The sequence below is a fragment of the Schistocerca cancellata genome, chromosome 2 (genome assembly GCF_023864275.1).
Source record: "Schistocerca cancellata isolate TAMUIC-IGC-003103 chromosome 2, iqSchCanc2.1, whole genome shotgun sequence".
Classification (NCBI taxonomy): Eukaryota; Metazoa; Arthropoda; class Insecta; order Orthoptera; family Acrididae; genus Schistocerca; species Schistocerca cancellata.
In genome coordinates, this window is record NC_064627.1 from 482,617,975 (window position 1) to 482,762,153 (window position 144,179).

At 38.9% G+C, this 144,179-nt stretch overlaps 1 protein-coding gene across 1 annotated transcript; it reads left to right on the forward strand.

Annotated features, from left to right (window-relative positions):
• The first annotated feature begins 39,307 nt into the window (after positions 1–39,307).
• On the forward strand, positions 39,308–119,232 carry LOC126146334 (esterase FE4-like). The gene is made up of 11 exons (XM_049915613.1): positions 39,308–39,449; positions 39,682–39,822; positions 56,860–56,994; positions 67,444–67,594; positions 71,934–72,119; positions 77,981–78,180; positions 88,717–88,882; positions 100,873–101,054; positions 118,446–118,578; positions 118,736–118,856; positions 118,993–119,232. The coding sequence occupies exons 1-11, from the start codon at positions 39,378–39,380 to the stop codon at positions 119,144–119,146; spliced, it is 1,641 nt and encodes a 546-aa protein (XP_049771570.1). The 5' UTR covers positions 39,308–39,377; the 3' UTR covers positions 119,147–119,232.
• The last annotated feature ends 24,947 nt before the right edge of the window (positions 119,233–144,179 follow it).

Genomic DNA, 144,179 nt, shown 5'->3' on the forward strand with positions numbered 1-144,179 from the left:
CCACAATTGTGCCCCTTAGCAAACCTTGTCACTGTAACACAACTTGTCATACGAGCCATGGTCAGCATCTAAATGGCTTTGGAAAGTCAGTTCTAAGCAAAAAGTACTTGGGATTGTAAGAGAAAAATTAAGCTCTGCTAATAAAACAATTTATAGGCTTCAGTTCAAAGATATGGTACAGGGAAACTCCCAGTAGTCACCAAACCTAACACACGTTGGATTTGGTCACAACAGTTTGCAAGGGACAGTAAAGATAATGCAACAGAAAAATCATCAAGTATTCCTCCCAGTACAAAAACGATTTAATGTTATTTCATGTTAATGTACAATCCCTAAGACATAAGGTTAGTGAGTTACAATACTTGTCAGACAAAATTAACTATAGCATACTGTGTATTAATGAGCGTTGGTTGCATGACTCAGAAATAGATTTGTGTGTACCTTATGGCTACGTATTAGCCACAAAATATTGTAGAACAAATATTGCACATGGTGGAGTTGCAATCTACACCAAAGAAAACTTAAATCTGCAGCATTTAGTGATAGACCTGCGCAAACATTGCATTGAATGTGTATTTGAAGTAGCAGCTATAATAGCCATAGTATTGCGTACCCAAAAAAATTATCATTGCTTCTATGCACTGTACACCAGCCTCTGATAGGGAAGAGATTATAGATTAACTAAATTCACTAATCAAATTATTCACTAAACACAAAAATCACAAAATTTTTATTGCAGGTGACTTCAATATAGATATAAGGGAAAGTAGAAAAAATGTAAATGACATTGTTAACAGCCTAAAGGCACTAAACTGCTACTGTATAAATGAAAACCCTATTAGAGTAGATGCATGCCTTGACAATGTAATCAGTAATGTAAATCAGGATCAACTAAAGCATGATGTGATTAAGTTAGAGTTTTTTGATCGTGACGGGATATGGGTCAGAATAGGCAATATGAACCCAGAGAGAACTGAACAGTTAGTCACTTTCAGAATACTAAAAGAGAGCAATATTGTACAATTGAAACATGAACTGAAGGTGGTAGATTGGTCTAATACACTACACAATATAAAAGGTCTGGATGAATGTTTCTCTATGTTTTTATATATCATTAAAAATGCAGTAGACAGTCACTGATCACTTATCACAAAAAGATGCACCCCTACAACAGAAAAAAAGCCTCAGCACTCTCACAAGTGGTACACTCCATGGCTCAAGCAAACGAGGAAACTGCTACTTATACCAAAAAATAATAATGATAAAAATGAGGAAGCCAGGAAACACAATGTGAGCCTTAAGCAGTTGTACAAATATGAAATAAAATCAGGTAAATGTAAAGTAAATGATGAATTGCAGGCTCAAAAACTGCCTGTCAAGCAGCTTGGAATAAATTATTGAGTAAGAACCAGTTTGGCTTTTGATCTGAACTATCGGCAATCAAAGCAGTTGAATGCCTCCTTAGTAATATATATAAAAGATATGAAAACAGGAAACTCACTTGTGCTACACTGTTAGATTTAACAAAAGCCTTCGACTCAGTCACACATGAAATAATGATAAAAAAACTAGAACATTATCATATTGTAGGTAAAACATTACAAGTTTTTCAATCATGCTTAAGCAATAGGGTACAATTAGTAAAAACAGACTAACTACCAAAAGTCAACACCCATGAAAATAAGGAGAGAAATTCCACAAGGCTCAGTGCTTGGCCCTTTCCAGTTCATTGTTTACATCAATGACTTCTCAAATTACATGTCATGCAACAATGTACTGTATGCTGATGATATGACACTAATAACAGATGGAGAAAATCTGCAAGATGTCATAGAATACAACAAAGTAATAACGGAAATGAGCAGTGACTGGTGCAGAGCCAACCTTTTATCAATAAACAAATTGAAAACTGAAGAAATTTACTACACCCTGAAACCAACTGAACAGAATTAAAAAAATGTTAAGTTACTAGGTTTACATATAGATCAAAAACTTATGTGGGACAGACACACAAGTTATCTGTGTGGCAAACTTGCTTGAACTCTCTTTCTATTACACAAACTGAGACACGTTATAAGTAAAAATCGGCTAATCTCCATATACTTTGCTTTTTTCCATTCACAACTGCATTAAGGGGTACTCCTTTGGGGTAACTCAGTGCGTTCAAGTACCATCTTCAAGTGGCAGAAGAAAGCAGTTAGGTGCATTTTAGAACTAGCACCAAGACAAAGTTGTAAAAATCATTTTAAAAAACTTAAGATAATGACACTGCCTGGTATATACATTTATACTTGTTTAATATATGCTAAAGAGAACATAAAGAACTTTAATTTAAGATCTGAAATGCATGTTCATAATACTCGAAATAATAGTAAAATAGACCTACCATACAAAAGGCTGACGTTAACACAAAAGAGCCATAAACATCTTAGCTTGAAATTGTGTAACAAACTCTCAAAGGCTGTGTGTGAACTATCGATGAGTAACTTTAAAGAAGCAATAGAAGTGTGGCTCAAATGTACGCCGTATTACACTTGATGAGTTTCTAAACAGTGACACAAAAAAGATATGCTAGATGAAACAAAAAACTGCCATATGAATTATACCTATATGTTTGTGACAGTTATGTACCAACAAAGACTTTTACATGGATACATAAATGTACCATAAATATATCTTGATACTGTTGTATATTTAACTGTTATGATGTATTATTATTATTATTATTACTACTACTGTGAATGAATAATTGTTGTATTATCAATATTACTTTAGCATGCGTATCTGTGTACGCTGCACAGGCACAATTATTTACAATAATTATTACTGTAACTTAAAAAAATGTATTGAACACACTAGTAATGCCAATTGTATGGAAAAAATACTGAAAGGCAAATAAAGATTCTGTTCTATTCTCCATGTATCTCCACTGCAGTTTTCCCCAATTTGTAGCAGAACTTGATGTTTACACATTGCTCCATTGTGCTGTGACATTTCCTCTCACAGTGACTACATTCAACTAGTCGCAGGCTGTTTACACAGCCAGTCACGTGCACTGCATGCCACATATCGAATCTCCCCAAATCACTGAGGACCCATGTGCATGCAAGCACACATGTGCCAAGATGCCTTTCAGATATGACACAATTCACTGAACTTTTTAGACACACCACATATGAGTATCCCTCTTTTGAATAAGGAAGTTGACCTTAGAAGTTGACTCCAATGAACTAAGACTTACCTTTAGGAATAATCAGATGTAGCAATCCTTTGTGTCTTTGATCTGTCACCTTTACCCTCTGACATCTGTCACAAGTTGCAATGTAAGACAAATTACTAAAATAAACATTCTCCTGCGACTTCCGAGTGCACTTCATACTGCCACAATGTCCAAAACTTTCATGTACAATCTTAAGAAATAAATCAATGTGCTGTTTAGACCAACATAATTTCCACTGATCACAATCAGGTCTGTGTCTTTTAAACAGAATTTCTATGTGTACCTGGTAGTATTGTGCAATTTTTTCAAACTGATTTTTTGCAAGTTAGCGTTTTATGAGCTTAAATCTTCATCCTGATTTTGATGACCTCTCAGCTGTTAACATATCTTACTTCTTTTTCACCTTTTACATCTTTGATGAACATGATTCTGAAGTTCTCATCACCCTGCATTCCAACATTTTCCTTCTCACTCCCTATTGGCAATCTAAATACTCGTAGAGCGTCAGCCACACAGTTCTGCTTACCCTTAATATGTAAAATAGTATGATCAAACTGCTCCAAGAATAAGGCCCTACGTGTCATCCGGTTATGATAAAGTTTACGTTCTTTCAAATACCATAAAGCTTTGTGATGGGTAACCTTCTGCCCAGTTAAACAATTTTTAAACTTTTTGAATCCCCAAACAATGGCAAGTAGTTCTTTTTCTCTTACAGTAGAGCTTCTCTCTTATTTACACTAACTACAGATTACAAAGCTGATTGCCTACTGCTCCATCTGTCCATCTACCTCCTTTTGCTGGAATAAATAAACACCTAACCCAAAGTCACTACCATCAGTCATAAGGCAAAATGATAAAGTAAGATCAGGTGGTATGAGAACAAAGATCAGGTCTATGTAGAATTTGGCTCTCACAAAGTGGTTTGTTAATCTCATCAAAAAATAACTGGCAATCAGTTAACCATCCCCAAATTGTATTTTTCTTTAAAAGATGGTGTAAATGAGGTGTATTTAAGGCTCGAGTCCTAATGTACAGGGTGGTGCACGAAATGTGTTACCATTTTGTTTTTGAATATAAACATTATTGTCAATACAATCTGAAAGGAACATATACTACGATGAAGAGTCGTCCATGGAGATTTGTTACAACTCAGCACATGCTCAATATGTCCACCATTTCGTTTCCTAACTTCCTTCAAACGAACACTGAAGTTAGTGATAACCCTACGGCACGTGTTTTCCGTAATTTCACTGCAAGCTTGAAGAATAAGTCTTCTGAGCTCCATTAAATCTCGTGGACGTTTCGGGAAAATTTTTTCCTTTAGGTACCCCCAAAGAAAAAAGTCACATGGATTGAGGTCTGGACTATTGGGGGGCCAATTTTGTCCATCATTGAGGCGACCTGGAAACATGAGTGAAATGGTCCACATGTCGAAATGCTCGTGTAAAAACTCCAACACAGTGTTTGCAGTATGTGGCCTTGCTCCACCTTGCATGTACCACTGCGTGTTGAAGGGCAAGGCAGTAGCAAGAAGCTGTGGAATGAAGCTATTACGAAGCATGCTGAAATAACGCTCGCTGTTCACTGTTTCTTCAAAGAAAAAGGGTCCAATAAGTTCGTGACAGGAAATTGCTGCCCGTGCTGTAATCCTCAGAGCATAATGTTGCCGTTGATGAAGAACTTTTGCGTTTTCAGTGACCCAAAAGCGTACATTTTGTTTGTTAACCACACTGTCTAAATGAAAATGCGCCTCGTCTTAAAACCAAATGTTGTTGAGAGTTTCTTCCGTATCCTCCGCCCACTGAGCAAACAGTAGTCTCTGCTGCTTGTGTTTTTCAGTGAGCTTCTGTGCACAGGTCATTTTGTATGGGCACATATGGAGGTCACTTTTAAGAATGCGTTGAACGGAGCATCTGGCTATTCCCAGTTGCACTGCTGCCTTTCTGCACGATTTTCCAGGACTTCTCTGTACAGCAACTCGTACCGCTTCAATATTCTCTGGCGAACAAACAGGTTAAGGCCGAGGTAGCTTCGCTTCCAATACTGTTCCTTCCTGTAAAAATTTATTGTAAAATCTGTGGATGGTCTTCTTGCAAGGGACTCATCATGTGTTAAACTGTTGTCGAAAAGGCCTCTGAGCCACAGCAAGGCTTTTCGTATCATGAAGAAGTAACACAATTGCGGATCGTTGTTGTGTCGTCAGTCTTCCAATGTCAGCCATTGCTGTTTACTAGTCTCCTAGCGACAGTATCGTGAATTACGCGTCATTTCGTAACTCATTTGTTTTTCCAAGCTCTGCTGGTTTTGCTGTAGAGATCCCAGCGGGATATTTTATGTGCGTCGTAAATCATGAAAGAAACAATTGGTAATACATCTCGTGCGCCACCCTGTATTTGTGATAGAAATTACACACACCAAAAAATGACCTTAATTCCTTCTTATTTCTAAGTTTAGGAAATTTAGCAATAGCTTTAATTTTGTCTGGATCAGGTAATAGTCTTGTTTGCAAATAGTATGTCCTAAAAAGTTAAAAGTTCTGAACCAAATTTACACTTCGTTAACTGAAGTGTCATACCCACTGCCTGTACTTGTTAGTTACCCCTCTGATTGTACTGACATGCTCATCCCAGGTGTTGCTTGTTACAAAATCTAGCTACCCAACAAAAGATCTAAGACTAATAAATTCTGCTACAGATACAATCACACCAAAAGGTAGAACACAATGCTGATAGCTTTTATCCCAGAATAAGAAAGCAGTATATTTCCTACATTCTCATTCTAATGTTATCTTGTGGAAACCTGAGGTCAAATCTAGGCAAGAAAAATACATGGCACCAAAAAATTTATTGAACAGTTCTTCCACTGACTCAGTGTGATCAGTTTCTCTTTTCAAAAATTTATTTAAATGATGGGAATCAAGCACAACCCTGACTCCAGTGTACTTTTTCGTTACAACAACCAAAGGGTTGTTGTATTGGCTAGTACTCCTCCATTTTTGCATCTTCTGCAACACTCTTTCCACAAGCTGTCTTTTACAAACAGGAATTGAACATAGTTTGATAAGGAAAGGCTGGTGCTCTTTAATCCTTAATTTGCATGCATCGTTCTTACATCTACCTGGTTTCTCACTAAATATATCTTTATAGGATCTCAACACTTCTTCCAGTTCTGATTTCTCATCTTCAGTAAGCTGGCCTGCTTCTTTTACCTTGTCAGTAACAAGTTGATCAAAATCCGTATCAGTTGTACCAATATTTGACAAATCATCATTGTCATATATATATAGCCTTTTTCTTACTCAATATCAAAACCACGTATTTTATTAGCAGATGTGTCACCAGCTCTTAACTGTAACATCATATAACAAGAAAAAATTGTATCTGTATTGGAAAAATTTATTCTGAACTGAACCCTGTCAAACGTTGCATTGGTTTTCAATATCCAGTCCATGCCTAGCGATATCTCCTCATTCAGATCACTGACTACCAACTATCCTTGTTCAAAAACTGCATTGTCAACATTAAATGTCATTAAACCTTGTTTGTTTACAACTTTATGTAAATGTATCTGTAGCCTCTTTAATCCTAACTAACATTATGGGAAATTCAGTGTACTCAGAACTCTGCTTAATTCTATCCCTGAACTTCTCAGAAACAATAGAAATTGCACTAAATGTGTCAATCAAACAATAACCAGTTACCAACTGTGATTCTGATATATGGATTACCACATAAATCCTACTATTTTTAATAATATTCTCTAATCAAATCGTCCTCTATATCTTGAAATTATAACCTTTCTGCAAACAGTTCTCATTATAATTAGATAGCTGTATAGGGCAAAATGGTACCTGCGTGCATGTGTTATGAATAACTTCTAATGCTTGATTGGATTTACAAGTTGGACTTGAATAGGTGTACTCATTAGTGTTGTAAGTAATATCTATCTGAGACTGATCAATAAACTGATTACCTGAACTGAAATCTGACTCATTCTTACCAACATCTCGGAAATCCTCTTATTCACCTCACAACGCTGTATTCTAATGTCCTGGCATTCACACAAAGTAGCAGTAATGTCGACTGAAACAAGCTGATCCTCCTAAGCCTTACCACTGGCCTGATCATGATCAGTTACTTCAGCATAATCCATACCATTCAATTCTTATAAATTAATTGTAGCAGCTTCAGCTTCAACCACTAAACCATTAGTGCTGACAACACTCAACTAGGTGTCACACAGTTCCACCACTACAGACTCAGGATAAGCCTTCCTCTTCTCATCACAATTAGCTACAAACGTTTTCTGCTCAGGATACATTAAAATATTAATAACCAAAGCAATCATTATCAACATCTACATTTTCCACAGAACGTTCACAGTTAAACAATTTTACTGAAATACCTTCTTCATGTTCGCAAGGAGCTATAGTAGATTTCTTACTACTATACATCTGTCTAATTATAATATCCCAAAATTTACTTTCAAAATCAGTTGCTTTAACAGGATAGTCACCCTCATTATCAGATTCCTCATGATCTTCATTTGTTATTGCCTGGTCAAGGAAATTATTTACCTCCTCCACTTGACAGGTACCAACTGATGGTATTTGCAATTTTCTGGGTTCTGGTTACTGTGGTTTCTGTTCTGACTATTACCATCACCATTCCTATTATTAATGTCATTTTAAGTATTATGTTTCCTTTTGTTACCATTCTGTCTATTTTGCTGGCTGTGTTGAGATGACCCTCCATTATAATTGTTGTTTCTGTTGTGATGTGAGTTATTAACTCAAAAGCTTTGTCATGTTTATCAATATGTTTTAAAAAGGCTCCAGTGACTCACCAGAACGGCAAACAAGCCACCAATGACCTCTCATTTCTTTTCAAGGCGTCAATAAGAAAAAGATCATCAGAATGTTTTTCCAGGTGAGCAAACATACATACGTAGCTGTTTCTCACAAAATTCTCACGTCGAGAGATTACCTGATCTATACTTACTACCATTCAAAAATGCTGTTTTGATGCCCACCTGTTTACCTTTGGAATAGAATTTATTCAAGAACATCTGTTCGACTTCATTAAATGTTATATTTATCTTTACATTTTGATTAACCCATGAAAACACTTCACAATCAAGGAAACGTTTGGCTAGTTTAATTTTCGCAAAATCAGGTAATTACGGAGGGAAAATATCTTTACATTGCCAAGGTGTATTCTAAAATCCCCAGGGAAATATTTAACAGACTAATTGTTAGAAAATGGTACAAAATTTCCGCCGATTTGGGGATATTACATTTGTTTCAACAACACTTAACTGGATGTTAACCTGTTCTAAATTTTCAGACAAAGTCTCAGTTTTATTATTAACACTGGTGGTATGGCCATGAATTGGATCATTATTTAGTTTTAGTTTCTGATCAGTGAATTTACTCTCCTGCTCTACATATTCGTGCATAATTTTGAATTCCTCGTAGCTAACTCAGCATGAATAACATCTTCAGCATTCTCCACATGTAACAATATGTGATCAACCTTATCGTTTATTGTTTGACTTTCAAGGGCAGTCGACTCACGTAATTGACTAAGTTTTTAAAGGTGTATGCTACTTGTTCCTGTGTAGCCTGAATTTTTCTTTCCACTGTCATAACAGTGTCATTTAGATTAATGATTCTCTTCTTTAGATCATTGTTTTGTCTTGTAGGTTAATTCTTTAAATCATTATTTTGACTTATAAGCTTGTTGAGATAATCTTTCTAATAAACTGGAGACCTGTTCATTGGAGAAAATCCTAAGAAATGCGATGCCTCGGATGACTGTTGCAGTTTCGATGTCTGCGATTAAGGACGTTGAGTATGTGAAACCTCTTCAGTTGTATCAAGATTTTCCATGCTTGCCACATTGGAAGATAACATTGGGAACAAAACACGAAAATAAATCTACTTAACTAGATTATCAGCATACGCATATTCACAATTATCTTGCCTATCAACAGTCACAAAACAAAACAAGGTTGATAAAATAATAATCTGAGGAAAAGTAATTTAAAATTTAAAAATTTTATGCATCTCAAATGTGGCCCAATGATGAGTTGCCACACCACACTTTCTGTCTCATCCTGTTATCCGATAATCGATTGTCACACACCACAACCAGCCTCTACAAAAATGAGTACAACCACTCACATGTAACCCAGCTCAGCGACACCATATTAAAATGTCACCATTGATTGTGAGAGGAGGGAAGCATTTTAATTATCACTGACGTTGAGTGAGAAAAATATACAGTTTCTCTAGTTTTGGCTATAGTCAGACAGTGGTAATAGTGAAGTCTCACTCACATCATGAGAGCAACTTAATAGTTTGGACTTCCTTCATTCAGAAGTACAAAGACGAGAGAAAACTAAAAAAATTCAATCACAGTTAAGGAAAGTTCACTAATGACTTAGCTGCTACATATAGTTAGATAGTCAACTCTGATATCCTCGAGGGTTGTTGCTTCAGAAAGACAAGGAAGCTTGCATTGCTCTTGTGCTAATTTTTCAATAAAACACCGAGTATAACACTTTTCTTACCATATATTGTGACTGTGTACATAGATGGAATATACACTGGCCATCTGACAACCCCCAAAAGACTCTCACACAAACAGCTTCTGAAAGACAATAATGCACACTGACTTCGTGGCTCATGCACCACTTCCTTTTATAGATAAAAAAACAATCGAACACATTATTGAATGTGAGATTTGTAAAGTAACAATTAAAAGTCATGAGATTATTTTAGTTACTTGCATCAAAAAATGGGCGACATATTGTCACAGATGTTATGATATCCAGTTTGGAAAAGTTTACTTAATTTCACATACATTCTAGTGACTTTACAGTACAACAACTTAAATAACTTTTTCTTTGATTATAAACAAATTACTGTGAATAAAATGTTATTAACAGTATTGCAGTTTGATCTCAAACGGAGCTATCATTTTAAATGATTATAATGAATAAACATCGTAGCTTTTCAGAAATATAAGAGAGGTAAACTTTCAAGAATATGTGATGCAACGTGACTACACAGTTCACATCACGAAAGTTTAAAGCCGGATTATTAAGAAACGGCTTATTCCCCTTAGTTGCTAATATAAATTGGGTAGTATATTAATGTGAAATTTAAGCTAAGACAGTAAACTCGTTTGTACTAATCTTTTAAAAGGCAGTTTACTACTGGAACAGGGTATAGACACAACAATACAAAACCCAAAAAGTTAAAAATTTGAGCTAAAATGAACTCTTCAGAGGATGTTGACATAAGGGAGGAATTTCAGATAGGGATGATTAGGTAGTCCAATTTGAAGCAAAATTCCTTAACGTCGTGTAAATCGAGATCAATTTTGCCAATACGTCTCTCGCTATTCTAATTTTTATTACTTCTTATTACTTTTGTCTTTTTCTGTTTTACTCTCATTTCATAATTTGTACTCATTAAACAGTTCATTTCACTCAAGGGATCATGTAACTCTTTAATTTCTCTGAGGATAGGAATGTTATCAGAGAATCTTATTATTGGTATCCTTTCGCCCTGAACTGAACCTTTCTTTTATTTTCGTCATTTCCACTTAGATGTATAGCTTGAACAGTAGGGACGAAAGACTACGTACCTGCCTTACACCCATTTTAATCCGAGCACTTCGATGTCGACCATTTTCGCTTACTTTTCTATCTTGGTTCTTCTACATACTATATATCACCCATCCTTCCCTGTAGCTTACTCCTGTTTTCCTCAGAATTTCGAACATTTTGCGCCCTTTCACAGCAACCCTTTTTCTAGATCAAGAAATCCTATAAAAGTTTCTGCTTTTTCTTCAGTCTTCCTTCCATTTTTCTACGCAAAATCTGAACTGCCTCTCAGGTGCCTTTAGCTTTCGTAAAGCCAAACCAACCCTCATCTAACCGATCATCAAAAAACTTTTCCATTCTTCTGTACATTATCCTTGTCAGCAGCTTGGGTGCATGAGATGTCTAGCTGATTGTACGATAGTTCTTGTATCTATCTGCTCTTGCTCTCTTCGGCATTTTGTGGATATTTTTCCTAAAGTCTGATTGTACATCGCCAGTCTCATACAGACTACACACCAACTTTAACAGTTGTTTGGTTGCCATTTCCTCTAATGTTTTTAAAAATTAAAATGGAATGTTATCTATGCCTTTTTCTTTATTTGATCTCAAGTCTTCCATAGCTTTTTTACATTCTGACTAGTACTGGATCCCCCATGTCTTCTTTGCCAGCTTCAGATTCTTCTTATATCAAGAAGCCTTCAGTGCACTCTGTCCATATATCTGCTCTTGCCTCTGCGTTTAAAAGTGGAACCGCTATTGCTGTATTAACATTACCACCCACGCTTTTAATTTCACCGAAGATATGCTGAGTAAATCCTTCCGACAATTATTTCTTTTTCGATATATTCACATTTTTTCCTGCAGCCATATCGCTTTGGCTTGGCTGAACTTCCTATTCATTTCATTCTTAAGTGATTTATGTTGCTGTATTCCTATTCCAATGTTACCCCACTGTGTAGTGTGTGTTATACCATATGGAATGTGTATGTGCGATGGCTGCCAAAGTTGTGTTCCCAATGAAGTGGTCAAGCCTAAAAATCAATTAAATTAGCTCTGTCGTTGACGACCTGAAACTGGGAATAACATGTGAATTAGTTCCCCAAGTTGTGATAATACTCGACGTGTAACTTAATCAAGAGTGGTATTTGGAATCTTATCCTTGGACAAAAGAAACTGGGGAGTGACAAGATATTTATTGTAAAAACAACACTCAAAGAGAAATATACAGCCTGAAAAATTATTCATCTAGAACATTAACATCTACTTATTTATTTAAAAATGAGATCGGCAAAACATCTGTGAGTTGAATCGAAATTGCACCCCGTTTATTCGACGATAACACTAAATTGGTTGATACTGATTAGCACTGAATTGAAGAAAGCCTCCACCCTGACTGGCGCTGGTAGTAAAGACCTCTGTCATCAAACCGATGGAACTTAACACATTTACTGTTTAAGATTCCCCATCTGCCGAGCCACGGTGCGTATATCACCGAATTCAGTGCTGGGAAGGGCAGTTCTGCAGTTCCAAACTGCGCAGTGCTGCTAGCCGTCGACCAGAAGAAGTGCGGTCGGTAGCTGTGAATTCTAGCTGCACAGAGGACGTCAAATGGCGTCCGCAGGCTCGTAGGATCTGACTACCTCAGTACAATGCCGGACAGGAATCAAGATTTTTGCCTGCTCACAAGGCAGGAGTATAAAGGCCATAAAGAAGCACTTCGTAACGCATTTGTTTCCACAGAGAAGAACAGATGTCGTTCTTAGTGAAGAAATCAGCACAATAGTGACACTGTTCACTGGCGCCTTGCCAGCAATATATCCTAACGCTATCCAGCGATGTGTATCTTCACGACACCCGTCAGAGAGACAGTTTGCTCGCATATGCGGCAGGCGTTTCACGCATATACCTTCGCCCTAAAACGGCTGGTGGCGGCGCTTGTAAGCTGCTATCCCTACGATCTCAAGCTTTCTGCACCACCTCGTCCCAAACTCTTTCTTAGTAACTGCACCACCGCCACAAGGAGTCCATTCCACCGGCTTCTCAACAGACCGGCGGTCCTGGGCAGTAAAAGCCCCTAATGTCCTATTCTTTTCAGACCAATAAAGCTGCCCTGCCTCCAGCGCTCGGCCTGTGTCACTTTCGAAGAGCGCGGAGGCTCTCGCTCTCCCTGCTGTCAGCGCTAGCGCAAAACTATCCTCAAAGCATGAAACTCTGCAGAAATGTTAGTACGAGATTACCCAGTATCAACTTATAAATAATTAATAATTCGATAACCCCACCTAAAAGATACGATGCCATACAAAATAAAAATGAAATATGAATCGTCAAAATTATTCATGTATGGAGACAAAATCTTGCCGTCTTACACTGGTTTCGTTTAACACTTTTGTTCTTCCTTCTTCGTCGATCAAGTGCAGTAGCTGTGCTGATACCCAAGGTTTCTTTTCAGTTACCTTCTTTGCACCTATGTTTGTCTGTCCAGCGTCTGTAATTGCTTGTTCTTGATATATCAACTCCTCTTCAAGTGAACTGCCTACTGTGATATTCCTTATCCCAATATCCATATATTTAGCAAACTTTAAACAAGCCTCATCACACCTCAGTACTTCAGTACCCCACTTCCTTCCAAACAGATTCTTCTGGACAATTCTCTTAAAGTTCAGTCTATTCTTCATCGTTACTAAATTGTGATCTGAGTCTATATCTGCTCCTCTATGTACCTTAACATTTAATATCTGATTGCAGAGTCTCTGTCTGAGCGTGATGTAATCTAACTGGACTCTTCCTGTACCTCCCAGCCTTTTTCCTAGTATACCTCCTCCTCTTGTGATTCTTGATTTGCTATTACTAGCTGAAATTTATTGCAGAGCTCAGTCAGTCTTTCTCCACTCTAATCCCTACTACCAAGCCCATATTCTCACATAACCCTTTCTCCTCCTTCGTTCCCTCCAACTGCACTCCAATCCCCCATGATTATTAGATTTTCAACTCCCAGTTCTTACTCAATTAACTGTTCAATATCTTTGTATACTTTCTCTGCCACTTCATAGTCCGTTTGTGACATCGGCACATATAACTAAACTATTGTTGTTGCCCTTCGTTTGGTATCGGTTCTGATGCAAACTATCACTCAACCACAGAGCTCATTCTCTGCCCTACTTTCCTGTTCAAAAGAATCCTACTCCAGTTATACCATTTTCTGCAGCTGTTGACATTACCCTACAATCTTCTGACCAGAAATTCTTATCTTCTTCCCAATTCACTTTACTGACCACCACTATATCTAGAATCAGCCTTTCCATTTCCCTTTTCAGATTTTCTAGCTTTCCTACCATGTTCAAACATCTGACATCCCATCTTCCAGCTCGTAGAGTGTTATCTCTTTGTGCTTATTTGAATTTTTCTCACGGTCGCCTCACATTGGCAGTCGCCTCCCAGAGATCCAAATGGGTGACTGGTCCAGATTCTGTTGCCAATGGAGAGATCATTATGATTTTTTATAATTACAATTGAACTAAGTTTACACATATTTCTACTTCTTACCGTTCGTCGTTAATTTATTACGAATCTTATTTTAAACTTCTGCATGACGCATCAGCTTTACTCCCGTTTTTTCTTTTCGTTACTCCACTGGAAAAATCGTGAGCAGAGGACACTGAACAAGATACGTATCGTTTATTTCCCAGTGCATAAAATAGAATACTTTAACATAGTATTGTCTTCCAGTAGAGACTAAGACTTTATCACACTAGCAATCAGTAGGGAATACTTTCGTATTACTTCACACTGTGTACGTAATGTAATAGTTGCTCGCCATATAGGCTACATACACTATGGCCCGTCGAAACATTCTTCTCTAGAAACCTTGACGTGACGTTGACGTGATGTGACGTTTTGATAATATTCCGTTGACGGCGTGTGTAAATGCAACCATTTGAACTACAGAAGCGAATATTTTGACGTGGCGGTGATGTTCTGTCAAGTGTGAATCCACCTTTACGATACAGACCCAAGACACTATGCTACAAATACCAGACTTCAGATTGTGCAACAGCTCTTAACGTACTAATAGGGACATTGTATTGCACAATGGTGCATGTTCTGTGAGTCCACATAGGAGAGACAGGGGCAATGGTTCACACTGGGCAGAGATCAGATTTTAGTTTTTTTCGTACTTGTGAGTGTAGCGTAGTAGCCCTGCATCTTCAGTTAAAAGCTTTTATGATGAAAGAGGTAAGATGGCGGCGGAAGTTACCCAGGTGGTGCCAAATCGCTCCACATTTAATGATTATTTGTACCAAGTGTCTTTTGTGTAGTGAAAACGTGACGAAAGGAGTCTGTGTATGCTCAACGTTTCAGAAATGGTGCCACTCTGAGTGTTTCGCGCGAGTTAACGAAGAAAAACCGTATGATTGCGTATTAAAATACAACGGTCGTGAATCGGCGACACAAATGTACAACGAAGGTGTGGAACTTTCTGTGACAAGAGTCACTACTCAGTGAAATAAGGGGCGCAAAAAATTACGTCAAGATGCTCGAAGACGCGTTTTGCTACCTTGCTCAGCTTTCGTAGAGTCAACAAGTGTTGAACAGTCACAGTTCACTGAGTGTAAAAGCACTTACCGTCCTAGGCCTAAACTAACAAACCATTGTGTACCACTAAATAACAGATGGAAATGACTAATACAAATGAAAAAAAGTACTAGAAAACATTTTACTGTTGAAAACTTAAAATCGTTCCGTTCTCAATTAGAAGAGAGGAGTGGCAAGTCCAAGATGAGATGCCAATCTGGGAAAGTTCGCACACTGCTCTGAATGCGGCAGGTGTGCCGTGGGCACTCAGAGCTTTGTATTGGTTAGCGCGTGATAAGTGGCCACCGACAGAAACTTAAGGAACCTACCAGTCCTTTTCAGTAAGTCGGGATTAGCGATCTGTGGCATGACTCGCCTCTTGAGATAATGAGGGCAACAGTTTCAAGTGCTTGCTGGCACACCACAGTTTATAGCGGAAATGTACAAGTCTTAAAATGTCAGGGCAAATCGCGATGAGAACAGAGACCTCAGGAAATTTAGAAATGTTAAACAGCGCTCCGATTCGCCCATTGCCGGCTGACGCCAGACGGGGGTTTCTGAGGAAAACAGGCGAGGAATCTGATTGGCCTGTAAATGACGATATTCCAGGGTGGAAATATGTAAAACGTGGCATTGACACACTGTTGGCGGAAAACGTTTTTCCTTGATTGACATTTGCGACTTTATTGGCTCAAACTGCCTAGATGGGAGCTGGTGGAAGAGAAAGGGACAGTCTTGGCTTGTTAGTGGATGGAGACAGGTCGCTGGTTCAAGACGTCATGGCGCTTGGAGGTGTCCGACTCCTGACGAGCGAGATTCTGATTCTCCACTAAGACCACAGCCCCCCAACTTATCGCCACAAAGAAAGCACTCCGTCTTCAGGCCACAAGTCGCCCATCGGGAGCATCCGATCGCCGTGTCATCCTGAGTTGAGAATACGGATAGGAGGGGCATGTGGTCAGCACACCGCTCTCCCGGTCGTCATGATGGCTTTCTAACTTATCGCCGCAGCAAATAGGTAAATATATAAAGCAGCACAGCTCACTAGATTGGGGTTTACCGTTGTGTAGAAAGCGTACCCTTTCCACAGCTCTGCTAAACCCAATTCATAGGTTAGTATCGTTTGTCATGGTATTCAGTCGACCACTGGAGTTTCTAAATTAATCGTTTCGTTATATCGGATTAATGATTAAGTGTGCAGCTAGAACACAGTAGCCATCCCTCCACTTGGCTGTCTTGTTAGTTGTCGTCAGCAATTAAGTTCTTTCCATGGAATATAGATGCAAATACGTTGTAATTGGTTAATATAGTAAACAATTGGTTTATGTTTCATTTGCATTTTTATTTGAAGTAGCACGTAGTACTCTTCAATCAATGACTTATTCAGGCCAGCCGTTGTGCTCGAGCGCTTCTAGGCGTTTCAGTCTGGAACCACGCGACCACTGTTGTCTGAGGTTCGAATCCTTCCTCGGGCATGGATGTGTGTGATGTCCTTAAGTTAGTTAGGTTTAAGTAGTTCTACGTTCTAGGGGACTGATGACCTCAGATTTTAAGCCCCATAGTCCTCAGAGCCATTTTTTTGACTTTCTCAGTTGATTGAAATGATATTTACATGGAAGGATTTTTGCAATTCCCCACCTTATGATTCCATGTTGGTTCATTTCGAGATAGTGATTCCATTTCGTAATTGTCAATTAACATGGAGTCTTACGGAGAGTGTGACGGAATATGGGTAGGTTCATTATTTTGATACATTTCACAGTCTCACACATCACAGGATATTGCAGCTTTGTTAAAAATAAGTCTACGGATACCAGTGACTGTGCGCTAGCTCCTATTTAGGTTATAAAATAAGTGGGATTCGTCCTACAAGTCGGTCAGAGGACCTGAAATTGGCGTAATGAAACGCTGAAACTGGCTGCACAAATAAAATGCAACTGGAAATTTAGACAGCTGAAGGCGTTTTGATTTGATGTTTTATATTGAACAGCCAAGGTCCCACAACCATCTACTATAAATATGAACTTGCAGAGACTTTATATTATTTCAAACAAAGAATGTAGGCAGTTATGAAAGGCACACTACTTCAATAATTTTAGAAAACTCTGACGGTAGTGACATAGGTTTATAAACTTATAGTTATCCTTACAATATTCTTACAATGCTGATCGTCTTATTGTACAGGGATACTAGTTTTGCTGTGACTTTGCTGCTTTGGAAAGACACCGCTTGAGTAAGATGAATTTCAGAAATGTAACAAAAGAGATACTATGTGTCTTGCTGATATTTTGTGTAATATAATTTGGAAAATCATCTATACTAACTGAAAATTCACTCTTCAGTGAATTAAAGATATTTTCTTTAATTTTACCTCTTTCATGAAGCATCTCAGGACTAAATTGTATTTTTTGAAATAACTTAGAAATTCCAAGCTGCAGTTAGTGTTTGAGAGCAAAAAACGTTCCCACTTGCTTTTACAAGAAACCCTAATGCCTGATGTATTCCAATTTTTGAATCTGTTCCAGGAAATAATTTCCTTTTCAGAAAAACTGTATCAAGGCATTGCTCGAAAATGTTCAAATTTTTTTTTCATTTTTCATTAGTATCAATGGTAAGATATACTTCTGTCCAAGATTGTTCAGTAATTACATATGGGAAATATTCAGTATTTTTCTGACTATAACTCTTTTTATGGGTAACATTTTGCACGTTGGTCGAAATGTGGTTTACAGGTATGCTTAGAACTGCAATAAGTGGTCGCTGTAGCCAATATCATATTTAACTGGTACACTTGCTCCATGTTTACACATAACTGACTAAGGAGAGTGGCACTAATTTTTGTAATTGTGTTAGAGAACTAACAGCCACACACAGACTGCAGGCTGTTATTAAAATTAAGAATTTTTCTACGTGTGGGCTCCTACTCAGAAAATCTGTGTTAGAATCTCCATCAATTACCACCATTTTCCCAGCGTCCTTGAGTTTGCCTAAAATCAAGGTCTAGTTTTTTAAAGAAGTACACTTACATTACTACCAGGAGACCTATACACACATAAAATAATAGGTTTTTTCTGGCCCTAACTCAACAGCTGAGATTTCAAAATGTCTTTTGTGTAGCTTAATTTCCACACAAAGGTTACACTCTCATAATCTAAATTTTCTTTTATGTAAATACAAATTTAACTTTGTTCTACAAAAATATTTGGGAAGGCTTATGTCTACTATTTTAAGTAGTACTGACTGTTCGGAAAATAGAAAACTGAAATCTCCTCCTGTTTACTGCTAAGAAGAATGTTTATTTCATCAATTTAATGACTGAGATTCAGAGGACGATCTTTACAGTGTATCTACCTTAAAGTTCTGCATCACATTCTTTTGTGATACTGTCTACTTCCCTAAAAAAATATTGTTTACCTTTTAATAAAAGTTACAGTTTACGACCCATTTGTCCAAAAGGCCTTGAACTGCTTTCATGGTGTGCCTTTTGTAACTCAATGTAACTAAATGACAAAGTTCTCTAGGCAAGAACTGTTCATCATTACAATTTAAATGAAGACTGTGGCTGGTAAGCATGGATCTATCTAATGTACTTACGTCTACGAAGTTCACATAGAGAATTTTTTCGTAATTCGTTTATATGTTGTTAGTACTGTTGCCAGAAGCTATGAAGACATCGAAAATTTGGTCTCCACAGGAATCAATTGTTCACATGGGTCCCCATTACCACTCTCGTAAGTCAGCTTAAATGTGGAAATACCCTACCTGCACGCTGTTATGCCAACTTATCCGTAAGCTACGGAAGTTAAAAGGCATCTTCCTTTCTTGCATGAAGTTGCTTCCTACACCATCGCTTACAGCGTCATCAATTGTCACTAGACGATTCTTCTCTATTTCATTGGACAGCACAATTCTGAAATCATTTGTTTGTGTATATGAATAGTTAAGTGTCATGACAAAATAAAGAGTTTAGTCTTCAGTCAAATAAATCCTTTGTAAAATGGCAAAATGTCGTTAACTTGTCACATAGGAATCTCATTCTAACATTTAGAAATTTCTTATTATCACTTATTTGTAACATTGTGACACAGTACTGTTTGAAGTGATATATGGTTACGAAAAATATTGTAACAGTAAGTGTGAACTCGCTGAGGTTCATATTGCTGCAGAACTGCCAATATTGTCAAGGTATTTTTTATTTTACTATAATAATATTTTTTTTTGCTTTAGTTATTGAGTGTATATACTACAGTGAAGTGGAAATACAAAATTTATTTGGGCCATTAGGGATTGTAACCTATTTTTGACCTAATTAAAACGCTATGTGAAAACGAAGTAGTTGCACTGGTGGATTCACTGAGTTATAACTGCCTGCACAGTAGTAAAAAGTTTGGTTACAGAATTAATTATGACGCCATTAAAGTAACCATTAGATTTTCAGCTCCTGTGACTATCAGAATCTTACTACCTCTAAAAATAAAAAAAAGAAGGCAGACTATTGAGACAAAAACCTTACTTTCCAATGTATTTTCAGTGTATTTTGGAGAGCATCCAAGTACTAAACATAAAAATTTAGAAATAGTGCTCATCGGAATGTGATAACCTACGTGTATTGCAGTGATGATAGACTGTCCCCAGTTGCCAGATATCACAATGTCATTTGTAATTTAATGCGAACTAGCATGTCATTTGTGTACATATATCATATTTTTGTATAGAGCCAGAAAAGTGGTTGAGTGAGGCATTCACTCGAAAATAATTTTCGTCCTTGGCAGATAGCTCCCTTGGATGTCTCCAAACGATTTCTACGAGATGCTCATTTCTGTACCAACATTTGTGGGTGCATTTGTCTTCGTAAATGCCAGCTAAAACCTGCACAACCATTTAACTCCTGTATGAATACTGCTACCTCACCTGTTGGAGGTGCAAAGCGCGACTTCGGTTTTAGTTTCTTCGGATATCATTTCGGCACCAAGTGCTCCTCAAGAGAGAAAAAAATTAGCGCTTGTATCGTTGTTCACCATAAGCTTTAATAACTGCAGCAACGTACGCACTATTTCTGAAAAATCTGAGGTAAACCAATCAATTAAGAGTAAAAATTACGTATCGTTTTCTTAACAACGAATTTGCTCATTCGTTGTATATCGCACTTAGTTTTATTATTTAAATGACAAGAGTTCCAGCTTATGTCTTAGAAGAAGATTCGTAGCTTTTTGTAAAGGTGAAGATTAAGTGCATTTAGGATGACCATATTTGTCTCGACTTTTTTTAAAAAAATTGAATTTTGTCCCGATTTTCAAAGGATTAATTTCAAACATTTACAAACCGTTTAAAATGTTTTCTGGGCATCTGTTTTATAAACTAAGAATCGAAATTGGCGTTGCTTATGTTTGGTAGCTCCGCTAAGTGTTATAGATTAAGTGCTATAATCGTTGTGTATTCGATTTTCTTTGTTTTTTCTTGGCATTGGCGGCAGCATTAATTTCATGAAGTGCTAGCACGTGGTGGTAGGAAGCTACACCAACAATGCCGAAAGGAAAATCAATTTTTTCGGAAGAGCTTCAGAACAAATTTCCTTGCTTCAATGCCACAGGCCATGATTATTCAGCAAAATCAAAGATATATAACGGTGCTGTGTCTCACAGTGGTGCAGCACATCTCATCACATGGATTCCGAGAAACACAGGAAGGATCTTCATCGGCAGATTCCTCGCTAAAAGAGATTAGATATTTTGGTGCTTCATTCGACAATTTATCTTCTTGGTTAGTTGGAATATCTAAGTTTTCTACATTCTCATAAATATTGCTCACAGAATCTTCAGAATCAGTGTCATAGTTGAAAATATATTTATGTGGAAAAAGAAATGGACCCTCTAGAAAATGACAGTCTCTTTTACTTGGTGAAATAGTTGATATTCCGTCATTTGTGAACCATCAAGTCGAAATAGGCAGTGAACACTGGATTCAATTGATGGCACATGAAAAATGATGCAGATTTTTTTTTTCAAATAAAATGAACAGTTCAGACAATCGCTTAACTTATGGGATTAGCTCTTTTCACTCCCTGCCCAGAATGTCAACGTTGAAAGAGTTTTCAGCTTACTATTGTCGCAATGGACAGATGAGAGGAACGGATTAGTGTGTGTCATATTTGGTGTGTTTTATTGATTTGTTTCAACTTCTTTAAATACAACTGTTCTGATTTCTATTCATACTTATTAGACAAACCCGAGTTGCTGAACGAAATTTCGTCTTCAAAGAAATATGAGTGCAATATGGACTCAACAAGAACATAAATTCCTTGTGTTCACTCAGAAGTTCTCTCTGTCATCATTCTCACTTTTTACATGCCTCATTGTGAATGTTACGCTTCTTAACAAGTAAATTCTGAAAGCCTGATTACCATTTGTCATATCAGTAATCGCTACATTTCCAGAGAAAGAGGAAATGGTAGCATTAAAAGCGATATTTAACAATAGATTTTATCAAACAAATTACGGTCACTGAGTGCACAGTCCATTGTTTGCGCTAAAGCCTGGTTTCTTGGTACTTGATAAACATAATTCACTAAACAAAGTGGATTGGCTATATGATTAGCTTCACCTTCAAGTCAATATTTTTTTCATTTCAGCATATCACACAATTAACCACCATAAAATATTTTCTTCGTATTTCAGATCAGAATATGGCAAAAGAAAAGACAAAATGTGTAAAATATCAGAGGAGCGTTGATTAGTATGCCTGAGTAACTTTTTACCACCGAACATGGAGGAAGATAAAGGGAGGTTATTTTCGTGATATAGGAAATTTAGTGACTTTTTTCGTAACTTGCTGCGACCACAGTTGTTGGAGGTTCAACGTGCCACTGAGGCCTCTAGTTTCTCGGGACTTCATTGTTGACGGATCCTGTTGAGCTCTCTGCACTTCTCTAATCTTCTACAAATATCCCGAAATTACCTTACAAATATCACGAAATTACCTACCCTTATAACGAAATTACGTACCAATCGTCATGAGCGGCGTGACTTCAACAGAAACAAGCGTAACTTCAGGTGTGCCCCAGGGCAGCGTAATAGGTCCTCTGCTTTTTACGATTTACATAAACGATCTTGTTGATGGTATTGATAGCGGCCTTAGACTGTTTGCCGATGATGCTGTAGTCTACAGGAAAGTAGTATCACACGAAAGTTGTGAACAAATCAATGAGGATTTGCAGAAAATAAATGTGTGGTGTAATGACTGGCAGTTATCTCTCAATATTAGTAAGTGTAATCTACTGCGTATAACAAGACGAAAGTCCCTATTAATGTACGAGTACATAATAAATGCCGAGTCTTTGGAAGCAGTAACGTCCGTCAAGTATCTTGGTGTGAGGTGTGACTATTCGAAATGATCTCAAATGGATTGATCAGGTCACACAAGTAACGGGTAAGGCGAACTCTAGATTGCGGTTTATTGGTAGAATCCTGAAGCGCTGCAGTTCTTCAACAAAAGAAATAGCTTACAAGACGTTAGTTCATCCAGTGTTTGAGTATTTTTCGTCCGTGTGGGACCCTTACCAATTGGGTCTGATTCAAGAGATTGAGAAGGTCCGAAAAAGAGCGGCAAGATTCGTGACTGGTACATTTAGCCATCGCGAGAGTGTTACAAATCTCATAGAAAGTTTGAAGTGGGACACTCTTGCAGATAGACAGCTAACTAAACAGAAGGGGCTGCTCACTAAATTCCGAAATCCGATCTTCACCCAGGATGTAGAGCATATATTATTACCACCAACTTTCAAATTGCGCAATGATCACCATTCAAAGATAAGGGAAATAAGAGCTCGTACTGAGGCGTTCCGCGAGTGGAACAGAGGTGGGGAAATACAACTTTGGCGCGAATTGTGTTTCTTTCCTCACAGCTTCTCTTTTTGCCCAGGGAATTGGATATGAAGAAAAGCAGGTCTCATGTAGGTAGACATCCATTTTTTATTTGTTACCCTTTATTACCCTGGGGCACCTTCTAAATAGTTGCACATACCAAAGTATTACTCCTTGTAACTCCTTTTGATACTTAGACAAACAAGCGGATTCACTTATCTTGGTTTGGACAGTCTCCAGGTTCATATCTTCTTCAGACAGCTGCTCACTTCTTTGCGTACCAAGAACCAGACCGTTTGGATATGGGAATTTTAGTCTTATATCAGTACTCACTTTGAGTGTATTTTCGGTTGTGCTGGTTTTAATTAAATTTACTGATAACCTCTGTTGATTGTTAAGAAACATTTTCTTTGCCCTTTGTCAGTCTGTACTTTGTGTTGTTTAAAGGCATCCATTCTAATAAGACAGCTTCTACATCTACATCTACATCCATACTCCGCAAGCCACCTGACGGTGTGTGGCGGAGGGTACCTTCAGTATCTCTATCGGTTCTCCCTTCTATTCCAGTCTCGTATTGTTCGTGGAAAGAAGGATTGTCGGTATGCCTCTGTGTGGGCTCTAATCTCTCTGATTTTATCCTCATGGTCTCTTCGCGAGATATACGTAGGAGGGAGCAATATACTGCTTGACTCTTCGGTGAAGGTATGTTCTCGAAACTTTGACAAAAGCCCGTACCGAGCTACTGACCGTCTCTCCTGCAGAGTCTTCCACTGGAGTTTATCTATCATCTCCGTAACGCTTTCGCGATTACTAAATGATCCTGTAACGAAGCGCGCTGCTCTCCGTTGGATCTTCTCTATGTCTTGTATCAACCCTATCTGGTACGGATCCCACACTGCTGAGCAGTATTCAAGCAGTGGGCGAACAAGCGTACTGTAACCTACTTCCTTTGTTTTCGGATTGCATTTCCTTAGGATTCTTCCAATGAATCTCAGTCTGGCATCTGCTTTACCGACAATCAACATTATATGATCATTCCATTTTAAATCACTCCTAATGCGTACTCCCAGATAATTTATGGTATTAACTGCTTCCAGTTGCTGACCTGCTATTTTGTAGCTAAATGATAAAGGATCTATCTTTCTGTGTATTCGCAGCACATTACACTTGTCTACATTGAGATTCAGTTGCCATTCCCTGCACCATGCGTCAATTCGCTGCAGATCCTCCTGCATTTCAGTACAATTTTCCATTGTTACAACCTCTCGATACACCACAGCATCATCTGCAAAAAGCCTCAGTGAACTTCCGATGTCATCCACCAGGTCATTTATGTATATTGTGAATAGCAACGGTCCTATGACACTCCCCTGCGGCACACCTGAAATTACTGTTACTTCGGAAGACTTCTCTCCATTGAGAATAACATGCTGCGTCCTGTTATCTAGGAACTCCTCAGTCCAATCACACAATTGGTCTGATAGTCCATATGCTCTTACTTTGTTCAATAAACGACTGTGGGGAACTGTATCGAACGCCTTGCGGAAGTCAAGAAACACGGCTAGTTTTTCCACTACCAGAAAAATACACTTCAGAGAAAACTGCTGATGGTAGTGAGTATTAATGCCTGATGTTTAACTCCTTTTGACTTGCTGCTCACTGTGGTCAGAATATGACAGTTCTGCAACAGAAAGGTTGGTATGTAACATCGTCTTTGCAACTCGTTAAACAGGCCTTGTGATACTATGAGGATTGCCCAGAAAGCATTGCACCATTTTTTTTTTCTCAGCCAAAACCAAAGCTACGAATGTGAAATGTCACGTATGTATTATCTGAAGTCACCTGAGTGAGCGCGCCTAATTTCTGTCACTCATGACAGGTAGTGTAGCTGCAGGACAGTTTCAAAATGGCGTCTTTAGGTGATATACGTTAGAAGCAGTGTGCCATCAATGAATTTCCCACTGCAGAGAAAGAAACTGTGGGGAATATTCACAAACGCTCATGCTAGGTCAGTGGAGCATCTGATGTCGACAGAAGTACAGATAGTCGCAGGGTGAGGTCATCAGAAGTCGGTTCGGCCGAGCTCCACGATTTTCTGCAATCACGAAGACCGTCCACAGCTGTCATGCCTGACATGTTGTAGTGCGCTGATGTTGTCATTCGCGAGGACAGACGCATTGCGACTCAGCAGTCAGCGCTGCATCTGCCAGTCAGCAAAGGAAGTTCACACAGTGAAGCACTGGCTCCACCATCAGGACAAACTTTGGTACCGACAGTACATACACACCCTTGTTTCGCGCTGAAGAAAGGTCATAGATGGTTCAGATGGCTCTGAGCAATATGGGACTTAACTTCTGAGGTCATCAGTTCCCTAGAACTTAGAACTACTTACACCTAACTAAGCTAAGGACATCACACACATCCATACCCGAGGCAGGATTCGAACCTGCGACCGTAGCGGTCGCGCGGTTCCAGACTGTAGCGCCTAGAAACGCTCGGCCACACCGGCCGGCAGGAAGGCCATAGAAAGGGGTGCAGATTACATGGAAAAATAGGGTGTGTAGACAAAACACCATTCTTTTGTGTGTGTAATTCTCAGTGTGTTCAATAAAGAATTGTCGAAGAAAAATGTAGTGTATTACTTTCTGGGCAACCCTCGTACATTTGTCGATGCACCCATGTCAAGTATCACAAGTGCATCTACATTACATATCTGGACATTACTTACAGCTTGTACTGACTCCTTATTATACTCGTCTAAGTTGTCTACATCTTCCCTACACATTTCATCTCCCATATTTACCCCTTGGTCATATCTGAGAAAGTAATTTGGAATAAAATGTATGGCCCCACGCCTTTCATTGGTCTGCGAATGGGGGCTTATCGCGACCTGTTCGAGTTTTCGTCATTGGTCGGGGTGTTAGCCTCTTCATTGTGACTTCAATTACCTGCACGTTGTGGGTTTGTCCTCGCCAGTTCCTGTTCTGTATTGCCCTGAAATTAAATTCTCCTTGACCTCCACCCCCACTGTATATGTAAATGTTATTCTGTTGATTGTAATTCCCAGGTGGAGGACTGCCGGAAGGTTTATTTGTGGTAGATTCCTGTCAGTTACTGTACTGATCATTTCCAGCTGCGGGTGTTGCGTTGTGAACTTGTTGGCCCCAGCCCCTCTGCTTGGTATAAACCAGTCTATTGTAATTCTGTTTGCGATTTCCTTTGAAACCTCGTTTGTACTTTTGGTTTCCCCCGTAACCATAATTATTTCTGGTATTACTGTTGTCGCATGGTGCATATGGATGCCAACAGTGTTGGTCTGTCCACCACTGCCATTCAGCTGTTAACTATTTTGTGGAGTCGCACACTGCTTATAATGTTCTGTGATTGCATTAGGTCAATCGAGTCGAGTGCAGATAAGACACACTGTGTATCATTTTCAGGTATAGTGGTGAGATTTTCCCTGCTATGTGACAACAGGCAACTTTTCAGTATGTGCAAGTGGGAAACTGAGTTTGTCTAATAGCTGGTTTCATTTAAGTATTTTTCGAAATACTTCCTCACTGCCCCATGTTTACTATTGAATGGTGATAGGTTGAAAACCTCTCAACGTAGCCTCCCTTGGACTGCTGCGGACCAATATTTGTCCAAGAAAGCCCGTTCAGATTGTTCATAGTTGTGATATTTCTCAGCCATATGTGTTATCGACAGTGTAAAATCATCCTGTGTGTACCTAACTACGAACAGGATCTTCCATGCTTCTGTCGAGTTGCGGGGTAACATGTTGTGAAAAGCCTGATAAACATCAAGGGGTTCGTTTTCATACCCTGAGACAAAAAAAATAGGAAATTGCCTATGACGGAGGAAACCCTCGTCTGCTAACAAAGTAGACAAACATGAAGTATAGTTGTTTTCCGCTGCGGCATTGTTTGGATGCACCTGAATTATACTCTGAATATGTTTGCGCAACTGCTATTGACATTGGCAGTGCCTGTAGTACTTTGTAATTCCTTTCGTCTTCGTCCAAAGGGCTGGTAGCAAATGGTTGACAAGTGTTATCACTATGTACCCTGATTGGTCTGAGGCTCTATTGACGGCTCTCTTGTGATACCTGCAACACTAATTAGACTTCTCTTCTGCTGCCTTTAAGCCTGGCTCAGTCCTAGCAATCAATTCGTTTTTCCTTTCGTTTCCTACCTCTTCAACTGCTTCGGCACAGCTCTTATATTCTTTTACGACCTTCTGTGCGAGGGTCGTACCCTTATCTAACATTCGCACTTCGACTCTGTCCTTTTACATTTCTTATCTCCCTTTCGATTTATTCTTGCGCTTTCTTTATGAACTTACTCCTAAATCTAAATTACTCAGTTTTTACGACAGCTCTTGCACTTCTTCCAGCAAATCTTTACGTGAAAACTGCAACACATTAACAGTGCCTGTCATAGTTTCTGTAGTTTCTGCAAATTTCTGACTGAGCCTCTTGCATCTGAGTCTACACGCCACTCATCACCTTTAGTTTACCTACCATATCCTCTTATGCCTCGTCCAAAGATGACACTTTTTGATCTAGGTTGTTTATCTTCTGAGAGAAATCAGTGAATAATTCCACCTTTAATTTCTTCTTAATATCAACAAGTCTGCATGTAAACTCACTAGAGAATTCAGTGCGTAGATTAAATTATCGAACCTCTGTTCGATCACCAAATCACCAAATTTTTCGTCATGTTTTTCGGTTTGTTGTGTACAAAAATTATCCTTCATTATGTCAGTGACACCTTTATATAAGTCCTGCATTGAATGCATTGATAACACATTAGCATCTTGTGTACCTACCGTGTCTTGTTCCGTCACATTTGAAACAAATTCTCATGACATCGAAAATTGAGATTTATTGATTCCGCACTAGCGCCTCTTTCACTGGCTTCATGCGAGGAATTGCTTTCTCGGTGAGATTTGGGAATTAGCCTCGTCTACCGTGAGCATGGTAGCATCATGAGGTAAGACATTACTGTCCATCAGCGTAAACTGAATCTGTGCAATATTCCTGGCTGCCGTCGTTATGAGCGACATTTTCGGTGTCGCTATTATTTGACGTCGCACCCTTTGCGGCGACATGTTGTATCTCTAAAGTATTTCTACTAGTCGGCACAACCATTTTAACTGGTTCCATTTCGTAAATCTTCTTTAAAGTTATAAGTATGAAGTAAAATTGAAATTTAATGTTACAACTGATTGAGGGAAGTTCCCCGAATGGTACATGATGATTCTACATCAATACTGTAGTTATTGTTGCTGTTTACAATTTTTGTATGTCCACTCTAGAAAATCAAAATAATGTTAACCCCAATTTCTATTGCATTAAAAATGCTTCATATTTGTTATGGGGGCAAGATACTGACACTATTTTTGATCCAGGAGTTACCAAGCGCATTAATGCAAGCTATGTTGAAGTTCTTTTCTATCTTATAGACGATCTTCTTAAATGTTGTTGGCACAATTCCTCCGGTTAATCATTTGTAATTTATGCATACTATGCGGTGTTTTACCACCATGAAACTAAGTAAATAAAAAAATGAGTACAGTAGAATGTTGTACAACATGTTTCACATCCTTTAATTATTGCAACTGTTCAATCTATCTGGCTTCGTCCGGCGAACGGTCACCAGTTTTACAGATTAATCAATAACTCTAAGAATAATACTTACGATGGAAATTTGCTGGCATCGCCCAAGAGGCGCAACAATATTGAGTACGCTCGGGAGCTTGTGTCTCAGCAAATTTACACACAAGGACGCACGCTCCAGACACTCAGGCTTATGATTTTTCGTACACACAAAAAATCTGTAACATATAATGTTAGGTTATTAGATGATGTTTCTTCTAGTCCTGAAGTTATTTACCTCCTCATTTTCTTTGAAGACATGTTACGGGATCCAGCATGTTCTGCTTAAATTTCTTGCTTTTCCAAAGTATTGCAGGTACCGGTGACACAGATAGATATAGCAGGTGAAATAATGATCTAATGAGCGACATTAGATTGTTACTACAAAAATTAATATATTTCACAGTATTAGTGAACTAAACAGAAATTCACATCCTCTCTCTATTACGGATGGGAAAAGATAGCAGAAGATCGACGAAACACCCGATAGGAGTTTTTACGAAACATAAGAAAATTAATGTCCTTCATTTTCTTTCTCAGTACCTCCACAGGCTTGAATGCTGTGGACAAACAGCATTTTAATCTTTGCCGTATACTGCTTTGACGAATGAATGGCTAAAAGTAAGCAGAGAAAAATAAAACATATACCTGTTTAGGTAAACCAGCATAAGTCTCAATGCAAAGCATCAACATCGAAGAGATATGCATCATTCAGTTATTGGTTTTATTCAGTGCTTAAGGGGGCGCAGTCTCCAATATTATTGCCACTTTTTCAAAACGGTAAAAGGAATATTTGCAGCATTTAAAAATGAAAAAAGAAAAACGATTTCTGGCATACTAAAACAGCCAGAGACAAACTCACAGCTTGGATACATCTGTTAAAAACGAAAATAATAATAAAGACGTAACGACGAACGGCCAGAATCGTTATTTATTTAATTTTCAACAATATATATATTTTGTAATTTATATATATATTTTTTAAACAATTTGTTTGTAATGTTCTTAAATACCCACTTATATAACTACAAAGTTTAATGTAATATTTTGGTTTCTGTTTCATCTATTATTATTCTATTGTCTTATGTTCTTATTGCACCAAGCTTGTGAACGCCATAATTGCAGTGGAAGAGAAGATGGGGGTGTTACTGCACCTAAATAGGGTTGTTTTTCGAACGAATCAGCGGCCGTGAATGCAACATAGGTCTACTTCCGCGGATACCAGTTCTACTGTAACCAACACTGTAAAAAGTAGGTATTGCCATTCTCACGTTGATAATGGGTTCACTGAGACCGCTGATGATAAAGCTCAGTGTATAATTTGTGGCAGTCTTGTGAAATAGTTCGGTGTTCGCAGCAAAAATGCATTGCCATTTTGAGGTGGTGCATCCGGAATGCCTGGATGCCTGAAGGATTTTTTTTTTAGAAGGAATCATGCTGAACTTAGGCAAGCTTAAAAAAGCACATGATACAGTTCAAAAACAGTCAACGAAAAGGCACTGATAGCGTATTACTTTGCAAGTTACAGAGTTGCTAAAGGCGGCAACGCTGAAAAACTTATCTAGGCCTCTGTAAGACAGTGTTGAATGTAATTCAGACGAAAAGGCCTCTAAAATAACAGAATCAGTTCCTTTGACAAAGCGTACAGGTTCACGACAATTCGGGATCTTATCAGAGGATATACATACGCTGATGACATGGTGCATGACCACTTGATACAGGCAGCGCCAGACGCCGCTTTCCACCACGATGCCCTCAAGTTAGAAGATCCGTCCCTCGAGCAGGTCATAGAAGTAGCCCATAAGTTCGAAATTTCTACAGCCGCCGATCATCGACTGGAATCCTGGGCAGATGTAGCAGCAATCCGTGATGACGCCATGACGGACGCCAAAGACGTCACAGCAATCCAGGGCTACACGCCGCCCCGGTTGGAGACCGCCTCCACAACAAGACGCCAAGTCGCACCCTCCCGGCCGAAGCCAGAAGTCACTGCGGCAACAACACAACCAGCAACGTTGTCGTGGCGATTGTCTCTGCCTACCTTCCTGCCCCACCTGCTATTCAACACATGTTAAAGAAGATTGCCCAGACTGTTGGGCGCAATGCACACATTATGGCAGGGAAGGCCTTTAGCGTCCGTTTGTCGCACAAAACCATCACCTCCAGCAACCACCAGCCCAGGCCATATCCAGATGGCTTGAACAACACCCCAATGGACGTCAACCAGGTGGAAAATTCCTCGACATCGAAAATTTTTATAGATGTTACTATCAATGACAAGCCTCTGCATCTGCAGGTGGACACTGATGCAGCAGTATCCTTGATTAATTACACTTCATATGCCAACATTGGTTCACCACCCCTCTCTCCAGCCCCTAAGTACCTACTGGCGTACAATAGGCAACAGATAGCTCTCCTAGGACAATTCACGGCTCAAGTCGAGTACAAATCGGTTCACCATCTAGTCACGTTTCTGGTTGTCAACAATTCCTCAACAGCAGACTTATTCGGACTGGACGCCTTCCACTTATTCGGATATTCCATTGTGGATGATGTTCACCTAGTGTCTCCACACGTTCCTTTTCCTGAAGTTGATGCACTCTGTAATGAATTCCAGGACCTGTTTTCACTGGGCATAGGCTGCGCCAAGGACTTTAAGGCCTCGCTCCAACTCCGTCCTGCTGCCCGGCCCCGCTACTTCTGGGCACGCCAGGTACCAGTGGCACTACAACAGCTGCTCAAAGAAGAACTCGAACGTCTTCAAGTTGAAGGGGTTCTCCAGCCTCTGCGGTTCAGCTTGTGGTCCACGCCTTGAGCAATCGTGCAGAAGCCTGGCTGCCGCCTTTGCCTCTGCGGTCACTTTAAGTCTACGGTCAGACCCGCAGCTTCTCGTTGATGACTGTCCCCTTCCACGACCAAAAGATCTTTTTCGTAAATTGGTAGGGGGCTCCTACTTTACCAAAATCGACCTAGCAGAAGCATATCTCCAAATTCCTCTTGATCCTTTCTCCTGACAATACACTGTTATACCCCTTTCGGCCTCTTCCAGCTAAACCGACTCATGTTCAGTTTAGCCAGTGCTCCTGCAATCTTTCAAAGATACCTTGAACAACTTCTCACTGATATCCCGGGCTGTATAAATTACTTAGATGACATAATTGTCACGGGGTCCTCCTCAGAAGAGCGCATAGCCAACCGCTCTTCATCCGCCTTCGAACTGCAGGTCGGAAATGTAATATTTCTAAATGTTCATTTTTTCCAACAATCTATTTCCTATCTGGGTCACATCATTTCTCAGAAGGGCATTTCTCCATCTTTCTCTTATATTGACGCCATTAACAACCTGCCCCATCCCCGGGACCTTCATCAGTTGAAATCCTTCTTGGGCAAAATTTGGTGTTACAGGAAATTTGTTCCTTCTGCAGCTCAAGTGGCAGCACCCCTGTACCACATCTGCTGCAAAAATGTCCCATTCTGTTGGACACCAGTCTGCGAGACACCAGTCTGGTATGGAAGCCACCCTGTCTCATAAATTGCCAGATGGCACAGAGCACCCCATAGCATACATCTCAAAAGCTCTCTCCACAGCACAAATCAAATATTCCCAAATCAATAAAGAAGCACTTGCCAGTTCCAAGTTCTATCCCTTTCTCTATGGCAAGTCCTTTCACATTATTACTGACCACAAACCGCTTCTCTCTTTATTTGCACCTTCCACATGATTACTGACCAAAACATCCCAATGTCTCCAGCATTGGGTGTTGTTCCTACCCCAATTTTGCTACACCATGCATTTCTGTACCACCTCCCAGCGCGCCATCGTGGATGCCTTGTCGTGTCTACCACAAGGTCCGGACCCTGCTTTTGACCAGTTGGACCTCCTCGTTTTTCAGATTGATGATGACGTCCAAGAGGCCCTGAAGGCATTTCCTGTTATAGCTGTCAAAGTAGCTGCAGCCACTGCAGAAGATTCCCTCCTCCGAGTCGTCCGACACCGCGTTCTCCATGGTTGGCCATCCTCGCCACCACCTCGGGATCAACAGTTGTACTATTCCATCCGACACCAGCTTTCGGTGGTGGATGGAGTCCTCCTTCGCTTAGATTCAGCAGAACCGAGGGTCATCGTTCCGAGGTCCCTGCAGCCGATGATCCTCCACATTCTACACCAAGGGCATTAGGGGATCGTTCACACCAAATCCCTCGCAAGAAGGCATGTTTTTTGGATCGGCCTCACATCTGACATCACAGAGATGGTGCAGCGCTGTACCGTCTGTGCCCAACAATTGCCCCATCCCCCTCAAAAATTCCTTCCCTGGCCTATGCTGGATGGTCCCTGGGAACGCATCCACCTTGGCTTCGTGGGCCCATTTCTGGGCCACCAATGACTCCTAGTCACGGATGCATTTTCCCATTTCCCGTACATTGTTCGGTGTTCAGCAATCACCATGCACGTTACCTTGTCAGCCTCACAAAAATATTTTGCTGGGAAGGATTACCGAAAGCCATAGTAACAGACAATGGACACAATTTTGAAGCCAGGAATTCCTCTCCTTCTGCACCGACAACAGCATCCAGCATCTTCTCACCCTGCCCTTCCATCCCCAATCCAATGGGGAAGCAGAACGCCTGGTCAGAACTTTCAAGACACAAATGCTCAAATATACCAAAGACCACTCCCTTAAAGATGCTCTGACGCTATTCCTCAGTTCCCATCGAGCAACTCCGATAGGGGACAAAAGCCCAGTGGAAGCACTCCATGGCCGGCAACACAGGACCCTCCTACATCTTCTCTTGCCCTCTCCACAAATTCAGATTCCTCCTGAACAGTCTCAGTTCTTCCCTGGCTCCCTAGTCTGGACCCAATGTTCTGGCACTAACGCAGGTTGGCTGCCCACCATCATCCAACTTTTTGATGTCATCTTGGATGGCCACATAGTCCGTCACCATCAAAATCAATAACGTCCTCACTACCCTGAGACACCTGCACTGCACCATATGATGCGGACCACCGCCACCTCTACAACCCATTCCGGACCACCTACACAGACCCCTTCACTAATGCCATCTACTTGTTGCATGGGTGATGTTTCAGGGCATCAGTCACCGCCACCAGCACCACCAACACAGCAGCCGCAGCTGACAGACTAGCTGCCCGGCCCCTCTTTGGCACCTCCCCAACAGCCAATGGCCACCGAGGAAGACGAACTGATGCCACTGGTCCCACCCATGCCGCCATCACAACCAGACTGCAGGTCAGCCCACATTGCAGGACGTTCAGCACCATATTCTCCAAGAGGCAGCCTCCACAGCCTCCTCCGGGGCGCCGCAGCCGCAGATCTCCACAACTTAGCAGCTATCGATCTTTTGCGCCACTCCCCCCAGAAGGAAGGTATGTTATGTCTGCCACAGACGGCCCCTGCCAGGCAGACTACAATCAAGACACCCCTGTGTACCATATAACATACACAAGCTCTTGCAGGTGCAACCAAGACGAAAACAATTCTTCAAAAATACAACCAAGAGGAAAACAATTCTTCAAAAATAAACAGAACTTGCTAGAGAATAATGCGAACCTTTTTCTACAGTGGTCGCCTCAAAGACACAGGGAAGTTGGAGTACTCCGCCGACTTCCACTGGCTTTATAAGGCCAGCACAGCAGCAGTACAGCCAGTTCCTTGCTGAGCTAGGACCAGCTACGACAGACCTCACTGATGCTCTTGATGAATAGTCATCTACTTGTAATTTGTTTGCTTTGTGTGTATATAGTGATTGTTCGAGAAGTGTAGTTTAGTTTCAATAAATGACATTATACTGAGTGTTCTATAATACTGAGTATTCTTCAAGGAGAGCATGCCAATGGAGTGGAAAACGGCTATTATGTGGCCAATGCATAAAAAAGCTATAAATTAAACTGCCAGAATTACCGAGGAATATCCCTGCTAAATACTACATACAAAGTGTTCTCCAAGACCCTAACTAGGAGGCTTACTCCCTATGTGGAAGAGAGAATTGGAGACTATCAGTGTGGCTTTAGAAGAAATAGGTCAACAACTGACCAAATACTCACATTACACACACTACTCAGAAAATGTTCTGAACATCAAATAAAGAAACATCAGCTTTATATTGATTTTAAGCAAGCCTATGGTACCATTTCAAGAGTGACATTGCAGAATGTTACGGAAGAGGCAGGAATACCTAAGATGCTCGCTAAACTTACTATGATGACCCTCAGTAAAACCAATTATAAAGTAAAAGTACAGTATGAAATCTCCAAAGAAGTGGATGTGAAGAAGGACTGAGACAGGGTGACAATATCTTCTCACTGCTATTCAACCTCTGCCTAGAAAAAGTCGTAAGTCAGATAGAGATAAATAGAGGAGGAACCATTTTTTAATCGTTCACTGCCATACCTAGCCTACTCAGATGATGTGGCATTACTCACCCAAAACACTGCTGTGCTGGCTGAAGCCTATCAACTGGAGAGAGGTGCAAAGGAACTTGGCCTGGTAGTCAATGTCGAAAAGACCAACTATATGGCAATGACCAGCCAGCGAAACATACCAAATCTCAGGATAGCTGACAAGGAGTTTGAAAGAGTGAGAGACTTCAAGTACCTGAGATCGACTATCACAGAGACAGTTGACATCAGCGGCGAGGTGAAAGCTAGAATAGCAGCAGGAAACAGATGCTACTTTGCCACACTGCCCATGCTTAGGGGCTCACTTCTATCACGAAAATCTAAAACCCTCATTTACAAAACAATTATAAGACCAGTTGTTACCGAGACATGGACCATGACTGCAAATGAGGAAAGGATCCTTAGTATTTGGGAGAGAAAGGATCTATGTAAAATATACAGCCCAATATACGACCAAGAAGGTTGGCACATTTGTATGAATGCAGAATTAGAACAACTTTTGAAGAACCTGACATTGTCACTACCATTATAATAAGAAGACTGTGATGCGCAGGACACATGGTCAGAATGGAGGAAGATAGAACATGTAAGAAAATTTTTGATGGCAATGGCAGATGGCAGATGACAGAAGGGATGTCCCAGAAAGATACAGGTGGACGGAATTGAAAAAGACATGAAAAAGCTGGGTGTCAGAGGATGGAGACAGAAAGCCATGGACCGGATAGAATGGCAGGATATTGTGATGCAGGCCAAGGCCCTCCAAGGGCTGTAGAACGGATTAGTAGTAGTGGTAGTAGTAGTAGTAGTAGTAGTAGTAGTAGTAGTAACTTGCTGCTTTAATTTTCTCTTTTCTGGTAATCTGGATTGGAATACACCAAAGAAGTTTTTTTACAGAAAATTAATAATTTTCACTAATTTAAGCTATTGTTTTGACATTGTTTATGTTGGGCCTCACCGGTATTTTGAATGAAGGAAAGATGTTGGATTAGAAGAATTTATACACAATACAAACTACTGGCACATGACAGGAATAAGATTGCTATTGTAATTATGGACTAATGAACACTTAAAGCTTTCATATTTCTAGTCATCAAGAGACAGCTATTTTTATGTTTTCTAGCTAAAAATTGTTTGTATCACAAATAAAAATATGACATGATAATTTTTCAGTCTGAATTAAGCATACTCATGTTTTAATTAGTGTTAGTTAATGGAATTGTAATCACAACTATGTAGAAATGTAAAATTTTACTTGTACAAAATTTAATTAATTGAATCTAGGACTTTCATTCAATAAACTAAGCCCTCTGTTCACCTGAAAATGATAGGGTGATTTATATTTAATTAAGCAAAGTAATATATGCGAATTAATTTGTTTCAATGATAGAACATGTAATTTATGGTCTTAATAGAAACAGATTCTTTTCTGTCTTTGTTTGAAATTATCACTTCTATTTCACGTAAATTTCTATGTAATTTGGGAAGATGTATGTAAAAATTTTAATTGTTATAAATCTAAAAATTTAATATCTAACAATGACAGTAATTGTTTAAAACCATGTAAATAAAGGTGATTTGTAGGCCCCATAAGTTAGTCAGAGGTTCAGTCTTATGTCAATCATGAGATAGTATTAAGTCAATTCTATACATGTAGTTTGCCGCCAAACATCTATCATGCGAAATAAATGCAGTAACATCAAGATGGACCTATGGCAGCATTAAGAAGCAGCATCCCAGATTACACAAGATACATATTATTTATTTGGTGGAGGATATCCACAATGTGAGATGGTATTATTCTTGTTCTTGTGTTAAGCAATGATACACATCCCAAACTTCACCACCCAAAACATTTTCACCATGTTATATTACTCTCTCTCTCTGTCTTTTACAGGTATACCTCCCTGTAACTGTAGCAGCTCTGAATGTTTGAGAGGTTAACTTGGATGGGAGTGAATCATTAACTGTGGGAGAACCAACAGAATAAAATCAAATTGTCTCACATATGGTGTCAAAGAATGATGCTGAAAATTAAGTGGATTGATCAAATGAGGATCTCTATAGAACAGATGAGAAACGTAATGTGTAGAAAACACTGTCTAAGAAGGCACAGTATGATAAAACCTGCATTGAGAGTCCAGCAAATAACCTTGATAGTACTAAAGGTAGCCCTAGAGGCCACAAACTGTAGGAGCACATAGAAACTGGAATATACAGAACAAGTAAATATAGGCAAGATGTAAGGGATACTAAGGGACAAAGGGATTGCCACAGGGTAGGAAATCATGGCAGACCACATCAAACAGTCAGAAGACTGACTGAAAAAAAGTTAGTAGACCAACAAGCATGGGAGCAAAGAAAGGGATGGGTTGTTGCAACTGTGGTAGAGATAAACTTTGGGAAGCATTAAGTTGTGCATCATCACTAAACTGGAGTTTTAGAGGATGAGTCAGAGAGAGAGAACTGTAGGGGAGGTTGGGATACAGTGCTGGGACTGAAGAGGAATTGGATGAAAAATGACAGGAGATGCAAGAGTGAAAGCAAGGGAGTGAGAAGGGGACAACTCAGATGGGGAATAGCTGAGGTTTATATCAGGGTAACTGTGAGAAATGAGAGTACATTGCTGAAACAGTTACTTCTTAGACAGTATGGAGGCTATGAAGAAGCTTTTTAATTCACTGTTGTTATGGTTTTCATTGTGTTCAGCAATCACACAGTCAAGTTTACAATTATCCACTGCTTGATAGTGGCCATTCATTACTACAGACAGTTTTTCAGTTGTTGTACCCACATAGAGTGCTACAAAACAAATGCATCAAAGGCTATATATGAAATGGCTGCTTTTGTGGGTCAGATGTTTGTGTTGGGTTAGATAAAATATACCTGAGTATGGAAGGTAGTGTGTCAGTTTTATGTGAAGGTATGGTATTGTCTCTGCCATGTCCGTAAGTGAATGTTGCATGAAGTTCAGGTTTGGGAGCCAGTGTGCCTAAGGGATGAACAACAACAATATGTTGTCTAGATGACTGATGAAATATTACATTGGGAGATAAGGTTACAATTTATGAGATCTAATTTTTTGTGTGCAGATGGTCTCTCTCTTTTTAGAGTGTGTTCAGATGAATGTGAAATGAGGTCACTTTGAAATTTGGAAGTGATGAGTGACCTAAATATCTGAATAAACAACACAATCAACAGTACTGGACACATTTTAATTTATTTGAAAAGATAGTCTATTATCTCTGAATTCACGTTTATCATTACCACATTCAGACACAACACAGAATCTGATCTGTATGAGTGTTTTATATGCACCTTGGGAACAAAATAAAACAAAACAAGCATATCTTTGTGGTCTGGGGCTATTCTAAAAGATATTATCATTGGTTGTTGTAAAAGATGCAATGTGGTGTGTCTAATACAGATCTAACAGCAAGAGAAAAAAGAATCAGTGGGCAAATACATATTGTCAATAACACAGATACCACAAAAAATTTCATTTGACTTGATTTATTTTGGAGCAATAGTTATTTCATCTGATTTACATATCTGCAACATCAGTATAATTGTAAGCTTAATGGAGTAGTCATATTTGTGCAAAGATTTGTAATGCTGTTAAGGAATGATTTTGAGGAAATTTATTGATATTATTTCCAGTATACAATGAATGATGTAATTACATGAGTAATTATGAAAGGAAGTGATATGTCAACTATAACCTCGTTTTTGTATTTATAATCAGTCTTCAAAAGGTATTCATGAGAATAGTTCTTATACAATGTGATTACTGTAAGCTGAGAAATACTGTATTGAAAGGATCAGTGAAAGAGTGGAATTTTCCTTGTTTTGTTATTATCAAAACTCATTCTCTTGAGATCTTTATCTTAATGTATATTTTATCTTAAAAAAAAAAAACTACTGATACACGGATGCACATAAATACATTTATAAAGAGACAGACAGGCATTAAATTACCTGTGGTAAACTGCTCTCACTCAATAGATTCATACAGTAATTAGTTTCTTATAGACTATGATGCCTCACTTAAAATTAATTTGCCTAGCACATGTGCTTTTGTTATGCATTCACCTAAAACAAGTTCAGGTAAGAGGCAAATCATGTTTAAGTGCTCTTAATTTTGTAACAAGTAGGTTAAAATTGGAAAAAAATGTACTTCATATCTATTTTGCATATTATTTTCTGTTATCAACATTTTTTGGTTCAGAAGGGAACCATTAGAATAATACATGTTATTGAGTGAAGCTGTTGTATTTATTGTTGAAAATTTTGTTTATTGCCTACAACTTTTTCATAATAAATCTTATTTTTGTGTTAGGGTGCAGGAAGTTACAAAACAATTGACACACCACTGGGCTCTCTAAGAGGTCAGCAGTTAACCACTACAGCTGGAAACACTGTTTATTTCTTCAGAGGAATTCCATATGCTGAACCTCCAGTTGGGTCTCTGCGTTTTCAGGTGAGAAAAAGACTAGTACTGCAAATTAAAAAATGTATACATTTGTAAATATGTATTTAAAAGTAATGATCAATGGTAGAAGCATAAAACTAGTTTCAGATTCAGTAGCTGGTATCAAAAGACAAAGCCTCAAGTATATACAATATTTAAAACTGTTACATCAAAAGAACCAAGACTGAATATCAAAATTGTTAGTCCTTCTGATGGAAGTTTTATTTTGCTTATGATCCCAAATATTGTTTCTATTAAGCAAGCATTCAGTTAACAAAAATGCCTTTTTGATAGCATCATCATTTAATTTTGCTATTTATTATGTTATTGTCATAATTTCTTTTGTAATTTAGTTTAATTTTTTTCCTTAGTTTACATATACTAGTTTTGTTACATTCTGGACTTTCCATTCTTTGATTTTATTCTTCTGTCTTCCTTGCATTTGCATATTGCTGGCATTTGATAGTGACTCAAGTGAATAATATTTAAAACACATACCATGCATAAGTATTGGTAATGGGCTACTTTCATTTATGTGTCATATAATTAGCAGGAGCCAAATAATAAAATATATGACTGTCTTTGAATCCAATGCTCTCTCTTGTACTTTGTAGGAATAGATTGAAGACATTTGCATTTCATTACTGATATCCTAGCTTTATCATATAGAAAATGCATAATTTTTGTATTTTGTAGTATCTTCAACATAACACAAGCAGTTCAAAGTAATTATTTAAATATTTAACACTTTAAGGTCCAGCCACTTAGAAAATCAGCCATTTATGTCATTATTTGAAACTTTACTGGCTGATCTGTGTTAGAGATATCTTAAAGGGCAATTAATACTGACTTGTCCCATATCAATTTGTATCTATGTACAAAAATGATGAAGAGGATCAATAAGATGATACAATACAATACACACTAAAAAGACCAAGCTTCAAGTTTTGTTTCTCATCACTATCTTATTTCTGCACTATATTGCAAACTTTACAATACTGATGAGAGAAAATATAACTATCTTTTTAAAAAATGTGCTAGGTAGGTTTTTGAACAATTTCACACGTAATTGGCCTTTGCATGGAAAAGTCTGAAACACTCTGGCATGAAGAGGAATATGTTGCAGTTAGGGCAATGTCAGCTTGTTTTGTAATTTCAATTACATGATTTTGACAGGAATACCATCATACAAACCTACTGCTGATAGTTGCACTAAGAACAGGTTTTGAGCCATTGTTGTGCCTTTTCTGTAAGAGTCCTTCATCAATTTCTTCAGATTTTCTCATTGAGATATTTCTCCCTCCAATCCAGATTCATTAAATGTTTCATCTAGTTTCCAACCTTTTTCACTGTCTTAACAAATGTGACGTATTTGTCACAGAATTACAGAAAATATCAAAAATTAACAGCTACACGCATGAAACTCATGACAATGCAAGCGCACAATGGCTCAGTCAGTTGTGACAGCAGCTCTTAAATTTGCCACTGTTTCTTTTGAAATAATTCTGTAAACTGACAACAGAGGGTGCACCTGTCAAGGGACAGGTAGATAGATGTACATACATTGTTCACATATGAAATAAGTCCAGTTTTTGAGCTTAGTTGACTAACTCATCATAAACCATTGCAGCCCAAAATATATTCATGCGTGGACCGGTCGCAGCAGTATCATGGCCTAAGTTGTGTGCAGGCTTTGTCATCAAAGTGTTAGAGTGAGGTGCCTACACAGATACTATCATAGAATAATCTTACTGATATCTTGTCTACAACATGGAACTTGTACATACTATACATAGTAGCTAAAATGATGTGAGAGTAAAAGAGGCTGTGTTTTGTGCTCTTGTTTAACACATCCCAGGTACACTTCTTTTAAACATATCCATATGGTCTGTTTCCAGTGCCACAGTAAACAGTAAATGTGGTATCTGTGCATGTTCAGAATCCAGAATAAATTGAGCAGATCTTACATACTGAAGGGTGTGATTCCAAAAAAAGCAGCAGATATCCAACATTGTCCACAATAAAATGTATGTTGATGGCAGTAGAATTGTTCTGCAGTTAGCCTCAAATGCCAGTTCTCTGAATGTTCTCTTAATGAACTTCAGACTCCTTAAAATAAACAACTACAATGTGTATTAGGGGTGAAAAAAGACCCACTGTGACACTTGCTAAGGAAAGAGGAGGAGTGGAAATAGTATTTGGCACAACAAGCACATACTAAATAAGAGAATGTCTCAAAATACCTCCAGTGTTTCATTATTATGACATACATGAAGATGAGAAATTGTCAGTTGATACCAGCAAATGAGTTATAGTAGCTGTCCTATTTTAAAGTGAACAGCCAGTTGCATATGCTACAAACTCATAGTGACCAGCACAATAGTTCCATCCACAAATAGAAAGAGGCCACAGCAGACAGTCAAAAAATTTCATGAAGATAATTACGGCAAAAAATTGATCACAAAGGACCGGAGCCAATTTTTAAAAAAATTATTGAGAGGTGCACCTGCAGGACAAATCGTTGAAATTTTGCCATACACTCATAAAGTAATTCATACTAAAACATCAAAACATGCCAATACCTGATATTCTAGGTTGAGTCTGCAAGGAACAAGAAGATAAAGCAGAAATGGAGGAACTGGAAGTACTGATCGTTTTATCTGTCAGTGGAGAATTCCTGATTTAAATGAAGGAAGCTACATTAAAGGATAAAAATATGAGTTACCTGACCATATTTAATGCAAGGATTTCCAAATACTGTTAAGGAATTTCCACCAGAACTGTCATATTTTTGGACCTTTAAAGAAATTATTAGCTGTGCTGAAGGAATTTTCTTCAAAGGACAAAATGTAATTATACCAGCACAATTAACTGGAAGGACACTGAAATCAATCCATGAAAGACAACTTGCCATAGAATATTGTTGCAAGAGAGCTGTAGAATATGTGTACTGGAGAAATATGAAACAAGACATTAAGAACTACATATCAAGATGTAACATATGTCAACAGCATTCACGAAATGAGATAAATGAATCAATTATAGTAAAATCAATACTAAATGGTGGCTGGAGCAAATGGATGTGAAAGTTAAGGAAATGTGCAAGCTTCCAGAGCCAGTGACTCCTTATTCTGAAAGAAGGGTTGAGAGGGAAGGAAGAATATTGAGGGTTACAATTCAAACACAACCTTTATTTTATTTTATTTTTTCCAGTGTGTTCCATTTTCCCTTTCTCATGGCAACTCTCTGCTATTATCTTTTATTCTGTTGTTGATATGAGGTTGCCAACTGTTATGGTTTCTTGTGCTTGTTTGGAAGTGGGTAACTGTTAACTGTAGTTCATAAAATAAATCATTATTATCACTCATAAACTGATAATTCATGTGCCTGAGGAATGCCCACAGCTCTCTAAATTAATCAGGTTATGGGTCCAGATGTGCCCTGATCTACAGGACACATAATTTGCTTATATAGTACAAGGGATGTGATCTCAATATTGATAATGGTTGTTGAGACAGGGAAATATATAATTCTGCTGTTTGTGGAATCAGTTTTAGCAACTGGAAATTTCAAAATGAGGTATTATTAAATGAGATCTATCTGTTGGAATTTATTTGAATGAAGTATTCAGAAACTATTATATTTGAAGATAATTATATGGCAGAAGTTCATGCAAAGGATGTTGCACAATCGCATCCTCAGGGTCTTTCGTGGTGGAAAGACTGGATAAAATCCTCTCAGTTTTCAAGCTGTATCAGTTCCAGTAAAACTCTTGAGCTTTCAACAGCTAGCTTCACTGTCATTGTCAGGAGTAAAACTGCTGACTCCCATGAATGGCACTATTTCCCATGTATATACCTATGATTACACCGACTGGCACCAATCAGAGAGGGACAAAATGATGTGTGCGTGGAAGGCGAATTGAGCAGCTCATAGCTTACTAGAAGATGACGCATAGCAGAAACTTAGTCACAATCTGACACAGGCTATAGTCAGGAAGACAGGGAAGTTATTAAAAGAATCTGATTTACCAGATGAAGTGGTGAAGAAATTCATGCTTCACACCACAAGACCTTCTAGGCTTTATGTCCCAACACTTGGAAGTGTGGGGGCATAGATAAGGAACTTGTTCATCTTATACCCATTGTTAGTGCAATCAGCTTGCCCACCTGCAGACTGGCAAAACATCTTACAGGATTATTAGAGCCAAAGCTGGATCATTGTGAACACCATGTTGTAAAGTCACAGACATTTGTTGAAATGCTCAAGAAAAGGAAAATAGCTCAAAACAATGTAATGGTTAGTCTGGACATGGGGTCACTTTTTATGAGGATGCCAGTACAAGACATACTGGATCTTTTGGCTAAACAGTTTCCACTTGGAATTCTCAAGTTGTTATCATGTTCTAGCAACAATGTACTTCTTGTACCATGATGAATATTATGAAATGATGGGTGGCACAGCAATGGGATCACCACTGTTTCCTGCAGTCGTGAATTTTTTTCGTGGAGCACTTTGAGGAAAAGACTCTGGACTACAGGGTGCTGTGTCCATCTTGCATCCTCAGGTACATCAATGGCACCATCCTGATATGGCCTCATGGTGAAAATACAATGCAGCAGTTCATGGTCACATGAACGTGTCAATCCCAACATTAAATTTACCATCGAGGTGGAGAAGGATGGCAAGCTAGCATTCTTAGATGTTTTAGTTGAGTGGAAGGCAGGAGGCTGGCTTGGTCATTCAGTGTACAGGAAACTGACACACACTGATTGATATTTAAATGCCGGTAGTTTTCATAACCCTGTACACAAGAAAGCTGTCCTGAACATGTTAATACACAGAGCCAAAGTTATTTATCAATACGACCACCTACAGTCCGAATTGGAGCAACTGTGGCATGTGTTCAGGGAGAATGGCTACAGCAAAAGAGACACTGCAAACACTGTCAGGTGTCACCAAAGAAGGATGCCTTGTGTATCCGCAGAAAAAGTTGAGCTGATGGCTTTCATACCATACTGTGGGGCAGAGCAGCAAGTTACAAGTTAGGATGTCCACTGCAGAGACATGGACTGAGACCAGTGGTCTGCCCCCCCAAGATATGAGATATGTTGCGCCCTGTTAAAGATGACATAGCTCTTCGTGTGTCCTGTCCCTTGCGAGTGCAGCAGCATCTATATAGGCCAGACAATTCCCACAGTGCAGAGCATTTTACCAAGCACAAGAGACATATTAAGCAAAGAGAGATTGACACGTCAGCCCTAGCTGAGCATTGCCTTGAAAACAGACACAAAATACAATTTGAGAACACAAGACTCATGGCTCATGTGTCAACATACTGGGACTCAGCTATAAAAAAGGTGGCTGAGATTAGAATGACCAGCAACAATTTCAACAGAGACCAGGGCTACACACTGTGTGGAGTGTGGGGGATGTTGAAAGGAAGCAACGGCAGATGCTTAACATTTATAGGGAGGTAGAGCAGCTGTTTCAAACATGGCTCTGGCCTGTTACACCATCTGATGTCATATGGTCCTGCGGCAGGCCAGAGCTGTTATGAGATGCCCAACTCATCTTTCACACACGTCATTTTGGCCCTCTCTGATTGGTGCCAGTGGCTGTAATCATATTTATATACCGGTAAGCATGAAATGGTGCCAGTCCCAGCAGTCAATACTTTTACTCATTATAATGGCAGAGCTAGCCACCGAAAGCTCAAGAATTATATTGGAACTGAGATGGGTTGAAAACCAAGATGATTTTATCCAAGACATACAATTAGCGACTTTGAAGAAATGTGAGAGCAAATAAAAGTCACAAATTGTACAGAGAATTACAGATACTTATCTGGAGTATGCCAAAGAGAAAGCTACCACATTTGATATGTGGTCAGTGTTAAGCAATGTTTTCAAGCAAAGGGGAATGGCAAGCCAGTTGTTAATTTGGCGAACTTTAATAATGATGAAATTTGATGCAACAAAAAACTTGATTACTGATTATTTTCTGCAATTTCACAAATTTATTTGATAACTATGATTGTCTGAAGTAGAAGTAGAATAAACTGAGGTTGTTTGTCATCTATTGTTGACAATGCCACCAGATTATGATAATCTTGTCACAGTACTAGAAAGACTGTGATCAGATACATTAACTCTAGATTTCATCAAAAACCAGCTTTTGCATGATGGGACGAGGAGGAAAGTTGCTATGAGGGAAGAACACATTAAATCATTGACACTTTTCTTGTCACAGCCAGGACAGAAATTTAAGTCTGGTAAGTATGGTAAAGTATTAAATCAGATAGCAGAGGTACTTATCGTTTAGTTTTCCCTTGTTATAATTATAGTTTGAAAGGATATAAAATGTCAGGCTGTTGAAAGCCAAAGAAAAATGAAGCACAGAAACTGAAAAAACCTCTGCAGGGGCAGCCTCAGATAATCAAGATGGGAAAGAGAATAATTACTGTTTCGTCGCAGCTAGTTGTAAAAATTCATCAAAATTTAGTGGAATTAAATGGTGTTTGGATTCTGGAGCTATAAATAATTTAATAAATAATAACATACAATTGAAATGTGTGAAAAGTTTCCATAATCAGTTAAAATCAATGTTGTTAAGTTTGCAGCATTTTATATGGGCTGTGCTAAATGCATTGTTGAAACTGAAGTTATGAGTTATGTAAAATAGCCATAAAATTCTAATTTTGAATATAGATATTTTCTCAGTTTCAGACATCAATGTCAGTATGTAAACTATAATTGAAAGGTTCACAGGTTGTTTTTGAGAACTATGTATGAGTCAAACATGTACACACCAAATTTTATATGCATGGGACTTCAGCAACAGACCACTAGAACTTATTCATAATGATCTAGATGGATCAGTTACTCCAAACTCATATGAAAATAAAATGTATGTTTTAACTTTTATTGATGATTTTACCAATTTTACTTGTATCTATCTTTTATAAACAGTGTCAGAAGTGTTGAAATTTATCAAAATTCTTGAAGCAATGTCTACATCTAATTTTAATTTGAAAATTAGTTATTTTCGCTGTGGTTATGGGTGAGAGTTTGTCAAATTAGCTGAAGACTTTCTGTAAACATTTGAGCATTCAATTTGAGTTAACTATCATATATATACCATAGCACAATGGAGTTTCTGAACATCTAAATAGGACTGTTTTGGATAAAGCATGTTGTACACCTTTCAAATCAAAACTTGGACAGAAGCAATGTTGGCCACAGTTTATATTACAAATAGCAACTAAAGCCTTGGTGGGAAAACTATTAGCAAAATGAAATTTTCACTCTGCAGTGGAGTGTGTGCTGATATGAAACTTTCCTGGCAGATTCTGCAAGGTACGCTGGAGAGCTTCTGCAAAGTTTGGAAGGTAGGAGACGAGGTACAGACGGATTTAAAGCTGTGGGGACGGGTCGTGAGTTGTGCTTGGGTAGCTCAGTTGGTAGAGCACTTTCCCACGAAAGGCAAAGGTCCTGAGTTTGAGTCTCAGTCCAACACACAGTTTTAATCTGTCAGGAAAGTTTCAAACTACTAGCAGCTTTGTGGTATGGGAGAAAACCCAACTTGGAGAAGATGAAGGTTTTTAGTTGTATAGCTTTCGAAACTTGTAGTTAGAAAGCTTGATTCTCATTCACTTAGGTTCTGTTTTATTGGTTGTTGTCCAAATGGAGGCAAGTTTTGGCATTCAGAGCTAAAAAAAGTAGTTTTAGGAAATGATGCAATTTTCGATTTAACAAAATTCACTTTCATTCGAACATTTGGTGAAAAATGGCTTTCAGCAGAAGACAAGAACAGAACAGAAAAATACAAGATAGATGAAAATAGGACAGAAGAGTGCAAGACAAATGAAAACAAGAAAGAAGGCAAAAAGATGGAAGATTTGAGAGAACTGGTCAAAATGTTTGATAAAGGTACAAAACCTTCGACAAAGCAACAGGGAATGAAGGATGCCTACATAATTTGATGTTATGCAGTACTGATCTTGCATGCTGAGTGATTTGTTGATGATATCCCTGAATGCTACGAAGATACACACAGGAGACATGATGAACATGAATGGAGGGAAGTATTCAATGAAGAAATAAAGTTATTGGAACTCAATGAGACATGGGAAATGACAGAGTGCTGTCCAGAGAAGAAACTGATTGGTAGCAAATGGGTGCACAAAATTAAATGAAATCTAGGTGGAGACACAGAAAGATATAAGGTGAGGCTTGTAGTCAAAGGTTGTATGTGAAAGAAGAATTATGATTATGACGAAACATATGCTCCTGTTGGGTGTTTAGCTACATTGAGTGTCCATCATCTCCAAAGATGTTCTGTTAACACGTCAAATGAATGTCAAAAATGTCTTTGTGAATGGGGAGCTATATGAAGATGTCTGTATAGAGGTACCTCAAACTGTCACAGGTCAAAAGAATCAAATATTCAAATTTAAAAAAGGTTTTGTATGGATTGAAACAGGCTCCTCATACATGGAATGTAAAATATGATTCTTTTGTCAAAATTATTGGGTTTAGTTCACAGATAGTTGTATACTGGTAATTTGAGGGATCATAGAGTGTATTTTCTATTATATATATGTGATTTAATAATTTCCACAAGTAACTTTGGTGACATCAACAAGATTAATAGAACTATGGAAAATCAGCTTTTCATGCAAGGCATTGCCAAACTTGAATTGTTTCAAATTCAGATGTTCAAATGTGTGTGAAATCTTATGGGACTTAACTGCTAAGGTCATCAGGCCCTAAGCTTACACACTACTTAACCTAAATTATCCTAAGGACAAACACACACACCCATGCCCGATGGAGGACTCGAACCTCCGCTGGGACCAGCCGCACAGTCCATGACTGCAGCGCCTTAGACCGCTCGGCTAATCCTGTGTGGCTTGAATTGCTTCTTGGTATTGATTTCAAAAGGTCAGATGATGGAATGACTGGGAGGCAATGTATATACTTGCATAAACTACTTAAACATTTTGACATGAATGGTTGTAACGTGGTTAAGACATTAGTAGAGACCAAACCTGGAATGAAAGCAGACCAGAGCTGAATAATGATAAAGATAATATAGGCGAATCTAAAGCATTTCATCATGTGATAGGTTGTTTGATGTATGGCATGTTACAAAAATACTGGACCTGGGTGTAGCAGTAGATCACTTCAGCAGGTACAAAAGTAATCCAATGGAGAGCAACTGGAAGGAACTTAAAAGAGTACTAAGGTACATTAAGGAACATTCAGCTTTGGTTTGTGCTATGGAAGAGAAAGAGTTGAGTTTGTTCACAGAGAACAACTGAACTTTTGACTGATGTGGATCTCAAGGTCAACTACCCAGTTAGGATTCTTAAAGAAACCTACCTTGTATTCATTTGCTTGAAAGATGGGAACATCAAAAAATGAAATACATAGATATTAAATACAGTTTTTGTGAGAAAAGGAATTACTGATGCATGTTATATAAATATGAAGGAACAACTGGCTGACTTGATGACTAAACCACTACCCAGTGTACAGTTTGAAAGGTTGCAAGATCATTTAAATGTTGTCAAGGTGGGTTGTGAGTTGGTTGAATTGAGGACCTGAAAGCTTAAAAACCTTTAAGTTCACAGGATTTCAAATCTCATCCAGTGCAGTACTTCAGTTGTATATTCAGTTTGATAATAGGTGATAGAAAATATGTTGGTGACACTGTCTGATTTAATAAACTAGTACAATGCCATCCATGATTATCTGATAATAATAAAATCTTATGCCTTGTGCCTGCACATTTTTCAACACTTTCAACTTTCTAGCAGCTACCACGACTTATTTTACAGGAATTGCAGTCCTAACTATTTATTAACATTTCAAGAGCACTTTGTTTACTTTTGGAGTTTCCATAATTCATCACAGATAACACTTATAGCAGTTAGCGGTGTTTGTGCACTAAATGTACACCTCCATCACACTTTTTTTTCCATAATCTGTATACTGTTTTTGTGCACAACTTTTGTTCACTTAGCCAAAGAAGTTGAGTTTTCTTGAGTGCATTTCATTATATCTCATTTCAACATTTTCTTACATCTTTCTAATTTTACTAATATTTGCTTTGAGTGCACTGATCATAAGCTGCAAACTAGTTCATTTAGTTTTGATATTTCACCTTTACTTTTACATCCACCTGCTTCTTATCAGCTAAATTTGTCTCTTTTTTTGGGTGATACATTATATACTTTCACATTGGTTCTCAGGTTGCCGGCCGCGGTGGTCTAGCGGTTCTGGCGCTGCAGTCCGGAACCGCGGGACTGCTACGGTCGCAGGTTCGAATCCTGCCTCGGGCATGGGTGTGTGTGATGTCCTTAGGTTAGTTAGGTTTAAGTAGTTCTAAGTTCTAGGGGACTTATGACCTAAGATGTTGAGTCCCATAGTGCTCAGAGCCATTTTTTTTCTCAGGTTGGTTCATCTACATCTACATCCATACTCTGCAAGCCACCTGACGGTGTATGTTGGAGGGTACCTTGAGTACCTCTATCAGTTCTCCCTTCTATTCCAGTCTTGTATTGTTCGTGTAAAGAAAGATTGTCCGTATGCCTCTGTGTGAACTCTAATCTCTCTGATTTTATCCTCATGGTCTCTTTGCAAGATATACGTAGGAGGGGGCAATATACTGGTTGACTCCTCAGTGAAGGTATGTTCTCAAAACTTCAACAAAAGCCTGTACCGAGCTACTGAGAATCTCTTTTGCATAGTCTTCCACTGGAGTTTATCTATCATCTCTGTAACACTTTTGTGATTACTAAATGAACCTGTAACGAAGTGTGCTGTTCTCCACTGGATCTTCTCTGTCTCATCTCTCAAGCCTATCTGGTACGGATCTCGCACCAGTGAGCAGTATTCAAGCAGTGGGCGAACAAGTGTACTGTAACCTACTTCCTTTGTTTTCAGACTGCATTTCCATAGAATTCTTCCAATGAATCTCAGTCTGGCATTTTCTTTACCGACAATTAATTTTATATGGTTATTCCATTTTAAATCACTCCTAATGCCTACTCTCAGATAATTTATGAAATTAACTGCTTCCAGTTGCTAAATGATACAGAATCTTTCTTTATATGTATTTGCAGCACATTACACTTGTCTACATTGAGATTCAATTGCCATTTCCTGCACCATGCGTCAATTCTTTGCAGATCCTCCTGCATTTCAGTACAAATTTTCATTGTCACAGCCTCTCAATATACTACAGCACCATCTGCAAAAAGCCTCAGTGAACTTCCGATGTTATCCACAAGGTCATTTATATATATTGTGAAGAGAAATGGTCCTGTGGCACTCCCCTGCAGCACACCTGAAATCACTCTTACTTCAGAAGACTTCTCTCCATTGAGAATGACGTGCTGTGTTCTGTCATCTAGGAAATCTTCAATCCAATCACACAATTGGTCTGATAGTCCATATGCTCTTATCTTGTTCATTAAATGAGTGTGGGGAACTGTATCAAATGCCTTGCCGAAGTCAAGAAACACGGCATCTACCTGGGAACCTGTGTCTATGGCCCTCTGAGTCTTGTGGATGAATAGCATGAGCTGGGTTTCACACGATCGTCTTTTTTGAAACTCATGCTGATTCCTACAGAGCAGAAAGTCATTATACTCGAACATAATACGTGTTCCAAAATTCTACAACTGATCGATGTTAGAGAGTTAGAGATATAGGTCTATAGTTCTGCACACCTGTTTCACATCCCTTCTTGAAAACAGGGATGACCTGTGCCCTTTTCCAATCTTTTGGAATGCTACACTTTTCTAGAGACCTACGGTACACCTCTGCAAGAAAGGGGGCAAGTTCCTTCACATACTCTGTGTAAAATCGAACTGGTATCCCATCAAGTCCAGCGGCCTTTCCTCTTTGAATGATTTTAATTGTTTTTCTATCCCTCTGTCATCTATTTCGATATCTACCATTTTGTCATCTGTGTGACAATCTAGAGAAGGAACTACAGTGCAGTCTTCCTCTGTGAAACAGCTTTGGAAAAAGACATTTAGTATTTCAGCCTTTAGTCTATCATCCTCTGTTTCAGTACCATTTTGGTCACAGAGTGTCTGGACATTTTGTTTTGATCCACCTACCACTTTGATATAAGACCAAAGTTTCTTAGGATTTTCTGCCAAATCAGTACATAGAACTTTACTTTCGAATTTGTTGAACGCCTCTCACATAGCCTTCCTCACACTACATTTTGCTTCATGTAATTTTTGTTTGTCTGTAAGTCTTTGGCTATGTTTATGTTTGTTGAGAAGTTCCCTTTGCTTCCGTAGCAGTTTTCTAACTTGGTTGTTGTACCATGGTGGCCCTTTTCCATCTCTTATGATCTTGCTTGGCACCTACTGATCTAATGCACATTGTATGATGGTTTTGAACTTTTTCTGCTGATCCTCAACACTATCTGTACTTGAGATTCCTGTTAATATGATCTATTTCTGTTTAATAGCAAGAAGAATTTCCTGGACTTAACTTCCTAAAGTGATGTAGCAATGTCAAGAGTGATATGTTGTGCCATTTCTTTATAAGCTGTGAAAAGATCCAGGATTTAGTTTTTAACAGTGGCACTCAGACTAATGACTGTGATCTGTATGTCACCATCACTTGTCCCATGTCTGAACAAATATTTCTGATAAAAATTTGTTTCGCTGGGTAGACTCAAAATGACTATCTTTGGATGGAAATGGGATACTCCATCATCTTACAAACTGTAACCTACTTGTTCTGACCCAACCATAAGGAAATGGAAAATCCAGAATGGAATAACAGCAATATGAAAAGGATAGATTGCTACTCACCACATAGAGGAGACATTGAGTTGCAGGCAGAAAAGTCCTTCTTCCAAAATAGAAAAAACACACATTCACACAAGCACAAATCACACAGTCATGGCCACTGTCTTCAGGTGCTGGGACCTCACTCACAAACTCACAATAAAACACAGCAAGGAAGAAAAAGAAAAAGTTGGATACTGACTAATGTAATGTGTTAGACTATGGAAACAAAGGAAAACAGCAGTGGGCTGTGGGATGGAAAAAAAGCCATTTGGCAAAAGTCAAACAGTGGAAAGTCCAGGATAGAATGAGAGCAATATCAAAAGAATATTCAAATAACTTACAAGAATGCAGTTAGGTGACTTAGCCAACAGCTGCCGATATTTTGACAGGACACACCCTGCCATTTTCAAGACATAACTGCAGCAAGAAAGTTCTTTGCAAGGGCATTTAAAAGTCCAGCTTTCAGAGAAGCTCTGGAGCTTCAAGACTTTCCTTGCATAACACTTTCTTGCTAAAATTTTGCCTTGAAAATGGCAGTATGTGCTCCTGTCAAAATATTGGTGGTTGCTGACAATGTCATCAACTGCATTCCTGTAAGTTATTTGAACATTCCTGAAATGTTTTGTCATGAATGAATGTAACCCAATTAAGACAAAAATGTATATGCCAGGAGAAACTAAGGTCTCACATGAAAAGAATAGATTGCTACTAACCACATAAGTCACAGACAGGTACAATGAAAAATACTGCTAACATTTAAAGTTTCAGATAAAAAAGATGAAACAATGGAAACTCTAGGTAGGAAAATCAACAATGTAGGTCCAAGCTGCCTGAAATGGCAGTTGTGTATGCATGAGGTGTGCTTGCTTGTGTGATTGAATGGTGTGTGTATCTCTTTCTTCTTCTGACAAAGGCTATGGCCAAAAGTTAATCTATAAGTCCCCTTTTTAAGTGTCCTGTCTGCAACTTAACATTTTGTCTTTATGGCTAGTTGCAGTCTATCTTTTCCTACATTGTAGACAAAAAATAACTTCTTCGGAAATAGAAAACACACACACATTCACACAAGCACAACTCACTCAGTCAGCTCTATCAGTATTTCATTCCATATAAAATAAAATATTTATTTAGCACATTGAGCAAACTAATTTAACAAAGCTGGACAAGTTGTATTTTTCTGTGTATCTCATTATAGTCTTTTACTCACTGTAACCAACTGTGAAACAGCTTGTTTAGATTTTTGGGTTTTGTGTTAAATTAAGATACATCTTGTCAATTAGATACTTCATGGTTAAATGGCAGCTCGCTTTCAGTTTTCAACAGACACGTCTATATTGTATTTGGGAACACATTTCTTCAGCAGCTGTCTAAGCATTCACCTCTGTGAAGACTATTTCACAATTGACTTTACAAATACCAGTATTTCCCAAAGGTGACATGTTGAAGAAAGATGTTACAGATCAGAGAGTTTTAAAACTGTTACATGTTTATCTCTCAACACAATTGATTTACAAAAGTATTATGAATTTGAATATAGTTTTTTTTAAATGTTACATGATTAGGAAACAAATTAATATAAATTCACGTCTGATTTTCTGCTAAAAGTACTATTAATAGAACAACTTGGTTGCAACACAACCATACATAATTGTAATTCATGCAAAGACTTCCTCTAAAAATATAATGAGCAAACTAATACCATGTTGTTGTTGTTGTGGTCTTCAGTCCTGAGACTGGTTTGATGCAGCTCTCCATGCTACTCTATCCTGTGCAAGCTTCTTCATCTCCCAGTACCTACTGCAAACTACATCCTTCTGAATCTGCTTAGTGTATTCATCTCTTGGTCTCCCCCTACGATTTTTACCCTCCACGCTGCCCTCCAATACTTCCAACTCTTCACGCAGTATCGTATCTCCCATTTCATCTTCATCTACATCCTCTTCCATTTCCATAATATTGTCCTCAAGTACATCGCCCTTGTATAGACCCTCTATATACTCCTTCCACCTTTCTGCTTTCCCTTCTTTGCTTAGAACTGGGTTTCCATCTGAGCTCTTGATGTTCATACAAGTGGTTCTCTTATCTCCAAAGGTCTCCTTAATTTTCCTGTAGGCAGTATCTATCTTACCCCTAGTGAGATAAGCCTCTACATCCTTACATTTGTCCTCTAGCCATCCCTGCTTAGCCATTTTGCACTTCCTGTCGATCTCATTTTTGAGACGTTTGTATTCCTTTTTGCCTGCTTCATTTACTGCATTTTTATATTTTCTCCTTTCATCAATTAAATTCAATATTTCTTCTGTTACCCAAGGATTTCTACTAGCCCTCGTCTTTTTACCTACTTGATCCTCTGCTGCCATCACTACCTCATCCCTCAAAGCTACCCATTCTTCTACTGTATTTCTTTCCCCCATTCTTGTCAATTGTTCCCTTATGCTCTCCCTGAAACTCTGTACAACCTCTGGTTCTTTCAGTTTATCCAGGTCCCATCTCCTTAAATTCCCACCTTTTTGCAGTTTCTTCAGTTTTAATCTACAGGTCATAACCAATAAATTGTGGTCAGAGTCCACATCTGCCCCTGGAAATGTCTTACAATGTAAAACCTGGTTCCTAAATCTCTGTCTTACCATTATATAATCTATCTGATACCTTTTAGTATCTCCAGGGTTCTTCCATGTATACAGCTTTCTATCATGATTCTTAAACCAAGTGTTAGCTATGATTAAGTTATGCTCTATGCAAAATTCTACCAGACGGCTTCCTCTTTCATTTCTTAGCCCCATATTCACCTACTACGTTTCCTTCTGTCCCTTTTCCTACTACCGAATTCCAGTCACCCATGACTATTAAATTTTCATCTCCCTTCACTATCTGAATAATTTCTTTTATCTCATCATACATTTCATCAATTTCTTCATCATCTGCAGAGCTAGTTGGCATATAAACTTGTACTATTGTAGTAGGCATGGGCTTCGTGTCTATCTTGGCCACAATAATGCGTTCACTATGCTGATTGTAGTAGCTTACCTGCACTCCTATTTTTTTTATTCATTATTAAACCTATTCCTGCATTACCCCTATTTGATTTTGTATTTATAACCCTGTATTCACCTGACCAAAAGTATTGTTCCTCCTGCCACCAAACTTCACTAATTCCCACTATATGTAACTTTAACCTATCCATTTCCCTTTTTAAATTTTCTAACCTACCTGCCCGATTAAGGGATCTGACATTCCACGCTCCGATCCGTAGAATGCCAGTTTTCTTTCTCCTGATAATGACATCCTCTTGAGTAGTCCCCGTCCGGAGATCCGAATGGGGGACTATTTTACCTCCGGAATATTTTACCCAAGAGGACGCCATCATCATTTAATCATACAGTAAAGCTGCATGCCCTCGGGAAAAATTACGGCCGTAGTTTCCCCTTGCTTTCAGCCATTCGCAGTACCAGCACAGCAAGGCCGTTTTGGTTATTGTTACAAGGCCAGATCAGTCAATCATCCAGACTGTTGCCCTTGCAACTACTGAAAAGGCTGCTGCCCCTCTTCAGGAACCACACGTTTGTCTGGCCTCTCAACAGATACCCCTCCATTGTGGTTGTACCTACGGTACGGCTATCTGTATCGCTGAAGCACGCAAGCCTCCCCACCAACGGCAAGGTCCACGGTTCATGGGGGGGGGGGAGGGGGGGGGGGGGAATAATACCATATGGCTTAATAATTACAAAACAAAATGACTGATGCCACATCACAAAACTAAGTGCACTATGAAACCATAAACTGAAGATACTGATGCTGCTGATAACTTTATAAGAGGTAGGTGCACTTTGCAGAAACCATAGAGATGGAAGTGGTCTCGTGTGTGTGTGTGTGTGTGTGTGTGTGTGTTTTACATACCAATTTATGAGTGTGTGTGGTTTGCATTACTGAATTTATTTGCTTGTGTTTCTGCACCTGATGAAGGACTTTGTCCATCAGTTAAAAGAAGCCTACAGTCTGCTTTCTGTTTTGCTTAGCGGCTATTTAACGTTTTTCTAAGTGGTGAATTGCAATATGTTTTATTTCATAATGTTATTCCATCCCAGATTTTATATTATTTGATAATTTGTATTTAGTTTAAGAATAATGTATATGTTTTCAAAACCAATACTGAATGACACAGTCTTTTACAGTTAACACTGTGTATGAGCCCATATGGTTAAATATACTGTATTTTGCAGCCACCCGTACCTATATCACCATGGACTGAAAGGAGGGATGCCTTGGCAGCATCAAGTAGTTGTACACAGCTAACTGGTAAAGGAACTATAGAGGGCACTGAAGATTGCCTTTATCTCAACGTGTTCACTCCTGAGGTACTTTCCTATATGTATTTATTTATTTATTTAGATCCTTGTATCTCATCATTATAAAATGATGGAGGATTTGTCATAGATAACAGAACATGTAAGATTCATAATTATATGTTGGCTAATAAGATTTTCTTACATATAACATGAAACTATAGACTTGATAACAGTCATAATATATGAAATTAGAAGAAAAAATGAATACAATTAATTTTTTAAATGAGCATATTGAATCACTATGATGAAGGAAATAAGCTGCTCTATTTTTCTGGCTGAACTGCTGTATTTTGCATGCTGATGATTCAAATATTCCTTGATACTATAAAAACTCTTACCAATTAACATTTCTTTGGCTATTTTTTGAATATGTGGAATTTTGATATAATTTTAACTTCCTTTGGTAGCTGCTACACATAATTTTTGGCTGATAAGGAGCACCTTTTTGATACATGATTTTTGTGTGAATTTCTCTTTTAAAAGCATTTTTATTTCTCATTTGGTAGTTTTGTATTCATATTTGTCATATGACATACGTAATAAACAAATATATAATGTCTTATAACATGACACCTTCATTAATATGCTCAGTCAATATTGATATGTACATGGTACTCTTTTATACATCCCTTCTTCGTATCTGCTATAGTGTCTTGTTGCCTGTGTAGTGTCTATACTCTTATATCTGAATAATTTCTTTTTTAATTCAATTGATATGTTCAAACATCACGATTTCCTTCTCTGAAATCACTGATATGTTTCATTTTGTAATTATCAAATAGATGAATTTCATGTGACTTCATAACCTTTCCTGGAGTAATAAGTCTTGAAAGTCTCTTCGGGTTTGCTGCTGGATCCTCGAATCTACTCAATTTGATATTTTGGCGATTGGATTGGTCACCATCTTCAGGAGAATGCTGCTTCTGCTCATGTGTCCCACTGAGAACTGATGCCAAGCTGGAAATCAACACCCTATACAGGCCACCGTACTGTACATGGCGCATGCACTGCTCTTCATGGTTGCCACCCTCCAAGACTGGGTAGGTTGAGCCCCCTTTAGTGGAACACTGGCAGCAACAATATATCACACTCAGGATGATTTTTGAACAGTTGGATTGGCCACACCGATGAATGTTTGGTTTTGATGTGGGATAGTACAGGATGCCATGTCCTGCTAAGAGGAAACACATTATCTCAGTAAGTTGAATTATCTGCCAAACTAATTGCAATTGCCTCTTTATAGAGACTGCTACAAAAATCAGAAGTGTTGGTAACTATCTCAGTCTCATCAAATTTCATACTGTGTTCCTCATTTAAGCAGTGTTCTGCTACTGGCGATAGCCTCGTATGACGGCAATGTTCCTCACACCTGTCATGAACTATGTGAATCAAATGGTCAATGTTAGCCTTCACACATTAACATGGAATTTTGTATACACCATGTTTCCTTAGCCCCAAATCATCTTTCACAGAGTCGAGTAGTGCCTTAATCTTACAAGGTGGATGGAACACACTCTTAATGTCAAAAATCCTTAAAATTCTTCCAGTCTTAAATGAACTCCACAACACAGGGATAAAGGCCACCAATCTATGTTCCTCTTCATGTACATCCAGTGATGGTCCAGACTCCATAGCCCTTCTCAGAGTGTCCATTGTCCTTAAAAACAGCCATCAAATGTTCAAGTTCTTGGGTTAAGCTGTCTGCATCAGAAATGGCATATGCTCTGCATACCAACATCCTAAGGATGCCACTGCATTGGTGTGGTGGATGACAACTCGTAGAGTGCAGATACTGATGTGTGCCTGTCGTCTTTAGGTTAAATCCTTACTTTTACATTTGAAAAGTTTCACAACTTGATTCTTTGTTAAAAACAATTAGAGACCAATTGTATTCTTCACTCATTCAATGACATCCTGTACAGGCTGCTGTTCTCTTACCAAACTTTTATCCTTATGGAGGTGGTCTCTGAAAATGAATTCAGGCTACTGCAGATAGAAAATAGTTAACATAACATCCATTATAAAAAATCTTGTGTAGTTAAAACTTTGCTCACAGTATTGTTTCTACAACTGTCCTCTATGATATGCACATTGATTGTACAGAATGTAGGCTCAAAATAAAAGCAAATGGAAATTATACTGATTCAGGTGCACTTTTGTACTGCAGTATGTATGCATACTATTTACATATATTAAATTGCCATATTTCTCAATTTGTAATTTCTTGAAAATAGGAAGATATCAAGTTAATAGCTGCATGTTCATGTGTCTAACATGTATCTGTTATGAAGGTGTGAAGGTATCAACATAATTTTATTCAAAAGTAAAAAGAAAATGAAAATCTGTGTTTTTTGAGGTGGAGTCAAGATTGCCATTTATTATCTCAGGTACAATTAATCAAGAACTGACAATTTCATGCATGGGAAAACAGACCATAGAAATTCTAATGGGTCATAGTCAAGAGAAATAAGCCTGAGTGAGCTAGCAGGTTCAAAAATAGGGTCTATTGCACTGACACAGTGTACATTAAATGTAGTATTGCAGAGGTCACTGACATCCACAGTAGCATGTGATAATTTTTTTACTGAGAGTTTAAAAGAGATAGCACTTGCACATGTAAATAATTTATATGTGCTCAAAGCATGTACAGGTGAATATAGCTACTACCAGCATATCATTGAAGATGAAATTAGTTAACACTGTCATGGGCAGTGGAAAACTGGCTTCCATGCCAGAGTTTGTACCACACTGCAGCAATGGGCATTTCTCACTACTAGAGACTTTGAAAGAGATAGTATTTGCACAATTAAATAAATTTCTGCTGTACTCAAAGCATTTATGCATGTATACATACTACCATCATGTCACTGCAAGTGAAATGAATTCAGCTGACCCTACCATGGGCAGCAGGGGACTGGCTTCAGTCACTATAGATCTTGTTAGGTATTGCAGTAAAGAGCATTTCTCATTTAGAGGTGGTGCTGTGATCTACTGAATGCTTCAGTAAACTCATTGGTGTCATATTGACTTGCCTGTTAAATCACGTTTACACAGTGGCAGTATTACGTTCCCTACAAAGAATTTAAGTAAGGTAGTGGTGTTTGCCATACAGATACGAATTCAGATGAGACAGAATACTTTTACAAAACTGTTGTCACAATAATTGTCAGAATAACATCTTTTTTGCTACATATGTCAAAATCTTGGCTACTAATTGTTTACTCAATTACTTTATTTTGGTAAGAAAAACCATCCCACTGTATTGTTGGTTGCCTTGGTATTTGAAGATATCCTTGTGAGATTTTATTTTAGGTACTCTGATTGCATGATAACCAGAAAATTCTCTTTGATCATTTATCAAATGGTGTGATTTTGATACATCTTTGCTGTCAAGACAAAGATTAATCATCCATATAAAAAACTGTCTTATTAGGATCTTTTAAACTGCAGTTACATCTTTATTACATTTACCAATGTTGAATTGACTGGGTTTGATTATTTTTTTTAAAGAATCTTTATTTATTCACCAGCATAAACTTTGTACCCTTCAAAATTAATCCCCCTCAGATATAATACACTTGTGCTTGTGCTTTTTACAATCCTTGAAGTACTTCTGGAATTCTCTTTTCATTATAATGTTCAGCTCCTTTAGTGATTCTGTTTTTATCTCATCAGTAGTAGCAAAACAAGATCCTTTTATGGTGCTCTTCAGCCTCAGGAATAGAAAGAAGTTGCAGGGGGCTTGTCCAGCAAAAACGGTGACCGATACAATATAACAGTTCTGTTTTTTGCTGAAAAATAATGAAGAAGCTTTGAAGTGTGAGAAGGAGCATTATCGTAACACAATTTCCACGAGGAGTTTTGCCACAATTATGCTTGCTTTCTTTAGATTATTTCACGCAAATGGCACATAACTTCCAGGTATTATTCCTTATTGCCATACAGCCAAAAGACAGGAACTCATGATGCATTATCCCATTGTAATCAAAGGTAACATTCACATGTGATCAACTTGTAAAATTATTTTTGGGCTTGACTGTTCAGGTAATTTCTTTTGGTATGATTGGGCCATACCTGTATACCCATGTTTTGTCACCTGTTATAAACATCTTTAGAAGTTCTGGACCATTGTCAACTTCATTCAGTAATTTCTGAGTGACGTCTATGTGATGTCATTTTCGGTCAAAATTCAACAACTTTGGAACAAACTTTGCTGCTACACATATTATGTCAAAAAGGTTCAAAAAAATTGCTAGGCGTGAGCCAAGGAATCTGCTGACATCATCAGCAACCTCTCTGATGGATACTTGGCACTTTTCCAAAACAATTTTCTTTACTTCTTCCACATTGCCATCAGTAATTAATGTGCCAGAGCATCTAGGGTGGTTATTTTCTTCAACATCTTCTTGAACCTCTTAGAAACATTTACACTGCTCATAAACTCTTGTCTTACTCGTAGGAGATTTGCCTAAGTCGAGCAGTGAAGCACAATGTGCTGAGCAGCATGTTCAGCAACTGGGTGGTCCAGCTGTCTCTTGGGCACAAGAGAGAATTAAGAGTTTTTTTCCAGGAACTCTCAAAGGAAATATTAAGGGATCCTAAAACTGACAAAAAAGATGAAAAATAAGAGAGGGGTGGATTTTAATTTGAAAATAAAAGTTGCCTTTCAGACATGAAATGGATGGATAACAGGTCTGCAAGTTTTCTCTTGGTACTGTACAATGCAGTGGAACTTATAGTTGTCAAAAGAAAAAGTAAGGGTGATCTCACCAAAAATATTAATTAATGTTTTGTAATCCAAGTGTGCACTAAGATTATGCTAGAGGTATACTAGCTGAATGGGCTGCAGTTGGATAAGCAGCTGCCAGCAACAAGTCGTATACTCTTAGCTCACTTATTTGTTACATAGTTTAATTCTTAATTTCTTTGCATGTTTTTGGGTACTTGAATTTTTAATTCATAAAATATGGGTGTATTATAGTATTTGAGAGTTGTATCATTGCGTTTTAGTACCTGAACAGTGTAAAATCACATAGTCTCCTTCTGCCGCCGAGCAGTGTGTCAGCAGTGCGCAAGTAGCAGCATTACTGCATTAACTAGGCAATCTTGTATTTTAATAACCGTTTAAATTTTATGTCGAATTGTTTGTGCTCTCTGTAGATTAGTTCAGATGTTCTTTTCACAACAGTATTTAGCATGGATAGGGACTGTGACTGCTGTGTTCGGATGCAGGCTGAGTTGGCATCCCTTCGCTCCCAGCTTCAGGCAGCATTGGCTTCAGTCACACAGCTTGAGGCTGTTGTCAATGGGCATCATTGTGAGGATCCGGATGGGGGTTTGTCAGGGACGGCCAGCTCGTCTCACACATCCCCCAGTCGGACAACGGCTGTGGCTGCCTGGGATACTGCCCACATTGAGGCTGACCCCTCACCTGTGGTAGAGTGGGAGGTCATCTCGAGGAGTGGCAGGGGGTGAAAGACTTCCCGGAGGGCTGAATGGAAGGCCTCTCCAGTTTGTCTGACAAACTGGATTCAGGCTGATACTGAGCTTTGTCCTGTTCCAGAGGTTGCCCCTCAGTCTGCAAGATCCGGGTGGTCGCAGAGGGTGGGCTTACTGGTAGTTGGGAGCTCCAACGTCAGGCGCGTAATGGGGCCCCTTAGGGATATGACAGCAAGAGAGGGGAGGAAAACCAATGTGCACTCTGTGTGCATAGCAGGGGGAGTCATTCCAGTAGTGGAAAGGGTCCTTCCAGATGCCATGAAGGGTACAGGGTGCACCCATCTGCAGATGGTCGCTCATGTCGGCACCAATGATGTGTGTGGCTATGGATCAGAGGAAATCCTCTCTGGCTTCCAGCGGCTATCTGGTTTGGTGAAGACTGCCAATCTCGCTAGCGGGATGAAAGCAGAGCTCACCATCTGCAGCATCGTCGACAGGACTGACTGTGGACCTTTGGTACAGAACCAAGTGGAGGGTCTGAATCAGAGGCTGAGATGGTTCTGTGACTGTATGGGCTGCAGATTCCTCGACTTGCACCATAGGGTGGTGAGGTTTCAGGTTCCGCTGGATAGGTCAGGAGTGCACTACACACAGCAGGCAGCTACACAGGTAGCAGGGGTTGCATGGTGTGGACTGGGCAGGTTGTTAGGTTAGATGGGATCGGGCAAGTACAGAACGGGCAACAGCCTCAAAGGGTGCGGGGCAAAGTCAGGACATGCGGGAACCAAGCAGCAATCAGTATTGTAATTGTAAACTGTCAAAGCTGCGCTGGTAAAGCACTGGAACTTCAAGTGCTGATAGAAAGCACCAAAGCAGAAATTGTTATAGGTACAGAAAGCTGGCTGAAGCCAGAGATAAATTCTGCCAAAATTTTTACAAAGGCACAGACGGTGTTTAGAAAGGATAGATTGAATGCAACCGGTGGTGGCGTGTTTGTCGCTGTTAGTAGTAGTTCAACCTGTAGTGAAGTAGAAGTGCATAGTTCCAGTGAATTATTATGGGTGGAGGTTACACTCAACAACCGAGCTAGGTTAATAATTGGCTCCTTTTACCAACCTCCCGACTCAGCAGCATTAGTGGCAGAACAACTGAGAGAAAATGTGGAATACATTTCATATAAATTTTCTCAGCATGATACGGTCTTAGGTGGAGATTTCAATTTACCAGATATAGACTGGGACACTCAGATGTTTAGGATGGGTGTTAGGGACAGAGCATCGAGTGACATTATATTGAGTGCACTATCCAAAAATTACCTTGAGCAATTAAACAGAGAACCGACTTGTGGAGATAACATCTTGGACCTACTGATAACAAACAGACCCAAACTTTTTGACTCTGTAAGCACAGAACAGGGAATCAGTGATCACAAGGCCGTTGCAGCATCCCTGAATATGGAAGTAAATAGGAATATAAAAAAAGGAAGGAAGGTTTATCTGTTTAGCAAGAGTAATAGAAGGCAGATTTCAGACTACCTAACAGATCAAAACGAAAATTTCTGTTCCGACACTGACAATGTTGAGTGTTTATGGAAAAAGTTCAAGGCAATCGTAAAATGTGTTTTAGACAGGTACGTGCTGAATAAAACTGTGAGGGACGGGAAAAACCCACCGTCGTTCAACAATAAAGTTAGGAAACTACTGCAAAAGCAAAGAGAGCTTCAGTGCAATTTTAAACGCAGCCAAAACCTCTCACACAAACAGAAGCTAAACAATGTCAAAGTTAGTGCAAGGAGGGCTATGCTTGAAACGTTCAGTGAATTCGAAAGTAAAATTCTATGTACTGAATTGACAGAAAATCCTAGAAAGTTCTGGTCTTACGTTAAATCAGTAAGTGGCTCAAAACAGCATATCTAGACACTCTGAGATGATGATGTCATTGAAACAGAGGATGACACGCGTAAATCTGAAATACTAAACACCTTTTTCCAAAGCTGTTCCACAGAGGAAGACCACACTGCAGTTCCTTCTCTAAATCCTCGCACAAACAAAAAAATGGCTGACACCAAAATAAGTGTCCAAGGAATAGAAAAGCAACTGGAATCACTCAACAGAGGAAAGTCCACTGGACCTGATGGGATACCAATTTGATTCTACACAGAGTACGCGAAAGAACTTGCCCCCCTTCTAACAGCCATGTACCACAAGTCTCTAGAGGAACGGAAGGTTCCAAATGGTTGGAAAAGAGCACAGGTAGTCCCAGTCTTCAAGAAGGGTCATCGAGCAGATGTGCAAAACTATAGACCTATATCTCTGACATCGATCTGTTGTAGAATTTTAGAATATGTTTTTTGCTCGCATATCATGTCATTTCTGGAAACCCAAAATCTACTCTGTAGGAATGAACATGGATTCCGGAAACAGCAATCGTGTGAGACCCAACTTGCTTTATTTGTTCATGAGACCCAGAAAATATTAGATACAGTCCCCCAGGTAGGTGCCATTTTCCTTGACTTCCGGACGGCGTTCAATACAGTTCTGCACTGTCGCCTGATAAACAAAGTAAGAGCCTACGGAATATCAGATCAGCTGTGTGGCTGGATTGAAGAGTTTTTAGAAAACAGAACACAGCATGTTGTTCTCAATGGAGAGACGTCTACAGACGTTAAAGTAACCTCTGGCGTGCCACAGGGGAGTGTTATGGGACCATTGCTTTTCACAATATAGATAATTGACCTAGTAGATAGTGTCGGAAGTTTCATGTGGCTTTTCGCGGATGATGCTGTAGTATACAGAGAAGTTGCAGCATTAAAAAATTGCAGCCAAATGCAGGAAGATCTGCAGCGGATAGGCACTTGGTGCAGGGAGGGGCAACTGACCCTTAACATAGACCCATGTAATGTATTGCGAATACATAGAAAGAAGGATCCTTTATTGTATGATTATATGATAGCGGAACAAACACTGGTATCAGTTACTTCTGTAAAATATCTGGGAGTATGCGTGCGGAACGATTTGAAGTGGAATGATCATATAAAATTAATTGTTGGTAAGGCGGGTACCAGGTTGAGATTCATTGGGAGAGTCCTTAGAAAATGTAGTCCATCAACAAAGGAGGTGGCTTACAAAACACTCGTTCGACCTATACTTGAGTATTGCTCATCAGTGTGGGATCCGTACCGGGTTGGGTTGACAGAGGAGATAGAGAAGATCCTAAGAAGAGCGGCGTGTTTCATCACAGGGTTATTTGGTAAGCGTGATAGTGTTACAGAGATGTTTAGCAAACTCAAGTGGCAGACTCTGCAAGAGAGGCGCTCGCATCACAGTGTAGCTTGCTGTCCAGGTTTCGAGAGGGTACGTTTCTGGATGAGTTATCGAATATATTGCTTCCCCCTACTTATACCTCCCAAGGAGATCACGAATGTAAAATTAGAGAGATTCGAGTGCACACGGAGGCTTTCCGGCAGTCGTTCTTCTCGCAAGCCATACGCGACTGGAACAGGAAAGGGAGGTAATGACAGTGGCAACTAAAGTGCCCTCCGCCACACACCGTTGGGTGGCTTGTGGATTATAAATGTAGATGTAGATATAGATGTAGATGTAGAAAAGCTTTTCTGTTGAGTGGCTGAGTAAGATTTATTTAATTTTTTTGCTATAGCCAATAATTTTATACTGGGAAGACTAACAAGAAGCAGGTGTAAAAATCAGCCACCATTTCATGTCTTTGGCAAAGTGATAGCAAGAACTATTTCTTGAAATACAGAGGCTGGCAGCCTCTTTTACTGTTCCTATGGATAATTAGTGTAGGCAAATACCACCCTTTTGTTAGGAATACCTACAATAGGTGTTATAATTGTTGCATGTACTCATGTGAAAAGCTTACACTCTGCCTGTGTAAAACAAATTATATACCTTTTGTGCAGTTACCCATTCTTCACAAATTTTCATGTGGATCCAGATTTTGAATTTTCAGATAAAAGTCAAGTTTTTGCACTTGAAATGGGAAATAAACAGCATATGCTAAAATGTCTGAAGAAGTGATTCATATGTAATATATAATTTAATCCGGAAGTATATGTTGGAGGAGTACTTCCAATCTCCTAGTATAACCGGATACAAAGGGAAAACAACACATATTGTTCTACCAGAATTATTTCAGATAATCCCAGATAATTTTTTAATGACTGTGTCTTCTAAGTGACACACAAATGGGTTAAAATAACAGATTAACTGGTTGCAATGCTGATGATTGACCTCATGTAGCTTTGCAGTTCACATTTGCTAATTCAAAATGTTCAGTACAGTGTTAAGTTTTAATGACCACATGTTCTGTTCCCACCTCTGTATGTATAGGGAACACTGTGATAATAAAATTATGAAGAGACAGAATGTTTGGCCAGTACATACCTCTAGGAGGCACAATCCATTATTACAGGCAGACATATTTAATAGAGACAACTGCAATTGGTCTTGTCCCTCCTCATCCACACACTCATAAAAATGGCATGTGTGGCCTGCCCCTACCTATTACTAGTTATTGTAATGCAGCTGGTGAACAATCTAACAGTTCAGACGGCTCAGGTTAGGGTTTTCACTTTCACTTTTAAATGTGTACTAGACTTTCAGCTCCTGATGATAAGTATATGCTACCAATTTTGTCTCTTCGTAATTTCATAGTTTTATCAAGTGAATTTACATTTCTATACAGAACTGTAATTACTCTGTTGCCTATAGATACAGAGTTTATGCCTAGAGTGTATAAGATAAAGGGTGTGATAAAATTAGCTCCATTTATAGAGTTACTCAGCCAATTCCCAGAAAAAAAATAAACATACCAGTGTATAGGTAAATCAACAGTTTTCCTTGGATGCATTTGTCTAGACAGATTACATGACCAAATGTTATAATCTGCATACAAAATCTGATATATTTTGCTATTATAGTGCACATACTTTGAAGTAGTTTAAAAGCTGTTATTAAATAAGTATTGGCTTCATGTTCTCACTTTCTTTCCTGACAGCTGCCATCAGATAATGATAACCCCAAACCTGTACTAGTGAACATTCATGGTGGCTGCTTCACTGCAGGATCTGGTGGTTCACGACCATCTGAGTATTTTATTGACAATGGTATTGTATATGTTGCAATCAATTATCGTCTTGGACCATTAGGTAAGCACACTTCCAACATAGTAAATAACTCACAGATTCTGTAATTCAAGTGTCACTATCCATGATTTTGTTTCAATATGTTTGCCGATAATGACAATATAGAACCCACCAATGACATCAATCCATCTATGTAAATGAATATAATAGAGGGAAACATTCCACGTGGGAAAAATATATTTAAAAAGAAAGATGATGAGACTTACCAAACAAAAGCACTGGCAGGTCGATAGACACACAAACAAACACAAACATACACACAAAAAATTCTAGCTTTCGCAACCAACGGTTGCCTCGTCAGGAAAGAGGGAAGGAGAGGGAAAGACAAAAGGATTTGGGTTTTAAGGGAGAGGGTAAGGAGTCATTCCAATCCCGGGAGTGGAAAGACTTACCTTAGGGGGAAAAAAGGACAGGTATACACTTGCACACACACACATATCCATCCGCATATACACAGACACAAGCAGACATTTGTAAAGGCAAAGAGTTTGGGCAGAGATGTCAGTCGGGACGGAAGTACAGAGGCAAAGATGATGTTGAAAGACAGGTGAGGTATGAGCGGCGGCAGATTGAAGTTAGAAATTAGCGGAGATTGAGGCCTGGCGGATAGCGAGAAGAGAGGATTGCTGAAGGGCAAGTTCCCATCTCCGGAGTTCTGACAGGTTGGTGTTAGTGGGAAGTATCCAGATAACCCGGACGGTGTAACACTGTGCCAAGATGTGCTGGCCGTGCACCAAGGCATGTTTAGCCACAGGGTGATCCTCATTACCAACAAACACTGTCTGCCTGTGTCCATTCATGCGAATGGACAGTTTGTTGCTGGTCATTCCCACATAGAACGCTTCACAGTGTAGGCAGGTCAGTTGGTAAATCACGTGGGTGCTTTCACACATGGCTCTGCCTTTGATTGTGTACACCTTCCGGGTTACAGGACTGGAATAGGTGGTGGTGGGAGGGTGCATGGGACAGGTTTTACACCGGGGGCGGTTACAGGGGTAGGAGGCAGAGGGTAGGGAAGGTGGTTTGGGGATTTCATAGGGATGAACTAAGAGGTTACGAAGGTTAGGTGGACGGCGGAAAGACACTCTTGGTGGAGTGAGGAGGATTTCATGAAGGATGGATCTCATTTCAGGGCAGGATTTGAGGAAGTCGTATCCCTGCTGGAGAGCCACATTCAGAATCTGATCCAGTCCCGGAAAGTATCCTGTCACAAGTGGGGCACTTTTGGGGTTCTTCTGTGGAAGGTTCCGGGTTTGGGGAGATGAGGAAGTGGCTCTGGTTATTTGCTTCTGTATCAGGTCGGGAGGGTAGTTACGGGATGCAAAAGCTGTTTTCAGGTTGTTGGTGTAATGGTTCAAGGATTCCGGACTGGAGCAGATTCGTTTGCCACGAAGACCTAGGCTGTAGGGAAGGGACAGTTTGATGTGGAATGGGTGGCAGCTGTCATAATGGAGGTACTGTTGCTTGTTGGTGGGTTTGATGTGGACGGACGTGTGAAGCTGGCCATTGGACAGGTGGTGCCTCTGTACTTCCGTCCCGGCTGACATCTCTGCCCAAACTCTTTGCCTTTACAAATGTCTGCTTGTGTCTGTGTATATGCGGATGGATATGTGTGTGTGTGCGAGTGTATACCTGTCCTTTTTTCCCCCTAAGGTAAGTCTTTCCGCTCCTGGGATGGGAATGACTCCTTACCCTCTCCCTTAAAACCCAAATCCTTTTGTCTTTCCCTCTCCTTCCCTCTTTCCTGACGAGGCAACCGTTGGTTGCCAAAGCTAGAATTTTTTGTGTGTATGTTTGTGTTTGTTTGTGTGTCTATCGACCTGCCAGCGCTTTTGTTTGGTAAGTCTCATCATCTTTCTTTTTAAATACATCTATGTAAATGAAATGAATGGCAAAATAATCAGCCTAAAGAACTATCAGAGTCATATTGGATCAAATACTGTTATTCTTCTCAGAACAAAAGAGTAAGAGGAACAGAACTGAGCAGTTGTTACTACAGAGCATGATGAGGAAATAATGAAGTAGTGACTCTTTTGCATTTCGTAAAAGAAATGAGTGCTTACTATTAACTGGAACACAATTGATAATGATTTATTATTTGAATTATAGAATGAAACACTTGCAGAATGAAAAGAAAAGAAGGAATGCTAGGGTAGACCATCATGTTGTTGTTAAGGTTATAAGAAACTGAACATTATCTAAAATGAAAAATTATGGGCTAAACAATATTGATTGCCATCATCTGGCAGGAACCACAATGGTACTATTTTTACTGATAATAATGTGTAATGAGATTATTGCACATTTTAAATGAAACATAATCTATGTGAAGATAGCACTCTAGGTTAGTCAATCATTGTAATTGAATGTTTATACAGCTCACCTGCTTTAGGAGCTGTAGTGACTAAAAGCTACAGAGAAAACATGAGTAACATAACATTGTCTGATTATACTGTGGTAACGGGGGGATATTTCAACTTCTTTGTTCTAGATTGGGCAACTAACATGATTAAAGCAGGTGCCAGAGACAGGCATTCACAAGTGATTATGTTACCTGAAAATTACCTTCATGAGATAGAAAATCTAGTTGTGAGGGCAATGTTTTGCATCTGCTGGTAACTAACACATTCCAACTTTTGGATGAAGGTATTGCAGGGTATGGAATCACTGTGCATGGGGCTGTTACAGACTCAATCAGCACATATGTCAGTATTAATGTTAAGAAATGTAGAAAAATATTTTTGCATTGCAGCTGTAAAAAGATACATACTGCAACAGCAAACATTGTTCTATGAGGATGAAAATGTGGAAAAGCAATGAATAAATTCAGAAATATTGTATAATATGCTTTACCCATGTTATGGACTAAGTTAGTTCGTGACAAATGGGAAATATCTGCCATTATTTACTAGCTATGTTAGAAAGCTGCTAAGAAGGCAACATGCAGATGCAAACAATGACAAAGACTTTTTGAGGAAACACACAAACAGATTTACAAAGAGAAATGTGAGAAGCATTCAGTGAATCCAAAAGTAAACATTTGTCTCCTAGTCTGAAGAAAAATCCTAAAACTTTTGATGTTACATAATGTCAATACATGAACTGATGTCACCCACACAGTATCCCAGTAATTATTCTGGTATTGGAAGGGAGGGTTGCAAAGAGAAGATTGAATTACTGGATTTAGTCTTCAAAAACTGTTTCACTGTGGAAGATCATCCTATGGTGTTTCCTTTCAAATATTGCATGAACGTCAAAATGTTGGATATTGAGAAAGTGATAAGGTAACAGTAAACCATCTACAATCACTTAACAGGAGAAAATCAACTTGACCTGATAAGATATTTGTATGATTCTATATAGATTAAGACAAAGAACTTGTCCCCTTCTTGTAACAGTTTGTCATAAGACTCTGAAGTTGTCCATGTGACTGCAGGAAGATACAAGTCATTCCCATTTTAAAGCAAGTTTCTGGGGAAAGTGCATAACTATTGGTCTATATTTTTGATATCCATTTTTGTAGAATTATGAAATATCTTTTATTTTCATGCATAATTAACTGTTTGAACACCAAACCTCTCATCTGTAGGAATCAAAATTGGTTCCATAAACAGTAGTCTTTTGAAACTGTCACAGGGCAGTAGATAAAAACACCCAGGTTTATGTCACTTTCCTTGTATTCCAGAACGCATACAATATAACTGCCCACTGTCACACAATGATCAAAAGTTGAGCTTATAAAATATCACACCAGCTTTATAACTGGATTGAAAACTCTTCAACACAAGAATTCAACACACCGTAGCAGGATGAAATTATCAGATGCAAAAGTGACTTGGGACATATCCCATGGCAGTATTACAGGAACATTATTATGTTGATTAGTAAGCACAAGATCATCACAGAAGCACTTATCAGATTACAGTGACAGACACTAAAACAGAAACATTCTATATCAAGGAGAAATCTGTACTGAATTCAAACAGTGTACATTCCAAGAAGAGTTAGGCAACATATTATTTTCTTCATCACACATTTTACAAAATGATCACAATGTAAAAATCAGGGAAATTTGAGTTCATGCAGAGGCTTACTAACAGTCAGTGTTCTTGCACACCATTCTTAAATGGAAAAGGAAATGAGAGAACAGTACCCAAAGAAATTTCTGCCAATCACTGTGTGGTGATGCAGAGATAGATGATATAGGGGAAACTATGAAAGATTTGAATCCTGTAGTTCCCTTACCCTCTGTTTCATAAACGGTCTGTTGACTTCTCATCTTTGTTAAAAAGGAATTTGCATTCTGCTTCAGACTTAAAATAAATGTTTTTTATATTTTTAGGATTCATGAGTACTGGTGATTCACTCCTTCCTGGGAATCTTGGTATGAAGGATCAAGTCCTTGCACTTCAGTGGGTACAACAGAATATTGCTGCATTTGGTGGAAATCCCAATGATGTTACTATTTTTGGTCAAAGTGCAGGAGGAGCTTCAGTTCATTATCATCTGTTATCACCACTGTCAAAAGGTATGATTACAAAGACAAAGTATGATAATAGCAGATTTTCAAGAAGGCAGAATGGCTGACCAGTATTTACCTTAGGGATGTGAAATTTGAAGTATTGATAAATATGTACAAAACAACTAATTTTTTAATCTGATAGTTAGTTTCCTCAGTTAGGAAAGCAAGATAAACAGAGGAAATTTAGAAAGGAGAAGCAAATCACTCTTACCCATATTAAAATGGACCGACACAAAAAATGTAATGTAACATACACAATCATGACACTTTAAATATTGGTGTCATAGACTGTAATTGAAAGCTTCAGTTTTCAGCCCTATTCTATATTAACAAAAAATAGAGAGAAAAGGATTATAACATAGTCATTCTTAAACAACCACAAAATTTAATGTTCCATTGTTCATACAATTCAAATAATATTGAATGACATATCACAATTTCTCCACATCATCATGGGTTAAGTGTTAGCTATAACTAAATTATATTTATCTGCTTATTTCATTGCAGTCACTCACTCATTTTAGCTAAGTGTTACCCAGCTTCTTCCATCCTTTGGACTATGTGCTAAATACAAAATCAAAAGAAGACCTTGAATTCATTCGTTTTTCATCAGATGCAAAATTTATTTTTCACTATGTGAATACATTACTTCCAACCACTCTCTAAGCATTTACGCAGAACCAATGAAATCCATCTTACAATCAAATACCAAATGTTCAGCAAGGATGGTGTTCATTTCAAAGAAATTTAAGATATCAAATATTTATCTTTAACACATTTATTTTAAAAAGCATTTCGAATTTTAATATAATTATTGTAAATGTTCCTGTTAAATATTTGTTTTTACAATGTGAAATAATTATTGTAACTACTAAAAATTTACAGTGTGATTATAAAAAAATACTTGGTTTTTTTTCTTAAAAAAATTAACATGGATGTGACAGAAGTACACATCATGTGAAAAATTTCCTCTACTAGATGAGGAGCACAGTATGGCATACAACACAAAAATAACAAAATGGAAAAACTGATATCACTTCACAAATGGTACTGCGAAACCTATTAGTTTTTGTTGTGTGGGAAGTTGTTATTTCTTAGTAAGTCATGATTCCTGTGGCACTGCAGGAACTGACATTATTTAGTCATCACTGGCCCCTCTTGTAGCATACTTATTAATGCATTCAACTTTTTGCAACTTGATTTATGTGAAACTGTTTCCATAATGAATATTAACAAATCAAAAACTAAGATCAGCATGATCAATGACAATTTACAATTAATGTTTTGCTTAGCTACGATAAAAACTGAGCCAAATAGCAAAGCAAGGAGAAATCAGTGGAGTGTTACATTTCAAATCAAACTATGTAAATAATGTTTATGTGTAAATACATATTTGTATTTATATTTAAATAAAAAGAATAAAACACACACACACACACACACACACACACACACACACACACACACACACAGTCATAGTTAGGGTTTGCAGTCCACCGTCTCACTAAGTCCATTCACATTTGTACTAAATCTGTATCATCCCAAGCAGTTATATGTGCAATTGTAAGTGATTTACTGTAGCAAATCACTCTTTAGTTTGCACCCTCTGACAGACTGTATTATCTCACTGCCAAATTGAAGGAGGACCATTAGGTCTAGCAGTGAGAGGCAGACAGTATTAATCAGGTCTATAACCTGCACCAACGAAAAATATCACATCAACTATTAATGAGAATCATTAGGTGCAGTTTATACTTCAAAGACAATTTATTATTTAAGAACCACTAAATACAAGCAAAACGAAAGGAATTAAAAAAATTAGCAACTCTGCTGCAGAGTGAGTATCTCATTCTGGAAACATCCCCCAGGCTGTGGCTAAGCCATGTCTCCGCTATATCCTTTCTTTCAGGAGGGTTAGTTCTGCTAGGTTCGCAGGAGAGCTTCTGTAAAGTTTGGAAGGTAGGAGACGAGATACAGGCAGAAGTAAAGCTGTGAGTACTGGGCGTGAGTCATGCTTCGGTAGCTCAGATGGTAGAGCACTTGCCCGCGAAAGGCAAAGGTCCCGAGTTCAAGTCTTGGTCGGGCACACAGTTTTAATCTGCCAGGAAGTTTCATATCAGCACACACTCCGCTGCAGAGTGAAAATCTCATCCTGGAACTCCTGCTTTGCCAGATAAACTAATTCATTGCTGTGTAGTTACTACTGAGTAGTGTACTTTAGGTGTAAGTCTATTTTATGGTCAGTTTAGATGCATAACAGTTACTTATATAGTGCAAGAAAACAGACTAATTCAATACATCACTTATTTGTAATACTGCTATTGCCACTTTTCCTTTTAATGCAGACTGGGGTGAAAGACGGTCTGTGATGTACTGCTGCATGGTCCAGGTTAGGTTGGAAGCCGATAAATTGATTGTGAGATAACAAAGCCAACAAATGTGTCATGACAATCATGCCAAGGAATAACAAACAGATGTAGAGGTGGGCATGGTCCCCAAAGATAGAAACATACTTGTGCTGATCCATTGTGCCTTCCAGAACGATGAGATCACACATGTGATTACATGAAAACATTCCCCATACCATAATCTTCCATCCTCCTCCCTGGACCCTTCCAAAGACTGTTCAGGGTATTTGTTTTCAGATTTCAGATCATATGCACCAATGGACATCTTTCTGACTGAGCTTAAAATGTGATTCATCTGAAACGGCCATGTATCACCATTCTGTGGATGTCCAGTTGTGATATTGGTGTACAACTTGCAGCCTTCATCACCAGTGAACATCAGTAAGCACCAGTGCATGAACCAGGTGCCTGCTGTGAAGGTCCATACACAGCAACATTCATTGATCAGTGATTGAGGAGACATTGTTTGATCTGAGAGGTCAGTTGCACCTGTCATCTATAGACCGGGGGGCACCACAGTTGTCTTGGAGCCAATTTCGGATAGTGCTATTTCACCACGTACAGTATAATTTAACCACAGCAGCATGTGAACAGTTTAAAAACTTAGTCATTTCAGAAATGCCTCCATCCATGCCCTGAAAGCCGAAGATGATGCTGTATGTCAGACAAATCCCTCTATTTCCACATTATGACAATGACTGCACTGTTTTCTGCATCCCCATCAACATGTTATATATATCCTCCACTGGTCATGGTGCCACCTTCCATCTGTGAGTGGCTATCACACATTGATATTGAAAATTGGTGGTTGCTTCATTAGTGTGACTGGACTGTCTAATTCACTTTTCTCTCTAGTGAAGGGAGATGAAAATTTAATAGTCATGGGTGACTGGAATTCGAGAGTAGGAAAAGGGAGAGAAGGAAACATAGTAGGTGAATATGGATTGGGGATAAGAAATGAAAGAGGAAGCCGCCTGGTAGAATTTTGCACAGAGCATAACTTAATCATAGCTAACACTTGGTTCAAGAATCATAAAAGAAGGTTGTATACATGGAAGAATCCTGGAGATACTAGAAGGTATCAGATAAATTATATAATGTTAAGACAAAGATTTAGGAACCAGGTTTTAAATTGTAAGACATTTCCAGGGGCAGATGTGGACTCTAACCACAATCTACTGGTTATGAACTGTAGATTAAAACTGAAGAAACTGCAAAAAGGTGGGAATTTAAGGAGATGGGACATAGATAAACTGACTAAACCAGAGGTTGTACAGAGTTTCAGTAGACCATAAGGCAACAACTGACAGGAATGGGGGAAAGAAATACAGTAGAAGAAGAATGGGTAGCTCTGAGGGATGAAGTAGTGAAGTCAGCAGAAGATCAAGTAGGGAAAAAGATGAGGGCTAGTAGAAATCCTTGGGGAACAGAAGAAATATTGAATTTAATTGAGGAAGGGTGAAAATATAAAAAAGCAGTAAAATAAGAAGGAAAAAGGGAATACAAAGGCTCAAAAATGAAATCAACAGGAAGTGCAAAATGGCTAAGCAGGGATGGCTAGAGGACAAATGTAAAGATGTAGAGGCTTATCTCACTATGCATAAGACAGATACTGCCTACAGGAAAATTAAAAGAGACGTTTGGAAAAAAGAGAGCCACTTGTATGAATATCAAGAGCTCAGATGGAAACCCAGTTCTAAGCAAAGGAGGGAAAGCAGAAAAGTGGAAGGAGTATATAGAGGGTCTATACAAGGGCGATGTACTTGAGGACAATATTATGGAAATGGAAGAGGATTTAGATGAAGAGGAAATGGAAGATACGATATTGCATGAAGAGTTTGACAGAGCACTGAAAGACCTGAGTCAAAACAAAGCCCCAGGAGTAGACAATATTCCATTGGAACTACTGACGGCCTTGGGAGAGCCAGTCCTGACAAACCTCTACCATCTGGTGAGAAAGATGTATGAGACAGGCGAAATACCCTCAGACTTGAAGAAGAATATAATAATTCCATACCCAAAGAAAGCAGGTGTAGACAGATGTGAAAATTACCGAACTATCAGTTTAATAAGTCACAGCTGCAAAATACTAACGCGAATTCTTTACAGACGAATGGAAAAACTGATAGAATCTGACCTCGGGGAAGATCAGTTTGGATTCCGTACAAATGTTGGAAGACGTGAGGCAATACTGACCCTACGACTTATCTTAGAAGAAAGATTAAGGAAAGGCAAACCTACGTTTCTAGCATTTGTAGACTTAGAGAAAGCTTTTGACAATGTTGATTGGAATACTCTCTTTCAAATTCGGAAGGTGGCAGGGGTAAAATACAGGGAGCGAAAGGCTATTTACAATTTGTACAGAAACCAGATGGCAGTTATAAGAGTCGAGGGGCATGAAAGGGAAGCAGTGGTTGGGAAGGGAGTGAGACAGGGTTGTAGCCTCCCCCAATGTTATTCAATCTGTATATTGAACAAGCAGTAAAGGAAACAAAAGAAAACTTCAGAGTAGGTATTAAAATCCATGGAGAAGAAATAAAAACTTTGAGGTTCACCGATGATATTGTAGTTCTGTCAGAGACAGCAAAGGACTTGGAAGAGCAGTTGAACGGAATGGACAGTGTCTTGAAAGGAGGATATAAAATGAACATCAACAAAAGCAAAATGAGGATAATGGAACGTAGTCGAAGTTGGGTGATGCTGAGGGACTTAGATTAGGAAATGAGACACTTAAAATAGTAAAGGAGTTTTGCTATTTGGGGAGCAAAATAACTGATGATGGTCGAAGTAGAGAGGATATAAAATGTAGACTGGCAATGGCAGGGAAAGCGTTCTGAAGAAGAGAAATTTGTTAACATCGAGTATAGATTTAAGCGTCAGGAAGTCATTTCTGAAAGTATTTGTATGGAGTGTAGCCATGAATGGAAGTGAAACATGGACGGTAAACAGTTTGGACAGGAAGAGAATAGAAGCTTTCGAAATGTGGTGCTACAGAAGAATGCTGAAGATTAGATGGGTAGATCACATAACTAATGAGGAGGTATTGAATAGAATTGGGGAGAAGAGGAGTTTGTGGCACAAGTTGACTAGAAGAAGGGACCGTTTGGTAGGACATGTTCTGAGGCATCAAGGGATCACAAATTTAGCATTGGAGGGTGATGTGGAGGGTAAAAATCATAGAGGGAGACCAAGAGATGAATACACTAAGCAGATTCAGAAGGATGTAGGTTGCAGTAAGTACTGGGAGATGAAGAAGCTTGCACAGGATAGAGTAGCATGGAGAGCTGCATCAAACCAGTCTCAGGACTGAAGACCAGAACAACAACAAATACAACTCTACCACCCCTCCCTTCACCTATGACTAGAAAATAAATATCTACAAAGTATAAATAATATACTCATAATATCTCATTACAAATGATATTTGGTGATGATTATTTCTACATTGACTGTCCACAGGTCTTTTCCATCGTGGAATAGCGTCAAGTGGAGCAGCCCTTAATCCATGGGCATTTGATAAAAATGCAGCAGATAGAACTTTCCGTTATGTTTCATACTTAGGATATAATGCAGAAAGCACTTCAGATCTTATGGACTTTCTTATGAATGTTGAAGCAACTGAACTGGTAAAAGCAAAGTCTCCAGCTCTCTCTGATGAGGTAGGATCCCAGCTGTTTTTTAATGCAAAAATAGATATATTGTCTTGCAGAACGTCCATGACTGATATTATTATTCTAACTAATCTATTGCCAAATAAAACTTTCATCATTCCACAGTTGTCAAAGTAATTTGTCTGGTAATAAAATGGTTGAAACTTTTTTTTGTAATATTTGTAAAATAAGTATTGGTAGCTCAGTTCCAGCTACATAAAACTCTCTTAGCTGACTAAAGTAAATTACTTCCACATAATGAAATGAATGTGTAGGGATGCATTTCTGAATTTGGAAAGACTTTGGGGTTTTCTGTTGCCCTAAAAGCAATTGTCATATTTCTCATAGTACTTGCAACATATTAAATGATCTGGATCTCTTTAAGATGAGAAAGATATAAGTTAGCTTGCTTTTGGTTATGTTGATATCTTCAGAAACACAAAATCTCAGCTCACCTGCACCTAACTTCACCAGTCATATTGCAGTCATCAGTGGAGACTTTCATCATCCAAAAATCAACTGGGAAAATTACAGTTTTCTTAGTGGTGTGCATGATAAGACATCCTGTGAAATATTACTAAATCCCTTCTCTGAAAGGCAGTGCCCACACACTCATGTATGAGACAGGAACTGGTATTGAGGGAACCAAAACAAAAGCTGAAATGCTTAATTCCATTTTCAAATGTTCCTTTACAAAGGAAAACCCAGAAGAATTGCCTCAATTTAATCATCATGCCACTGCAATTACGAGTGAAATAAATGTTAGTGCCAGTGATGTTGAGAAACATCTGAAATTGTTAAAACTGAACAAACCTCCAAAGCCTGATGGAATCCCTGTCAGATTCTATAATGAATTTGTAGCTGAGTTAGCTGTCCTAACTAGAATCCGTCTTAGATCCCTTGAATGAAAGACTGGTAAGAGGCACAAAATGTAGCTGAAGTGATCCACAAAACTACCATTCAATATCCTTGACATCGCTTTGTCATCAAAACTTGGAACATATTCTAAGCACAAACATAATGAGGTACCTCAGACAGAACAACCTCCTCCCTGCCAGCGAGCATGGATCCTGAAAACATCAATCATGTGAAACGAAACCCGCACTTTTCTCACATGATGTTCTAAAAACTTTGGATTAAGCCAGTCAGGTGGATGCAGTATTTCTTGATTTCAGAAAAGTATTTGAGTCAATGCCACATCTACACTTACTGTCACAAATGTGATCATATGGCATATAAGCAAAATTTGTGATTGTATTTGGGATTTTTTAATAGTGAGGATGCAACATGTTATCTTGGATGGAGAGTCATTGTCAAATGTAGAAGTGACTTCAGGTATGCCACAAGGAAATGTGTTGAGACTCTTGCTGTTCATGTTGTACATTAATGACAATGTCAATAGTGATCTCAGACTTTTTTCAGATGACACAGGTATCTTTAGTGAAGTACTATCTGAAAGAAGCTGCATAAATATTTGGTCAGACTTTGATAAGATTTAAATGTGGTATAAAGACTGCCAAATCACTTTTCTAGGCTCCTTTAAATGTTAAGGAATATAAAAGTATACAGTTCACAAAATAAAAAAAATATATTATCCTATTATTATAATACAGTCAGTCACAGTTGGAATTGGTCAACTCCTGCAAATACCTAGCTGTGAAAGTTGGCACAGATATGAAATGGAATGTTCACGTAGGCTCATCTGTGGATGAATCAGGCAGTAGACTTTGGTTATTGGTAGAAAACTGGTAAAATTGTTACTAAATAATCTATTAACAGTCTTATCATTTTTCCTTTTGTCATTATGTGTTCATTATTTCGTTTTTCCTGTCACTTACTGAGCACTAACGGCATGTTCACTCAAATTCATATTTTATATATTTCAGATTTACTTTTACACATTTGTTGGGATACCAGCAATTGTAGTTGATGCAGAGGGTACCCCTCTTTTCACATTTCTCATGTAGATCTTACAATTATCACTATTACTTTTTAAAGAAACTGAGACATAATTACACAAATAATATTCATTTAGCGCCTTCTTGATAGAAAAAAAACTAATATTTGTTATTCAGCGGCTTTTAACCTTTATTCTCTTGACATCAGGAAATATAAATGACTTATGCACTGTTTAGGAAGTTATTTCTTTCCATTGTGATAAAAAGCAGTCAATATTTTAGAATGGTTCAAATAAAATGAAGAACTCTATAATAATAGTAATAATTACAATACTTTATTCAACATCAAATTATCCATTGCATATGCATAGAAGCATGTTACAATTCTTGATACATAGCACAATAATACATTCTTTTGAAGTGATTAAATTACAAATAAAATGGTTTTCTTAACACTATCTACATATTTTTTGAAGCACTTCTTAATCTGTATGTAAGTATGGTATTCTTCTACTGTGTAAGAGGGATTTTGTAACAGGAATTTCACTAGCTAAAAATTTAAGCTTCACTGTGGGTAGGGTCATAAATTTACTGGACAGTGCATTGTCTAACTTTAAACCTACATATTGTGGATTCTTTCCATAGACTGGTGTTCTGTGGCTGCTGACATAAAATTTTTCTTTATTTCTGGTACTGTACTGACACAAACCAGAACAGATCTTGGCCTGCAATCTTTTAACAAGTCATAGGGCTTTTACATTGTACATGCTTACTACAGTTAGCACATCAGTTTTTGGAAAGAAGCCTTGGCATGATTCCTTATACACTCCTGAAAATTGAAATAAGAACACCGTGAATTCATTGTCCCAGGAAGGGGAAACTTTATTGACACATTCCTGGGGTCAGATACATCACATGATCACACTGACAGAACCACATGCACATAGACACAGGCAACAGAGCATGCACAATGTCGGCACTAGTACAGTGTATATCCACCTTTCGCAGCAATGCAGGCTGCTATTCTCCCATGGAGACGATCGTAGAGATGCTGGATGTAGACCTGTGGAACGGCTTGCCATGCCATTTCCACCTGGCACCTCAGTTGGACCAGCCTTCGTGCTGGACGTGCAGACAGCGTGAGACGACGCTTCATCCAGTCCCAAACATGCTCAATGGGGGACAGATCCGGAGATCTTGCTGGCCAGGGTAGTTGACTTACACCTTCTAGAGCACGTTGGGTGGCACGGGATACATGCGGACGTGCATTGTCCTGTTGGAACAGCAAGTTCCCTTGCCGGTCTAGGAATGGTAGAACGATGGGTTCGATGACGGTTTGGATGTACCGTGCACTATTCAGTGTCCCCTCGACGATCACCAGTGGTGTACGGCCAGTGTAGGAGATCGCTCCCCACACCATGATGCCGGGTGTTGGCCCTGTGTGCCTCGGTTGTTTGCAGTCCTGATTGTGGCGCTCACCTGCACGGCGCCAAACACGCATACGACCATCATTGGCACCAAGGCAGAAGCGACTCTCATCGCTGAAGACGACACGTCTCCATTCGTCCCTCCATTCACGCCTGTCGCGACACCACTGGAGGCGGGCTGCATGCACGATGTTGGGGCGTGAGCGGAAGACGGCCTAATGGTGTGCGGGACCGTAGCCCAGCTTCATGGAGACGGTTGCGAATGGTCCTCGCCGATACCCCAGGAGCAACAGTGTCCCTAATTTGCTGGGAAGTAGCGGTGCGGCCCCCTACGGCACTGCGTAGGATCCTATGGTCTTGGCGTGCATCCGTGCGTCGCTGCGGTCCGGTCCCAGGTCGACGGGCACGTGCACCTTCCGCCGACCACTGGCGACAACATCGATGTACTGTGGAGACCTCACACCCCACGGGTTGAGCAATTCGGCGGTACGTCCACCCGGCCTCCCGCATGCCCACTATACGCCCTCGCTCAAAGTCCGTCAACTGCACATACGGTTCACGTCCACGCTGTCGCGGCATGCTACCAGTGTTAAAGACTGCGATGGAGCTCCGTATGCCACGGCAAACTGGCTGACACTGACGGCGGCGGTGCACAAATGCTGCGCAGCTAGCGCCATTCGACGGCCAACACCGTGGTCCCTGGTGTGTCTGCTGTGCCGTGCGTGTGATCATTGCTTGTACAGCCCTCTCGCAGTGTCCGGAGCAAGTATGGTGGGTCTGACACACCGGTGTCAATGTGTTCTTTTTTCCATTTCCAGGAGTGTATTTTGCTACACAGGTGAATCTCATAGCCCTATTTTGGGGTAGCAATATCTTATTTAGATTTGCTTTGGTTGTTACTCCACAAATATCTATTTCATAATTCAGACAAGAGGAAAAGACAGCATGGTATGCAGTCTTTAGGACAACAGGGCCTTGCAGAACTTGCTCATCATATTAATTGCAAATATATTCTTAGACAATTCACATGCAATAATGTCAACATGTGTGTCCCATTTTAGGTTTCATTGAATTGTTAGACAAGGAATTTTGCACTAAACTCTTTTTATACTAATTTATTGCCTATGTATATTTTAATTTCATCATTAAAAGTACTGTTGTTAAACTCCATGATATGTGTTTTACTATTGCTTACATTTAAGTGGTTTTCATTAAAGTACCGAACAGTTTCATTTGTCACGTTATATCAGTGGTTCTCTACTTCATTAAATGATTCCATTTTACATGCAATGGATGTATCATCTGCATACAGAACTATTTTGGAACTCTGAGTGCAATATCATATGTCATTTACATAAATTAAAAACAGAAAAGGACCCAATACTGAGCCCTGGGGCACTCCATATTTTGTCCTAGCAATTTTGGATTTGTGAACACAACTTGCAGTTTTAAGCAGTACAAACTGTTTTTGATTACTCATGTAAGGTTGTATTAATAAGCAGTGCCTCTGATACCAATGTTCCACAGCTTATCTAATAGGATACTGGCATTCAGACAGTCAAAAGCTTTCATAAATTTGAGGTATATACATACAACATGTTGCTTGTTCTCAGTGCCACTTATTATCTCTTCAATTAACTGAACAATTTTGATACCTTAATTCTGAGGTCATCATGCCCTGTGGAACTGGAAGATTTTTGAGAGCTAATGATGTTAATTATTTATTTGCACTTTGTGGAGGCTAGATATAAGCTATGATCAGATGGACTGCCTTTAAAATTACACTGTAGGTTATTATGTTTGTCACTGACAGCATCATCTTCTAAAGAACAATATTCATTGAATATAATCAGCAGTTTCAAGCTGATCTTCTTCTAGCATCCCATTGTGGTCAATAATAAAGTCCATAAAAGATTTGTCTCTGCCTGTTCTGAAACTGTTTATCACTCCCCAGACACCAGTAGTAACATTGTGTGAAGCCTGAAGCTTGTTTGCTACATAGTTGCTCCTGGTCTTTTTGTTGTTGTTGTTGTTGTTGTTGTTGTCTTCAGTCCTGAGACTGGTTTGATGCAGCTCTCCATGCTACTCTATCCTCTACAAGCTTCTTCATCTCTCAGTAATTACTGCAACCTACATCCATCTGAATCTGCTTAGTGTATTCATCTCTTGGTCTCCCTCTAGCTGGTCTTTTTAAAGAAATCTTTATTGGATTCTTGATAAATTCTGGTCTCCTTTAGCTTTAGATGTTGTTCATTATTGAACATTGCATGATTGTAATTTTACCCTTGCTTCAATGACATCATTATTTATCCAGATACTTTTTTTGTATTTTTAGTTTGTTTAACAACTGAGCATGTGCCATCAAAACAGTAGTAGAAGTCAGCAGCAAAGGTATCATTGGAATAACACCATCATATGTGTGCTAGCATGCACTTCAATTTGTTGACATTATCATTATACATAATTATTTTGCTTAAATATAGTTCCTTTTTAGTGATAAAGGGCATCTCATTTGTCTCCAATTGAAGCTGTACTGCATGGTGATCAGAGAGGGCTAGGTTTAGAAGAAATTCACTGTAGGAAAGATGGTTCATGTTTGCTATTACATTATCCAGATATGTTTTGCTGCTGGATAACATAATAACAAACATGATCCATCTTTCCTACAGTTCGCCTGTTCTAAAACTAGCCATATCTGACCACCATGCAATAGAGCTTCAATAAAGTCTATAACTGCAATAAACATCTCTGCACTTACACTGCATTCTGAAACATGTTGGGAATGTATCATGGGACTAATACAATCAAAACCCTTAATATTTATATTAGTATTTTTTTTCTAATGTTACTTATGTTTGCAGCCCTTGACAAAATTTTTCTACAGCTGTTTATTTGTATCCAACTGAATATGTAACTTGGTTCATTGGTTTTACATAAGTTATATCATTTGAAAAATTCAGAATCATTTTGTGAGGGACTGAAGTTAATGTAACATCTTTCCACATTAATTTCTCATCAGGTTTACAAGCACAGTGTTTATCAAAATATCAGTTAGCAGAGGGAGGCACACAAAGAGGATGGAGAGGAGGTGATAAGATGAGGGGCCAGAAACTATTGGGTGGAGATTGTAGGGGCAGTAGGTTGCCATAGGCTGAGAGGCCAGAATAATTTCTGGAGTGGAGAATGTGTTGTAAGGATAACTCCCACCTGTGCGGTTCATAAAAGTGGAAATCAAGCATATTATGTTCTGCAGTATTTAGTGGCATAGGGTGGTGTACTTTGCTTCTGGCCACAGTTTGGCAATGGCCATTCATCCTGATGGAGAGTTGGTTGGCAGACATACCTATGTAAGAAAAACTGTGCAGCTCGGCTGGTACACAACATGACTGCTTTCACAGGCAGCCCTGCCTTTGAAGTGGTAAGATAAGCCTATGAGAGGACTGGAATAGGAAGGGCTGGTAAGATGGATTGGAAAGGTCTTGAACCTAGGACATTGTGGAGGTTGGTTGGGAGCTGGAACACCACATTAGCAGGGCTGAGAAGGATCTTGGGTAGGATGTCCTTCATTTTTCAGGGCATGATGATAGCTAATCAAAGCTCTGATGAAGACTTTAGTGCAGTTACTTCAATTCAGGGTGGTTTTGGGTGACAAAGGGGGCATTCTTTTGTAGCTGGCTCTTGGAGATGATTGGCGGATTAAAGGTGCGTGGGGAAACAGCACATGTCTGTGCATGTCTTTGCACGCCTGTATGCATTTTTACTTATCTTTTTTCGTTATCCAGCTCCTCCCAAGCAACTAACACCTTTATTTCATTTCCTACCCATTTCCTAAGGCATTCCCATTTTCCCAATGCCATTACTGCCACATTGGTCCCCTGCTCTATCTTTGTGCACCAGTTCAGAAAGATCTCTCTTTCCTTGGCTAAAATCCCACCCCACATCCTGTTCCTTAAATGCTGCTTAAACCATAGAATCCTGCGCAATGGCCTAACCATAAAAGTTCCTTTCTCCAGATCAGACTCGTCCTTTCAGAATGGCATCCACCTTTTCAGAATCCACCAAACTCTATCCCTTACATACTGCAAAAACACATGCACAAGCATCCCAGAACCTCCTCTGCTCCCTCTGCAAGATAATGCTACTCTGCAATCCCTATTCCATACATCACATTTCTGAAACTGAGTCCATTGCTCTCCAGCACCTGGAAGAGCTTTCCAGACATCACCTCCGTAAGTTACCCAACATGCTGACATCCTACTGCTGCCATGGGGCACCACTATCCAGTCCTCATCCTAATCAAAGTGCTTCTCCTTGTCAACCTCTCATAGCACCCAGACCCTGCCTGACAGACCTTTTCAACATGGCACGTCCCCCAAGACTCCCTACCATCATTCCAAATCTAGAGTCCAAACAATCTTGGAATATTGTTGTTAATCTTTCCACCAAATTCCTCAGCCCCACAGAAGTTTCAGTCCTATCCAAAGGACTCACTTTTAGCACTACACCCGTATTTAACCATACTGGACTTGTCAAAGATGTACTCTCCTTCTCATCCCTGTAATGGAAAAATTTCTTTGCCACTAATTTCTCCAACCAAATCCAACCTAATTCCAACATTGAACCCAGCCTCTCCCAGATCACGTCACCATCCTCCAAGTGTAATCCTCCCCCACTTCCACCTAACCTGCTCCAGACCACTTTCCAGGAATTCCTTGACTCAAAATTGGCCTCATCATCCTTCCCAAGGAACCTTCCTCAGAACACCAACCTTTCAGCAGAGGAAAGGACATGCATTCACAGTCTGACCTAATAATTCTTCCTACTGACAAAGGCTCCACTACTGTCATGATGCATCAAGTGACTACCAGGAAGAAGGGCTCTGCTAATTGTCAGACCCTTCCACCTATAAACTCTGCCTTAGTGATCCCATCCCAGGAGTACAACATAAACTCCAATCCCTGTTTAAAGCCTTGGGCCCTTTCCAGAACCTCTCCCCTGACCCCAGTTCCCTCATCACCCTTGCGACACCCTGCACAAGTACTTTCTACATACTCCCCAAAATTCACAAACCCAACACCTTGGTTGCCCCATTGTAGCTGGTTATTGTGCCCCCATGGAAAAGATTTCAGCTCTCACTGACCAACACCGCCAATCAATTGCCTGTAATCTAGCCTCCCATGTTAAAGGTACCAACTACTTCCTTCACCAACTCTCAGCCATCTTGACACCTTTACCTCCTGTTTCCCTATTGGATCACCTTAATGCCACTTCCCTATGCATCAACATCCCACATGCCCATGGTCTTGCCACAACTGAACACTACCTCTTCCAATGTTCTTCAGACTCCAAACCCACTACCTCATCCCTCTTTCACCTAACTGACTTTATCCTAACATATAACTACATCTCCTTTGAAGGGAAGCTATACAAACAAATGCATGGCACAGCCTTGGGTACCTGCAAGACCCTCCTATGCCTACCTGTTTATTAGCTACCTGGAGGAAAATTTCGTAGCATCCCAGAACCCCAAACCCTGCCTGGTTCAGGTTCATTGATGATTTCTTCATGATCTGGACTCAAGACTAAGACAGCTTATTCTCATTCCTCCACAACCTACTGATCAATTCACTTGGTCCTTCTCTACCCAGCATGCCAACTCCTTATATGTTGTTATTGTCCTCTCTGGTTGTTCCATCCACACCTCTGACCACATTAAACCCACAAACCACCAACAATACCAACATTTTGACAGCTGCCAACCTTTCCATTCAAAACATCCCACCCATACAACCTTGTTTCCCAGTGATGGCATACCTACAGCAACAAGAACTCTCTTTCCAAGTATACTGTATGTTTCACCAAGGCCTTTACAGACAGGCCCTATCCTTCACACCTAGTCTGCAAACAGATTTCCTGTGCTATTTCCTTACATGCCCCCAGTCCTCCCACCAGTCTCAAGAGTCAGCTACAAAACAGTGCCCCTTTGTCACCCAGTACTGCCCCAGACTGGAACAACTGAACCACGTCCTTCATCTGTGTTTTGATTGTCTATCGTCATGCCCTGAAATGAGGGACATCCTACCCAAGATCCTTCTCACATCTTCTAAGGTAGTGTTCCATTGCCCACCCAACCTCCACAACATCCTAGTCCATCCCCATGCCACTCCCCAACTAAATCCTCTGCCCCATGTATGATATCCCTGTGAAAGACCTAGGTGCAAGACTTGCCCAATCCACCTGCCCAGCACTTCCTGTTCCAGTCCTGTTACCGGTTTATCTTACATCATCAAAAGCCAGGCCACCTGTGAAAGCACCCATGTTGTGTACCAGCTCTGCTACAACCATTGCACAGCTTTTTTATTGTGGCCAAGAGCAAAGTAGACCACCCTGTGGCACAACAGGCAGCTGAACATAACATGCTTTATTTCAAAGGCTGAGTCACAATCCAGACCATCTGGATCATTCCCTCAACCACTGGTTTTCTGAACTGTGCAGTTGGGAGTTATCCTTACAACAAAGTCTCTGAACAGAAATTATTCCAGCCTCAACCTAAAATAATCTACTGTCTCTACACGTTCCACCAAACAGTTTCCACACCCCCTTTCCTATCACCTCCTCCATATTCACATCCCCTTACCTTCTTTATGTGCCACCCTCTGCTGATACACTCACCTCTTCCCAGCTACTATTCCTCTTCATTCCACTTTCCCTCACACCCCTTTCCCTACCTCCCTGCCCCACAGCATCCTGACACTGCACCTGGTGGTAGTTTTGTCATTCCTTGTTCATGCTCCATTCTTCTCTTCCACAACCTACAACCTGCTATCCCTTTCCCCTTCCTTGCCCCCTCAAGATTGCTTCTTCCTTTCAATGAGGCAGCGGCATTCTGGTCCGAGCCCCCAGAGATGGTAGTCGTGTGTACGAGAGGTGTGCTTTATTGTGTGAATGAATGTGTGTGTGTTTCTTTTTCTGAAGAAGGCTTTGGCTGAAACCTAAATGTATAACAGTCTTTTTGTTATTCCTGTCTGCAACTCAGTGAGTCATATTTATGATGAGCAGCAATCTGTCTGTTTCCTTACATTGTTGATATTCCAACCTGGAGTTCCCATTGTTTGAAAATTTTATGACTCATACAATCAGTACCTGTTGTCTAGTTGTGCATATGGAGAAAATTTTGGTCTCAGCTCAAAAAGTTTTCAGAAATATGTGGTGTATTACAGGACCGTACAGGTTTCATGATGTGTGTGTGGGTGCCACATGTGGAACCAGAAAATGATGGTGCCTTCCTGACTGAGGAACCATGGGTTATTATGTCTGAAGGACGCTATAATCAAGTACCTTATCTAACTGGCATCACAAGTTATGAGTTACTCAGCAGAACACAAGGTATGACCTCAAAATATATTTATTCCTGTGAAGCTTATGTGTTGTTTCAATAGCAGTCACCAAAGTGAGAGCAGGTACCAACTAGGTCAGCTAAGAAGAGCATTCTTTGCAAACACAACTTGTTTTGTTCTTCATTTTACATGCTCCTGTAAACAAGTAAACCATAAGTGTCTATGTATTTGTCTTGTGTAGTGTTTGTAATTTTGTGAGTGTTACTGTTGATTGGGTGTAGTAGAGTAATAATTAGGAGCAACATAGCAGCAGTATTTAGACTAGCAACTACCCAACTTACAGTATATTTCTTGTTGCATCGCGGAACAAAGTTAAAGACTGATAAGGACTGAGCCTGTTGTAAACACAACAGAATAATGGGGGAAACTGAGCACTACCTGGAGACAGTTGGGAGCTGAGTTGAATGTGGTTGACTGACTTCAGGGTGCTTTCCTGATCTGCAGTCATGCTGAGACACCTGCAGCAAAAACTGTGGTAGCTCTTCCCTTGAGGATTCTCATGTCATATCACCCTCTGGCCATCCCACACTCACTTGAGTGTTAACAGCAAACCTCTGGGTGGGAGGTGTAATAACTTCAAGTTGAACAAATATATTTCAAGGAAGATGCAATACATGAAAGTGACAGATCAAGTAAACAGAGTAAGACGTGTGTACACTTTAACAGTCAAATCATAACTGAGTCCAAGTCTAGCGGCCGCTGGCTGGCTGGCTGCTTAGGTGGCTGCTGCATGGCTGGCAGACAGCGCCGCATGTAGAGGATGCGCGTAACTGTGCGGCGGCACTTTGGAAGATTGGTGAGTCACAACAGAAGGCAAAGTGGGTACTGGCGGCAATCTTACCATGCCTCGTTATAGACCCCACATGCTCCAGCTGACAGTGCTCTACTTTCCTCTTCCCTGCCCTGTCCCAGTGTTGTGCCAGCCTTGTGATACTTCATGAAGTTTTACATATTGCTGAGAATTTCTCTGAGACAGTAAAGGATGCCTCATATTTTGGGCCTTGGTATGATCATATGATGTTCCTGAAGGTTCTGGACAAGTGCAGAGAGTGTGTTTGCTGGACACGGAGATGTGAAATGTAAGATGGGAGATCGAGCCCATCAGGAAAATAGCAGGCATGTCAGGAAGGCAAGTGTGCATTGTGGTTGATGGATGTAGAGAGCATCAGACAGTGGCTGTTTAATGCACTGGATACAGCCAGTTACAAGTTTGCAAAGTGTGGCCCATATCAGCGCAAATGGTGCTTCCTCGATTGCAACAGAGAATGACTAAGTTGGTGAAGGCAGCTAACCTCTCACATTGGGTGAAATCTGAGCTAGCATTTTGCAGCATTTTTCTCAGAACTGATTGCAGTCCTTGGTTTGGAGCTCAACAGAAAGCTTAAACAAAATGTTCAGGCAAAACTATGACACTGTAGGAATTTTGGGTATAAAACTGATGGACAGGCATTTTCCTAAATTGCTTCAGGCAAATGCCAGGATGGTTCTTTCAAATGGCCACAGTGACTTCCTTCCCCAGCCTTCCTTAACTTGAAGGGACTAGACTTCACTGTTTGGTCCCCTACCCCAAATTAACCAACCTGCCTTAAAAGGTTCCAGAACGAGTTTTACCTTCGACAGGACTTGGACCAGATTAATTTAGCACATAAGCCACATGTTAAGCACATCAGACCAGAAATGTCTGGGCATTCCTTACCTCAGTGAACAAGCAGCTTCAACCAAGGTGCACATGTCTCTCTCAGCTCTTCCATTTTGCTGTGATGTTTATACGAAGCATCTATTTTTTGATGGGTTATGCCATTTTCACTCACAATATACTTGAGTCAGTACTGATACACTCCAGTCCATTATTTTTAATTTTCTCTCTCAGCTTTTGCAATAAAGTTCTTGATCAAACCTTTAACTTCATGCCTCTGTTCATAAAGAATACTTTGAAATAATCTGAGTAGTCATCCTACAAAAGCAAAATGTATCTCACTCTTCCAAGTGAATGCATTTCCATCAGTCTGCAGATGTTTGCATGAAGCAACTCAAGTGGGCATTGATGGAGAAAGGAAAAAAAATGTTGTTTATCTGACAAACACTCTTCACAAGTGACAAAGTCATCAGTGAAGTCCACTACTTTATGTGACAATAATTCTTTTGCATGCACAATGCTATGATGGCAGAACTTTTTATGTCAGAGGCTCAAATTTTCAACATAATTAGACAAATTTACCTGACCACTATCAATATTGAGTGATGAAAGGTCACTAGTGTCATTACTGTCAACCACAGACTGCATTTTATCTGCAGACATCAGAGTAACCATTGATGGTTCTTACTGCACTCTGTTTAGGGAAAATAACATATGATACATTTTACTGACCTATTGAATAATGCCTGAACTTCACTTCTACTGTTCAAGGATTTGTATTTTTCCTTCTTTGGCACTAAACAGGTACCTTCATCCAACACAGCTCCTACACAAAACAGATTTAATTTCAGTTCAGGCACCAAAAAACAGTCCACTAAAGTACTGTTTTGATAAATTTAACCCCATTCCCTGCATACAGTTCCACAGTATCACACCCAGCCTCATGAAGAAGTTTACCATCACCCACAGTAACTTTCATTGAGCTTTGCACATGGTCCAGTTTCTTAAACAATTCTCTTTTATTGCACATATGCTCACTAGCACCTTATTTATGAACTAGACTGTTACTCATAATAACACCAAAAAGCTCTGCCACTGTATTGAAAAACAGACATAAGCACATGGGGCCGTAACATTTAATCAGGCACAGTAAATAAAGCTTTATTATAAGTAAGCTTGTACTAAGTTTATTTAAAAAGTAATAGCTTACATTCAATGGCTGATAACAATAACACACACTGAGAATAAGAAAAAAAACCAAAGCAGTTTACAAACAAAAGTTAACTCAAACCAAAGAGAAACAGCGGTGCTGCCTTAAAATGACATTAACATTTTACCACTAACAAGAACACTGAAACCTTTAATAGGAAGCTTGAAAAACACACTAATATCTATGTTTAATGAGTAATCTGTACTAAACTAACTGTTATTTCACTCTAAATAATTTATCTTTTTGAGAGCACAAAAATTTGCACATCTCATCTGGTACAGAGCTGTTCATTGAGCATTGGTATGAGCAGAAAGTCACCCTGTGTTAGAAGTACGACTAGACTGCGCTATTTCAACAGTGTGTTGCTGTTTTTTTTTAAGGTTGTTATACTACATTTTCAGAAGAAAAATGGGAACTTGGAAGAATAGTTATTCCACACAATGTGCTGAAAACTCTGGTAAACACCCTAAGATCAGAAATGGTGGACACTCTACACACAGGAATTTAACATGCCCGCATCTCGTGGTCGTGCGGTAGCATTCTCGCTTCCCACGACCGGGTTCCCGGGTTCGATTCCCGGCGGGGTCAGGGATTTTCTCTGCCTCGTGATGGCTGGGTGTTGTGTGCTGTCCTTAGGTTAGTTAGGTTTAAGTAGTTCTAAGTTCTACGGGACTGATGACCATAGCAGTTAAGTCGCATAGTGCTCAGAACCATTTGAACCATTTTTAATTTGACATGTCTGAAAGTGCCAATGATATTTTTTTGACAGTAGCACCATTGCAGAAACAGTAAACATACATCATAAATGCACATTCTTCATTAGTGTAGATGTGCAGCATTTTAGTCAGAATGATTACCAACACAGTTAATAGATGCTTCTCTCTGATACACTTTCAGTCCCTTGCGTAACTTCACTAACAGCACCCCATGGCCAACTGCACATTCAGTGAGCTAGTTTATTTATATATTTATTTATTGCCCTCTGAATCTATACTGTACATGACATGCACATGGTGATGCACAAACATACATTTGATGTTGGACATTATGATAATTTGCTGGCATGAAGTAATATGCTGAAAGTTTACACCAACATGAGTTTACATACATATTTTCTGAGAAGTTATGAACACACTAATTTATGAACACACAAATTACTTACTCAGTTACACATTTGTATTTTAGTGCTGTATTCCTGTCACACATGTACACAACAGTACCTGGTTGGATATTCTTTCTGCACTTAATTTGCTTAGTAGCAGATGATATGGATGCAAGACTTTTACACATACTTGTGTTAATGCTTTACTCTTTACGGAATTCTTTGCTGCAATTTGTTTCATGTTTCTTTCCACCCATGTGGAGCAGAAATTCACTTACACTGTAGAAACAATGGTCAAGTAGAAATGATTTTAATTTTTTATTAAATACAGTCAGGGACTTACTGTTTTTTACTTCTGATGGCAGGCAGTGGTATATTTTAATACCTTTGTTAAAGGGAGAGTTTTTAAATGCAGAGGTGTGCATTTCTTTATCATGGAATTTCATTTTCTGCCTAGTATCATAGTCATGGACGTTTACATTTTTATTAAATTTTGTAATATTACTTTTTACAAATTTGCATAGTTCTAGTATGTAGAGGATGCCAAGGGACAGGATGAGCAACTTTTGGAAGAGAGGTGTGCAGCTATCAGTCAGTTTTGCCTTATTCATTATTCTTATATCTCTCCTTTGGGTGAGGAGAATGTTTGGGCTATGTGTAGAATCTCCCCACAATATAATACCATACTGCATTACACTGTGGAATTGTGCATAGTAGGCTGTGTGACCAGTTTCTGGGCTTGTGCAGTATGTGAGGATTCATAGAGCATAGCACACTTTGTTTAGCTTACTATTAGTTTTATTAATGTGTGTTTTCCATTTTAGATTGTCCTGGATGCATAGGCCTAGAAATTGGCAGTAAGACATTCTTATCAAAGAGATAAGTTGGGCTAGAGTAAAACATCAAAGAGGATGTGTAGGTAAAACATATACACAGGCACCATTATCCCAAAACAAATGCACATTAAATGTGTTCTGTCTCAAAATACATTTCAAATAAGGTGTCCGTCCATCTGAAGTTTTTGCTTTGAATGAGGGTTACGTCATATCTTTGAACATGACCATTCCTCCTGGGACTCCCTGTATACTTTTGTTCCTGTGTGTTTAAAACTATTTTGAATCTTGAATAGTCATGTCAATTTTACATCTACATTATTTCTGTTTCTAGTTTTATGTGTATTCTGTAAGGGAAAGTGTTTATTGTGAAAAGAAGATATGTTTTAATACAAAGGGGAAGCACAGTGAAAATGTTTATATATTTTAAGTGCTTTTAACATGAATCTCAGCATGTAAATCCTGTAATTGCTCTTATAGCTTTCTTGACACTTCGGTATATAACTGTTTGGTTTGGCTGTTCCAAGTCAGTTTGGGATTCTTGTGGATTCCAAGAAGTTTAACAGAATTACATTTGCATTTAGTAGTTTCCATTTACTGTTGTCTAGTGTAAGGTTCTTATTGTGGGAAAATATGGCAGACTTTTCAAGCACTGATTCTGTTTTTTCTTCTCCTCCTCCAAGTTCTTATCCACAGTAATCAGCGTGGTGTCATCAGCATACATTATGGACTTAGATAAGTCATTCATGTGCACCATGAAATGGAAAGGTTCAAGCACAAAGCCTTGAGGCACACCTTTAACAACTGGTGGACCATGTGACTGACATTTATTTACCATGAGAACCTGAGGTCTGTTAGTCCAAGTATGATCTACACTGTCCAGTTACATTAATGTGGCCAACTGTCAAAAGCCTGAATAACCACCTTTTGCAATGCAGATCACTGTGAGACATGCAGAAAGAGAGTTTGTGAGGTTCTGAAAGATACCAACAAGGATATGGAGCCAGTGCTGTGACCATCTGAGCTACGTTTCTCAGTTGAGGATCCATGGCATGAGCAGCCCGATCGAGGTGGTCCCACAGATTCTCAATTGAGTTTAAATGTGAGCAGTTTTGTGGCCAGAAAAGTAAGGTAAACTAATCCTGGTGTTCTTTGAACCATGCATGTTCAGTGAGAGCTGTATAACATGTTGCATTGTCCTTCCAGTAGATACTATCATGCTGAGGGAAAAAAATGGTCCAAATGGCTCTAAGCACTATGGGACTTAACATCTGAGACCATCAGTCTCCTAGAATTAGAACTACGTAAACCTAACTAACCTAAGGACATCACACACATCCATCCCCTATGCAGGATTCGAACCTGCGACTGTAGCAGCAGTGCGATTCCAGACTGAAGCACCTAGAACTGCTCAGTCACAGCAGCTGGCTCATGCTGAGGAGAAACAAACTGCAAGTATGGGTGTACATGGTCCCCAAGGGCAGATGCTTACTTATGTTGATCCATCGTGCCTTCCAGAATGACAACATCACCAAGGGAATTCATGGAAACATTCCCAGACCATAAAACTCCCTCTTCCATCCTAGACCCTTCCAATGATTGTGGCAGAGTATTTGCTTTCAAGCTTTTCATGCCCAATGGAGCATAAAACATGATCATCTGAAAAGGCCATCTTTGCCACTCAGTGTATGTCCAGTTGCAATATTTTCATGCAAATTCCAGCCTTTGATAGAGATGAAAAGCAGTCAGTGAACCAGGCACCTGCTGTGAAGCAACATTCATTGAACAAGAATTGAAGAGATGCTGTTGGTAGACCTTTGGTTCATCTGGACAGTAAGCTGTTTAACAGTTGTACTTCTATTTGCCTGTACATGTCTTTACACTCATCACTGAGCCACATTATCTATGGCCCATGATGCACCACAGCTGCCTCAGTGCCAGTTTTGGATAACACCATTTTGCCATGTGCAGTACATTTTTATAACAGTGGCACACAAGTTTATAAACTTAACCATTTTAGAAATGCTCCTACCCTTGGACAGAAAGCCAGTGATCATGTCCTTTTGGATGTCAGATAAATTGCTTTGTTTCTGTGGCATTACAACAATGACTGCGCTGTTTTGCAACCCCCACCCCTTCTCTCCCCGACACACTTTACATATACCCCACTGCTAGTGCTGGCACCTGCCATCTGTGAGTGGTTATTTCACATTGATGCCAGTCACAGGGAGTAGTCACATTAATGTGACTTGAAAGTGTGTTAGTGCCAGTCCATTATACTTGGTACTGTAGCACTATAGCTTACACATGAGTATTTTCTGTGGCACAGTGAGATCTAGAAGTAAGACACATGTGAAGGAATTGTCTGAAAACCATCAAGAATATCTGCAACAAGCATTTGTACTGCATTTACTGTAGACAAACCTGCCCTAAAACCAAAGAATGAAGAGGAAATCAAATTGTGATAGTCAAAATAGTTGCAAAAAAGACAGCAGAAATTGATTCCCTGTTCCTTGTCCTCCTAAAATCATTCAGTATAATTCCACCCCCTTGTCTAATGGACGTTGATTGAATGATTCATCTGATTTATTTTTTCATTGATAGAACAGTATGCATCATATGGACATCACCAAGCAATCTGTTGTACAATTTTATTCCGTAGTATAATGTACTACCTTGAGATTTGATTGGTTTCTTATGTTTGGATGTAAACAGTGGATTTGGTTCCATGGTCATGTACTGTGCTGTTTGTGGTGTACTGATTAAAATTTTTTCTTATATAAAGTTGTGATTGAGGTATTCACACAGAACTGTCAGACTTTTTCTTATATACTCCCTTTGTCATAAAAGTTCCAGGACAGGTCTTTTTAAAAAATAGAAAATTTCACTTACCAAGTAATGACCATAACTCATATTGAAGCAGTCCCCTCAACTATATACACACACAGTAACCAACATTTCCAGAGGTCTTGGAAGCAAGCCAGAAATTTTTAAACTGTGATGCTTGTAAGCTCATTCATCAGAGCCCACTGGATGTCTGTGATATTTTGATGAAGCTTTACTTTCAGTCGCCTTTTCACTCATGTAAATAAGAAAACAGTCACAAGAGATCAGGCAAATATTGCAGATGTGTGATGGCAATAACACAGTGTCTGGCCAGATACTCTGTAACAGATAAGCAGGATAGGTTCTTTCACCGTTGTGCAGTTAGCACCAGTCCTGAGAATGCCACAAATGGGGGCAGTAATGCTGAATTGCTTCTCACAAATGTTTCAAGATTTGATGTAAGGAGTTTGGTTCAATGTTTGACTTTGAGGAACATTCTCATCATGAACCAATCCTTTACTATCAAAGTATGTTATAAATATTGTCCTTATTCTCAAAGGTTGTCATTTGACTTTATTCAAGGCTGATAATCCACGACTCTGCCATTCAGCACTTTGACACTTCATGTTATGGTCATACTAGTAACAACTTTCATCCTCAGCAATATCTTTGACAGAAAAGTGGGATCACATGTGGCTCTGTGCAGTAGATCAGCAGAAATTCTTCATCTTACCTCTTTCTGTTTGTCTGTTAGTGTGTGAGGGACAAGTTTCTATATCCATAAATCTTTGCATAAAATCTTATGACACACATCATGATTCAAATTAAGTTCTTCTGATATTGCACACACAATTTTATGACAGTTTTCTAGGAATAACTGCCTTACATGCTCCATATTTGCATTGGTACATGCTGTAGGTGGGTGACCAGTTCTTGGATCACCTTGCACAGAATCTCTGCCTTCGCAAAACTTTTTGTGCCACTCAAAAATAGGACTTCTTGAAAGCGCCTCTCTTGCTTATGCTTACTTAATCATTGCCCACATTTCACTGGGGGTTTTCCTGAGCTTAACACAGAACTTAATGTTCACTCTTTGCTCACAATCAGGATATGTTGTGTCACTGTACTAGTGCACCAAGAACCCAAACAGAGTGTTGCTAAGCACAGGCCTGCCACCTAGTAAGTTTGTCGAGAACAATGGTCAAGGTCATTTCAAGGATGCACGCATACCAGGTAACATGAAAACAATATTTGTTCCTTTTAGTATTACAAATTCAGAAATAAAAAATCTGGTCCTGGAACTTTTCTGACAAAGGGAGTACATTATGTAGTGATAGGTGTACTCACACAGGACTGTCAGAATTTCTAGCTTTATGAATAATTCTTTGCAGTGTTCCCTGTTACTGCCATTCATACAAGTCTTTCCTGTATCTTGAAAACAGTTTTTATCTTCACAGCACTTAATCCCCAAAAATTTATCCCATAATTGAGGGTAGAATGGATATATCCAAAGTAGGCTACTTTGAGGAATGAGATACTGCACACTGGTGCAAGGTTTTGCATGCTGAGGGTAAAAGGCTCACATGGTCTGTCAATTCCAACTGACAGTCTACATTCCTCCCCAAGAATATGGTATCAGTTACACTATCTATTACATCATTGTTTAGTTTCAGTGTAGTATCATTGTTTTTTTTTTTTTAGTCAGAAGTTTATAAAGTTTTTCTTTTTCACATTTAAAGTTACTGTATTGTGCAATGACCAGTTGTGAACATCTCTGAGAGCTCCATTGCATTTGTCTGTTAACTGTATTGAATTTTTGTCTGTAATCACTACAGTACTGTCATCAGCAAACAGTATCTTTTTCTACATACCTGACACACTGTGTGAAATCATTTACATATATACAAGGAAGAGATCTGGGTCCAATAAACTTCCCTGGGGAACATCTATATTAATATATCTCTAGTCTGATAAGTCTTTCCTTTTCATCCCATCCGATAAGTCTCCCCAGACCCAGAGTCCTTTCTGCCAGAAGAAAAAGCCACTGTCTCTGAAAGCTTGCGTAAGTAAAAGCCTTTATTTTACATGTGTGTCCTCCTACCACCACTTGGTGAGTAGATCTTTTATCTATCAATTTGTTTTTAATTGGTATTTCCAGGTAAAATAGTGTATGGAATATCAGGCCAGTTTTATAGTTATATTGTAGAGTTTGTTTTGAACAGGACAGATTGTTTCATTCTCACTGGAGAGAAATCTTCAGATGTAGAAGTAGCTTAAGGATGTGCCCCAAAAAAGTTTCATAGGAAGATGGCTGTTTACTATAACTTACTGCGTATAAACATGTGGCAATTTCTGCTGTAGTTTGATTATATGATTGTTGAATGATCACTGGAAATGGTCACATGTATTAAACATCTGGAGGTATGCATATGGAATGATTTAAAGTGAAGTGACCAGATAAAACTCTTCATATGAAAGGCATATGCCAACCTGAGATTCACTGTAAGAACCCTCAAGAAGTTGCAGTCCACTCTCAAAAGAAGCAGCTTACAAAACCCTCAGCAGATTAATACTCAAGTACTGATTATCAGTCTTATCAGGTACTACTGACTAGAGGATTACAGTGCACTCGAAAAAGAATTGTGTATTTCATCACATATTCATTTAGTAAGTTAAAAAGCACCATGGAAATCCACTAGAAGAAAGGCACTGTGCATCACAGTACAGTTTACCGTTAAAATTCCAAGAGCATATGGTTCTAGACATGTCAACCATTGTACCGATGCCTCCTACATATAGCTTACAAAGGTTAGAGAAATTTAAGCGAGCTCATCCCATTAGTCATTCTGTCCCCACACTGCTTGCACCTAGAGCTGGAAGGGGGGGAAGTAACATAGGTATGCCAACTAACCTCCATCACACATCATAAGTTGACTTCTGCATTATGAATGTAGTATGTAGACATAGCCGTAAGAATTCCTTCAAGATATTCTTCAGTGGAGTAGGTAGAGCCATTCAACAGAAATTTCTAAACTTTAATAGTCTTAAAATTCACTAAATTTCATAGGAGACATTTAACATGCTCCAGCAAGTTATTTAATACATGTGTACCCATGTATCTAACTGCTTTCTAGTTTTATGTTCAACTCCTCTTGTGTTTATAGAGGTTTCTTGGGTCCTAGTATGATAATCATGCTTTCCATTATTTTTTATGAAATTAGAAATAATGGAATTGCTTTCTGAAGAGTGAGTATCTGGAGGAGGTTCTGGAACTAAGATAAGCTATTATTTCTATGACACTTAATTACTTGGTTTAATGTTCCATAGATCAATTGCACAATAAATCATAGTAATGTGAAATGGATCATTTTACATTCACATCAAAAATTACGAGGGCATACAGAAAAGTTATGCCTCCAAATTTTTTATATGAAAACTCTTAAAGCGTTTTAAATAAAATAAAAATTATTACATTGTTGCAGATGTTGCAGCACTCGTGAGTGTTCTGGCACTGTTATGCTGAAAGAGACAGTGTCCCATTTGTGGATAAACTCTTCGAATTCAAAACTCAATTACAGCACACTGTTCCACTCACTACACATTACATGCTGCCATGTTACATGCTAAAATTAAGAGTCCTCTTGTGGCATAGGGCTGCAAATATGTAGACCGTTAATAACATTTGTGTTACTTAAAAAGCTTTAAGAATTTTCACTTAAAAAATTCTGAGGCAGGCTCTCATATTTTGTAAATGTGGCTACATGCTGAACATTTAGAATTTTTGTTAAGACAAACAGATATAAGTTGATAATTTCACCCACCACCTTTCACACATTACAATAATACAAATTCTTTTACAGAATAGAAGGAGTTATCAAGAAGAAAGTTTTTCAGTTTATTTTCAAATTTTACTTTGCTGTCTGTCAGGCATTTTATGTCACACTTCTGTGTTCTGAAAGTGTTATTGCAACTTTAGGTTCCCTAAGAAGTGGTTCCTTAACTTATAACTGAACATAAAAACACAGAACAAACTACTTTCATCAATTGTTAAGTCATTTATGGCTGTATTCGTGTGTACATATAATGGCTTCTTTAAATGCCATCAGCTCTAAACACAGATGCAATGGTCACCATTTACATTTTTGAAGTACAAAAGGTTATCTACTGGAACTGGTGGGATATGTATAGCATATCTAAATTATCGTGTCGTATAAAAATCTTCACTTAGATATATTACTTGTCAGTGGAACTATATTTTGTTTCATGTCATGTTTAATACAAGAGTTGCTTTTATTTATTTGTTTTCTATAAACTGCAGAAGTCTTACTGAGATACTCACTACTGCACTAATAAATTAATTTTCTATTTGCAGCAAATGGAGCATTTGCATCTGAAGATGGTGTAAAAAATCTGAATGATAATTTTGATGCCTATGTTGCTCATGATCTTCGAATCTCAGATAAAGATGAACAATCGAAAGTTTCAGCACAGATTCGACAGTTTTACTTTGGGGACAATGAGATTACACTGAAAGATAATGATACAATTGCAACGGTAAGAGATATTTTTTACTTATCTTAATGAAAACACAACTTCCTTGCTTTATGAGGATGTTAATCATGATTGGTGAATCCTAAAATCAACAACTAAAACAGTACATTTCAGACTTACACTGTACTTGTGCGATGCTATTGAAATCTCCCCCTTTATTTATTTTTTCCATTAGCATTTATAGATATGAAAATGACTGCGTGTGTTACTTCATGACTTTGAAATACCTAGAACAATTTCATCAAAACTTGAGGCAAATATGATTTATTATGTAGAAAATCCTTTTATGTTATTTCTACTATACAAAAAATGCTGTGGTGGTGGGATGTCCATGTGATCCAGTCTGTAGATAGATGTAGGTGGCAGTGTGAAGCGGGTGACATGTAAAAATAATTTTAGAAGAACTATATTAGTGTTGTATGCAAAATTTTCATGACCACTGGGCTGGCTGACAGCAGTCCCAATGACATTTAACTCCTAGAAGTGGGGACAACAGTAAGAAGGGGTACATGTGAAGTGCTATTCAAAAACAATAATGGAAATTCCTGGAGCAGTATGTAAAATAAGGAAAAGGCAATCACACACCTACAGCAGATTGATGTGTGAAGCACAAAAAGACATAACAGAAAACAGCATTCATGCTAAGTTTCAAGAACTAGCTTATTTTCTACCAACAGTACACACACTCATACATACAACTACACAGACATCCAAACGTGCACTCCCATGGCCACGCAAGACTCCCGTGCCCATGGGAGATGGTGATCAGTTTGACTTTAGGAAAAGTAAAGACACCAGGGAGGCAGTCCTGACATTGTGCTTCACAATAGGAGCAACACTAAAGAAACATCAAGACACATTAGGATGATTTGTCGAAACCTGGAAAAACTATTTGACAATGTAAAATGGGGCAAAATGTTTCAAATTCTGAGAAAAATAACAATGTACTATACGGAATGTGGGTAACATATAGGGTGACAGTTAGTAAACTATATGAAAAAAAATGTAAATTACTTACAAACTACAGCATGCACATGCTTCATTCAGCATGCAAACATCACTACATATATTTGGATTTAGGTTATGGCATGTTCAATATGCCTGCCATCATTTCCGATGATGGGGCAAAGACGAATAGTGAAATTCTGCATGACTCGCCAAAATGTCGGAATGTCAATGCTGTCGATGACCTCCTGAATAGCTGTTTTCAGTTGAGAGACGGTATTTGGATTATTACTGTGCACCTTGCCCCATAAAAAGGAGTTGCATGTGTTCAGATCTGGAGAATATAGTGGCTACTGAAAGCCCATGCCAGTGGCCTCTGGGTACCCCAGAGACAGAATGTGGTGTGCAGACTTCTCCTCCAGGACATCAAACATTCTCCTGCTTCAATGGGGTCGATCTCCATCTTGCATGAACCACATATTGTTGAAATCATGGTCATTTTGGGTAATGGGGATGAAATCATCTTCCAAAACCTTCACATATCATTCAGTAGTCACTGTACCATGAAAAAATATCACATCAATTATTCCATGACTGGACATTGCACACCACACAGTCACCAGTAAAGGGTGAAGAGATTTCTGCATCATGAAGTGTGGATTCTCAGTCCCCCAAGTGCACCAAGTTTGGTTACTGATGAACCATCAAAATGAAACTGGTCTTCATTGCTAAACCAAACCGTGCAGCACATATTAATTCCCATCATGCCCCATGGCCAACCACACACATTGAACTTCCTAATGCAAACTGTTCAGAAGTTATGGTGATTTCATTTCATATAGTTCAATAATAGTCACCCTGGACAATAAATACAAGAGCTAAGGGGGGACAGTAAGAGTGGAGTATGACGATGCATCTTACACTCCAACTGTTCAGTCTGTACATTTAAGAACCAATGACTGAAACAAAAGAATGTTTCAAAAGTGGGATTGAAATTTAGGTTGAAGGATACCAGTGATAAGATTCACTATGACATTGCTGCCCTCAGTAAGAATAAAGAAGAGTTATAGGATCTGTTGAACAGAATGAACAATTTAATGCATGCAGAATAAGGATTGAGAGTAAACCAAAGAAAGTAAAAAGTAATGAGAAATAGCAGAAATGAGAATAGTGAGAAACTTAACATCAAAATTGATAGTAATAAGGTAAATGAAGTTAAGGAATTCTGCTACTATTGAAGCAAAATAACCTGTGACTGATGAGGCAAGGAATGTATGAAAAGCAGACTAGCACAAGCAAAATGGGAATATCTGGTTGAAAGAAGTCTACTAGTTTCAAACATAGGTCTTAAATTGAGGAAGAAATTTATGAAAATGTACATTTGGAGCAAAGCATTGTATGGTAGTAAATCATGGACTGTGGGAAACCTGGAAAAGAAGAGACTTGAAATATTTGAGTTGTGATACTACAGAAGAAAATTGAAAATTATGGATGGACTGATAAAGTAAGGAATGAGTGAGTTCTTCACAGAATCAGCAAAGAGAGTAACATATGGAAACCCTGACAAGAAGAACAGACATGGTGTTAAGACATGATGGAATAAATCTCATGGTACTAGAAGGAGATGTAGAGGGTAAAACCTGTATAGAAAAACAGAGATTGAAATACATCCAATGAATAACTGAGGGAATAGGAATCTAGAAAAAACACTGTTGGATTAGGATAACCTTAACACTGCTAAAAATAGTGTGGGGCTAGGGGTGGGAAATTTTGACTGAACATAACAAACACATGGTTCACTATTTGGAAAAAAATACTGTGGGTTTAAGACACTATTAGCATCCAAAGAGTTTGGGTGAGATAAATTAAGTATATAAAAAAATTGAAAATGAGTTGTATATTTATTCTTGCATCTTAGGAGAAAACAAATATATTTTGTAGAATCAATTTTTATGTTACATTAGAATTGCAATGGACTTTAAAACAATTTACTTTATAATTTCTATACTATACTTTTAAAACATAAAATTTTAATAGGTTTTATATTTCCTTAACTCAATTGGAAAAACGGATCCCATATAGGATTACTTTGTTGCCCATCTGCTAGTCTGTCTGTCTGTCTAACTGTTAAAAACTTCTTTTCCTCAGGAATGGGTAGACAAATCAGGTTTAAATCTATGCCACAAACTAAGTTCTAATGTCTCTTAGAAATGTAAATAAATGTTAGATTCTAAGTCAATGCAATCAAAAGATACAGCCATTTATATCACATATTTTGACACTCGGAAACTCACTCATCAAAACCCATAGGGTACTTCTCATTGACCTAGAATCATGAAATTTGGCAAGAAGCAACGTTTCACAGTACAAGGAAGGGAAAAAATCCGAAAACTGCTAATTTGTAAATATATCAGATGAAAAAAATATTTTTTTTTTTTAGTAATACATTATTCGACTGTGTCTGTCTGCAAACTCCCCCGCCCCCCCTCCCTCCCCCTTTTTTTTCCTTGTAAAGGTAGACATATCAAATTAAAATTTATGTCACATACTGTAGTCTGTGGTTTTTTGGTTGTGTGAAAAGCTTAGGCTTCTAAGTCAATGCAATGATGTAGCCATTTATGTCACATATTTCCATACTTGCTGACACACTCATAAAACCTGTAGGGTACTTCCTGTTGACCTAGAATCATGAAATTTAGCAAGAACCAAAGCTTTATGGTGCAAGTAAAGGAAAAAGTCTGACAACAGTTATTTTGTAACTATATCACACAAAACATATTTCTGTTGTCATTTATAATCAGATTACAAACTTAAAATGAAAACTTTCTTGTAAGTCATGGAATTCCCTGGGACCAATGTATTGCTGGTATCGAAGTCAGTTAAGAGGCAAAAACTGTCAAGAGTCTCTATTCCCAGGCTTGATGAGCTTTCTTTGTGCATAATTATGTTTGCACAAAACCCTCAGAATGCGAGTGCTACTCAAACATTCCCCATTTTTAAATTAAAGAATTTTCCCAACATGCATATTTCATTAATTCTGCCTGTGTTCTGTAAGATTATAGTCAATAAGTAACTGGGCAATATCAAAAGATTACTAGTCACCAAAGAATGATCACCAAAAAGGGTGAGAAGTTACTGAACAAAGAAATAGTGCCCTTAATTTCAAAAAGTGCAACGAATGGAAAACTAAATGATTGTTAGATATAGTTATGACATGAAGGTGAAACAATTCTTAACACAAATCAGATGACAAGCAAGAATGACTTTAAACACACAGGGACAAAAGAACAGATGAACCAGAAATGCAGTTAATTGTAGAAAAAAATAATCCAAATCAGAAAATTGTTGAACTTGCAAAGAGACATTTCAGCTGATATTGATTTGTGAAAAGGGGTCATAGCCCCATTAGATGTCAGATCAATAGGCTCCTTCTTCAGCAAAGTAAGAAGAATTAGTTGCGAGAGATTAGATGTTTGATAAGAGTGAGCTGGCCTAATAGGCTAAAAGAGATCCATCTGCTGCAAGAAGGGAACAAGGCAAATATAAAGGATAAGCTATCAGGGAGAGTAGAAGGTCAACATCCCGAAGATGACTTAGAATTAGGAGAAGAACCAGGAGATTATGATAGAGTGAGTAGCAGTCTGTGCCTGCTGATGATGCCGTATTAAATGACGAAGTATCATCATTGAGTGACTATAGAAGAATACAGGATGACTCAAACAGATTTTGTATTTGGTGTGATAGATGGCAGCTAGCTTCAAAGGTAGAAAAATGTAAATTAACACAGATGAGTAGAGAAAACAATCCTGTAATGTTCAGAATCAGTAGTGTGCTGCTTGACACATTGACTTTGGTTTGTTTGGAGAATTTTAAGAAAGTGAAGCTAATCTATTAAGGAGACCATCTACAGAACACCAGTATGACCCAGTCATGAGTACTGCAAGTGTTTGGGATCCCTCGCCAGGTCAGATTAAAGGAATACGTCAAAGCAATTCAGAAATGGCTGGCAGATTTGTTACAGAAGTTTGATTGAGAAGTGAGTATTACAGAGATGCTTTTGCTTTTGCTTTTTGGACTCAAAGAGAATCCCTGGAGGCAAGATGACTTTTTTTTTTTAATGCTATTGGGAAAAATTAGAGAACCAGCATTTTCAGTTGACTGCAGAATTATTCTACTGCTGCTAATGTGTGTTCCATATAAAGATCATGAAGAAAGTATAAGAGAAATTAGGCCTGATGCAGAAGCATATAGACAGTCATTTTCCCCTAGCTTCATCTGTGAATGAAACAGGAAAGGAAATTACTTGTAGTGGTACAAAGTTCCTGTCACCATGCACTCTAACAACACATGATGGGGATGCTGATTTGCAGATAGGCATGACAAAAAGACTGTCACAAATAAAGCTTTCAGCCAGTAAGGCCTTTATAAAAAATAGACCACACACACACACACACACACACACACACACACACACAAATCCAACTCACACACATGTCTGCAGTCTCAGGCAACTGAAACCACACTTCAGTTGCCTGAGACTGCAGTCATGTGTATGAGTTGCATTTACATAAGTGTGTGTGTGCGTGTGTCTGTGTGTGTCTCATCTATATTTGACAAAGGCCTTACTGGCTGAAAGCTTTATTTGTGACAGTCTTTTTGTTGTACCTGTCTGCAACTCAACATCTCCACTATATGGTGAGTGGCAACTTTCCTTTTTATAATATTGTTACATTCCATCCTGGATTTTTGACTGTCTGATTGTCACCATGCACTGTATCATGGCTTATGGAGGGTGCATGTTGATGTATATGAATTTCAGTTGGGACAGGGAGTTAAGCTGTTATAGGAGATGGAGGAGTTCTTCTTCACCATGAGCCTAGAGCATGAAAAGTTCATAACCTGTACTATTCCTGAGCATTTAACAGCAGAGCTAGAGTCTTTCGTTCATGTATATCAACATGGCTGTGACACTGCAAGATGAAAACCTTCAAAGAACTGCCCTGCTAGGCAAGAGGTGAGGCTATCCAGTACTTGAGAGCAAGATGGAATTTATCAAGTACATTGAAGCTATTAGATTTAATGAGTGTGCATATAGAGATTTAGTACCAAAGTACAATTGTATTAATTTTAAAATTATTGGCAACTTCTGAGGTACACTCAGGTGGCATGAATACAAGCCCTCTTCACTGACACTCTTTCTGGTATGAATGCACAGGCAAATAGAAAATCATAGTGGACTGACAAAGTGTAGAAAGCATTCATACTAGCCAAAGACTGACTCACAAGAGTGATCACTTTGGTTCATGTAATACTCAATGGACCACTCACTGTCAAAGTTGATGCCAGTGATTCAGCCATCAAAGCAGTCCTACAACAAGTTGTAGCACATGAAGCACAGTTGCTTGGCTTCTTCTCTAAGAAACTGAACGACCTCACAGTCAAAATGGTCCATGTTTGACCATGAATTACTCTCCGTCTACAAAGCAGTCAAACATTTTAGAGAAGGTAATGAAGGAAGACATTGTTATTTACATTGAGCACAAGCCACTTGCAGATGGCATACGACACCCTTCAAAAGACATTAGTTATCGTCATGTCAACCATGTTTTTTTTTTTTTTTTTCTACACAGTGTATGACAAGACATTTGTCATCTGCATGGCGTCAACAATATAGTCTCCTACTACCTATCATGGATCAATGTTATTTCAGTACAACTAGATTACAACAAACTAGCAGAAGAGCAGAGCCACAATGTGGATATTAAAGACTTACTTAACAGTGATTTCACCAATCTCCACATAGAACAGTGGCCAGCCCCTTTGACTAATATCCAAATACTATGTGATGTATCTCAGAACAAAATTAGGCCACTAGTACCAATGTCTATACCCCACATGACTTCCAGTCAATTAAACAACCTGGTGCTCCTGGGGGTTAGGCCAACAGTACTGCTCATCACTGAACATTTCATTTGGCTGAATATTAAACATGACTGTTGAGCCTGGACACAAGCTTTCCCACTGAGCCAGTGCAGCAAATTTGTTTATCATACACAGTGTCAAATAGGTCATTTTGATATACCACATGCACATTTTCAACACAGCATATAGACGTCATAAGCCTCCTGCTGACTGTCAGTTACAGACAGGGACACTCATTGAGTGGAAGCAGTCCTGATTAAAGATGCTACAGCAGTGTCAGTGACTCATGTATTCATGAACGATTGGATACTCGATTTGGCTAACCTAAAATGATAGTGACAGACCAGGAAAGACTATTTCGGTCCATGCTGTTTGAGGCTCTCTGCCACCTTGTGGCATTAAAAATAAATAGATGACCATTTTCCACTCTCAGAATGCTGGGCTTTTGGAGCAGTGACAGAGAACCCTAAAAGCTGCACTCATGTGCCACAGAGGACAGTGGACAGAAGCCTTGCCTTGGGTGTTACTAGGCATTCACATGGCATTCAAGGACAACTTACACAGGTCACTTGCAGAAATCTTGTATTGAGAATTACTCACACCTCAGGCAGAATTCTTTCTATCATCTCAGCCCTCTGACCCAGCACACTTACCAGCACCGGTCAAGTGAATGGAGAGCCACATCAACCACACTTCAGTGCCACCGCCTACCTCACATGCCAAGCTGAAAGTTTTCATGTATTAGGCACTGATTAAATGGTAATTTGTAAGGCTATGGGACAATATGATCCAGCCAGCTTAACAGCCACAATACTCTGGCCAGTGTAGAGTGTTAAAACATGACACCCACATAGTGAACATTTTGCTCAATGGAAAGGCAATGACAGGCTCTTTAAAACACCTAAAACCAGCGTGGAAGCCTGTGCAAACACACAGCAGTGCATTGCAAGGACCCTCAAGAAATGGACAATGACCCATGCGGTTGTTTACCACTTGACATGCAGGTCCCTAATTTAAACTCTGAGGAGACAGTCTTCATTAAACTTAACATGAGACACTGATCCAGAGAACATCCTTGTGAAACCTGTAAACAGGGATCTGATAGTGGACAAATGCCATGACAATTGTGTGACTGATATTGGGCCAATAGCCTGAAAACTTACATACATGTATCAGTTACCACAACGACAGCTACCACACACTGCATCACAGACAGCTTGTATCCTCCTACTGATGTGCCATTCCAGCCTCCCCATCCCCTGTTAACACATATGCCAAACTAATCTCACTAGAACCACCCCCACTGACCTCCTCACCATTTTGTACAATATCATCTAGACAGAACGACTGCTGTGAGCCTATTCATAATGAGAAATGGAAAAACCACTGTGATTTGCAGCCGACCATCTCGAATCAACACTGAAAAATGGTCAGCCATGTCCAAATCAACAGCCAGCCACAACATGGCTCATCAAACACCTCTGCACAAGAGCCCTCCCCCCCCCCCCCCCCTCTTGAAGAAGTCCACTGACCATTGCTCTGCCAGAGCTCTGCACTATGGAAACAGGAGTGGGGGCACCTCTGCTGGGACATCAGCATGAGTAACATCTCTAACCACAGCACATGTGGTGCTGAGTGGAATACCTGGGTGGATTCCAGAGAGTTTAGTTCACTTAGAACCTTATATTACGTGGATGTACTGGATGTTGTGTATGGGAATAAAGCAATATTGTCACAACAGTGTGTCATCTCTGTTATCAGCATGACCACTGCAAATAGCTGCACCATTACCTGAGTGGTCAGCACATCTGACTGCCATACTGTGGGACCAAGTCTGATTCCTAGCTGGGTCAGAGTTGTGTTGTCCTCATCATCATTTCATGATTACCAACACGCAAGTTGCCCAGTGCGGCATCAACAAAAGGACTTGCAACTCAGTGGCTGAACTTTCCCAGGACTACAGAACCTCCATCAAACCTGTAATTACAAGAGCAATTGCTGCTCCTATTGTATCTGGGTCACCCCTAATAATGCACTCTCTGTCTTTAGCCAGGCTGATACCTTCTTCACTTGCTATGATTACCTGAAATCCATTATCAAAATCCCTTTGTAGTAGTGCTGTCCTCAGTTACCTGCATAAAATGGTTTCACAGTAGTTATGACCTTGTAACCTGATTCTAATTTCTCTCCATTTGGCCTACACCCTTCCCATGACTACTACCTAGTAGCAGAACTCTTTATCTTCCTGCTTCATTTTGTTTACAACCTACCATTAGTTATATGACTATCAGCCTGGTGCACTCTGCTTTCTATTATAGCTAGATGAGTTTCCTCCTCAAATACTTCAGGTAGCAAGCAAAATTATTATCTAATATGATTTCAAATGTGACTGCACATCTCTTTTCATTTTGCTCCTGGCCTGGCATTTATTCATTGTTTCCACAGTATTTTTCCCCTTAGATCTATCTAATTCACACTTCTCAAAATCTAATTTAGTCTGAAGGGCACAGATGTTTTCCAATACTCTTCTGTATACCCTGCTGTTCCATGGGAGAAACTCAATCCATTCTCTGTTGAATTCCCCACCACTATTGGTCTAGTGGAAGATCCACCCACAACCCTCACATGGCATTATATTGTTCACCACCCTACAGCAATACAGAGACTTGTCATGTATCGTAAAAATTCCAAATCACAAAGAAGATTAAAATACTAAAGGAAGATTAGAATTCACATAGTGCTGTCAACTGCAGCACCCAGAGGGTCAATAATGTGCTGAACAGCACTTTCAGGCATGCTTCATTGACATAACAGCAGATTATTATTAAAACTGTCATTTTTTACTTTATCAGTCCATCTAATTTTCAACACCCATCTGTAGAATATCTCAAATGCATCAAGTCTCTTCAGTTTTCCCTAGTCCATGATTCACTATAATACATTCTCAGAAATTCCTTCCTCAATTTAAGGCCTATGTTTGGTACATGTCTTCTTTGCCAGGAATTCCCTGTTTGTCTGCTCTAGTTCGCTTTTTATATCCTACTTTCTTCAGGCACCATGGGTTATTTTGCTTACAAGGTAGCAGAATTCCTTAACTTCATCTACTTCATAATCAATTTTGATGTTAAGTTTTTTGCTATTTTCATTACTTTTGCCTTTCTTCAATTTACTCTCAATCCAATCAGAAGATAATGCAACAGTTATTGTGATGTCTTTTTACTGGGCATCTGTTGGAAATTCGAAAGCTTTTCTGAGACATGTTGAACCACTCCTGTCATTTCTGTTGGGAAAAATAATTCGTTCATCCTAATAAGTGACTTTAATGTGAACTTCTTAACAGATAATAGAAACACAGTAAACCTTGAACATATGATATGATATGCACTTAGTACAAGTCATTGACTCTACAATTTGAGTAACAGACTGTTCCAGTACTTTAATAGATAAGAACAATGTGAATCAGAAAAGGATGCTGCTCACTGCACAGAGGTGGTGTTAAGTGGCAGACAGGCATATTTAAAATTATATTAAATTACATTATATTACAAGGTGTACATAAAGTCTTTGAACACTTTCAATTATTTATTGACTAGAACTAAACATTATACAGATGTCACACACATTGCATTTTGAAGAGTAACTCTGAAAGCTTTTTTTACAAACATTTGATATGCAAACCCATGAGTGACCTGGCATACATCAACACAGTAATCGAATTCTTGCCATGCCTGTACCAGCATGGCATCGTCGACTGTGGCAGTTGCTTCCCGTATTATCTCCCGGAGCTCTACTACATCATGTGGTAGAGGCAGTATATACACCAGATCTTTAATGTGACCCCAAAGAAAAAAGTCACACAGAATGAGATCTGGTGATTGAGGAGGTCATTTCGTGAAACAGTTGCCCCCTTCTGTAGCACGGCTGATCCATCGATGCAGCAGCTCCATGTTCAAGTACCCCCAAACTTCATGATGAAAATGGGGTGGAGCCCCATCCTGCTGTAAGATGAATGGACTTTCCACACTGCCATTGGAGCCATTTCAAGGTCACAGGATGCATGATGCACCAATTTCTTTGGACTCCTTGCGAATGTCTCTCATACGCACTCCACATTCACTTCACTCACACTGGGATGTCCGCTTATCTTTGCCTGGCACAAGCAACACATCACAACAAATTTGTTGTGCCAGTGGTAAATGGCCTTCCTTGTTGGTGGCTTCTTACCATACTTGGTCCTAAACATCCATTAAACAGCCATAGCACACTTGTTTTTGTTGAACTCCAACACACAGAAAGCTTGCTCCGTACCTGAACTTGGCATGTTTGTGACTAGCGCTGACTGATTATCAGCATATTACCAATCTACGCTGTGGCAGTATACATGGGGGGGGGGGGGGGTATTTCAGGGTTTCTCTTCAAAATAACATATGCATGACATCTGTACAATGTTTGGTTCTTGTGCAATAAATAATTGAAAATGTTCCTGGACTTTATGTACACCCTGTATAGTATTACGTGCAAGCACGTGTGCACACACAAACACACACACACACAAATCTCTCAAAACATTACACCAAACTTGCTTTGGTATTAAGCATTTCAAAATGTCTTTTTTTTTTTTTTCAGCACCATCTTTGGGCACTTTGGGCCACACTGTGGAGAGATGACAGTGACCATCTGTGTGTGTGTTATGCATGGGTGAATGTGTGTGTGATGTGTGTGTGTGTGGGGGGGGGGGGGGGGAGCACAAGCACACATGTGCACCTCTATTGCTAGCACCACATGTGCGCAGATGTGTGTGTAGTAATATTTTTAGTAATATCTGACACACTTCTTTTAAATCTGCCTGTCTGCAACTCAATGTGGTGAGTAGCAAACCATTCTAATTAATATTGTTCAATGGAAATTCTGAGATGGGATAACAACATGAATTAGGATAGATTCTACTCACCACACAGAGGAGGCACTGACTGGCAGACAGGCACATTTAAATTATCTGGGGCAGGCAGTGGGGATACAGAAGAGATCTGAGGCAGAAAGAAGAAGCAGATGTTAGAAAGGGTTGAGAAGCATTTATGAAGCTGGAATGAGAGCAGAGAAGGGCACAGAAGCAGGCTGAGGGTAGGGATTAACAAAGGTCCAGGCCAGGCAGTTTATGAGAGCAAAAGATATGCTGCAGGGAGAATTCCTGCCTAGCAACTTAGAAAAGCTAGTGTTGGCGGGGAGAATGCAGACAGCTTTAGCCATGAAGCAGTTGTTGATGTAAAGTATACCAAGCTGCATGGCACACTCAGCAACTGGGTGGTCCACATATCTTTTGGCCACAGTTTGATAGCAGCCATTCACGTGGACTGACAGCTTGTTAGTGGTGATGTGCACATAGAGTGCTGCACATAGGATGCATTAAAATTAGTGCACCACAGGGCTACTTTCTCAGATGGCCCTGCATTTGATGCAGTAGGAGGGTGAATAGGACAGTTCTTCCATCTAGGTCTTTTACAGAGATATGAACCAGAGGGTAAAGGGTTGTGAGGGTGGTGGAGCAGGGATGGGCAAGAATACTGTATAGGTGGGGTGGGTGGTAGAGTATCTATGTGGGAGAACAATGCAAGGAATACTACTCATTTCAGGGTATGATGAGAGATAGTCGAAACCAGGGCAGAGAACATGATTCCATTGTTCAAATCTTGGGTGATACTGACACATGAGGGTGGAAGGGGGGGGGGGGCTCCTTCTGTGGCTGGTCAGTGATTGTATGAGGGATAGTAGGAGACTTGGGTGACACAAGGACAGGAAATCTGTTTCTGGACACCTTATCACTTAATTTATGAAAGGAGGGCATTAAAAACCTTACAGCTACTGAATTGGATACCCTTCTGTACTATTCATAGGTTTCTATGATCATAGTGAATGACTTCTTTTATTGTAATAGAATGAATAAGATACACACTGTTGTGTTTAAAAAGGAGCCTTTTTTCCCTTATGGAACACCTCATGGAGAATATGTATTGCATGAGAGATGTAAGGATTTCAAGTTCCTTAAAAATATTTCTGCACTGGTTCTAGGATGAGCTCCTCTCAAGATTCTTAGTCTCATTTCTGTGTATATAGTGCTTCTCTAGCTAGTGGTTTTATTCCATGTTTCTGTGATACGAAACAATGTGTGAATACAGTTTTTGCAATAATCCAGGATTTGGTTTGACAGTTTAGTTTGCAGTATAGTAACACCCTAGCAATCTTTTGGTCACCCAGTTTTCTCCTATTTATTCATCACTAGAGGTTGTCTGAAACTAAGAAAAGCTTGTTTTACTGTAACTAGTGTGAAGACCATTTATGTATAACATTTCATAATATACATAAAAACCTTATTAACTGGCACTTCATGTTCATCTCATGAGTTATCGATAAGTACCCCATACATTGTACATTTACAATATTCTGCCCAGAGAGACAGATCATTAACAAAAATAATAAGAAATAAGGCACCCACAACTGAGCCGAGAGGCACACCACATGTGATGGTAGCTCATTCTAATGATACTGAAAAACTTTCACCACTATCTAAACATGGTAAAATTTCCAGCAGATACCCTGCAAATTGACACCACTCTAACTGTTGCTTATTACTGTTATCTTGATGCCACACACCTCAATTTACTGTTCACCACAGTATTGGCGTGATACTAGAGATATACAAAATACATTATTTCTAACAACTTACAGTCATGTTTACACAGAACTGGCCAAGTTCCTGCAGGATCACCACCCAACCCCTTACTTGCATGAGCAGTTGCTGCTCCTATTTCATCCATGTCACCCCTAGTGTGAATTTGAGCAAGGTGGTGCAGTGGTTAGCACACTGGACTCACATTTGGGAGGACAGTGGTCCAAATCCTCATCCAGCCATCCAGATACAGCTTTTCCATAATTTCCCTAAATTGATTAGGGCAAATACTGGGATGGTTTCTTCAAAAGGGCACAGCTGATTTCCTTCCCCATCCTTGACACAATTCAAGTTTGTTCTCCATCTCTAATGACCTCAGTGTCAACAGAACATTACAGCAAATCTTCCTTCCTTCCTAGTACGGAACTCCCTGTCTTTAGTGAAGCTGTTACCTGCTTCATTTACTAAGATCATGCTAAAACTGGTGCTTGGCTTCACAGTACTTGAGACATTGTAACCTGATTCTAATTGTCCTGAAGCATACACAACTGTCCTACCTAATGCAAGACTCTTTTCTTCCTGTTTCATTTTGTTTCTGACCTACTCAATGGCTAGATAAGTATTCTTCTGAAGTACTTCTAGTAACAAGCAAAATTTTTATCTGAAGTAATTTCAGATGTAACTGCAGATCTGTTTCCTTTTTGAATTTCACTTGTTACCATTTCTGCAGAATTTTTCCCCTTCAGCCTATCTGATTCCCATATCTCAAAACATCTTATCTCTTATGTATGGCCTCCTGTTCCACAGGTCATTCTCTGTTCAATTCTCCACCACAGATGGTCCATTGGAACATCTACCCATAACCCTGACATGGATGGCCATTCTATAGCAACACAGACACCTGTTACATATATCATAAAATACTTAAAGGAAGCATAAAATTCAAATTCTGCCATTGTTCATGTATGTCAATATTAAACATGTATAAGATCACATGAACCATAAACATTTTTCATTCCTTTTACCTGATATTACATAACAGATTCACTAATGCACCTATGGTTAATTTATATTTATATTTATCAAGGCAAAATGTGCATAAAGTAACTTCTAGACTACCAATTACTTAAATACTGAAGGGACAAAAATCATAACATTCCCCTGCACATAGTGTTGCCAACTGTTGCACAAAGAGGGACTTGTTAACAAATTGTACAACGTGACTAAGTGTCAGTTTGAGATGGTGAAACAGTAAACATGGTGTCTCATAATGTTTGGTGGTAAGCTACTCTTATTCCTGGTTTGCATACATTATTTAACTGGGAGATTGGAGAGTGCTTCAAAAACTGTGATGTTTGCTGATGAGACTAGTATACTAATAAAGAGTTCAAACACTTCCATACAAAATACAGCCAAGAGAAAAATAAAATAAGCTTATGACTGCATCACACCAAACAGTTTAACCCCTAATCATACAAAGACTCATATTATGGAATTCCAAATTAATCTAATTGATTTACAGAAACCAGAAGTAGAGATCTGTTGGCACATACAGGATGAGCTGGATGAGCCTGCATGTGTGACATTCTTGTGTATCTAGAGAGATAGTTAACTGAAGTATTAACAGCACCTGGATAAGTTAATGGAAGAAACTTTGTAATGCTTGCTTTGCACTTGGAAACCTTTCTCATTACACTATTATGAAAATGAAAGTTATTACTCACCGCATAGCAGAGATGCTGAATCGCAGATAGGTATAACAAAAAGACTGTCACAAATAAGCTTTTGGCCAGCAAGGCCTTCATCAAAAATAGACAACTGAGCTGCCAGAGACTGCAGTCATGTGTATGTTAGTTGCATTTGTGTGTGTGTGTGTGTGTGTGTGTGTGTGTGTGTGTGTGTCTGTCATCTATTTTTGACAATGGCCTTGCTAGCTGAAAGCTTATTTGTGACAGTCTTTTGTTGTGCCTGCCTGTGACTTAGCATCTCTATTATATGGTGAGTAGCAACTTTTCTTTTCATAATATCATTACATGTGGTCCTGTATTTCTCATTATACTGTTATGCAGGTGTAATTCCTAGAATACTTTTCACAGTTTCACTATTAGAGCATAGTCTGCCAGCACACTGCAGCTATAGTTAAAAAGCTTTTTATTGCATGGACACATACACTAAGGGCATTGTGTAGAGATGATAACCAAACATCTTGCAGAAGCGTCTTCAGTGACGTATGGATTCTTATATTCATGTGGCAAGTACATAACCACCTTAATGGTATTTGTCAATAATGTAGGATGATTAAATTAGGGTAAACAGTGCACAATTCACAATTGTAATATTAATAATAAAAACAAGTTAATTCGCATAGTAATCTGTATGAGCTAGTTAGCATTAGTCATAATTTATTGTTACTATACTTTATAGAAGTAGCCTTCAGTGTTTTCTTCTGCCTGTTGATACTTAGCTTGATTCATTCCAAATCCCTAAAGGCTCTTCGTCAAGGTGAGATTTATAGAAAAGGATGTGTGAGTGAATGAATGAATGAATGACATGCCACAACTTCATTACCAGCATGTCACTGTAGCCATCACTTTCATTCATTCATTATGTTCCATAAATCCCATCATGAAGGAGAGATTTAGGAATGTGGAATAAGCCGAACTATACTAACAACAAATTATGACTGTTACTAATGTATTCACACTGACAATTATTACTTCCAAGTTACTTCATTCATGATTGTGTATATAAGGAAGATATCAGCTACTTTGAGAAAAACCACTGTTCCTCATGTTCTACTACTCACATACTGTCTTAACCAAAGCTTCAGACAAAACTTTTATGTAACTTTACTACTTTCCCCTTTTATTTAAGCGGCTGCTTATGTCCTACTAACCTTACCCTCAATAGGCATTTGTAAATATGTCCAAAGTCAAGATCTGTTTAACACAAAATGTTAGAGATTTGCATAATCTGTCTCCCTGTGTGTCCAGATATTGTAACAAGTTGTAGAGTAAATGGCCAAGATGTGTTCTTTTACTTAATTTTTGAATATCTGTTGATGTTCAACACCTGCTTGATGTCTACCGACAACCTATTAGATAGGGATACATCGGTTTTTGTGGGAATTATTTTTGCTCTAAGTACTGTGGTTGTGAACTACATAGTTTATCCTAAATTAATTCTTGTTGTTAATCACAAATACCATTTTGGAGTATATGCATTGGTGTATGAGTGTAAGAACCTCTAGGTCCATGAAGAGGCTTCTGCAAGATGTTTTGTAATCAAATTTACACAATGCTCTTTCTGTACATTTTGGAAGAATTAGGTTTTATTTCATTTGTTATACTGCCTCAGAGAATTATGTCACAGGGCAGTATTAAGGTAATGGTCACAGTCCGACTCTTCTTCTATAGATAAACCAATATAAAAAAGAATGTTGGAATAACTTGCATAGCAGATACGAAAGATTTAATTTTTTTCCTTGACTGGAAACATGGTTGTTTCCATTATTGTCTCTTACATTCTGAGTCACAATAGTGCATCAAAGACTGATCACCCTGTAACAGTTCAGTTGAGAAAAACATAATCTATATTGATCCAGTGCTCCTGAAACATTTTTGCCATATATATACTTACGATTGTGAGATAGATGTCATGGTACCCATTGATCACACACTTCAGTATACATCTAAAGCCATCATGAGTGATAGTATATGCAGATCCATGACACTTGTGGAAATCACTCTCAATGCTGCAACACAATATATTATTGAGCTTACATCACAGATCATATAATTCATGTTATTTAATGGCTAGCTATTGTAGTTTAGTAGTATACAAAGTTTTCCATTCTGTTGCAGCTGGCATCAGATTTAATGTTTGTTGAAGGAATAGACACAGTTGTGCGGAACATGAGTTTGAGTTCTGCAGAACCAGTTTACTACTATGAATTTTCTTTCAATGGACCACTCAGTACATATCCAGATTTCCCAGGTAAACTGCTATATGTTCCTAAAATTAATAATTACACATAAATTTCCTATGTACTACATGTACTGTTACAATTGTTAATGTACATTATTTATATGCTCTATGTCTTCATACCCAGTGCCACTTCCTCACAATCTTACTGCTAAATATTGTTTCACAGGAGCTTGCCATGGGGATGATGCAAGATACATGTCAAATTACGCAGGCCAAGACCCAAATTCTGCTGCTTACAAAATTGGGCTTCAGATGAATCAAGTGTTTGCCAATTTCATCAAATACGGGTAATGCAATGAAATCCTTACAGATATGGAACATGCTGAGAGTGTGTGTTCCTTCTTTTAGAAAATGAATGAAAGATCAGGCAAATTGTATTACAAGTATGTTTTGTCCATAATTTCTGTAATTTTGTTCTTTCAGTGATCCAACACCAAATACTGATGATGTGGTTACAGTTGACTGGAATACATACAACTCAGATAACACAAATTACTTGGAATTTGCCTCGCCTCTTTACGTCAGCACTGGGCTCAACAAGGAACGAATGGATTTCTGGCACAGTGTGATGCCCTAATCTGTTGAAAGTATTAAATACGTATTAGAAGAACCAAAATGTATTTAGAAAGAGACTTAAATAAAGCATCTATTTAAAAAACTGAACATATTCCTAATTTTATAGTGTTAATGGGCAAATACTTAAAATCATTGTTGCCACCAGTTATTACGTTTGTTCTTTTCCTATGTGATGTAATTTGTTGAACAGATACATATAAATGATGGAAATCAGTCAGAAATGTTGAACACCAACAAGCATTATAAGAATGTAGGCTTCCGCGGCCGGTGTCATAGTGATTAAAATTCTTCTGGGTATTATGCCACGTCATTGCTAAAAACTAAAACCAACGTTTCGGCCAAATTTCAACGGTTTTCCTCAGGGCAAGACTGGTTTTGCATGGGGATAGGTGCTTCTATTTATTACAGACTATCCATGTCTGGCGTCTCTGTTAAAGAAAGAGGCTTTTCGTGGATGTCCATGTCATCAACAATTGGTAGCTGTCCACCAATCAGCATTCGGCTTCTGGTTGGCAAGTTTTCCTCCTGGAGTGCGCGGAATTTGACTGACAGTTGCTCTTTGCTCTACAGTTGTTTGCGCAGATATGTCGATGTCCCATGTAGCTTCTGCCCCGTGACAGGAAAATAATAAATAGAAGCACCTATCCCCATGCAAAACCAGTCATGCCCTGAGGAAGGCCATTGCAATTCGGCCGAAACATCAGTTTTAGTTTATTATTGTTGTTAGTTTTTAGCAATGATGCGGCATAATACCCAGAAGAATTTTAATCACTTGCAAGCATTATTTGGAAAGTAAGGTAAAAACCACCATAGCTAATCAAATGTTATGCAAAAATTGAAACATGCATACAACTGACCGCCAGCATACCTTGCTCATCAAACGTGGCCATTTACATTTGTATTGCTGCAATGTGCTGTTTACAGTATCAGTTGAAAATTTTTAAAACAATTGAACAGCCCACTGGCTGTGAGATATTGTCAGTGATTCAGTTTTTGACAACAAGGAGTGTTGCAGCAGTGGAAATTTATTGATGGTTAAGTGAAGTGTATGGCCACCATCCAATTAGTGACAGCAAAATGTATAAGCAGGTGAGAGCTTTTGAGGATGGACAGGATAATGTTCATGGTGAACTGTGATCAGGCCAATCATCAGTGATGTCAGAAGATTTGGTCAAAGCCGTAAATGAAAAAATTTGTAAAGACTGGTGATCACAATTTCAATTTTAGCATTGAAACTTCTGAGTAAGGGTAGAATGGAATAATGAAGAAAATTTTACTGTGTCTGGAAAAGATATTATTTATTAATTATGCCTGTGAGTGGTCTATCAGAAAGAAGCTAATTGTAAGTCCCTAGGAAACAGTATTAATAAATTTCCACATGATCAAAGTAAAAATGCACCACAACTAGTAATATGTGTGGATAATCAACATATCATTGTGATTTATTGGGATCTGTATCAGGATGATCTGAAATGGATTTCTCATATCTCATCTCTAAATTCAAGACTAGCAAAAATGAACTACGTTCTAAGAATGCTTTGCAATAAACACTAGTACGGAAGCAGTTAGGGCTGTTTACTTTTATAATGTGCAATCATAATTGAAGGAAGATATTATTTTTTTGAGGAAATGTACAAAATATGAAAACAGTTTTCAGAAAACAAAACCCAGTTTATTGAAACAAGCAAGAAACAAAAAACCATACATTCTGTTCTTTAAAGATATAAAAATTTTACCTCTTCCTAGCATTTATATACTGGCAGTATTTTATTCAAAGTAAAATTATCAATGATTACAGTACCAGATGTGCAATGGCCTTGCCGCAGTGGATACACCGGTTCCCGCAAGATCACCTAAGTTAAGCGATGTCGGGCGTGGCTGGCACTTGGATGGGTGACCATCCAGGCCGGCATGCACTGTTGCCATTTTTTGGGGTGCACTCAGCCTCGTGATGCCAACTGAGGAGCTACTCGACCGAATAGTAGTGGCTCCGGTCAAAGAAAACCATCATAATGACCAGGAGAGCGGTGTGCTGACCACACGCCCCTCCTATGCGCATCCTCAACTGAGGATGACACGGCGGTCGGATGGTCCCGACGGGCCACTTGTGGCCTGAAGACAGAGTGTACAGTACCAGATCCAATGTGACATACGTGATAGTCACTGCAACACCAAACTGTGCCAAAATGGTGTGTACTATGCAGGAACAAACTATACAACAGGTTATTCAGACATATAAAATATCTTTCTGAAGTTCACATCTTTAAAAAAATCCGTGACATCCAACCTACTGCATACCTGCTTTTAGTCATTCAGTATCTCAGTAATGAAACCATGGAAATTCATACCTTTAAATGTGCAATAATACTCAGATTTGTTAAATGTGCAGTATACACACAATGGGTACTTAACTGTACAAAATGCTAAGTGCCAAATTTATGAACTGAAGTTGTTACAAACAAACTGTCTGTATTACAGTGTTTTAATTATTCAATCCCCAAACTTTTCCACATTACAAATGAGAGTATCTTATCAAATGTTAGTGGTGGGTTCATGACACAGTTGGAACTGTTTGGTGCTGAAAGCAATTCAAACAGAAACATTTATGAAAGGTGCTAAGACTCATCAAATTATTCAAGGTGCTATGTTCTTAGTCACTCTCCATAGATCTGCATATAACATTCTTTATGCTCGTTCTTTTCCCGGTAAGGTATCATAGCCTTTAAATCTTTCTTCCTTTCATCTGTAATTGAACGGATTGAGGGAATAGATTCAAAGGTAACAGATTGAGTGTTTTTGCATATCTCCCTTTTTTGAGCACACCCACCTTACAGCTCATTTCCATGTTGGTGTAACATCCTACACATGCTACATCTGTTGAATCATATGTGATGCAGACAGCTTTTGAAATGTTCAGCTTTTTTGTAGAGAGTATCTCATCTGCTATAGCTTGAATATTAAAAAAAAAATCAGAAGTATTCATCGATGTTACTTTGAAAGGCCTAACAACTTTTGCTTCCTTGACCATTGTGCCTTGGGCACTGGGTACAAAAGCTTTTGTCAGCGCCTTCCTTCTCTCTACCAAGGCAAACTCAGAGTCACAGGGGAGGAAGCTGTGCCCACTGACACGAAACCATTGTTCTATTCAAGTGAACAACCCATTTGCCATCAGGAAACGAGAAAGAAATACCATCATTCAATTCTTGTTTTGTGCAGCACAGTTGTCACTCCAAACAACAAAGTTTTTCTTCATTGTTATCGTGATGTTTAACACTTTCAGAATGCATGATGCGATTTCATTTCCACCCCTACCAGTGACACTCTCATCCCACATACACATGTAAGACTGAAGGGTGTCACATACAGTACTGCCATGTTGTTACAAGATAACTGGTGGCGATAAAACATCTCAGAGTATGTTAGTGTGGGCACAAACATAATCTGCTGCATATCAATCGACAAGCAGCAAATGTAACTGTCAGGGAACTGAGAACAGATGTCACTCATCAGAGGGCTCTGTGCCATCTCTGCCTTCCTATGGCGAATCTCTAAATGTGCCTGTGACTGCAGTGAACCTGCTTTTGCTTCAATGTTCAGTAGGTCACGTCTTGCAGGTGTCTTTCCTAGGTCTGTGGAAGGAAAGGTTGGGAAATTCTTTCAGAAAGATGCTACTATAAAAACTGGAACTTAGGGTGCTTTCAGGAAACATCTTTTTAAAGTGGGAGTACATTCTTGAAATATTCAGGTCAGGACTGAGAAATTTCTTGCTTGCTCTTTCTTGGCTGTAATGGCAAACTTCCCAGGAAAAGCAATTTGTGTGCTGCTTCATAAAAATTTTGTCTTCTTCGCTATATTGTGATTGAGCATGTCTTGTTCTGTGGTCGGTGAATGTTGTCTCTCCAACACTTTTCTTCTTAATACGTATTTCCAGCCTTTACTTACCAACAGCAAAAATATTCATAAAAGGGGTTTTGAAAACTGGAACAAGGAATAGAACACCGAACTGTTCCCTGTTGGTGACTTTCAGTGGGATTTTCATAGTCCCATGCCAATGACACTGTGCTAGTGTGTTCCTTATGTTGTGTCATCTTGCTTATAGAAATTAAAAAACAAATGATTCAGTATAGGCGTCAGCTCACTGCACCTTAATCTACATTTGCATAGTACCTAAAGGAAAGAACAACAAAACATTATGTTTTTTATAGAGGTCACTCGAAATATGTACACATTCAACAGTAATCATTCCTTATGTAGATTTCACAGACAGTGAAGGGCTTACAATTGTACCGGTACCTGCATTGAGAGGCAGTTTCTTTAGCTGGTATATTTTGTGTGTGTGTGTGTGTGTTTCATATGCTAAACCTTTCGTCTTTAATTACTTCTGTTCATCTCTGAATGTTCCACCACCATTCTTGCTCCATCTCCTACCCATGTGGCTTTCATCTGCCATAACCTAACAAATGGACATCAAATACGTACAAAATGATTTAAAGATAACATGTAGGTATATAATATTTCATTTATATGACAATGTTGTATGATTGTATATGACCATAATATTATGTGATGTTTATACACATACATTATAAGCTAAAGAGCAATGATTCACAACAAAGGATAGAATAGAAGTCTGTGCATAGAATTCTATGCAAACGCAACTGAATAGTGGTGGGCAGGAAATCGAGTATCTGTTAGAAATCACAGTGACTGAGAAGTCACAGATATCACAGTAGCAACTTTACAGAATCTAACTGCGATTTCAGTCACAGTTAGCAGTCGCAAGTAGTATTTCATATTCAAAGACGTGAGCCATCTATTGCTCGAATTTAGCACTGCTTTCTGCGACTTCAGTGACAAGTCGCAACTAAGAGTCGCAAGTAGCAACTAAAAAGCGCGGTTAACAGTGGCATCTGTTGGCCAAAGTTCGTACTACGTCCATCTCTTCGATACGGTATCGGGTCTAACTGCGATTTCCGTGACAAATCGCAACTAAGAGTCGCAAGTAGCAACTAGAAAGCGCGGTTAACAGTGCCATCTGTTGGCCAAAGTTCGTACTACGTCCATCTCTGCGGTACGGTATCGGGTCTAACTGCGATTTCCGTGACAAATCGCAACTAAGAGTCGCAAGTAGCAACTAGAAAGCGCGGTTAACAGTGCCATCTTTTGGCCAAAGTTGGTACTATGTCCATCTCTGCTATGCGGTATCAAGTCTAACTGCGATTTCCGTGACAAGTCGCAAGTAAGAGTCGCAAGTAGCAACTAAAAAGCGCAGTTAGCACTGCCATCTGCTGAGCAAAGTTCATACTACGCTATTCGCTACCGAGTCAAACTGCGATTTCTGTGACAAATCGCAAGTAAGAGTCACAAGTAGCAACTAAAAAGCGCAGTTAACATACTTTTCCTAGTGTCATCTGTTGACCGACGTACGTACTTCGTTATGAGTAGTGATGGGCTAAACTGCGATTTTCCGATATCAGTGATTTCTGTGAATGCTACTTTTCAGTATCTGTTATTCTTAACTGTGATTTGTCGCAGTTAAGAGTCGCAGTTAACGAACATAGGTTGTGTATCCCTCCGCCACTGCTATTTCTGCGATTTCTGCTACTTCCGCGATTTCTGCTACTTCTGCGATTTCTGTGACTTCTGCTACTTCTGCGATTTCTGTGATTCCTGCGATTTCTGCGACTTACCACCGTATGAGAAAGTTACATCTGTCAACACAGAAAATTGCATCTCAACAAACCTGTCATTGGCAAGTATGTTTTACGTTTTTTCTTCCGTTGGCTTTAATTTTGTATTAAAGAAACAACTGTGAAAATATTAATAGTGTAATTAATATGTAAGTAGCGTACAGTACCGTAATAGTTCGTATTTAGAAAATGAATTCTAACATATTGTTATGTTCACAGGTACCTGAACCACATTTCAGTCACTCAGTAAAGTGATAACTCAAAATATCATTGTCAACAGATCTGAAGAAATTGCCACAGCGTCTTTAGACCGTCTTCGTCAGACGAGAGGTTAGTTTCTAAGCGTTTCGATGGACTTAATTACTTCAGTGAGATCGTTCCTGCAAATGTGATATTCATTATACCAAATATTAGCAATCTACTCTGTCAATTATATTGCTAGTAATTAATGACAGCAAAAATTGTTTAATAATCCTTGTGTTTTTGCAGACACAGTTCTGACTCTGATTACTGGTTGCTGTACGTATCTATCCACATCAAGGCTGTTTTTGAGAGAGACTCTTGAAGATTCAAGACAGCTCTTAGACGATTTGCAGTTTAAAAGTGAAATAATTGTGAAATAATTGTGAAATAAGTGTGTGAATGATTAAACTGTGTTTTATTGAAGTTGTTGTGCGATTTTAAAGGAATAATAAATGTCAAATACAGTGAGTGAATTATAAAAATCTCATTTTCCACATGTTTAAGCCGTCCTATACCCATAATTTTCCGCCACTTACTTATTGGTAAACACTTGTTGGAGAGTGACATGCCGCCCCCCCCCCCCTTTCTCCACAATCGTGGTGTGACACTGACCTGTAACATACCCCGAAGTCTACAATATGCATTTTGAGGCTGTTGATATGAAAGTGGGAAGTAAAGATCTTCCAGTTAAATCGGGAATAGCTTAAGTGCATTACTTGAAAGTAACACAGGAAAAGCTTACTTATGTAGGTGGTAGTAGTGTCGGCAAAAAGTTCTTGTGTGTGAAGTTGCCATGTAGAACACCAGGTGTAAAACTTTTCTCCCTAGTCTTGAACTGTATCGGAACAAAACTGAGGCATTCATATGACTGTTTTCATTTCTCTACACTTATACAGATGTCTGAGTTGTGCTGTGTTAACATTGCAAAGTCCTGTAGGCATGTGGAGTATTAACCAAAACTGTCATATTGGAAGCAGAATCAAACACATTTGTTACGTTACTTGATATTTTCAGGAGAAAAAGGCAATGTTGTTTCTTATTAATATAATACATTCAGAGTCACAGCAGTATTTGACCAATCATAACTGATGCTGAATGTGCATGTCGTCATATAATATGAAGGGCTTATTTCAATAGTGGTACAAGTCCATTAGCTCCACTTTTCTGTCTATAATGCTTCTGAAATTAGTGATCCAAACAAACATAAATAAAGGTTCATCTCTAGCAAGAAGCCATATGCTTGAATATTTCTGGTATCTCAAATGCAGATTTGTCAGCGCTCATTTAACTTTACGACTCTGTATCTCAAAATGAACAAAAATGGACTTGTACCACTATTGAAATAAGCCCTTCATATGCACACACAGCACATCGAACTCGTGAGGCACAAGGCTCTCATAACGAAGTACGTACGTCGGTCAACAGATGACACTAGGTAAAGTATGTTAACTGCGCTTTTTAGTTGCTACTTGCGACTCTTAGTTGCTATTTGTCACGGATATCGCAGTTAGACTTGATACCGCATCGCAGAGATGGACGTAGTACGAACTTTGGCCAACAGATGGCACTGTTAACCGCGCTTTCTAGTTGCTACTTGCGACTCTTAGATGCGACTTGTCACGGAAATCGCATTTAGACCCGATACCGTATCGCAGAGATGGACGTAGTACGAACTTTGGCCAACAGATGGCACTGTTAACCGCGCTTTCTAGTTGCTACTTGCGACTCTTAGTTGCGACTTGTCACGGAAATCGCAGTTAGACCCGATACCATATCGCAGAGATGGACGTAGTACGAACTTTGGCCAACAGATGCCACTGTTAACCGCGCTTTTTAGTTGCTACTTGCGACTCTTAGTTGCGACTTGTCACTGAAATCGCAGAAAGCAGTGCTAAATTTGACCAATAGATGGCTCATGTCTTTGAATATGAAATACTACCTGCGACTCCTAACTGTGACTGAAATCGCAATTATATTCTGTAAAGTTGCTACTGTGATATCTGTGACTTCTCAGTCACTGTGATTTCTAACAGATACGCGATTTCCTGCCCACCACTAGTTATGAGAGCCTTGTGCCTCACGAGAACGATGTGCTGTGTGTGCATATGAAGGGCTTATTTCAATAGTGGTACAAGTCCATTTTTGTTCATTTTGAGATACAGAGTCGTAAAGTTAAATGAGCGCTGACAAATCTGCATTTGAGATACCAGAAATATTCAAGCATATGGCTTCTTGCTAGAGATGAACCTTTATTTATGTTTGTTTGGATCACTAATTTCAGACGCATTATAGACAGAAAAGTGGAGGTAATGGACTTGTACCACTATTGAAATAAGCCCTTCATATTATATGACGACATGCACATTCAGCATCAGTTATGGTTGGTCAAATACTGCTGTGACTCTGAATGTATTATATTAATAAGAAACAACATTGCCTTTTTCTCCTGAAAATATCAAGTAACGTAACAAATGTGTTTGATTCTGCTTCCAATATGACAGTTTTGGTTAATACTCCACATGCCTACAGGACTTTGTAGTGTTAACACAGCACAACTCAGACATCTGTATAAGTGTAGAGAAATGAAAACAGTCATATGAATGCCTCACTTTTGTTCCGACACAGTTCAAGACCCGGGAGAAAAGTTTTACACCTGGTGTTCTACATGGCAACTTCACACACAAGAACTTTTTGCCGACACTACTACCACCTACATAAGTAAGCTTTTCCTGTGTTACTTTCAAGTAATGCACTTAAGCTATTCCTGATGTAACTGGAAGATCTTTACTTCCCACTTTCATATCAACAGCCTCAAAATGCATATTGTAGACTTCGGGATATGTTACAGGTCAGTGTCACACCACGATTGTGGAGAAAGGGGGGGGGGGGCGGCATGTCACTCTCCAACAAGTGTTTACCAATAAGTAAGTGGCGGAAAATTATGGGTATAGGGCGGCTTAAACATGTGGAAAATGAGATTTTTATTATTCACTCACTGTATTTGACATTTATTATTCCTTTAAAATCGCACAACAACTTCAATAAAACACAGTTTAATCATTCACACACTTATTTCACAATTATTTCACAATTATTTCACTTTTAAACTGCAAATCGTCTAAGAACTGTCTTGAATCTTCAAGAGTCTCTCTCAAAAACAGCCTTGATGTGGATAGATACGTACAGCAACCAGTAATCAGAGTCAGAACTGTGTCTGCAAAAACACAAGGATTATTAAACAATTTTTGCTGTCATTAATTACTAGCAATATAATTGACAGAGTAGATTGCTAATATTTGCTATAATGAATATCACATTTGCAAGAACGATCACACTGAAGTAATTAAGTCCATCGAAACGCTTAGAAACTAACCTCTTGTCTGACGAAAACGGTCTAAAGACGCAGTGGCAATTTCTTCAGATCTGTTGACAATGATATTTTGAGTTATCACTTTACTGAGTGACTGAAATGTAGTTCAGGTACCTGTGAACATAACAATATGTTACAATTCATTTTCTAAATACGAACTATTACGGTACTGTACGGCTACTTACATATTAATTACACTATTAATATTTTCACAGTTGTTTCTTTAATACAAAATTAAAGCCAACGGAAGAAAAAACGTAAAACATACTTGCCAAAGACAGGTTTGTTGAGATGCAATTTTCTGTGTTGACAGATGTAACTTTCTCATACGGTGGTAAGTCGCAGAAATCGCAGGAATCACAGAAATCGCAGAAGTAGCAGAAGTCACAGAAATCGCAGAAGTAGCAGAAATCGCAGAAGTAGCAGAAGTCACAGAAATCGCAGAAGTAGCAGAAATCGCGGAAGTAGCAGAAATAGCAGTGGCGGAGGGATACACGACCTATGTTCGTTAACTGCGACTCTTAACTGCGACAAATCACAGTTAAGAATCACAGATACTCAAAAGTAGCATTCACAGAAATCATTGATATCGGAAAATCGCAGTTTAGCCCATCACTACAACTGAACGGCACGTTGCGCCATTCTTGTGAAATCAGCATGCAACATAGCACCACTGCCATCTAGTGGTGGCAAGTGTAACCACTTGGAATTCTCAGTGACATTGCACTTTTCATATGTAATCCTCAGTATCCTGCACCTTTCAAGTCACTTATCACATTTTTCATGAATTTGGCACTTAGCACCTCCCTACAGTTAAGCATCCAAATCTGTATTTGTCCGTTATGTGGTCCACTTTATTATAAAAATATAAATGACGTATGTTTGCTAGCTGTAAAACCAAGAACTAAAAAGTTTTCTGTACAGTGTCTTGTGTACAATATATTTACTGAAAAAAGGATTTATGTGGACAGATAAGGTGGCGTTGGCTGTTCAGTCAACCAATAGATCGAAAATTCCCGTTGGTGCCACTAGACTGTTTCGTGCAAGTGGCTTAGGAATCATTGTACGCTATTTTATGTCAGAGCGAATATTTAAATCATTGAGCTGGTTTACAATTTTTTCTATCAATTTTTCATAATTTGTGTTGGTAAAAATAGGAGTTTCTGAATGTGTCTACCTCAGGAGAGTTCGCCACTTTAGTGACCATCTTACAGGTCATAAGCGAAAAAGTCGTGAAAATATATTAGATTGCAGGTTCCACAAAGGGTCATGATCGAAAACTTCTCGAAGAAATAGTCACAGCAGCAGATGCAATTACAGCTGCGCAAGCAGAATTAACACAAATAGTATAAGCTTCATCCACTGATTTAGCAAACGGGAAAGGCTCTGGCAAGAACTTAACAAATGCAGGGAGCAACAAGACAGAAAACTGCATGCTTTCAACAAAAGAAATTTGACGAATGAGGAAAAAAACGAAGTAGAAAATTTGATGAATAATGAGCATATCGACCAGAATAATTCAAAAAGAACCTTGTTGATGCGTTCTCTGAACAGCATAAAGATTAGAGAAATCCACTGAAGAGAAGTTAACTGTCACATTGTGAAATGTCGACCTAGCAAAAGCTGATGAGGTAAAAGAACTCAGTGGTAAGGTTTCAAAGGCCCAATGACAGGTACCGAGCAAGGTACAAGACATTCAGCTTAACACTAAATCTTTAAACCTGCACATTCATGAACATAGTTAATAGATTCTATGGGGCAGCTTTGTTGAAGTTGATAATTTGCAAACCAAGCTTGCAGAATTGTATGTTCATGTATATGAGCATATAATGTATAGGTTCCAAGTGTTCAATACCATGGGGTTCCAAGTGAACCAACTGAATGCGAGGGAAGAATTAGCCGAGCAAATCCTCATTGTAGCGGAAGGTATTCTCCGACAATGGAAGTTCTCCACTTTCAAATCAGCGAAAAAAAGTATCCACCTTGGGTCATTATAAAATCATTCTGTGGCGTACTACCAAATAACTGTAACGAAGTTGTCGCCTTTTTTATGTAGGCGGTCACATGCAGGGTGAGCAGCAGATGCAGTTGCCGTTGAAAGGCTCAGAAAGGCTTCTTCACGAACAACTGGCCCTGGAGCATTCAAACTCTTAATTTATTTGGGATGCTCAATGGCCACTTTCATTTTCCTGACATCTTTTTTCTTGGTTGGGTGGCCCAGATTGGTAGGATTGGCATCCTGTCGCAATACTGTCAAAATTACGCTGACGGGAAAAAAATTGTAGTGCCATAAAGGTGTTGTGCGACATAAACGAAAGGTGTAGGCGTTTTTCTACGTATGACAAATGATGTCTATTCAAATTTCACATCAGTTGCATAAGAGTGGCGCTAGTAGCGCCACTATGAGGATGCAAACCAAGGTTGCTTTTAAAAACACGCTGTAATGGTAGTGAGCGTTACTTACCTTTGAGATTGGCTGCTGCTGCTGAATTGCTCCTTTTGACACCTTTCTCATACGAGCTAACCAGTTGCTTCTTTACCTGCGGTGAAAAGGGTTCTATTCTAATGTTTATAATTGGTGTAAATGACGGACAATTATGTTGAATAATGTTTATTCAAAAGGACATCTTAAAAACTATTCTTATCAAATGCAGTAAAGTTACTTTGAGAACGTTACGAAATGGTTGCAAAATCAGCAAACTAACTACCGCTAGTCGTCAAAGACCCGTAAAAACTAAGACAATTTCATGACTACAACACATGCAATACTCACCAGCTCAGACAGTTCAGAGTTCAACATGATGATTCAAAAAGTAACACAGATGATACAAAGAACAGTAACTCATACTCTGTCTATCCTCAGTTCTGTAATACCGGTAGTGGCAGAAAAAGATTTTGAATCCTAAGCTGGAGCACATTCAGACCACTCGAAATGTAAAATCCCTTCAAAAGTTAGAGTGTTGTAGCAGCCGTTCACCACCCAGAATCAATCACCTGTATGAATGCCTTCTTCCAGCACACATCAAGTGTCCAGAATCACTCCTTTGAGCTCTTCATTTCAAAAGTCCCATTCTCCACTTGACAACCATAGTGTAACACTACTCCCTGTTTTTCCAGTTGTTGAAGGGCATCCCTACCAAAAAAAAAATCGTTCTTCCTTGCTAGAGACATGATTTGACTCATCTTCACCACTTTCCTGCTCTAAACGAATATATTACAAGAATATTTTTTTAAAAACAAAGGATATGTTATAAACGTTCTGTCACACGCAGACCATGTACTATGATCACAAATAAAGGTTTTTTCGTAACTAAATAAGTCAGTATTCTAGCGCAATGACAACGAATTGTCGTTAAACTTTATTTAAACGATATGACTTCTTGAAAGAAGCATCTTTGGTTTTCTTTTCAATTATATGCCTTCTTGAAAGAAGCATCATTGGTTTTCTTTTCAATTGTTACGTACGCTAACACAGGCAATTGTACACTTTTAAATTGACACAGTTTTTAATAGCACTTGCAATCATCATTTAAATAAATGTTACTGATAAAATACTAAACTTTTCACTGAATGACTGCAAAAGTACGACAATACGTGAGGTACTCATGCTGTATTCATTAGCTATGTAAATGTGGAGAATGCGATATGCTGACGAGCGTTTACGTAATGCAAAAGATATAAAAACGTCGAAAATCAATAAAGAAAATACATACAGATACGTATCAATCACGGATGATAGCTACAGTGCAGTGCTATCACCCGATAACCGTTTGTTGAAACCGCATGAAGTGATTGAAAGTTGTTAGTTCAGAAGTACATTGTGTAAACGTTTATCCACTGTGAAATATTAACTTACGCAGTTTTAAAGATATTGAATTACTGTTGTTTCATTGGATGTGCCTCATTTATCTGGGAAAGCTAATGCATTCACATTTGCTTTAGCACTTGATAAGAATTATTATAGACACCAAGGGAGCTGTAAGAAGCTACCCTTCAGTTTGTCTGACACCTTACCATGTCTTGGAGCATTGTCTCCTTAAATTCACCAATTTTATTCCTTACACAAGCAATATAACCCCCAGAATACTTAAAACTTCACGTGAAAATACGCCCATTTGCACACTTATATTAAAACACACTTTTTCGTACACATAGCACGATTTATTGCAGCAAAATAGCCATTATAGCTATACATTAGATTACAATCATTTGAGAGTGAATTACAAGGTTGTATTGAGTGTTTGCATAATTCTTAGTAGTAGATTACATTCAGTGCAGGTATTATAACAGATTATCATTTGAACCATTTATTGCATAGTCTCTAATTGATCTGGTTCTCTTGTTGCATATTTCTATATGGTATCTCTCACAAGACTGTCCACATAGTGTACACTTGCAAAGGTTTGACGGTTCGTGGTATGTTGTATTTGCACAAATTTCATGGTGGAATCCGTGTACTGCGAGTCTTGTAAGTACGTGTCTCACCTTAAAATTTGCTGCTGTCTAAGTGCGGTCGATCATGGCCCCGGATCCTAGAATTTCGTTGGTACTTCCTCTCTTTTCTTGAGTAGTGATCTTAGTAGGTTCTCCGATGCTGATGTGTTGGGAAGTAAGAACCTTGTCCTTAGATCCTCTATGAGGAAAGATTCTCGGGCGAGAAGGTAGACTAATCTTGATCTTGTGGTTTCTGCTACCCCTAATGCTCTTTTGATATAGGTTGCTTTTACTCTTTCCAATGTTTCTAAGTTCTTTTCATTTAGGTTTATCCATATCCCATAAGCCAGTATCGGTATTATTTTTTATTTGAAGAGTGCCATAGCTGTGTCTAGATTCAGTGTTCTGATGGAACTTATTTCGTTTATCGCTCTGATGGCTTGTGTCGCTTTCTCTGTTGTGTGTTTAGTGAAGCACTTTGCGGACGGCTGGAGTGTTATCCCTAGATATTTGTAATCTTTTGTGATGGATATTTGCTTTCCCTGTAGTGCAATTCTTGACGTTTTTGGGATTTGCCCGCCTGGTCTGAATACCATCATTTCCGTCTTGTCGGTATTGATTACGAACTCGTGTTTTGTGCACCATTTTTCCGCGTCTTCTATAATCTCCTGTAGTTTCTTTAAGTTTTTTGAGCCTCTCACAATGTCGTCCGCATAGGCATATGCTTCGACATCTTCGTCTTGAGCGATTTCCATAATGTCCTTTGCTGCCAGAATGAACAGGAGCGGGCTTAGTGGGTCTCCTTGGAGTACTCCGTTTGTTAACCTTATTGGTTCAGACAGGTCGAGGTTGTCCGAGATCCTTATCTCGTTCCATTCATTTATGGAGTTTATGATCCTCGTCCAGACGCTGTCTCTTCCCAGGGTTTCGTCGAGCATCCTTTTTACTAATGATCGATCGAGGAGGTCGAAGGCCTTTGTGAAGTCTATGAATACAGCATAATATTTTTGCTTCTTATCGATGGTTTCCCTTATGTTTTTTAAAAGCAGCTCCACTGCTGTGATACTGGATCTTTTTTCCTTGAACCCGAATTGAGATTCTGGGAGGTGGTCTTCCAAAGTATGTCTTATTCTTCCTGTGATTAGTTTTGCGAATACCTTAAAAGGGTTGTTTTCCAAGGCTATTCCTCTCTATTTGTTTGTGTCCTTTGGGTCGCCCTTCCCTTTGCACATTACCCTTACTATTGATTTTCTCAACTGGCCTGGGAGTTTTGCTGTTTTAATGCATTTGTTATAAAGTTTTATCCAGGTTGGTGCTAGCAGATGGGCTGTGTCTTTAAGGTATTCGTTGTAAAGCATGTCTGGTCCCACTGATTTCTTCCTTTTTGTTGATTCAATGATGTTTCGGACCTCATTTGGAGTGAGTTGGGACCAGGCTAGCATCTCTTGCGGTGTGAGCTCTTGACATGCTACCTGTGCTCCTTCTCTACCATCTTTGTCGAGAATGTCTTTGAAATGTCTCGTCCATTTTTCCATGCTTATATAGTGTGACTGTGACTGCTTTCGGGGGCGAATTTCAATGAATGGGTCTCTCCTGGCTTCTTCAGCTAGTCTTCTTCCCTCTTCTTCCCTGTGCGCCATTCTCTTCTCCCTTGTTAGTGTTTTGTAGGATCTTCTTTTCTCAGCGTATGTTTGTAGTAGTGAGTGATTATCTGTGTTTTTAGTCGGTGTAAAGCTTGGAGTACTTCTTTTCTTTGCTGTTAATACTCTTGATCGAGCCATGGTTTAGCTCTTCTCACTTTCCTGGGGGTAGTTGCTTGTTTTAAGAGTTTATCCAGTTCAAGCGCTGCCTCCTCTACATTTGAGTTGTTGATTAAGGACTCAATTTGTTCAATCTGGTCGTGGTATTCTTCAACTTTCCTTGAATCCAGTCTCCTCGAGAGCGGTCTCTTCTCTTGGTTCTCTCTTGCCTTCCAATCACTTTGTATGGCTATGTTCATCAGGATGTGTTTTCTTATAGGCGTGCGGTTTGCATTCCAAAGAGGGCTTATGTCCCCTTTTATGTTTCCTCTTATGAGGGCGATATCTATAGCACTTTTGCCATTATGGCAGAAGTACGTAGGGACGTTTGTGCCGTTTAGCAGTATGAGGCCTTCTTCTTGCACTGATTCGATTACTAATTTTGTTTTGTGATTCTGTACAGTTCTGTACAGTTTAGATCCCCTGCGACAAGTAAAGGGATGTCTTTCTTGCTCCGTCTTATTTGTTGGCCCAGTTCATCAATTATGTCTATGGCCGCTTCGCTTGGCTGGAAGTAGGTTGCTAATATTGTGATGTGTTTTACTTCTATTAGAATGAAGTGAGTTGTCGCTATAATTGGTGTTATCCACGGTTTCAGTAGGACTGTTATTCCCCCTTGGGGTCTCCCCCTTTCTCCTTGCTTTGCCAGCATATTTATGCTATAGAATTTCGGGTGTTGCCAATGATCTGTGAGAAAAGTTTCTGTGAATATTGCTACGCCATAACCTTCGAGAAAGTCTGTTGGAGCTATGCATGGTGCGTTTTTCAATCCTTCTACATTTCATAACATTATCTTCATGTTTTTTCTCCCTTCGTTTTCTCCTGGTTTTGTCGTCTCCAGGTACCTCTGGTTTTGACACTCTAGTACCAGTGTGCTTCTCAGATTGTCTGCTATGTTGTGGCATTGCTGGTCTTGGGCCAGTGAAAATCCTGAATTTCCTTCGATGACAGCCTCTTGTAGGTTGGCCGGTTTCCGGCTTCGTTATATAGGAAGTCCTGGTCCCTGATAGGTTTCTTTTTTCTTTCTCACCTCCCATATTTTATCTGTCGGGTCTCTGATGACCTTACTTCTTTTCCTGTTGTTTGCGTTATCTGTTCCTCTTTTGGGGGTGAGGGTGGTAGGTCCTCTTCTGTTGGTGATGATGTTGCTTCTTTTTCCTCTATCGGGCATGGTGAGGTTTGTGGGTCTGCTTCTGTTGGTGATGAGGTTGTTTCTTTTTCTTTTATATGGCACAGCACGTAGCACATAGAACTTTAATGGAGAGGAGTAATTTCCTCAATAGGAAACTGTTTTAAGTCTGGTCGATAGGTTGTTTCTTCTTCTTAATACTTGTCGGTAAAATACCATTTACGAGAACCAGCTCTAATTCACTGATATCTACATTTGATGATATGGTGGAGAACACTATCCTGGACTGGGAGGTAATATATTTCGCCTGCTTTAATACAGTGCTTTTGTGTAATACGTGTATTGTCTTTGTTGGAGTCAGTGTTATCAATCATTGTGTATTATTCAAGTGGATAATTAAAACTGAATGTAAATGTAGCATAATTTGTAAGTTTTTCTCGGCCTTGGATGTCTGGGAGGTTGACATTGTATCAAAACGCCCCCAAACCTCATCAAAATGTCTATTAAAGTACATCCAAACTGCAATAAGCTGTTTCCAAGACCACAACATCCATCATCACAACTCTCAGCTCCTCCACCATTACAAGAACCCCCTCCACATATAGACTTGAGTTTTCCCCGTTACAGCGGACAAAACTTTACACAGGTCTTGGTTATATCAATGGAAACAACTTCAATCACAGACCTGTACATGCTGCATGATAGGTAAAAGCCCAGTAGCTATTCTGTGAACTGCAAACTATGTATCAGAATTGGATGGTATAAACAGAAATAGCAAGCCAAATCCAGTAAGTAGTAAATGTACCGGCATATACGCAGGGGTAAATATCGAAAGTATTGAAGAACGTCACAAAATCAGTAAAATTCTGTTACGACCTGTTCTTGCTAGACATCCGTTTTTATACTTTGAATGTAGTGGAAATGGATCTGTTCACAGAATAATTGCTTGGAATTTTATCTATAGTGCTGCATGTATTAGCTTGTGACTGAAGGACGGTGCATTACACAGATGAGGTTCAAGATGAGACTGTCATATCCCTTTACGCATGAACAATGCTACCTAATGTGACCACTGCTGTACCAATAGTCTGCCTCCCCCCCCCCCCCCCCCCCCACACACACCCATTGTAGTTACGCACTGTATGCTTGTTAACTATGTCCAAAGATTTTGGGGTCAGGACACGTTTCCGTTCGTCCTGATTGACAATTAAGTGCCAGAGCCATCCAAGAAAGTCATTGAACTCACCGCTACAGGTTTGCAAGCACAAGCATATTTGGGATGACTTTCCAGTGTATTTGCATCTTTAGGATCACACACATACAGAATGTTTCAACTTTTAGCAGTTTGCATGAGGGATTTGGCTTGTTATAAGTATTTTATTTCAATCATTGTCACACACACAAACTGAGAACCATGCAATGTCATTGGCTGATAGCATCATCGGATCGATGCCATGAGATGTTTTGTCAGCATGACAAGTCGTTGAGAGCAGTTGCTTGGACCTTGAGTAATTGGGTAAAATGAGTTGAAATTATGAGAAACCTAGTGAATTGCGATAATTTATTTAAAATACTTAAAAATGAGGAAAATACAACAAAAATGAGGGTACTTGCATGTTCACTTGGATATATGAAAATCATTCCAGTCCTTTAATGATATGATGACAACCAATGGTGCATACTATATGAGCTCTATGGGTTAAAGTCCTGCAAAATACCCCCTTATTCCACATGTGGTTATGCATTATAAGCTGTAGAAATTTGGGTAAAATGCGTTGAAATTAACGAAAACCTAGCGAAATTGGGCAAATTGATGGAATATATATAAAACTGAGGAAAACGTGACAAAAATGAGGGTACTTAAGTGCCAGCCTGTAAATATGAAGGTCATTCAAATGGTTCAAATGGCTCTAAGCACTATGTGACTTAACATCTGAGGTCATCAGTCTCTTAGACTTAGAACTACTTAAACATAAGTAACCTAAGGACATCACACACATCCATGCCCGAGGCAGGATTCGAACCTGCGATCATAGCAGCAGTGTGGTTCCGAGCTGAAGCGCCTAGAGCCGCTCGGCCACAACAGCCGACTAAAGTCATTCTATTCCTCTCCCAGTGTGGTTTAAAACTGATGTAGCATACTACCCATGGTCTCTGGGTTAAAGACCTACAGAACACACCTTGTTCCATGTGTGGTTACGCATTGTAAGCCGTAAAAATGAAAGAGACACTGTCGAAAGATTTGGAAGTTAGGATCACTAACACCTAGGACACTGAAACAATAGTCCTGTGCTTGGGAGCAATATGAGGAATCTATGCTCTTGATCTCTTCAAAAATGGGACACCATGGCAACTGCTGTCCTGTCACTATGGAAGGCGATATTAAATGTAGAGGTCATCACCTTCAGACAGCTGTTTTGCAAGATCCACAATGCTGCTAATTCATCCAGTTTCCATATGTTGTCATGTGTTCCAAATTTTTGTCCATAAGAAACACGACCCCTGTCTTTTATTTTCACCACCCTGTGTGTTATGGGAGCAGCACACCCTACACCATGCTATGTCCAGCGTTCTGTGAGAGCCAATGGATCGAAACATGTTAATATAAGTTTAGCACCTGACGTATGAGACACACGAGATCTCAAAGTCGTGGTATGGAAAGAGAATGAATTGCAATATACAGAGCTGTAGTCGTACACTGCTTGGATGAGTTCTAGCAAAAGCAATGTATCAAACTGCTCATGAAAATACACAGGAACTCTGTTGTGACTGACAGTCTGTGAGATCAGGTCTTCTTGCAGTACTGGTGACAAAACTTTACATAGGTTTATGGAAGTGACTTCAATCACTGGCCACCTGCTCCAATGGACCAATATGCGTATACTTAATGGGCTCACAACATAAACTCGATGTCAACCTGAGGAAGGTATTTGGTGTCGAAATATCAGATGAGAGAGAGGTGGTAAAGTCTTGTTGTGCTCTCTGCCAGGTGCCATTAGTGGAGTTTTTATAGCTCACTCTTTTACTCCATTGGATGGTATAAAATAACAAAGAAAGAGAGAGAGAGATGGGAATTGTAGCTTGCTGTTAAATGTAAAAATGACTGTGGTTTTTTTTCCTGACATGCAAATAGATAGCACAAAAGATAATGTTCCATACTGATATTTTACGCATTTGAAATTCATGTAATATTCATGTGCATAACAAGTTATTTACAAGACTTCCACACACAGTAAATTTGAACGTGAGGAATGCTCTGAATTATGCCAGTTTGTCCATCAAACTGAAAGAAATCAGTTATATATGTTCTCTTGGAACCATGACTAGGTACCTTATTGTTATCAGTGGGATTGTGTTTTTTAATAGCTGGTCGCTTGTAAGACGCAAGTTGATGTTAGATACAACTGTTTCCCTAAATATTTCCATCAGACAACAGCTTATAACATGAATGTCTAGGTAGATCGAATGTTTTTGGAGGTTAAAGTTGTTGCTTTTACTCAGATGGACGTTCCAAAATAACAAGGACATTGTGTGGTGATCGGTAGTTTTCACACCGAAATATTGTATTTGTTAGATTTATGTAGGACGTGTTATCGATTTTATACATGGTATGCACGTACAAGAGGTGTGTGATAGGATAATACATGTATCAGATGTATCGTTACAGAGATCTGACCTCAGCTATTTGCTCATCTGCCATTGGCAACAATATCATATACCAAATTCGTAGTTTTACTCAGATGGATACAACAAAATAATGAGGAAGGATGGGGAATACAAATTGCAGCTTGCTATTGGGTGTGAAAATGACAGTGTTTTTTCCTGACATGAAAACAGATTGCGTGAAAGCTGGTGTTCTGATTGATACTTGTGCATCTAAAATGTATGTAATACCGACACATGTGACAATTTATTTACAAGACTTCCAGAGACTAATTTTGAGTGCTCAAAGGCTAGAAGAGTATGCAGGCTATGGGAAGCTGCTGGAAGCAGCCAGCGGAAGTGGGAGTCGTCAGCACCAGCATATTGAATAGTGATCACCCGCAGTGACTTCATTGACAGGTGGTTATGGCGCCCACCACTGTGAACACGTAAATGTAATTGTAATTTTATATATCCTGTAGAACATACATTGTGTGCAGAGAAGCATATGATGATACAGAACACGTCAAAAACGGAGCTGAGATGATACATGGTTAAAATGATTACTTCAGTTATATTAGAATGATACAAATGTCCATATAATACATATGTAATGCCAAGAAACAGAAAAACATTATAGGTAGATATTTTGTGAAAAATTAAGAATTACATAATATTCCTAAATAAGTCCACATTATTAAAGAATAGAAATACACAGGGAGAGTCACTATTACCACCAAGAATAACTCTGAAAGTATGATAGGAGCTGAAACGTTTGTAGGGAAAAAGTTGCTTGGGACAACGGGGGCCATAACATGACATTGGTTTTTTGTTACTAGGTGGAGTCGCATCAGATATATGAAGGTCAACTTTGTTTCTTTAAATGGGATGCTATAGCTTGGTACTTATTTTCTGAAAGCAGCTATCACGACGAACCCAGTGGTGTGTAACAGTAAGATCTTTGAAGGTCAACGAAGGTCACAAAGGTGTCCTGAACGTGCATTTACAGAAGGTATTTGAAGTGATGACCATTGGTATCAATGCAGTGCTGCAATCTTGTTATCATGGACTGAGTGGTATTTCTTATCACATTGGCACTTATTGAAGCATATGCTTTGACAATTCTGTCTCGCATATCTTCAGGTGTAGTTGGAATGTCTTTATAAACAATGTCTTTTACGAATTCTCACAAGAAAAAACCCAGAGTCATCAAATCTGTCGAATTAGCCGGCCTTGGCACATCTTCTTCGCGTCCAGTTCATTGATTTGGGAATTGCCTCTGCAACTCATTTCTAGCCAACAGCAAAAATTGTGCCAGACAACCATTGTATTGATACCACATTCTGTTCCTTGTTCCTAAAGGTATTTCTTCAAATAACAGACCTAATATTTCTTGCAGGAATTTGGTGTACCTACAATTAAGATTTCCTTTGTTGAAATAGGGGCCTATAATTCGTACACCATACATTAACCAACCACAGTTTTTGGTGTGCAACTTGCCACAGCCAACAAGGATGTTCAGTTGCCCAACAATGCATGTTACGCAAATTAATATTTCTATTGTTCGTGAATGTAGCCTCATCAGTAAATAAAATCATATTAATAAGTGCATCATCCCTCTGAATCTGAAGTTGAGCCCATCAGCAGAATTCAATGCAACACGTACAGTCCATCCCAGTTAATTCTTGGTGGAGACTGATATGGTAAGGATGATATTTATGGCGATGCAGAACACAAACAACACTACTTTGGCTCATGCCAGTTTCGCTTGCAATTTGAAGTGAACTAACACAAGGATCTCGAACCACAGTGGCAAGAGTACCAATTTCCGTTTCCTCGTTAGCAACTTTCCTTTGCCGGATATGTTTCTGGTGCGTTAAAGATCTAGTTGTTCTCAATTTATGACATACATATTTAAATGTATGACATGTAGAGTGAGTAGGTTGAGGATATCTTTTAGCATATAAGTCTCTAGCTCTCAACAAATTTCGTTGGCATTCTCCATAAATGAGAAGCTTATCGAATTGTTCTTTTAAGGAATACATCTTTCACATTCGCTTGATTCAATGATACTAGTCTTACTGTTCCCATTAGTGCTGTACTGTGAAACTGTCGAATGGTGTTTACATGTCAATGGGACATTAGATGGATACGTCTTATTCGGCGAATATTTACTATTTGCAAGATATACGAGAGAGAATTGTCAGAGCATGTGCTTCGATAAGTGCCAATGTGATGAGGAATACCACTCAATCCCTGATAAGAAGATTGCAGCACTGCATTGATATCGATGGTCATCACTTTGAACACCTTCCGTAAATGGACATTCATGCCACCATTTTGACCTTCGTTGATCTTCAAAGACCTTACTGTTACACACATCACTGGATTTGACTTGATAGCCGTTGTCAGAAAATAAGTACCAAACTATAGCATCCTATTTAATAAAACAAAGTTGACCTTCATATCTGTGATGCAACCCCACCTAGCAACAAAAAACCAACATCATATTATGGCCCCTGTTGTCCCCTGCAACATTTGTTCCACAAACTTTTCAGCTACTATTATACTCTCCATACATCACTAAAGTAAAACAATAAAGGTGACACACTTCTGTATTAAAGAGTTCAGGATTACATACAAAGTATAGAACTTGGACAGGACAAGTAACATGGGAATTCAAAAGTATACATTAAAAAAACTAAATAACATGGAAATACAAAAGTACCATATACATTTGAAAATCCATTAATAAAGAAAGACAGCAAGGATCTACATTAAGGTTTTGAGGTTTACATACAAAGTACAGAACATGGAAGAACAAATAACATGAAAATTCAAAAGTACCGGTATACATTAAAAATACATTACAAATGGGAAAGCTCATTTCTGGATCATAAAGTTTAGGTATGCATACAAATGCATAGAGGATAGACAGAAAAAGTAACAATTTAGACAGACTTACATTGTATATAAGAAGAATGCACAGAACATGGACAGAAAAAGTAACAATTTCAACAGACTTACATTATGTATAAGAAGATGAGCTTTATGGAGAAATTAGAATTTTGCCTCAAGAAATGCAGTAACAGAGCCAAAAAAAAATTTTGAAAAAATTTATTTTAGTTTTATTCTCATTTCCTTCAGATTATTAATTGTCTGTATCTCTGATGGGAGATAACTGTAAATTTCTATGCCTATATATTTAACATGTCAGCACATAATTTGGTGAAGTGGGCTATAATTTTACTGGGATTTGTTTCTAGCGTCATATGTGTGGCGACCTTGATTTCTGTGTGGGGTTCCTAAATGCTAAGCTACAAAGAAAAGCAGTTCCATTATGTAAACACATCGAATTGGCAGGATTTTTATTGCTTTAAATAGTGGTTTACAGTGTTCAATTCTGTTTCTTGATGCCATTATTCTGAGTACTTGTTTTGTAATTTGAAGACTGTATTGGATGCAAAACTATTTCCCCAGAAAATTAGGCCATAGTTTATAATGCATTGAAACTGAGCATGGTACTGGCTGAATCTTGTATTGATTTGAGTAGGTAGCGCATTTTGCTCAGCTTCTTTGCAACTATCCCTACATGCAGTTTATCATTTAGTGTACTACTGACACTTAATCCAAGGAATTTGGTGTCCTGTACACTGAAAATTTCATCTTTGCCTATATGTATGTCTGCACACAACAGGCTAACATTCTGCCTTGTGTGAAAGTTCATGCTTACAGCTTTCTGAGTGTTTATTAGCACTCTGTTTCACTCAAACCAAGACTTTATGTGACAGGTGGTTTCACTGACTGTTTCTTGACGTGCATCTTCTCTGTTGAAAATTGAAATATTTGTATCATCAGCATACAAAAAGAATTAGCATTAGGGATGTTTTGTCAGAGTTCATTGATGAACAATGTGAAAAGCGTTGGGTCAAGAACAGGCCCTGTGGGACACCACAAATTATATTTAGGATATCTGACATGCAATAGATAGAATCCTTGGGGTTTATGATTTCTACACATTGTCTCCTTTCACTTAAATATCTACTGAACCAGCTGTGGGCAGTACCCCTGATTCCAAATTTCTCAAATTTTATGAAGAGCAGCTTATGGGTGATCCTATCAAAGGCCTTGCATTGGTCAAGGAACATACCAACAACAGTCTGTTTATGATCAATTGGACTTGAGCACTCTCTAAAAAAGCATACAGTACATTTACAGTTGACCTATGTCTGTGAAAACCGCATTGAGAAGCTGTTACCATGAGAAGTTGAGTTTAAAAAGCACTCTAATCTTATGGAAAGACAGTATTCAGAAAATTTTGAAAATGCAGAAATGTTGCAATGGGCCAATAATTTTTCATGGTAGTTTTCTCTCCTTTCTTGTACAGTGGTATAATATTAGAAATTTAAAACTGGTTATGAAATATCCCCTCCTCAAAACAGGTGATAATAGTATTAGACAGAGCCCACAGATGAAATTGGAACACTTTTCAAGTAAAAAGCAAGGTACCATATGATGGCGAGCATAGAATATTTTTTTGATTCTTTGCCTTATAATATCCTCTATTTCACAATGTGTTGTTGGAGATGGGAAATAGAGTTCATGGGAATATTGTTGTTAGTATGAGAGTGTACAGTGATTGAACAGGCAGCTAATACATTTTTGAAATAACTGAAAAATATTTGTTAAAAACATTGGCAATTTGTATATATCTTCTGCTTTTTGTC

Coding starts and splice junctions, on each gene's coding strand:
- LOC126146334 (XM_049915613.1), top strand. CDS start 39,378: ATGATGCCTCACTTAAAATTAATTTGCCTAGCACATGTGCTTTTGTTA. Junction 39,450..39,681: donor TTCACCTAAAACAAGTTCAG/GTAAGAGGCAAA, acceptor TTTTTGTGTTAG/GGTGCAGGAAGTTACAAAAC. Junction 72,120..77,980: donor GTTATCACCACTGTCAAAAG/GTATGATTACAA, acceptor GACTGTCCACAG/GTCTTTTCCATCGTGGAATA.